This window comes from Rhinatrema bivittatum, chromosome 1 (genome assembly GCF_901001135.1).
Source record: "Rhinatrema bivittatum chromosome 1, aRhiBiv1.1, whole genome shotgun sequence".
NCBI lineage: Eukaryota > Metazoa > Chordata > Amphibia > Gymnophiona > Rhinatrematidae > Rhinatrema > Rhinatrema bivittatum.
This window is the reverse complement of record NC_042615.1, coordinates 358273055-358417233: the sequence shown is the minus strand read 5'-3', so window position 1 is coordinate 358417233 and position 144179 is coordinate 358273055.

The following is a 144179-nucleotide window of genomic DNA, read 5'->3' as shown; positions in this document are numbered from 1 at the left end:
TGTTAATGTCTGTCCTTTTTCTCTATGCTTTGTGTTTTTGTGTCCCAGTAAGTGCACCCACTTATTTGTTACAGACTGAAATGTGGTCCTCTCTTGCTGGTGACTTGGATGCCATTGGCTAGCAGTTAAAGCTGGTGCTGCTGGACTACTGAAGGCGACCTTTGTCTCCACTGCCTCTTGCTTCCCCCGGTGTTCAGTAACCTTGGAGCACAGGGTCCTCAGATGATGTTCCTCTCCTGCAGAAAGAAAATTCTTCCCTATCCTTTAAATAAAATGACAGAGTGTAACTGGCTACACTATCACTGCAATCTTCCACAAGAGCTAACATCTTACTCAGTGTGTGTTGTCATTAATTGAACGTGCTTATCTTAGGGAGAAAATAAAAAATAATTGCAGCAGGCCCTATCTGTTTGATGCAGAGGGATCAGCAAACCTGGATCAGTGAGGAACTTGAAAGGAAACAAATTAGAGTCCTATGCCATCAAATCCAGCTCCAGTATAATGGACACTGATACAGACTTACTGCCAGAGTTATAGACAGGCAGAGATTCTTTGTTTGCAACACTGTTTGCAAACTGCATAAAGTATTAAAATCAGAGCACTGGGTAGCGGAGTCTCAGTTTTCTCTGAGGAGAAATGTTACTGTATCTGATTCCCACCTATCTTCACTTTATCTGGACTCAATACACAGTCTGGTACCCCCTCACCATACCTGGGAACCTTTGACTTGTGGTCACCCTGAGATTGCTGTTGTTTAGCTGAGGGTGGGGGGAGGGGGAAGGAATAGAATAATATGTATCAGCCTTCTCTCTTCCACCATCCCCACCTAACTAATGCACACTTTCTTTTTCTCCCACCCATCACCTGTTCCCCTTTGTCTCTCCCTGACCCCAGCACTCTCTTTGCTTTCTCTCCCTATAAGTCTCAGCTCCATGACTTATGCATCCTTACTCTACCCTTACCTGAGTGATTCCCAAGTCCTGGAATCACAGCTGCAGACAGTTTTTGTGTATATTGCAACCCCTCTCCTGTTTCTTTCCCCGTATGCTGCTTGCAGTGTGTCTACTGCAGGCTGGGCTCATACCACTTCTTCTGTTCTCTGGAGGTTTACTGAGGCAGGGGAGAGCCTGAGCTGTATAAGAGAGGCCCTAGTGTTTCCCCTGAGACCCTGCAATGATGCAAGTTCCCTGAGTCTCAGAATGGAATCCTGAGAGTTCCCAGGTATGCCCCTCACTCAATCACTTGATCCTGGTAATACAAATTAGCAAACTGGTTAAACTCTTTCAGGTAGAAAATTGTCAGATTGATTCTCACTTCCAACTCTATAGCTTGTAGATATCAGTCACAGTTATATACAATGTTCCTCTTATGCTTGGCTATGTTGGGTCTAAAAATCCATGTTGGCAGCAATTCTTATACTTTTAACTGTCACTTTTCAATGCTTTAACCTTACGTTTTCACTTTATTTTATTCCAAATTTTTAAAACATTCTCTTCATGCTCTCACCAAACACATATCAGTGGCCCATACTGTTCCCTCTGCGGCTGCAAACCCCTCCTGGCAAAAAGCAGCCTCTCTAGTCAGCAGCACAATACATCTCTATACTTCAACTGTGTCCTCGAAGATCTCTCCTTTTTTTTTCTTTTCTAGAGCAGTGGTTCTCAACCGGTGTGTCGCCACACTTCACAGTCCCCCAGTGACCCAGCTGCTTCCTCTGCCCCAGCGAAATAGGAATCCATCCTCTGCCCGGGCTTAAAATGCTGACAGCCCGGGTGCAACGTGGCAGGAGAGCTGGAGTCAGTGGCACTAGCATGGTCTCTTCTCCCCCCCCCCCCCCCCCCGTGGCCTGGAAGAGGAAGTGGTATGCAGCAGCTACGCGTGCAGGAAGAAGAGACTATGCTAGTGCAGGCAACAATGGCCCGAAGAAGAGAGGCGCAGCCTGAAGAAGAGCAGCGTGCCATGGAGCAATTCTTGAGACCGCGAGGGCTAGAAGTGGAGGAGGCTGCTGCTGCCACTAAGGCTAGAAGTGGAGGAGGCTGTTGCTGCTGCTAGTTCGGTGGGGGGAGAGTGAGTGAGAAGCATATGTGTTTGAGATCCTGTGTGTGTGTGTGTGAGACAGCATAAATGTGAGTGATTGAGAGCCTGTGTGTGATTGAGATCCTTTGTGTGTGTGAGAGAGCATGAATGTAAGGGTATGATTCAGAACCTGTATGCATGAGAGAGATCATGTGCATGTATGATTATGAGCTTGTGTGTTTAAGTAAGAGAGAGAGCATGTGTCTGTGTGATTAAGAGGCTGTGTGTAAGTGAGAGAAAGACAGCATGTATGTAAGTGTGTGTGTAAGTATGAAAAGACAGCGTGTGTAAATGTGTGAATAAGAGCCTATATAAATGAAAGAGAAAAAGCATGTATATATGTGCATGATTGAGAGCCTAGGTAAGTGAGTGAGAGAGAGCATGTGTATATGTGTTATTGAGAGCCAGTGTGTGAGAGAGAGCTTGTGTGTGACAGAGAGAGGAGAAAGTTGCAAGCAAACCAACCTTCTGCAAATTCAAAACAATCTCAGGGCACTTGGATATCAAACATTCCCAGGTATGCAGAGCAAAGCATTTTTTTACCATTCATTATTAGGATTTTGTGTCTGCTATTTTGAAATATTTTATTGGTATCTAGATATTTTTATGTGAGTTTTTATTAGGGATGTTAATCGTTTTTTGACGATTTAAAATATCGTCCGATATATTTTAAATCGTCAAAAATCGTTAGGGCCACGATACAATACCAATTCCCCCGATTTATCGTTAAAAAATCATAAATCGGGGGAAGGGGGAGGGCAGGAAAACCGGCACACTAAAACCCCCTAAAACCCACCCCCAACCCTTTAAATTAAATCCCCCACCCTCCTGAAACCCCCCCCCCCAATGCTTTAAATAACCTGGGGATCCAGCAGTGGTCCAGAACGGCGGCGGTCCGGAACGGCCCCCTCAATTGAATCCTGTTGTCTTCAGCCGGCGCCATTTTGCAAAATGGCCGCCGCAAAATGGCGGCGGCCATAGACAAAAATGATTCGACGCAGGAGGTCGTTCTGGACCCCCGCTGGACTTTTGGCAAGTCTTGTGGGGGTCAGGTGGCCCCCCCAAGCTGGCCAAAAGTTCGTGGGAGTCCAGCGGGGTTCAGGAAGCGATTTCTTGCTGCGAATCGGAACCCTCGCTGAACGACCTCCTGCAGTCGATCTCCTGCCGGCGCCATTTTCCGTACGGAAAACGATTCGCGGCGGGAAATCGCTCCCTGACCCCCGCTGGACCTCCAGGAACTTTTGGCCAGCTTGGGGGGGGCCTCCTGACCCCCACAAGACTTTCCAAAAGTCCAGCGGGGGTCCGGAAGGACCTCCTGCCGTCGAATCCTGTTGGTCTATGGCCGGCGCCATTTTCCAAAATGGCGCCGGCCGAAGACAACAAGATTCAGTAGCAGGAGCCCGTTCCGGACCGCTGCCGTTCCGGACCCCCAGGTAATTTAAGTCATTTGGGGGGGGTTCGGGAGGGTGGGGGATTGAAGGAGGTAGGATTTGGCAAGGAAATGTTTAAGTTATTTGGGGGGGGTTCGGGAGGGTGGGGGATTTAATTTAAAGGGTCGGGGATGGGTTTTAGCGGGTTTTAGTGTGCCGGCTCACGATTCTAACGATTTATAACGATAAATCGTTAGAATCTCTATTGTATTGTGTTCCATAATGGTTTAAGACGATATTAAAATTATCGGACGATAATTTTAATCGTCCTAAAACGATTCACATCCCTACTTGCCAACTCTTGGTCTTACACTGGCCATTTGATCCTTTAGCCACCCAGTTATCTTTAATGGATTCATGCTCTCTTGTACATTTTTTTCAAACTCTGTTCCCTTGGTTCTGGTGTTTAACCTTAAATGGATTATAGCACAGCAAAAGGCAAGGGCTCCATTGGTTAGTATGGTTACTGCTTTTGACTTAATGGAGGCAGTATTTCCAAAAACTGATTTAGAAGAAGAATCACTGAATCACAGGATATTAAACATTTAGTGGCTAAAGTGCATTGGTGCCTCTAGTCAGTAGCATCTTTGCATCCAGTGAAGAGCATTTCCTTAACCTAATGATGCAAAACGGAAATGGCATCAGGGATCCTTCATGGACTTCCTCTGGCTTCCCCCTGCTGAGGACTTTCTTCCAATTTGGTTGGAGCTTTTGCCCCTCATTTGGAGTCTTGGGTTGTTCATGCCACTTTGGGTGGCTGCTTTGGGCCTTTAGCCCAATTTTTCAGTTGCTTTCACCCACTATCATTGCCTTGGGAGGGTTTCTAATTGTTTTGATGCTTTGTTTCTCCTTCATGGTGCCTAGAGCTCTTCATGCCACATTTGGTGCCACCTTGAGGGGTTCATACCACTATTGTTGGTGCCCTTTGTCCCACTATCAGGCCAATGCAATATCCACGTGGGAAAACGGGCATTCAGTCATGAGCGCCTGCTTTCCTAACGCGCGCCCATCCACCTCTACCAGGCATGTGATGTAGTAGGCTAATGAGCCACTGCAGTAAAAAGGGGTAATTGTGCATCCTTAGCGCCTCCTCGGCATTGGGTGCCCAGGAAAAGTAGATGTGCATGGGTTAGGAAAATGAAAGTTTAATTTTACGAGCATCCGTTTTCCTAACCTGACCGCATTCAAGACATATTATTTTTTTTTTCACATTCCTGCTTTCTGTGGTTCCTCCGCCTTAATATCGCCAGGATATTAAGTCAGAGGAACAACAGAAAAGCAGTATTTTCTGTTTTTCTGTTAAACTTTTGGGGTGCCTCAAGACATAATGCCAGCTCTGGGGCTGCATTAAGTTTTGAAGGTTAAAATGTGTGCATCGGGCACACGGGTACTAGCTAATAGCCTCATCAACATGCCATTTACATGTGATGAGTGCTGTTAATTATGCACTGGTTTGGATGCATTGATCCCTTATTGCATCAGGGGTTATGGACACACGTCCAGAACTTGCGGGTTAACCTGTGTGCTAGCCTGAGCGCCCAGAATTGAAGCAGCCGGTTTGTATCCTTGGGGTGTTCTGGCTACTTTTTATGCTGCTTTCTCCTCCTTGGAAAAATCCTGCCTCTGCTGATACCCGTTTGCCCCATTGCAGTTCCTTAGGCTTTTCATGCCACTTTTGGTGCCATGTTTACATAGTCTTAATGCTTTGACATGCTTTCTGTATTTTCAGGATATATATCCCCAGCTTCATAAAAAATGATTAGAAAAAAACAATTTGGGAGCCCAAAATAGGCTGCACTATGTCCCCGTTTGACCATAATGGCAAACAAATAAAAAAATAAAACAAATGAACAAACAAAATTGTTTGTCATTTGAAAGGAACTTAACGAATGACTGAATCAAAACAAATGCATGAATCAAAAAAAACTTTTTTGTCACTGCACATGCCTTCTGGTTAGTATTTTCAGTCATTATCTAGTATGTTACTATATTATGAGTGCCTGTGGTTTCTCTATGGGGTCTTTTTTGTTATGGTCCCTGGAATAGAGCAAAAATATATGATAGCATGTTAAGCTTTGAACCCAGCCTTAGAAATACATTGTACTAAATTAATAGATTCAGTAGCCAAATGTACTGAATAGTTATTTCTGTAATGTGTAGAACCTCTGATAGGTGGTGCTATACCCCTTAAACTTAGGTCTAATCCTGTACTTGAAGGAGTGCTTGTGAATTCTTCCTTGCAGTGAATGTTGTAGAGCTCTTTGGGTCATGTGTTTATGAAGTACTGAGGAATCCTTTGAATGATCTCTGCTTAGATAGTATTCATCTCTTATCGTACATTAGGCTCGTCCCTTCTTCTATTCTTGGTGGCTACTGTAAGGCAGATGATCGCTTTAATATCAGCCACACCTTTCAGTTAATGCTTACAAAAGAATACTGTGAAAATAAAAACTTTCTGTCACATCTTTGGCAGATCTTGAAGCAGAGGGGCATACATATGGCAGTGTGGATGTACAATATGGTGTACATCCCGCTGTGCTGTGGAAGAGTATGGACATGTCTTTAAGCAGGTGTGTGGAGGAGGTAGGGCAAGTATAGGTTTCCTAGCTTTCATCAAAATAGAATAAAAAGATGGTTAATTCCATGTCTAAAAGTTTTAATATAATGTAATTTTTTTAATACCTTATGCTGGACTTGAATATAATTTACTGTCTATTTTTAATTGCCAGTTACTATATGAAAATTGTTGAACTTTGTGTTAAGATCTGATTTACCATTTGTGTTAATGCTGCTTTCTTCTTAAACAATAAGATAAATTCTTTTACTCCAGAAAAGTATTCATAACAATGATGACATTTTGATCATATTTTCAATAAAGCATTTTTCAATCATGATGAAAATTAGTCATCAATTGTTTCTTTAATTATTTAAAAACATTTCTCTCTCCCTATTTGAGATAAGATCAGTCTGCATGTGCACAGAGGCCTAAGCGTTGCTTCTCGCCTCAGCGTTATTGAGACAGGGAGATGGTCTGAAAGTTGGCAGGTCATTATATTACAATGGGTAATGCCATTCACTATTCTGTCCGAGCATAGAAAAAAGTCTATGTGACTGTAAGTGTTATGCCATGGGGAAAAGCATGTGTAATCTCTGTTGGTAAGGTATTTAGTGTCAAACTACCACCAACCCAGAAGCCAAAACAAGGCCGCTCATATAACAAGAATTGACCAAACAGTAAAGAATGAGTGTACAAACACTGCTTAGTACCATCTAAGTTAAACTGATGATAATCTAAGTCCAATTATGAGATGGTATCATATATAATGCAAAACTCATCAGTGAATAGCAATATAGAATTATGAGCTGTCTGAAACTTTCCACTTATAATCATATACCGACGTATCCAATAAACAGAACCAGGAACTATCTTTTTTTTAAATATATTATTCAATGCAAATGAAACACGTCAACTGCAAATAGTTGAACAATAGGAGGCCAATTGTCATCACTTCTTAGCTGGATAAGTAGGGGCTTATCCAGCTAAGTGGCAGTGGCTGAATATCTGGTCCCGTTCAGTGGCTGCTACTTAGCCGGATAAGTACTTATCCAGCTAGGTGGTGAGTGGGATGCAGGCATAACGAGGAGGAGTTAGCTGGATAAGTGCTGATATTCAGACTTATCCGGCTAAGTTAGTAGGATAAGTTAGACTTGCTATAGAACAGATCTAAAGTTGGCCGAATAAAACTTATCCATCTAATTGAAAACCTACCCAGGATGTTCAGCGGCTCAGCCACACTGCTGGATATCTTGGCTAAATTTTATCTGGCTAACGTACCTAGCCAGATATCTTTAAATATCAACTTCTAAAAAACTTTGGGGTAGATTTTTTAAAAAAGCGCGATCGCGTACTTTTGTTTGCGCAGCAGGCGCAAACAAAAGTACGCTGGATTTTATAAGATACGCGCATAGCCGCGCGTTTCCTCTAAAATCCTGGATCGGCACGCGCAAGACTGCCGATTTTGGACAGCCTGCGCGTGCCGAGCCGCGCAGCCTGCCTCCGTTCCCTCCGAGGCCGCTCCGAAATCGGAGCGGCCTTGGAGGGAACTCTCTTTCTCCCTCTCCTCACCTTCCCCTCCCTTCCTCTACCTAACCCACCCCCCCGGCCCTATCTAAACCCCCCCCTTACTTTTGTCCCTAGATTTACGCCTGCGAGCCGTCTTCCGACCCGGGGGCTGGTCCGGAGGCCTGGACCATGCCCCTGGGCCGGCACCATGCCCCCGGGCCCGCCCCCGAAACGCCGTGCCCCGCCCCCGAAACGCCGCATCATCCGTCCCGCCCCCGACATGCCCCCTTCGAAAAACCCCGGGACCTACGCACGTCCCAGGGCTCTGCACGCGCCGGCAGCCTATGGAAAATAGGCGCGCCGGCGCGCAAGGCCCTGCTCGCGTAAATCCAGGTGGATTTACGCGAGCAGGGCTTTTATGATTACTTTATGATTACTTAGTTTGGCTCAGTTTAGAAATGGCAAAAAAAACCTGGTTGACACACAATAGATTAAAATTAAACACAGCAAAAACTGAATTGTTATTTCTATCAGTTGTGCCTGATTCAAAATTTCAACCACTGGTCACCTTTACATTTGACGGACAAGAAATTGAAATAAAACATCAAGCAAAAAACTTGGGCACTATCATTGATGCCAGACTGTCTATGACTAACAACATATCAGCTGTTGTAAAAAAATCATTTTTTAAGTTTCACTTACTTAGAAAATTAAAACCACTTTTACTACCTTCCGATTTTCGTTCAGTGACACAATCTCTCATTTTAACAAGTCTCGATTACTGTAACGCACTATATCTTGGTTTGCCAAAATCTACTACACACCCATTAGTCCAAAATGCTTCTGCTCGTTTACTCTACAATATACCACTCAGAGAGCATATCACCCCGGTTCTACAACATTTACACTGGCTACCTATAACTTACCGTATCACATATAAAATACTTAACATTATACATAACCTTTTATATAATGCAAATTCAATATGGCTCTGTTCACTGCTCAGAATTTACAAACCAACAAGATAATTAAGATCAATGGATAAATGCATGCTGGAAATACCATCAGTAAAATCTGCCCATTTAGAATTTAACAGGAAACGAGCTTTTTCTGTCACCGGACCAATCATCTGGAATACCATCCCAGATGAAATTCGTCTAATAGCAAATGTAAAAGAATTTAAAAAGGCTTTGAAAACATAGCTCTTGGAAGGTCAGCTGGTCCCTGTGACCGGCTGGCCAGGATAATGTGGGCCCAGGCTCACTCGGGGAACAGACCCGGGTTCGGGGTGAGTAGCAGGTCAGGAACGGTTAGGTCAGGTTAAGGTCAGGGGGGGGGGGGGAGTAGGGGAGTGAAAGGAGTGCCGGCATGCTGGCGCGAGATAGGTTGGGGCTAGGGAAAGAGGCTGTGCTGGCCTGCAATGATTGGCAGGCGAGCATGAAAGGGGGCTGGGGGTAGGCGGAGTCTCGGGGCAGCGTGGTGTTGGTCTTTCACTTCGCCGCGACTGCCCCGAGAGCTGGCCGGCTGTTTCGTTTCCCGTCCCACCCGCCCTTTTCTCTTCTGGATTGTGATTGTTTGTTTTGTCGCAGCTGGCGGATGGCCCGAGCCGAGGCAGCTATGTTCAAGGAATTAATAACATGGAATTATGTGGCAAATGTAAAATGGAGGACAACTGGGGTAGTTGTCGGTTGCGGATTCCTTGCTAGCTGGTGGCGGGAGTCCCCTGGCCTGGCTCCTTGCTAGTCGGCGGCGGGGGCCCACCGGGTTGACTCTTTTGCTGGCAGATGGTGGGAGTCTGAATCCGGTGAGGGCCGAGGATCGAGCCGTGTGGCTGGCGAAGATCGTCTTGCTTGAGGAGTGGCGGACGATTGGTTGGTGCTTGTTGTTAAAGTTGTAATGTTAATACAATGGCTCGGACCTCCAGGTTTATTAAAGCTGCGGCCCAGTTTACCCAAAACGTGTTGTCTGTAGCATTTATTTAACGTGTGAAAGGGGGCGGATGTGAGAGAGTGATGTCCTGGATGCACATATTATTACCTTGGCATATAACATTACTTAACAACTCTCACAGTTAAATGAACTCAATGTCATGAACACTAATTAATCTGCTTTGACTTTCTATAATGTCTTTTCAGATGTAGTTTTTAGTTTTTAATGTTTTAGATGTAATGTTTTTATTTGATATAGTATAACTGTTTTAATTGGTGTATCTTATTATGTATGTTTATATACTTGTAAACCGCTTAGCCAGACAGATCATGTTTAATTTGCGGTATATAAATTCTTTTAAATAAAAAAAATAAAAAAATAGAAATGACATAGCTTCAGCATCTTGAATCACATGCGGGGCGGGGGGGGGGGGGGGGAGAAACTAATTGGCTTTTGCTTTCCACCAATGCTGTTAACCTGACATTGCCAGTGTTTTGACATGTATTGCTGCATCAGGGGTTTCTGAAGTTATATGAAACTGTAAGTCAAACATCAGTTGTTACTACTATCCTTGTATTGATATCTTTTTTAAATTATAGCAACTTTACTGTTAGAGCAGATCCATAGCTCCATCGCATGTAGAAGTCTCAGTCAGACACTCCATTTTATAATCTTGAAGAGTGAACATGACAGTCAATCAGTCACATCTATTCCCATTAACAAAAATCAGATTGGGTCAGACCAATCAATCAGAAAAAGAATGCTCAAAAGCCAGAAAATGGTGGGTTACTTCAAATATGTATTCACACAGGGGTAGATTTTAAAAGAAGCGCGATCAGCCTACTTTTGCTTGCGCATCAGACTCAAGCAAAAGTACGCTGGATTTTAGTAGATACGCGCGGAGCCGCGCGTATCCACTAAAATCCCTGGATCGGCGCGCGCAAGGCTATTGATTTTGTATAGCCGGCGTGCGCCGAGCCGCGCTGCCTACCCCGTTCCCTCCAAGGCCGCTCCGAAATCGGAGCGGCCTCGGAGGGAACTTTCCTTTGCCTTCCCCTCCCTTCCCCTACCTAACCCACCCGCCCGGCCCTGTCTAAACCCCCCCCTTACCTTTGTCGGGGGATTTACGCCTCCCGGAGGGAGACGTAAATCCCCGCGCACCAGCGGGCCTCCTGCGCGCCGGGCCGCGACCTGGGGGCGGGTACGGAGGGCGCGGCCACGCCCCCGGACCGCCCGGGCCATAGCCACGCCCCCGTACCCGCCCCCAAAACGCTGCCGACACGCCCCCGAAACGCCGCGACGACCGGGCCCGCCCCCCGACACGCCCCCCTCCGAAAACCCCGGGACTTACGCGAGTCCCGGGGCTCTGCGCGCGCCGGTAGGCCTATGTAAAATAGGCTTACCGGCGCGCAGGGCCCTGCTCGCGTAAATCCGGGTGGATTTACGCGAGCAGGGCTCTTAAAATCCGCCCCACAGTTAGTAAAACATGCACTAATCAATTTCTTTGTTCAGTCCATGGGGAATCATTAAATTGAATCAATAAATCTACCACTGTTCACTTCTTAAAAGGCTCATTATAATCCCCTCCATGGATGTTAAGAGGGTTACCAATACTGCGAACCTCAGAGATTCTAGAGGGTACTGGCATAAAAGCTAGTATTCCACAAAACAGATGCAAATCGTCTCCACTGGATATAACTCAATTGTTCTATCACCCAATGTACATAAAAATCAGAGGCACTAAATAATATAGATGACTCCTAGGAAGTTGATCGAGAAAGTTTTAGGTGGCTAGTGGGCAGGAGCAAGTAATTCACTTCCATTAAATGAAAATGTACATACTGAGCAATGCCCACTAGGCATGGCAGAGACAAAAAATTGTTTCAGTTTGTTCATTTGTTTCATAGATCACAGTTATTTTTTCAGTTTGCTTCATTCAAAAAATGTTTTTTGATTTGTTTTATTCATTCATTTTTTCACCATTATAGTCACTAGGGGCAGTAATGCAGCCTATTTTGGGCTCCCAAATTGGGAATTTCTAATGAAACTGGTGGGTAGATATAATCAGAAGAATGAAGACATGCCAACACATGAAGACTATGTCAATGTGACATCATAAATGCCATGAAGAACCCAAGCACCCGCAATGGGGCAAACCAGTACCAGCAGCGGGAGGCATTAATCAAGGCACTGTCAAAGGAGAAAAGCAGCATCAAGAATGGCCAAAACATCCCAAGGATGCAAAAGAGGGGTAAAGGGCGACAACAATAGTGGCATGAACCCACAAAGCTGCAAGACAGGGCAAAGTGGCACCAAGTGTGGCATAAGGTGCTCAAGGAACAATGAAAGGAGAACAAAGCAACAAAAAAGACAGAACCCCCCCCAAAGCAGTGATATAGGGTGAAAACAGCTAAAAGAATGACATGAAGTCCCCAAAGCATTATGAGAGGCACAAAACAGTCACCCAGATTGGCAAGAACACCCCAAAGCTCCAAATAAGGGGCAAAATGCACCAACTAAATTGGTATAAAGTCCTCATCAGGGAGAACCCAGAGGAAATCCCTAGAGGAAGCCTGATGTTATTTCTGTATGGCATCATTAGGTGAAAGAGCTGATTGTTTGGCTTGGAGTTGGTGTTCACTGAAGGCTAACATGCTACTGACTAGAGGCACCAATGCATGTTAATCACTAGCTGTTTAATATCCTGTGATTCAAGGATTCAGGACACAATTCTTCTTCTGAATCAGTATTTGCAAATACTGCCTCCACTATTTCAGAATCAGTAATAATGGAGCAGTGCAGTCTTGGTCCTATGTACTAAACTTATGTAACCCTAAGGGGTCACTAGATGGTACTGTAGCTCAATTTTATTGGGGCTATGTATTAACTGTGAAAGGATAAACATTTGAAATTCCATTAACCAATCTTCTACAAAATAAATGTTCTGGTTAAAGGAAGTCATCCAAAGTTTATTAGAAGAGGATAGCTAGTAGGAGGAGATGTGTGGGTAGCTCTTCCTATAAAGGGTTAGAAGTTTATTCTATTTCTTGAACTGGGAAAATTCAAGAAAATGGTGCAAGGATGGCCCTGGAGGTGTGTGCATGCTGTGGTAAGTGTCAAGTTTGACTGCTAGCCAATGGTTGTGTGAGTTGCAGTTGTATAAAAGGAGTATGTGGGTATGTATCAGGGACTGGTTATCTGAAGAAGGAGTCAGGAGGCTCTGGAGGGTCCATGCCACAGGGGAATAGAGGAGAAGAGAGGTGTTTCACCCAGAAATGCTACAATGTACATTTGGGTTTGAGCTACAAGGGACCTGCAAAGTTGGTTGTGACTGGAGGAAGAGACCAGTGTGGATTTCAAGGAGAAGCAGAGGAGTGCCTGGGTTTCCAACAGCCTAGGGGTAGACAGAAGTGCAAGAGTGTGGATTGCAAGTTCTTGCTGATTAAGAAGAGTTTAGAATTTGGATGCAGCGACTATGCTGGGGGTGCAGGCTGGACCTAAGGAGAATGTTGCAGCTGGTTATTTCCATGCAGGGCTCAAGATTAGCACTAATCAAATGGACTGGGGTGTGGGGAGGGGAGTACAGAGACTGGATTGTGAGCCGAATCTGAAAAGTGAATTCTGAATACTGGAGAGAGGAAGAAGTTTTGTGTTTGGACTTGTGCTCAGGAACTGTGTTGGGAAGGGGGTACTGGCTGAACTTTGAGGGAGTTGCAACTGGTTATTTCATCACATGGCTGGGTACTGACACTATGCCCAATGGAATGGGGGTGTAAAGACTATGATGCCACTCCTGAAGTGTGTTCCTGAATGTGAGATAATTTCTAAAATATGGATAGAATGGGAACTTCAGAAACAGATACAAAATACCTTTGGTGCCTCTTACTAATCCTCATCAAAGAGAGTGCGTAGTGAGAAAAGCACAAGAGGCTTCCCAGAAGTAAAGTGATGAAGGAGGAGATAGTCACTGTCGCTCAGGTGCCTAATTGAAACAGCTAAAAAGAACAAAGTGGGGAGCTGAGAGTTTTGTGATCAGACCAAGATGACAACTAAAATAAATAAGATTCTGAACTGTGATTTGAACTTGAAAATCTTTCTACCTCTATCTTTGTGGATTACATTAAACGCTTATCTTTTTGAAGCACAAGTAAGGTGTGGACCTTGGATTTTGTGGACAATGCTAGAAATGTCTTCATCCAGTTTGGCCTTACATGTTATCCTGCCCCCAGAGACATAATACACCCCATCCTGGGGTAGTCAGCCAAAAAATCCCCAGGGCTGGGAAGATGGCCCCTTGGCACATGGGTTACACTTCTGTAGTTCTTGCCGTTTGTTGTCGTAAAATGCATCAAAGGTTAAATATCGGATGAGACTAATAATGGCAAGAACTATAAAGGAATAGAGTTTAAAGAAAATGTAAAAAAGGGCCCGAAACCATTAAAGATAACTGGGTGTGTAAGGCCTGGACAAAGAATTGGAAGGCCAGGATAAGGCCAACAGTTGGCAAATAATGTAGGGGAAAGGGATTTGGAAAGAAACCACGAGACGGCTGGAGAAGAGGAGGAAGTATCCTGACTTGGAATGTCAGTGGCAGCAGTGACACTGGCAATTAAAAACAGAAATGATAGGAGCAGAGCAACACAGAAAGCAGAGTCATGAAACCCCCCTCTCAGGGTATACCTTGAGAACTGATATGGGAAGAAGATTGGTATCAAAAGCTCTAGGAGTGGTGCAGCAAGGGTACAAAGCAATAGATGGCCAGGGTAAGACCAATGGTTGACAAGTATTGTAAGGGAAGGGGATTTGGAAAGAACCTTGAAGACAGCTGGACTAGAATAGGAAACATCCTAAAGTAACAAGACTGGCTTGGAGTGGTGGTGGCAGCAGTGGCACTGGTGATTAAAAATAGAAATGGTAAAAGCAAAACAAGAAGAGTGGCTGAAAACGCCTGAAGGTATACCTGAAGGGCTAAGACACACCTTGGGGGGTGGTATCAGAAGCCAAAGGGGGAGTGTACAGCAAGTGAGCAAATCAATGGATGGCCAGGGCAAGACTAAGAATTGACAAGTACCATAAGGGAAGGGATTTGAAAAGAACTTTGACAGCTGGAGTGGGGGGTACTTGCCCCAATTGGAGGCATGGCTACCTGGTTGATCCTACTAATGTTTCTGTCAAGGATTAAATCATGTATATCATAAGTACACATGGCCAATATAGTGAAACAGAGAATGTTTAATTAAATCACTTATGATTCCATTTGTTATTTGGAAAGCTGTGGTAACTATAAAGTTAATAAATGTCAATGAGCGCTGATCTCTAAGAGACAGTACTGGAAATCACAAACAATGCCAAATTGTCAAACTCCCAATGGAATACAGTATGAGGAATCACAAACAGCATAAAGTTGTCCTAACCCCCAAGTCATAGAGTATGGTCAATTGCAAACAGCACAAAGGTGTCAACACAAGCCATAGAATACAGTTACTCGCAAACAACACAAAGGCCTAGGCAGAACTAGAAACAAGACATAAAACCAATAAAGAGGTGGGATGGGAAGAGAAACTTGTATTATTTTTTCTTTTTTACATTTTTATTTTGGAGACAAACCACTCCAGTATAACCAAGAAAGAAATGGAGTGGAAGAACCAGGTTGGGATTATAGAGGGGTAGAACAAAATAGTAAAGTGGAGAACCAGAAAAGAGGCAGTGTGGAAGAAGAAATGTGTATTTTTTGATTTTGTCATTTTTTTATTTTGGGGCAAAACACCCAATATAACCAAGGAAGAAGTAGGGTAGGAGAACTTAGCTGAAATCCAAACAGCAAACATGAAGATATCAAAACCCACAGGTACATTAGAGACATAGCAGGTAGGCAGATTGGCAGCAAGGTCCCCAAGATTGTAAAACTGAGGCATAGCAGCTAGACATAGTGACAGAAAGAATCCCAAGGTGGTAAATCAGGGGCATGACAGATAAGCAGCAAGACCTCCATGGCACTTTCACTCATTTTTCCACTCACATGGAAATTCTGGAAAGCCCAGCAAAGGCAGCTTGATTTTCTATTAAGTCTGTAATCAGACTGGAATGAGTGCTCTTGATGTTCCCTACCACTGAGAAGACATGTTCATTGGGCACGCTAGTTAGTGGGTTGGAAAGAAAATGCTGAGCAACTTTGGCTAGGTCTGGCCAGACTATGGACTTGTGTGCCCAATATGTTAGCACATCTGTATCCATGTCCTTGATGGGTTCTGTGAGATAGCATACCACAGAAATTTCTGCTGCATTCTTCTTTTCTGGGGTAGGCAGAGGGTCTCACTTGCCAGCTGCTTTAGCTATGGTCTGTGTCAGGAGAGATGGTTCTTTGTGGGACACTTGGCTTTAGTGTATGGAGGAGGGGGAGGATTTGCTAGTTGACAGGGTGCTCTCGTGTTTGCATTACTCTCTGGGGTGGACTTCTTCCTGTGCTACATCCTCACTGTGCCTCTGCCTCTGGTGCTCCTCGTCACACACCGTAATTACCAGTAGATTCTTTATCCTTTCCTGATCACAACTGACTCTCCTAACTTTCTCACCAGAAAGACTACAACCACTTGTAAGTTTCCTGTCAACACTATGTAAATAATTTATTCCTCTCATTGTTACTGCCCAAACTATCCATTCTACTCTACTTCTTCTCCTAGTTCCAACTTCCCCTGTTTTATTGTAACTTTCTTCTTTGCCTCTCAACAACTGTTTATTGTTCAAAGTTATCACTCCCACTGTTTCCTGTAAACCAGCATGATGTGATTGTATCATGAATGCCGGTATAAAAAAGCTTTTAAATAAATAAATAAATAAATGTATGTAAGATGCTGGGGCTCCCTTTCACCTGTGGATCATAAAGTGTGGCAAGGATGCATATCCGATTTTAGGAGTGTGCGACCCATGCAACCAGATAGAACATTGGGACTAAAGGGGCGCCACCTCATGGGAGGAAATTGTATACATTGGATCTGGTGCAGCCATCACCCAAGTGATCCCTGGCTTCCAACCACCTTTCACCATCCGTAGCCTGCAGCAGGAGTCATATTTAAGCAAACATCATCTCCGCCTGCCGTGGGGCTGATCTCATGGTACCAACCGCGAGTTCGGCCCAGCGGTAGCAGGAAATAATGTTGATTAAACACTACTCTTGCTGATGCTTACTGCCCACTCCAAAAAAATATGTAAAAGAACTTGCACTGCAACCTGGCAGCCACCAGTTGAGCCCATTCCTCTGGCGACTGAAGGAGGGAGGCCAGCTGAAGTTACAGAGGACTTTGTGGCAGCCAGCAAAGCCTAGCTTGCTGATGGCTGAAGAAGAAGCCAGTGGGAGGGGAGGCCTTCAGCCTGCGTGCACTTCAACTCGTGCATGCTTGTGTGTGTGAGAGAGACAGACCTGCCTCTGTGTGTGTGTATGTATGTGACAGTCTGCCTACATGTGTATGTGTGATAGCCTGCCTGCATGTGTGTGTAAGAGAGACAGATCTGCCTCTGTGTGTGTGTGTGTGTGTGTATATGACAGTCTGCCTATATGTGTATGTGTGATAGCCTGCCTGCATGTGTGTATGTGAGAGAGAGAGCTTGTGTATGTGCGAGAAACAGTCTTATATGTTTATATGAGAGACAGAGCCTGTATGTGTGTCTGTGTGTGAGAGAGAGCGCCTGTGTGGTGTATATGTGTCTCTATGAGAGAGACAGAGCCTGTGTATGTGTGTTTTTGTATGAGAGAGACAGAGCCTGCATGAGTTTGTGTGTGTGTGTGTATGAGAGACAGAGCCTGCATGTGTGATGCGTATGAGAGTGCCTATGTGACATAGATTTGTTTGATTTGGGTAGACACGACATTGCACTGCACTTCTGTATTGTTTAATATGTATAGGCTCTCACATGAATTTACACATACATATGCTCTCTCTCTCTCGCACATATAATGTATGTGTGTGTAAAAGCCTGTGTGAGGGAGAGAGAGGGAGTGTGTGTGAGAGCATGGGCATGTGTATGAGAGAGGGAGTGTGCGAGAGAATGAACATATATTTGTGCATGTAAGCCTACGTATTACACACAGACTCTAACATGCATACACATGAACATAGGCTCGCACACAGGTTCACATATATATTGTGTGTATGAGAGAGAAGATGTGAGGCAGTCTGCATGTGTGTGAGAGACAGACTGTATGTGCATGTGTGAGAGAGAGAGAGTCGGTGTGTGTATGAGAGTGCCTACGTATCACATATAATGTGTGTGTGTGTATAAGAGATTGTGTGCATGTGTAAGCGCCTGTGTATGTGAGAGAATGAGCATATGTAAATGCGCGTGTGTGTGTGTGTGTATTTGTGTATGAGAAGGGGTAAAGCTTATGCAGCTTCTTCCTCCAATCCATGACAACCTCATAGAGACTGGAAATCAAAAGATCCCAGATATGGAGAGCAGGACATTTTTTAATCCTTATTAATTTTAATTCTTGGGTGTTATTTAATTTCTGCTGTTTGAAATATTTTATTGGTGTTTTGGGAAATTTATAACATGATTTGAATTATTGGATGTTCTGTTTATCAGATGTTTTGAAATTTGTCATCTTCTTTTTTTTTTATTTATGCATTTTACAATATAATATCAAGCATCTCACTTGAAAGGAAATATATGTAATACCTAGTGTACCTGAATGTAATCCACTTTGAAGCGCTGAAAAAAGTGTAAAAAGCGGAATATAAATTGAAATAAAAAAATAAAATATTACAGCAAAAACAAAAAGCAAAAAAAAATTAAGGAAATACACAAATCTAATACCACATATCTAACAAGCCCACAATGAATAATCCAAGATATACCCTACCCACGAGGAAATACTATTACAGTAAGAAGAATTAGTGATAATGGGTCAGCATGTCATATGAGAGGTCCAGCAACTGCTATAAGGAGCTCATTAACCAGAAACCGGAGAGGAGCTAAATTGAACTCCAGCTTTATTAGAGAGGAAAGTTATTAATTGAGACGATTGAAAAAAGTAAAAAGCCCCCTGGTGCTTAATCAAACATTTGCATGGAAATTTTAACACAAATAATAATCCTGATTCAAGCACTTTGGGCTTTAATAACAAAAACAAAAATTCCGTGCGTGTGTCCATATGAAATTGTGTGCACATGTATGCGCGTACAGCCTATTTTATATCATGTGCAGTATGTTATAAAATGGCTGTGTCCATTGGCGTGAGCCGGCATACATGTGTACATGTGCTCCCACGTGGCTGTTTAAGTTATCCTCCCAATGTTTTATGTGCAGAAAATATGGTTTATGCAAACTAAGTGTGCATATTTTGGGGTTAGCAAACTTTTTAAACTTCTGATGTGTTAGCATAACATTAGCTTACTGTATGAGAAGTAAATTTTTTTTTTTAGTATGTGAGTAATGAAATGTGTCCTGAAGTTCAGTGTACATATTTTACTCACGTTATATTACATAGGGTTGTAGTCTTATTACATTGGACTCCTCGCCCACCCAACACTCAGGGACTCCATCCCTAGAGCCCATTAGCCATACCTCTTCCTGAATCTCTTGGGAGATATAGCCCTTCTAGTCTTTAGTCTTGCTCTGGGGGTTCTTGCTTAATTCTAAGGATGTGCTGTTGTTTGAAATGAATTAGGAAATGTCAACATTTCTAGTTTGTTTTGTTTCATTTTCAAAATGAAATAAAAGAAAAATGAACAAAATTTCTTGCGTCTTTTGTTTTTGTCTTGAAAGCTTCTTAATAAAAGGCGCCTTCCAGCCTCCACAGACTCACAGGTCTTTCATGGGCAGAAGCAATCCTTAACTGTTCTTGTCCCACAGTTCTGGGTTTTCAAAAAGGCTGCTGGTCAACCTGATTTCTGTACCATTATGTTGGGCTGAGCTGTGGCCATTTTGAAAACCAGAACTTTGGAGTAGGAGTCTGTGAAAGACCTGCAGATGGAATAAGAAGGGATTGGATGGATGGGGAAAGGTCAGAGGAGTTTGGGGAGCTAGACTATCATGGTTTTGCCTGCCGTACAACCTCACATGCCCTGATCCAGTCTGTTATGTCACCTCCCCAACAGCAGAGGCCTACAATGAGCTCTGTTCTGAGCTACCTGAGCTATCTCCTCATTGGCCACCTGACACAATCTGTGGTGTAGCCTCCTGTCCGCCAAGGTTTATCAGCGAGCTTTACCTCTAGCCCTGCCAAGCTGTGCCTCGCTGCTCGCACCACACCCAAGCTCCAGCCCCATTTAATCCTGCTTTGCCAGAGCCTAGATGCCGTTTCATGGAGTCACTCATGGTTCTCTGACCTGGCCTCTCTTACCCTGTTATATGCTTTGTGGCTTCCAGGCCTTCCTGTATCTTGCTTCTTGCCTTGTGGCCTACTGGCCTATCTAGGCCTTACCTTGCTTAGTGGCCTCTGAGCTTTATGTTTAGTGGCCTATGAACTTTCTGTGTTGCTGTGTTCAGGCCTCAGTGTTCTCTGTTCTGTGTTGCCCTTGTCTGCCTTGTTTAGTTTTATCCTTGTCTAGTCTTGTCATGCCTTGCTCAGTATCCAAGCCTGTGTCTGTGTCCAGTTCAGCCCTTGTTCACTGTTCCACCACCCTCCTGTTCCAGTATCCAGTCCTCAGCTCCTTGTCTGATCTAGTATCTAGTCCTCAGCTTCTTCCTTATTTCAATACCAAGATCTCTGTTCCCAGTCTATCTCTGATCACAACATCTATCTAGCCTATGTCTGACCTCAAATTCCAGCCTGTCCTAACCTTGTCCAGCTTGCTAGCCTGTCCAGTTACACCCTACTGGCCCCCAGAATCCAAGGACTCAACCTGTGAGGTAGGGGGGCTGGCTAGACAGAAGACCAGCCCAATTTGCAGCCATAACCAACAATGATTTTTTTGTTATTGTTTTGGGGTTTTTTTTTCTTAATTTTGTATTTATGATTTTATAATATTTACTATCATCTTTCTTTTTTTATTGTAGCTATTTTATTGTAAACCACTTAGTAATTGATAAGTGGTATATCAGTCTACAAAATAAATAAATGATGTTCTACCATCATAGCCAAGTCCTGTTGGTCCCCAGAACCCAAGGGCTCAACCTGTAGGGAAGGGGGCTGGCTAAGTAGAAGATAAACCCAGCTCCTGCCCTACCTCTGAGAGGGTGCTTCCAGACCCCAGTCCACATGACAGGATGAAAACGACTATCCGCAGCTCATAGGACAGCACAGGGCTTCTTGCCTTGATTAAGAAACAGGTACGAGTTCTACTTATGTTTCTAGGGACAGTCACTGTGAGGTTTCTGCCTCTGTATCTCCGAACCTCTCAGACTCTGCACATTGTTTTCCCTGTAATTCCTGTCAGCCTACAGCCACAGACCATCCAGATCTAAGTAAGTCCAAATACCAAGTATTAACACAAGCATCTGTACTGATGACCTCTGCTTTAACACCCTGAACAGATGTATCAAGCTCAATTTGCCAAGATAATGTAAAATTCCTACCAGTTAAGGCAAACTGAGACCTTGACTGCAGTAATCCTGTGATTTTTCTATTCTGCTCTCAGATGGCAGAGAAGACCAATTGACTTAGCCAGAATCTAGCAGTCATCAGGTGCAGCTAAGCAGCTGTTAAGGAGACCTGCTTTGAAGCAGAGGGAAGAAGTGTGTACCTTTGCTGGCCCCGAGCTGAATACACAAGCTTCAGAAACTGAGTCTAATCATCTTGTACAAAAGCTGCTCCAGATTGCTGTGCCCGTTGCAAGTGCTGTGCTGTGCTGACTGTACAGAAGTTACATACTACTGCTCTGTCATCCTGCCAGGTGGGGGCATTTTTAATAACTCCTACAAACTCCTCTGGGCCTTTCCAACCCAAGTGAACTAAGAAATCCCTTGAGCTCCTGTCAGTTGTAACTATGCCTCAGATTCTGGAAGATGCTAAAGCCCACATTTTCAAAGGGCTGCGCGTGTAAAAAACAGGGGTTACGCGTGTGACCGGGCCTTGCACGGGCCTTCCTGTATCTTGTTCCTTGCCTTGTGGCCTATCTAGGCCTTACCTTGCTTAGTGACCTCCGGGCCTTATTCGGTGTTGCTGCCTTCAGGCCTCAGTGTTCTCTGTTCTGTGTTGCCCTTGTTGTCTTGTCTAAGTTCTGCCTTGTTTAGTCCTGTCCTTGTCTGGTCTTGCCGTGTCCTGCTCAGTATCCAAGCCTGTGTCTGTATCCAGTCCAGCCCTTATTTAGTATTCTGCCACCCTCCTGTTCCAATGTCTAGTCCTCAGTTGCTTGCCTGTTCCAATATCTAGTCCTCCACTTCTTGCCTGTTCTAGTATCCAGTTCTCAGCTTCTTCCTGTACCAATACTCAGACCTCTGCTCCCAGTCTGTCTCTGCTCACAACACCCAACCTGTATTTGACTTCAAGCTCCAGTCTGTCCTGCCTTGTCCAGCTTCTCTAGCCTGTCCAATTAAGCCCTACTGACCCCCAGAACCCAAGGGCTTAACCTGCGGGCTGGCTAGGCAGAAGTTAAACCCAGCTCCTGCCCTGCTCCTGAGAGGGTGTTTCCAGACCCCAGGCCACATGACATAGAGGGGCCTTTTATTTTTGAATGTTTGGTAGATTTCAGGAGGGGACAGATTGTTTCATTTTGTTTTCATTTTATTTTGTTTTGTATAAATGAAACAAAAAGAAATAAACAACAAATTAAACAGACAAAAAAAAGAAGCGAAAAACAAACTGAAACAAAAATTTTCTCAGTGCATTCTCTACTGTTTGCTTTTGCCTGGAAATGTGGGTTCTCTCCTATTTTTCATTCCATTTGCCAGGATGAGGAGCCTAACTTATCACAATTGCTAGACAGACAAACAGGCTGGTGGCAACAGTGATCACAGCCATTGGGAGGAGAGCAGAATGAAGCTTTTCCATTGTAGGCTGGTGGTGGTAGTGATCTTGATGGCAATACATTTGGGAGCAGGATGTGCTGACAATGATTGCTGTGGTGTCGGGGGGGAGACAGCATTCCCACAGCATTTCCAGTTGGGCTGGCAGTGCAGTGATTGTCAAGGTCAAGAGAAGAAGCAGCAACAGGGAATGGAAATGGGGATTTAAAGTCCCTCACTCTGTGCTTTCATCGGCCAGCAGGGACATGTAACTAATAGAAAGCGTTGATTTACTGTATGTGTCAAAGTTTGGGTGTCACAGCAGTGCTATAGGGAACTGACACCTGGCAAATGACTTTGCATGTTTGAAATTGGATAATCAGACTTATGCATAGGGAAATGAGGCAGCTAGTACATTCCATATCTTGGAGTATGGCAGGACCAAAATTCTTCATTATAGAGCCTATGCATTAAAATTCACATTAACATTTGTGTATCTTATTTATTATTTATTTATTTATTTATTTATTTAACATTTTTTATATACCGGCATTCGTAGGACACATCATGTCGGTTCACAAGTAACTGAGAAAGGAAATTACAATGAACGAGGATGGAGGGCTAACTGGGAGATAATTGGATAATATACAAAACTGGATAACATATGAAAGTAAAGGAGAGAGAGTCAACGAGCAGGGATACAACATTGTTGAACGACATGGAAATTACTTATCCATGTTAAGATTAAATATGTATAAGCAAAGAATAAATATGTATAAGTAATATTAATGGAGGCGTGTGTGCACTTATAGACTTAGTATATGAACTTATTTACAGTATAAAGGAGGCATGTGCACTTAGGTACAGTTATATACAGGGGGAGGAGGGAGGGAGCGATGGGGGGGAAAGGAGGGGGGAGGGAAAAGGAAACAGAGTGACAAGGTACTTTCAAGCAAAGGTAGCTAGAGGGGTGAAGGGCGGGGTGGAGGGGAGGCTACGGGGCGCAGGGGAAGGGTGTGGGGGAGGGAACAGGGGGGGTGCTGGGATGGTAGAGGGAGGTCAAGGAGAAGGTATAAGGGCTGAACGGGAGTTGCATGCAGTAAACATTTTAATGTTCATGCTAAAACATCATGTAAAATGCATTGAACAAAATTTGTAGTGTACACTCTATGAAGTATACAGTGCTGAGAAAAAGTTTGTGAACCCCTAAGATGGCCTGTATTTCAACACAATTTATACTCAAAGTTTTAGATCCTAATCTAAAACTTGATAAGAGAGAAAGATAATCCCTTTGAATAATATTTTGACAAAAAGGATATATTTTGATTATGTATTCAATAAACGATTCAACAATAAGTATCCTTGTGTAAAAAAAAAAATACGGGAGGAGGAATAGCCTAGTGGTTAGAGCAGAGGGCTATGAACCAGGAGACCAGTGTTCAAGTCCTGCTGTCACTCCTTGTGACCTTGGGCAAGTCACTTTACCCTCTATTGCCTCAGGTACAAATTTAGATTGTAAGCTCTCTGGGGATAGGGAAATACCTACAGTACCTAATTATAAACGGTGATATCTCAGATTGAATGTTGGTATATAAATAAATAAATAGCTCTTCATCTAGTAATTATTAGCACCTCCCTGAGCAGGAATTACTTCAACTAAACATTTCTTGTAACTGTTGATCAGTCTATCACTTCATTCTTGATGAACTTTGGCCTATTCTTCCATACAGAACTGTTTCAACTCTGTGACATTTGAGGCCGGGCTAGCAGGATGATTAGGCGGCTAACTAGGGCACCGAATGTGGGCGGGGTGCCGTAGTCTGATGGAAGGGCAGTAGTTTTGAAATGCAAGGAAGGTGGAGAGGAGCGCATGGGGACGGAATCGGGGCAAGATCACATGTGTGAATGGTGATGGAGCTGTAGGTGTGTTTCTCGAGAGACATTCTTCTCCAGAATTTTATGAAATAAAGCAGAATTCATGGTTTCATCATTGATGGCAATTCATCTAGGTCTTGATGCAGCGAAACAGCACACACTTAATACTGTACCACCATATTTCATACCCAGGATGAGATTCTTACTTTGGAAGGCAATGTTTGTTTTTCATCAAAGAAAAAGTTTTTTTTATTGTGACCGAAGTTTAATTTTCGATTCATCTAGCCATAGAATATTATTCCAGAAGTCTTGTGAGTCATCCAGATGTCTCTGGTGAACCTGAGCCTGGCACAGTGTTCTTTTTAGAGAATAGTGTGCTTTTCCTAGCTATCCTCCCATGAACACCCATTCCAATTCCGTTTTTTCCTGATGTTTGATGCAGGAATCCTCACATCAGCTGCAGTGAAGGAGGCCTGCAGATCTCTAAATGTTAGTATGGGGTTCTTTGTGACTTCATGGTTGAATTTTCGGTTTGTTATTGGCAGGATAACTGCTCCTGGGTAGAGTTACTGTAGTCTTCAGCTAATTCTATTTGTAGACTATCTGTCTGACAGTGGATGGATGGATCCCCAGATGTTTAGAAATGGTCCTGTAGGGGAGTTGTGTGGAATCGTCAGGATTATCTTGTGGTGCCTGGGAATATGTCTCTTCTTGATGTATGGAAGGTGGTTAATCAAATGGAAAGGACTCTGATTCTGTTTCCAGGTGTTGTAAATTTACTGAGGGTGCACTGTTCAAATTAGTAGACCATGAGGAATGCTTATGTAAACTAGAGAATATATTATTTACCTCAGGAACTCAGGTGGCAGCTTTATAAGCTTCAGGAGTAGCCCACATAAAAGATAGCTTAGCTGTGCTTAAATAATTTGAATTTATGAAAAATACTGCGAGAATGAAAATTTTACAGTTTTTGAATTTTCCAGTGGCTAGATTGTCTGCACAAGAACTGTTCAAAAAATATCTCTGGGATATTTTGAAATTTTCTAGTAAGAAGATAGCAGACGGTTTTGATTTGTCCACATTTCTCTTGGTTTTCCAGGATGATATATCAATGAGGTTTACTCTGTTGGTCTCCTTTGTTCTGAACAAGACAAGGACTTCATTCTCCAGATGTATTTAAAAAATAAGGACATTTCTTTTTGTTGTCAGAGAGTACAAGTTTTCTCAGATATTTCTTGTCTGACTCAGTAGTGGAGGGCAGTTCTTCCAGATAAGGTAAAGATTTGTAGCCTTGGGGGGCACATTTTTCCTTAAGTTTTCCTGTAAATGTATTGTTATCTACCAGAAGAATAAGTTATTATCCACTTAAGGAACTGCTGCTAAATATACCCGGCTATGTTATAGTTAGCCGGATATGTATATCCAGCTTACTGTAGACCAGCCCTACGACTGTTGCGACCGTTGCTGCTCGACGCCCTCACTCCGCCCTCTTTATCTCTGTGGAGACTCTCTCCGGGTCTGATGGACGGCTGGCTGCCGTGGCATCTCCATGCTGTCTCCCTCCGGCATCCCCGGTCCGGCTCGACATTGCAGATCTGTCATGTTGCCTGAAGACCTAGGGAGCGTGCGAGTGTGCTCTGATTGAAGTACCAGCAAGAGCGCGAACCTCAGGGGCGTCCCCCTGAGATGACATCATCCACTTCCAATATTTAAAGGTCTCTATTTTCGCTATCTAACTGAGTTAGCAAGGGTAAGGGATTGCTTCAGCTACACCTCACAAGCTACTCTGCCTCCTCAGACTTACCAGGGGTACCCGCTTCTCAGGGGCCTCGCTCTTTTCTTTACTTTCAGATTACAGACAGGAACCGGTACTCGCTCCTCGAGGGCCCATGTTCCTGGACACTCTGAAGATTCTCTACTGTTTGGAAGCTATCGCTGCTACAAACAATTGTGAGTTACCATCGCTCTCTCACAGCTTTCCCTGGTACCAGGTACTCGCTTCTCGAGGGCCTAAACCTTTCCAGCACCTGAGCTTCCTTGAGACCTTATGTGAGTTTTGTCATCTAGTTCTGTTCATGAATGCTGCCTACTTTGCCTACTCACTTTCTACAGTTTCTCAACAGCTCAGCCATCCTGGATCGCTGTCCCAGTACCTGAGGGACTACAGCCCTGCCGGGCATATCAGCTCACTACTGCCACCTCTGGTGGTTTCAAAAACCTGTTTAATAAAAGAACTAATGTGTGTCTGTCTCCATACTCAAGCCTAGCCGGTGGTCCCTCTCGGGATATCCTCCCGAGGGCATGGTCATCTGCCACCGGCCCAGGGATCCACCCACTACTATATCAGATTGCAACTCCTCACGGAGATTCATTACAGATTGCTACTCCCAGCTCTAACTCAGAGCCTTCCTAACAGATTGCTAATTCCTATCTGATTGCTCCTCCCAGCAGATAGCAGAATACATCAGATTGCTAACTCCGCAGTCTAACAGCAGATTTACATCAATGACATGGCCAGTTAGCCAGAGAGTAGCCGGCTAACTCCAAATATCAGATAGATTAACCAAATAGATTAACCGGCTAACTCCGGAGTTAGCTGGTTAATCTATCCAGTTAATCTATCCGGCTAACTCTGCGCCTCCCTGGGACTCTTACCTCCCGCCCCAGGAATGCCCTCGACTTATCTGGCTAAATTCTAGCTGTATATGCCATTTAATATCACGGCTAAGTCATTTAGACAGATAACTTTTGAATATCGGCCTCTTTGTGTGTTAAATTTCACTTTGATATGTGATGAATGCGATCTGGTGGACCTATGATTCAGTTTGGCTTGCCATAATTGCCTTTAATTTTTTTTTCTTTCCTTTTCTTATTTCTTTCTTCTATGCTCCCATTATTTCCATTTTTTTCTTTGATGTGGACTAATCATGATGCTTGAATTGTATATATATATATATTTTCTCCTGTGTTTGTTTATTGCTTGATGATTTATCCAATCCCTGACAAAGAGAATCAAGTGCAGAGAGAGAAAGTGTCTCCGTACCAAAGGATTTCCAGACCCCTAAATGACAGGGATCCAGAACCTGATTTTCCTCAAGAAAGTTCTGTAGTGGTATTACTCATTTAAATTCCCTAAAAAAGGAAGATTAGAAATAGGACCGTGTTTATTGAGATCACAAGAATGTAAGGTAAGATTTTTCAACACTGGGCAATTTCCCTTTTAAGAGAAGACAGAAACACTTTTTGCCTTAACTGAGGAATTATTTATGTAAAAATCTCTGCTAAAGTGCCTTGAGTAGCTTTCACCAACCAAGTAGGGAAGAAATCTAAAGATGAAGACGTCAACTTCATTTGGGAAAGTAATTAAAGGATCCCAGCTTTGGTAACTGGATGGAATTTATCCCAAAGTACATTCCTGAAACTGACACGGTTGGAGTGCTAGCTATCTTATCTGCACTGATGGTGCTCTATACTGAGCTACAGAAAATATCTTTCATAGAGTCAAATGTACTGAAGAGTTTTTCCCATTTTGCATCTATGGGAAGAAAAGCTTTGTATATCCAGTTCCTACAATGCACAGCACACTATCTATGAATTCTATGGCAGAACAAGGCTTTAGTGAACTCCAGGCTAAACAGCCACTATCAAGATCATTCACCAGGCAACAAGAAGACTTTAGTGTCTGATCTGTGACATTTCTGCAGCCCTTGAAGATCCTCGTGACGATCGGCCCATGCACTGTATTATAAGAATTGCAACAGGTAATTATCTGGTAATAATGGCTGCGTTCAATAAGCATTTATTTTATGTTGAATGTGCAGTGTAACACGGAGAAGGGCGTTTTCATTATCATTCCGAGTATCTGTCTCTTCTCTTCCTTGCTCACATTAGCAGTAAAAAAAAAAAAAAACACCTCATGCAGTTTGCTGGCATTGTCATTTTTCTCTGGCTAAACCATCTGTGACATAGAGACCTTGAAAGCAGAGCTCTGGCCTCAGTGCTCAATAGACTATGTATACGGCTTTTTCAAACGTAACAACTGTGAAAAAAATTCTGCAACACCATGTAAGTGTTACTCTACCCTATTAGGAACATTTTTTTTTAATTTGTGGAATGCAATGAACATTAGCATGCTAAAGTTGTTTTGCCTGCCTACCCAGGCTGCATTAGACCCACAATAATTTATTTATTTATTTGTTGTTGTCTTTTTTTTTGTCAGTGCCTTTGGCATCTGTTTCTGGTTGAGGTTGGTCCCCGTGACCTGATTATAGACCGGAGGAATGCTAATACAGACACAAGCAAGTTGAATGTGACTAGGCTAGAAGAAAATGCTTTATGAAAGTGAACAGGATCCATTAGTACTCTGCTGTAAAAGTAAAAAAAATCCATCTTTCAGAAAAAAAAGCCATTTGATAGTTTGGAACACTAAAAAAGAGTTGATGGCTTTTTGAAGGAGTTACACTGGCTCCCCATTCAGTCTCGCATACATTACAAGACACTAACACTTATCCATAAAGCCCTCCACAATCCTGAAATGAAATGGTTTAATAACTCACTACAATTTCAAACTTCTATTAAACCTACCAGAAATCAATACCTCGCCACTTTACAGACCCCTTCGCCCAAACTATATAACCATGCCTCCACCAAAGCACGAGTGCTTTCCTTTGCTGGCCCTTTGTTATGGAATACCATGCCCACTGAACTGCGCCTTGAGCTATCTCCCAAAACATTCAAGCAAAAACTCAAGACATGGTTATTCACACATGCCTATACTTGAAATATATATGCCGTTCTTCTCCTTTATATGCCCTGCCTTATCTACCCAACACCCCCTTTCTATGCACCATTTCTGATCTCCCCTATTTCTGCCTTTATTTTCAATACCCTTCCATATAACTGCTCTTAATTGCATACGAAGCGCTATCTCCCCCCTCTTACCACCTCTAATTTAGAACTCCATTTCCTCCTAACCCTTCCCTAACCTCATACCTAATTTCTTAGAATCCCCTTATTCTCCAGCTCTGTTTAATACAGTTCAGTTAAGTTACACCTAAATGATTGTTCTGTTTTTAAAAGCCTCTACTTGTTTTATGTTCAAATGCTTATATACTTACCTTTGTTAAATGTATAACGCTTGTATAACCTTTGTTAAATGTATAACGCTCCGGCGTAAGTTCCTGTTCACTGTACACCGACGTGATATCTTTGATGAGCGGCGGTATATAAAAAATTATAAATAAATAAATAAATGGGGAGGGCAATTTTCAAATCACTTCTTTTGGATATTGTCCTCCACCTCTCCATCTTTGCCTTAGTGCTGGTAAAAGTGCACGCACTGTGAAAGAGTGTGTATTTGAACGCACAATGCTGGACTTGGGGGAGGGGAAGTGTGCACAAGGATCATATTTTGACACCCCAGCATGTTCTTTTTTTTATTGCAGGTACAAAGAATTTGAGAACAAAATTACTCCTGTTCCCCTGCTGGCCGCAATTTTCAAAGGGGAGTGGGTACAAAGTACCTTGGGCCTACTGCCTTCCCCAGACAGTTTCAAAACTTTCCCCAGTATTTCTTAAAACTTTACATTCAGCTTGCTGTCGGGATCATAAAGAATCTAAACATGGAAACAAAGAACATGACAATAGATAAATCTCGTAAGTCCTATCCTGCCTGCCCAGTTTCATTCCTGACTTGATGATCCCTGGCTTTTTTCTTCGTCTTCACAACTAAACATTCTCCGCGCATATTCCATGCTTTCTTTGATTTTATTACTGTTATTGTAGAATAGTAGTCAGCCAGCAGATATTAATCAACTTTTATTAGGTACTCCAACATCCACTTAGTTGCGACCTGCACAGCCAGAAAAAAATAAGACCACAACAAGAAACGAGAGAGTGTCTGGACTCTGAACCTAGAGTGCCCCCACACTGCATGCACTTATTTATTTATATCTTCAATTAATATACTGTACACTGATGTAAACTCCAGGCTGGTTCACAAAACATTTAACATAAAATACATAGTAAAAGCATTCAAAAGCAAGTTTGCTTACCGTAAACTGTTTTCCGTAGGTAGCAGGATGAATTAGCCATGCTGTCTGGGCGTGCTCCATAGCGTTCCAGTGCAGGAACTTCTCATAGGATGTTGAAAACTTTGCTCCTGCATGCCTGCGCGGTGCCTTGCCGTGTAACCGACTCTCTCTCCTCGGTTAATTAGATAGCAAAGAAAAAGGAGCATATAGAAAGGTTGACACAGAGCAGGCAGAATGGAAGAGACTGTCCAGGAAGGAGGGTGAGGACGCATGGCTAGTTCAGTCAAGATGTTTGCATTGGTTCAAAAGGTGAGAGCATCAGCACTTCCAAGACCACATTTAGGTCCCAAGGTACTGCTGGTCATGTGGTCGGTGATCAGAGTCTCAAGGCACCCATCATGAAACGCAATATGAGGGGGTGAGTGTATATAGAGGCTCCTTGTATTGAAGGATGATATGCTGCTATGGCGCTGAGGTGCACTCTTATAGAGGAAACTGCTAGTCCAGAAAGGTACAGTAAATGCAAGTATTTAAGTAACTGTTCTGGTGAAGAATGAAAAAGGTCAAGCGCTATTGACCTATACCAGTGATGATACCTATGCCATTAACTGCATAATTTTAACTTGTGAACAGTTTTCTTGATAAGAATGTTCTTAATCTCCATTGGAATTTGAAGATGGCTTAGTACTTCCCTTTCAATCTCCATGCTGTCAAGTGAAGGAAGTCTTGCATGGGGTGAAGCAGTGTTCCTTCCTCCTGCGTTAGAAGGTCTGATCTGTTTGGAAGAAGGATCGGTCGTTGTATGGAAAGATGCATGAAGTAGGCATGCCAGGGCTGCCTGGGCCATGCCAGCGCTATGAGGATGAGATCTGACTCGTCTGATATACATTTCCATATTACTCTCATTATTAGCAGGATTGGAGGGAACGCATGCAATAGGTTCCCTGTCCATTTGAGCAGAAAAGCATCTTGAACTAGTCTTCGTTTGCTTGGATATAGAGAGCAGAAGTTCTGTAGCTTTGTGTTGTACTCGGTTGCAAAGAGATCTATGTGGGACATTCCCCCATCTTTGGAATAGGGAGTATCCTACATCCCAATGAAGCTCCCATTCATGGGGTTGAAAGATTCTGCTGAGGCAGTCGGCCTCTGTATTTCTTACTCCTGGTAGGTACATTTCTTGCAGTCGTATTGAGTGAGTTAACACCCATTCCAGCTTGAATACTGATTCCTTGCATAGAATCTTTGAACTGGACCTGCTTTTTTTGTTTATGTAGAACATAGCCACTTGATTGTCCGTGTATGCCATCACTGTTTTGTGTTGAGGAATGTGTGAGAAAGCACGGATTGCATATCGTATGGCATGTAATTCTAGTAGGTTGATCTGGAATGATTTTTCAATAGGGGACCAAAGGCCTTGTGTCTTTAAGTGCAAGATGTGTGTGCCCCATCCCTTCAAGGAGGCATCTGTAGCTAGTACAATCTGATGAGTCAGGATTCGGAAAGGTGCACCTGATTGCAAGACCCCAGGACTCAGCCACCAGTCCAAGTCCGATAACATTGGCTGAGTCAAGGTTAGCAGACTTGACATGGGGTAGAAGCATTGCGACCACTGAGATTTCAGACCCCACTGCAAACGGTGCATGTGAAGCCATGTGTGAGGGACTATGTACATTGCTGCTGCCATGTGACCCAATTCAGTGAGGAATTGCCCAGCTATGGGATGTTGGACGAGCTTTAGTGTTGAGGCCAGGTTCTGAAAAGTGCAAATCCTGTCCTCTGGAAGAAGGAAGGCATTGCAAAGGTACATGTTTTTGATCGCACCTATAAAGTGTAGTGTTTGAGAAGGGTCGAGATGTATCTTTTCATAATTTATGATGAAACCCAATCTTCTCAAGCAAGTTATTGTTTGAATTTAGTGGGCACGGATCAGTTCTGGGTTTTTTGCTACAAGCAGCCAGTCGTCCAGATAGGGAAAAAGCTTTATTCCCTGTTTCTGAAGGTGGGCCACAGTTACTGCTAGATACTTTGTGAATACCCTGGGCACTGAAGAGAGACCAAATGGTAAGACTTTGTACTGGCAGTGCTGGGTGCTGACTTGAAAACAAAGGTAGCGCCAGGAAGAGGGGTACATTGGTATGTGGGTATATGCATCCTTCAGGTCCAGAGAGTACATCCAGTCATTAGGTTGTAGAAAAGGTAAAATGATTTTCAAAGAAGTCATCTTGATCTTCTCCTTCTGAAGGTATCAATTTAGGGCCTGGAGGTCCAGAATTGGACATAAGCCTCCATTCTTTTTGGGAATGAGGAAGTATTGGGAATAAAATCCCTGGAGCTGTCGATGACGTGGCAGCACTTGAATTGCTTGTTGATGAAGGAGCGATTGGATTTCCTGAAGGAGAAGGGGAACATTCCCTTCCTTTCATGGAAGTAGAGCTAGGTGTGGTAACTGTGCAACCACTCTTTATGACATTGAGGACCCAACAATTTGATGTGATCCAATTCTAATCATGAAAAAAGGAAAGAAGATGTCCTCCCATGGGTAATTGTAGCTGTGGCCTGTTCAGGCTCAAAAAGACTGTTGACGTTTTTGACTAACAGGCTGTGGTGGCTTTGATGTTCACTGAGAACAATTCTGCCCTTTGGATTGGCTGTGCTGGGACTGCAGTCTTTGTTGATATGGCAGAATCCTGTATGAGGATGGCCTATAGGAGCATCTAGGATAAAATGGCTTCTGATATGGTGAATAGTAACATTTTGTCATTGTTTGGCCAGTGGGTGATGTAACTGCCACACTCTGTTCTTTAAGCTGGGATACAGTTTATTTATTTTATTTAGATTTATTTTCCACTTTTCGCAACACTTCAAAGTAGATTACATTCAGGTACTGTAGGTATTTCCCTATCCCCAGAGGACTTACAATCTAAGGCCTGGATTTATCAAAATCACTAAATATCACATGTGATAGGAAAAGGGGTGTGTTTTATGGTAATAGGCAGTTTATTGCAATTTGCGCTAATACCTATGCGAAGCGCTAAGTTACCGCAAATTGCGATACCTTTTTCACACTATGCGATAAGTGCCAGAATTGTTGTATTTCCTACATAGAACCATTGGGGGGACTATGTTTAGTAGGTCTAAGCTCCCAGAGAGCCAGCCTAGCTGTCAGGGCCCTTCTACAACCACGGGGGGGGGGGGGGGGGGGGGGGGGGAATGAAGAAAGAGAGAGAGACAGACAGACTAACTAGTGGTGGACCTCATGGCGACTCCAGCAAATGCCAGAGTGGTTCAGTTTTTCAGTCGCAGAAGGGAGAGCTAGCCATAATGCCCTCATCCTAGGTAGTTATTTATATCTCTATAGGAGGCCCACCTATTAACTCGAGGTGAGGTTTAGCTATTAGTGTAGGGGTTAGGGGCCACTTTGACATTCAAAATGAGATGTACAAACCGAACAGTGCTCTCTTGTGAAGATTTGATGACCTTTGGAGTGAGGGAACTCACCCAAAGGTGAGATTTGTGCAATGTTCTCTCAACCTAGCTTGGGTAACATCAAACTAGGCTGAGAGAACATTGCCCCTTTAACACATGCAAAAATGCCTTATAGAAATTTGATAAATACCCTGTAAGTTTGTACCTGAGGCAATGGAAGGTAAAGTGACTGGCCCAAGGAGCAACAGTGGGACTCAAACCCTGGTCTCCTGGTTTGTAGCCCACTGCTCTAACCACTAGGCTACTCCTCCACTCCAAAGTTTCTCCCCAAAAAGGGTATCCCCATTACTTGGAAGGTCTGCTAGTTTGTCATGGCCCTCCTTGCGAATGGTGCATGCCCGGAGCCATGCTATTCTTCTGGCTGCGATGGCTGCCACCGAAGTGCAGGCTGAAGTATCAAATCCTTCGTATATTGTGCGGAGTAGATGTCGCAGTCCCTCTTCCATGTCAGTTATACCCTGAACCTGCGGGATATCTTCTGTGGGCTGTTGAGTATCAGACTTCATTTTTTGAAGATGTTCATATAAATGCTGCATAATATAGAATTGGTGCTGCTGGATCTTAGCAGTAAGCATTGCACCCTGGAATACCTTCTTTCTGAAGCCATCTAGATATTGACTATCTTTCCTTGGAGGGGTGTTTGAATGGAGCCTGGTTTTCCTGGCTTTCTTCGTCACAGGCTCGACCAATTTTAGATTTGTCTTCTTGGACATGGGGATCACTGAGAAAGGTGGAAATAAGGGGATCACTGGGGATCACTGAGAAAGGTGGAAATAAGGTTTATGTGGAATGATTTGAGAATATTGTTTTCTGTATAATTGAAATGTGAAAATCAAGAAATAAAGAATTAAAAAAAAAGAAAAAAGAAAAAGGTAACTCCCATATCCTTTTCATTACTCCATCCAACACAGAATGGGATGGCAGAGCCGTTGGTTCCACAGGTATGTCAAAAAACATGAGTAGCCAGTGAATGTCCGCTCTAGGATCTGGAAATTTTTTGGTTTCCAGGTTTAAGGTGGTTCCCACCTTCTCTATGAACCTGGAGTATGAGAGATCCTCAGGGGATGATGCTGGTTCTGGTGGTTCATTTGGCAGCTTGGTTCCGGTCCTAGTGGGCTCTGCTCCAGCATTTGCTCCTCATCTTCCAATTGTAAGCTGGGTGAGGGAGAGATAATGGAATGTTCCGATTCCCCTGCTGATAGGCTGGGGGGGGGGGGGGGGGTGAGGATTTTGAGATAACAATAATGTGTCAAAGAAGGTTTGAAGAATTCCCATAATTTGGGACAGCCATTGAGAGGCTGCAGCTTGTAACACTTTACTGGTAGTTGTAGATGTTCTCTTTTCCTTAGCTGGTGGAGAGCTGTCTTGGTTCTCTCTAAGGGAAGTCAATTTGCCTGACCACTTTGGAGGATGGTCTAAAGGTTCCTTGGTGTGTGCCCTCTGAAGTTGATGAAGTTGATGAAGAGGAGCGCTTCGGAATGCGAGGGGTATCTGCATCTGAACAGTTGGAACCTTCTAGATAAGAGATGGTAAGCACTATGGGTAGATCCTTAGATTGGTGCAAGTGTCCTGCAGCCAAAGTTTCTGATGCTTGGTGTTTCTGCATCGAATGCGTCAATATCTTAGTTTTCAATGGCCTTGATGCATGCTTTGGAGTCAGATGCGTCAGTGTCCTGGAAGCATGATCCGAAGCCGACTTCGATGTACTTTTTAATGTTTGTGTCAGTCGACACACTTCATTGGCTGATTTGCGTTGTTTGGATTCCTGCATTGGCCTCGAAGGCTCAGTCTGATTCTGGTTATCATGGGAAGTATTGGGCGACTTGACGCATTGGTGTTTGGTAGATTGCGCTTTGGTGCATCTGGGCAGTAACGGGAATGCCCAAGCTTCATATGACTCGCTACGGTTTTGGCAGTTTTAATTTACTTGTAGCCGGTTCCAGGGAGGATGCCTGCTTTTGTTTTTCCAATTTCTTGGGTTCTTGTCCCAATGAAGCTTGTGCGGAGCTCTGGCTAGGGGCATAGGAATTGGATGGGCCTTCCTCCAATTCCCTCAGTCCAGCAATCTTTGCGGCTCTCTGCTGCTGGATCCATGGGGGCATCCTGCCACAATCCCAGCAGGATGCCTGATTGTGGTTCGGGCCGAAACATAAATAGCAGTGGGTATGCCCATCCGTGAGGGACATGATTTTGCTGAATTGGCAAAATTTAAAACTGGAAGCTGTAGGAGCCATTAGGGCACTGAAAAGTGCCGAAGTGATTTTGAGAAGAGAGAGCGAGAAATTTTTTCCAAGGGTGAAGAGAGAGAAGAACCCACAACAATTACTGCGTGGGAAAGCAAAAAACTGAGGGGAGAGAGTCAGTCATACAGGAAGGCACCATGCAGGCATGCAGGAGTTAAGTTTCCAACATTCTATGAGAAGTTCCTGCACCAAGCTGCCAGGTTTGCTCCCAGACAGCATGGCTAATTCAACCTGCTTATCTGCGGGAAAACAAAAAATACAAAATCCATAATTAAAAAAAAATCATCAAACAAACCCCTCCCCTCTAGGTGACATATTTGTTCTCTTGCAGGGGCCGCCCACAATTGCACCAAGGTCCCTACAGGTCTCCACACTCAAAGGTTATTCATCAGTCTCAGTCCTTAATGAGCAAAGAGCATCATCCTCATTCGGGGGTGGCTTTGGCAGGGAGGGTGTTTTCAGAAGCCACAAGAATGTCATGAGCTGGAGGGGTGAGTCCTTAGGCCACTACCTGGGTGGTGCAACAGCTGAGACAAGGCAAGATGAGAGCAAAGCCCAGGAACAGTCCAAGGTCAGGACAAGCAGCTAGCAGAGAAGTTGAGATCTATTCCAAGGTCGAGGCAGGTAGTGCGCAAGCAGGAGCTGAGAGACAAGCAAAGATCAGGGCAGTGTCCATACTGAATACCATGGAAGTTAAGTAATTTAACTTTGACCCCTGATCTAGTTTGCACTAATAAAACATCAACTGATGTTGGGTTTCATTTATGGTTCTTAAATTTTTAAATTTTTAAATAAATAAATAAATAAGATGTGCTGAGTATCGGTATGGTCGATCGAGGGCAAAATTCTTCTTCTCTGCTTTCTGGAGGTAACATAGCAGCAGGAGGACCAACTGGAAGAATGAAGATGGTGAGTGGGGCTTCTGAGGAAGGGGAGGGGTAGATTATGGAAGTAGCCCAGGGAATATTTAGTAGAAGTGCCAACTTGATGTTAGAAACTCCCCCACTCCATTCGCTGGACAAGCCGCAGGTGTTACGATCCTGTCCGCGGACCCCATCCCGCAGACAGGCCCGCCACCTACCGCCACTGACGTGGCTCTGCCACTGCTGCCACTGTCGGCCTCCGTTCCTGCAGCCCTGGTGTCGCCGAAGACGTCCTTCCTTCCTGTGGTCTGGTGCTGCTCCCAGGACCTCCCTCGCGGCCTGGCCATCGCCGCTGCAGCCAACGTTCCTCCTTCACGGCTGTGAGCTGCGCCGCCAACTCCGCCCCTGCTAGCGGGGCAGTCCCAGCTGGGATTCCCTTCTGTGGCATGGCATCACCTCCTCTTCTCCTCGTCTTCTCCTCGTCTTCTCCTCCTCTTCAGGGCTAGAGTCCACCCCCAGCGTGTCTCCTCTTCGCTACAGGAAGCCACCTCCGGTCTGCCTTCTCTCCTCCATGTGGCAGGACACCGCCATAGGCCTCAGCTCCTCCTTTCCTTCATCCGAGGCCCCTCTAGGTGTGGGCACGTGCCTCTTCGACTCTTTTAAAGGTCTAGCTACAGGAAACAGTCCATGGCCCCACCGGATGACGTCTTCAGAGCACTTCCTGGACCAGCCCTATATAAAGGCCCTGCTTCAGTTCCTCAGGACCTTCGAATCAGTTTCCACCAGATTCCAACAGTTTCCAACAGCTTCCAATGGATTCCATCAGATTCCATGGTCGTCCATGTCTCTTCTTCTCCGGTCAAGGTTCTCTGTGGTCTGCTCCTGACCAGATGACTTCATGTTCCATGTTCTTCTTGTTCCCGATGTCTCCGTCTGATGTTCCAGGTCTTGTCCCTCGTCAGACCTTCTTCGTGGTATGTTCCAGTCCTTGGCTTTCCCTTCCTAAAGTCCTGGAGTTCCTCGTCTGTACCTAGATGTTCCAGATGTCCATTCATCCAAATGTCCAGATGTCCGTTGTCCTTGTGTATGGAGGTATTATTCTTTTGTGTACCAATGTCCTACGTTCCAATCCCGTTCCTGATGAATCCACGAGCAGCCTTTCCGTCCACCGGTCTTCGTCTCCAGCTGACCTGCGTGGGAGTAACTCCATCTCATCCAGTGTCCGTCTTTGGGTGACTGGAGGCCCGTTCCGGCTGGGCCTCCTTTCAAGCGCTGCCCGGATTCCTTTCTCCATCCTGTGCATGTCCCGTTCTTCGCGTGGTGCACGACCAGCCTCTCAGGTTGTGTAGGGCGCACAGCGGGACAGGGTGGTCCATGACCAGTCCATATCAGTCTGTGTAGGGCGCCTTGAGGGACAGTGCCTTCCAAGTTCCAGTCTCGTCTCTTCCAAGTTCCAAGAGTCTCATCTCATCCAAGTCTCCAGAGTCTTGTCTCATCCTAGTCTCCAGAGTCTCATCTCGTCCTAGTCTTCAGGAGTCCTCATCTTGTCCAAGTTCCAGGAGTCCTTGTCTCCTCTATGTATTCCGACTCTTTTCATGTTTCTAGGATCCAGAGTCTTCTGTTCCAGTTCCTTGTCTCTTTGTTTCCAGCCCTCTGCCTCCATCTGACCTCACTGGTGCGTGTTGGCTCAGGTGCGTGTTGGAGCTGGGATGAAGCGGGGGGTTGACCCTGCTTCATCCCAGCTCCTGTGTGCTTGCTCCACCTGTGCCTGTACTTGTTCACCTCCCTCGGAGTGTGTCTTGGGGCTCCTCCCTGAATCACCCTGTGGGTCAAGGGCTCATTCTCTCCCAGGAGCAGGCGATCCTGCCTCCACGTCCCTCCTCAGGGCCTGCTGGGCACGTTTGTAATAGCAGGTCGTCACCCTTGACTCCATTTGAGAGGCCTTGGCAAAGTTGGATTCATCTTACAAAAAATATGTAGAGATTTGAGTTGCTTGGCTCAGAAAATGGATGGAATTATTCAGGTCTAGGACTCCTTGCTGAGGAAAGTTAAGACCAGAACGCCGAATCTGGAAAAAGAAGGACTTAATAGTGATTAATTCTGAGATAATACAAGATAAGTTGTTACCTTATCAGAAAATGGAAAAATTTGGAACATTTTTCTAGATCATTAAGCCTACGTTTAATGAATTTTCCAAGGACTGTGGGTTTTTCTCTGAGAAATCTTTTCAAAAAGTAGCTTATACAGATTTTAGGACTGCCTCCAGAAGCAATACCCTTACAGGCTAATTTTAAAAGAAGCACTCAGGCACCCATACACTTTGTATGGGCCCACGAGTGAACATACGCTGGAATTTTAAATCATGTGTGCAAGTACGCACATAAGATTTAAAGTACTCCTAATGCACGCATATGTGCTCCTAATTTTAAGAGGTTACTCAAGCTAACATAAAGCACATATCTTCCTTAAGAAATTATTGGTTTTTACATGCGCAGAGAAGTGGATTTTAAAACATGCTCACGTGAAGACCATTCTCAGGTTTTACCCATTAGCCCACCAGTTTGCTCAGTCTAACTTGATGTCATCCAGACCTCTCTGGTTCTTCATTCTGTAACCCCCTCCCAGTTAACCAGGGCCCCTCACCATATCATGTAAGGCATAAAAAGTAATTTTTGCAAACTTACTCATCAGGAGCAGCAGTTAAGTTGTGTGGCTAACGAGCTGCCATGCGATACAGCCTCCAGTTTTAAAATATGCTTGGCGTGTAACAGTTGGCCCCATCCCGTAACGCCCATGCTGCATCCATGCCCTGCCCCTTTTCTGCCCCCTTAAATTTTGTATACGCGCACATAAATCACAGCTTTTAAAATTCACGTTTATTTTATTTTATTTAAAAGAATTTGTTACCCACGCACTCCAATGTTTGGGGCGGGTTACGGTAAAAAAAAAAAAACATTCACAGTAAAAGAAAAAACATATTCATAAAAGAAAAACAAATGACAAGAGACATCAAAACAAACTAAACACTGCAAACTGCGTGTTATAAAATCAGTTGCACTGGACTGGGCAAAAAAGCATAATCTTCCTGGCCTTGAAGGTGGTTACACATAGCTGGCTTCTGGATACGCCTGTCTGAATAAGCAGCTTTTCAAGGCTTTCTTAAAATCTTTGGCACTGGGTATTAGCCTAATGAGGGGATGGAGGGATGGGATTCCAATAGTGGGACCTGCAATCGAGACGGCTTGGTGTCGTTGCTCGCATGTTGCCCACGTACGCATGTATGTGGGCATTTTAGCATGATCAATGCTTTTCAAATTGACCCTTTAGTAAGATCTTTTACCTCTTATATAAGAAGGCTGGAAAATACTGGGGGCAGGGATAGATATAGTTCAAATTTCTTCAGATAGTTTAAACATCTTCGCTGTCTTGGAGCAATTGGATCTGGAAATACAGGAAAAAGCTACACTTGTCTTCGAGCAAGATTTAAGTTCTGTTATGAGACTATAAGAAAACTCAGTTTCTTTTTTATGGCCAGAAGATCTGGGATTTTCCCCAACGTGGTTAAATCTATACAAGAAAGAAGAAAACTATTCTTAGAAATGAGACAAGACAGTAAAAATATGGGACATTTTTATTTACATTATCTTTGTAAATATTTCATTCTTTTTTGCAATGTGAAGTGTTTTCTTCCTTCCCTAGTAATTGGTTGTTTCTGGATTCAGGAAAGAATACTGGGCCTCTTCTAGGAGTCATTAATAAGGAATAGGGCATTTGATATTGTGCCAGACAGCCACTTATTTCTTTTGTCTTATAATATATTATTCAAATGCTGCTTTGGATTGGGCCCTTCTCCCCCAGTTGCTGTTGGTCTCTTTGAGGGTGAATATCCTCTAATAAATAGTATTTAATTATATATGTTGTTTTCATATTCAGATATATTTGAGTGGGCACCCACTGTTTTTCTGTATAATTCTAGTTTTAGGGAGATATATGAAGCTGCGATTTTTTTTTTATCATGGATGGAACCAAATATCGTAGGAGGCATTCCAGCAATATTGAACCCCTCCCTGACAAAATATTTTGGCTGTATTGCGGCACAAATGTTTATTGTGGCACAAACGTACAACAACAAAAAAATCACACCACGGTATGGGGGCCTACATGTAAGATGACATTCCACCTCATCCATACTATCATGTTAAAGGGTCAAGTGGCCCAAATCCCACCCCACCAAACCTCACAATTGCCCACATGACCTAGGTCCAGTTCCTGAACTTCGCCACTGTCACCTCATGGGGCCTCCGCTATAGACTAACAATGCTTCCTAAAGGTAAGGGGATTGGGGGTTAGGGATAGGGGTGCCCCACTAGACCACTGGGGTCTTTTTTTCCAGTCATGGATTGGGGGGGCCACTAGATGCCAGGGAGTTTCCACTATTTTGACCCAGGGGAAGGGGGAGCTGCTTGGGGGAGAAATTTGCAAAGGAGGCAGGCTGTTGCCACATGTTTTCACTAATACTATTTTTTGTTTTGGAGGGGCCATAGCCACTTTGGAACATGGTAGGGGGGAGGTGGGTGGGTGAGGGTCTCCAAAGACTTCTGGGGTCAATTGTGAACTTTGGGTGTGTGTGTTTTGGGTACCTTGGCCCTTTAAAGTTTCTGCAGAACCATCAGGGATCCACATTAGCAACCCATGATCTCCTGGACAAATAACTACACCTCCCTCAAATGCAATAAAATTACAGAGATGACTTTTTTCTATATCAGTTGTGCTATTTTATTAACATTGAATTACCTATGCACAAGCTGCTTTGCATGCATTTTATGCATTTTATGCATGCAAAGCAGCTTATTTCCATAGGGGAGGAAATCTTAGGAATATCATGTGATATCTCAATTATTGCACGTTGCATGCTGTTTAACTCGTGATATCAAATAAATAGTCTTATCGTGACTTACTGAATCGAGGCTTTTGTAATCATTTTTGAAATGTATAAATAAAAAATAAATCAAATTTTGTGCCATTCAAATCTATACCGACTTGGAAATATAAGCGGTTTTTAGAGAATCAATCTCTTATGGCCCTACTGTATCATTGTTTTGCGTTATTATTTCCTTCCATAGTAATTCGTGCTATTGCATAGTAGAGTTCTAGCGTGTGAAGAGATCTCAGATTTGATATCAGCAGGAGATAAAGTTTATGTTTATGCCACATTTACATGGAAGGCTATTCAGGATGCTAATTTTTTTCTGAGAATTTCACTAATTTTATAGTGCTATTAATATAGGGCCCAATATTTAATTTAATAAATATATTATTTATAGTGGGCACAATTACTAGGGACATTGTTTAAGTAACCAGTCTTATCTAGTTTATTGTGATCTGTAATAGTGTAAATAAAGTATTATTTACTTGTGCTTTTCTCATGAAGAAGGGGCCTCAAAGAAAGCAAAGAGTTAGGGAAAACCTCGTATTCAAATATCACACATCCAGGAAGTTGAGATCAGTTAATGTCACAAAAATATCCCTAGGAAAGAACATAGGTGTAAAAATCTACCTTTAAAGTTACTTAAAGATTGAAAAACATATTCTTCTTATTTACAGAATATAGATTAGCACCCATATGCTTAGCAATGATGCACATTAAAAACAAGTTATTTTAATGGGAATAACTGGATAATGAAGACAATTTAATAACTAGAAGTCTCATGTAAGAGGACTATAATGTATTTAGACCAGAAAAAAATTGTATCAGTCCAGTTTAGAAGTGAGATCCATGAATGCTGTGTTTTATTCATTGTCCATAGTGTTTCTTTTACTTTACTTGGTAAGAAGATCATATCCAAGATTAATAATAAAAAAAGACTGAAATTTAAAGCTGAAATTCCTACAAATTAATAGTAGAAACATTTCAGATACCGTACTACAGGAGAATGGAAAAAGGGGATTTTTTTTCAACAAAAAACAAAAAAGACACCTATTACAATGCAAAGTGAAGTGCTCATTAGCAGTTATGAATACTAAAAATTGGTGAGGTTGGCTCACTGAAGCCTGACCTTTCTTATCGCAGGGATATTAAAACATCTCACCATGATCTTCACCATTTGATGCTCTTGTTAATTGGGATACAGTTTCTTTTTCAGTGTTGTCAAACATGACACTGGGCCGACGGTAAATGTCATCGCAAATTGTAAGCTACATGGACTCATTGGCTGCGTTTAATTTTCTAGTGGTGTGCCACAAAACTAAGACATTGTTGTCTGGCTCCCTCGTTAGCGTTGATCTTCAAAGTTCAATAGTTGTTAATGCTGAATAGAGAAACAATCATTGAGGCCTGAGTTCTTACCCTTTGGCCCCCATCAGCAGCTTAATTGCTGCTGGGACACATAATAGAGATGGTGGAAAATTAGCCATGAAAGTGGGAAAAAATAATATTGTTATCAAACAAATTGATTCAGGTTCCAAGCACCTTAAGGTCAAGGAAAACATGCAGATTTTTTTTCTTCTTTGCTTTGAAATATTTTTCTTTACTATATAACATTACAACTAATTAACACTAACTAGTCATTACATTTCCACAGTCAGGGCTTAAGAAGAATAGGGAAAACTTTATTTTAACCAAGTGGCACTGAAACTTCTGAAAAATCATCCCAAATCTTTGACATACACTAAGAAAATATAGAAAAAGCAACACAGAATTTGACACTCAATACAGCTTCAGGGTTCTGAGGCATTCACTGGATAAAACTTAGGCTCATCAGGATCACTTCACCTACTTTTGTTTTGTGATTTAAGCTGCATTTGCATTATAAGAACATAAGAACATAAGAAATTGCCATGCTGGGTCAGACCAAGGGTCCATCAAGCCCAGCATCCTGTTTCCAACAGAGGCCAAAACCAGGCCACAAGAACCTGGCAATTACCCAAACACTAAGATGATCCCATGCTACTGATGCAATTAATAGCAGTGGCTATTCCCTAAGTAAAATTGATTAATAGCCATTAATGGACTTCTCCTCCAAGAATTTATCCAAACCTTTTTTGAACCCAGCTACACTAACTGCACTAACCACATCCTCTGGCAACAAATTCCAGAGCTTTATTGTGCGTTGAGTGAAAAAGAATTTTCTCTGATTAGTCTTAAATGTGCTACTTGCTAACTTCATGGAATGCCCCCTAGTCCTTCTATTATTCGAAAGTGAAAATAACCGAGTCACATCTACTCGTTCAAGACCTCTCATGATCTTAAAGACCTCTATCATATCCCCCCCTCAGCCGTCTTTTCTCCAAGCTGAACAGCCCTAACCTCTTCAGCCTTTCCTCATAGGGAAGCTGTTCCATCCCCTTTATCATTTTGATTGCCCTTCTCTGTACCTTCTCCATCGCAACTATATCTTTTTTGAGATGCGGCGACCAGAATTATACACAGTATTCAAGGTGTGGTCTCACCATGGAGCGATATAGAGGCATTATGACATTTTCCGTTCTATTAACCATTCCCTTCCTAATAATTCCTAACATTCTATTTGCTTTTTTGACTGCTGCAGCACACTGAGCTGACGATTTTAAAGTATTATCCACTATGATGCCTAGATCTTTTTCCTGGGTGGTAGCTCCTAATATGGAACCTAACATCGTGTAAATACAGCAACAGTATGCAACACCTTGCACTTGTCCACATTAAATTTCATCTGCCATGGATGCCCAATCTTCCAATCTTGCAAGGTCCTCCTGCAATGTATCACAGTCTGCTTGTGATTTAACTACTCTGAATAATTTTGTATCATCTGCAAATTTGATAACCTCACTCATCGTATTCCTTTCCAGATCATTTATATATATATTGAAAAGCACCGGTCCAAGTACAGATCCCTGAGGCACTTCACTGTTTACCCTTTTCCACTGAGAAAATTGACCATTTAATCCTACTCTCTGTTTCCTGTCTTTTAACCAGCTTGTAATACACGAAAGGACATTGCCTCCTATCCCATGACTTTTTAGTTTTCGTAGAAGCCTCTCATGAGGGACTTTGTCAAACGCCTTTTGAAAATCCAAATACACTACATCTACCGGTTCAACTTTATTAACCCCTTCAAAAAAATGAAGCAGATTTGTTAGGCAAGACGTCCCTTGGGTAAATCCATGTTGACTATCTTCCATTAAATCATGTCTTTCTATATGCTTTACAATTTTGTTCTTGAGAATAGTTTCCACTATTTTTCCTGGCACTGAAGTCAGGCTCACTGGTCTATAGTTACCCGGATCGTCCCTGGAGCCTTTTTTAAATATTGGCAGGCGGATTTTAAATGCCCTGCCCGCGTAAATCCGGCTGGATTTACGCAAGCAGGGCCCTCGTGTGCCGGCGCGCCCACAGCCCCGGGACGCGCGTAAGTCCTGGGGCTTTTAAGGGGCGTGTCGGGGGCGTCGCCAAATGACGTGGCGTTTCGGGGCATGACGCGGCATTTGGGGGGCGGGCCTGGGGGCATGGCGCCGGCCCGGGGGCGTGGACGCGCCCTCCGGAACAGCCCCCGGGTCTGGTCTTGGTGCGTGCGGATTTACGTCTGCCTCCGGTAGGCGTAAATCCATGGATAAAGGTAGGGGAGGGGTGGGTTAGGGAGGGGAAGGTGAGGGGAGGGTGAAAGAAAGTTCCCTCCGAGGCCGCTCCGATTTCGGAGCGGCCTCGGAGGGAACGGAGGCAGGCTGCGTGGCTCGGCGCGCGCAGGCTGCCCAAAATTGGCAGCCTTGTGCGCGCCGATCCAGGATTTTATAAGATACGCGTGGCTACGAGCGTATCTTATAAAATCCAGCGTACTTTTGTTTGCGCCTGGTGCGCGAACAAATGTACGCGATCGCGCTATTTTTTAAAATCTACCCCTGGGGTTACATTGGCCACCCTCCAAGTCCTGATGTTACATTTACCCAGTCAATATTGGGGTAATTGAAATCTCCCATTATTATTGCACTGCCAAATTGGTTTGCTTCCCTGATTTCTCTTAGCATTTCATCATCTGTCTGACTATTTTGTCCATGTGGACGATAGTATACTCCTATCACTATACTCTTATCCAACACACATGGGATTTCTACCCATATAGATTCTACTGAGCATTTAGTCTCTTGTATGATCTTCATCCTGTTGGACTCTATACCTTTCCGGACATAAAGTGCCACACCCCCACCAAGTTGATCCTCCCTATCATTGCGATATAATTTGTACCCTGATATAGCACTGTCCCATTGGTTATCCTCCTTCCACCAAGTCTATGTGATGCCAATTATGTCAATCTCATAATTTGCTGCTATACACTCTAACTCTCCCATCTTACTACTTAGACTTCTTGCATTGGCATACAGACATTTCAAAGTGTGTTTTTTGCTTGTTTTAACAACCTGCTTTTCAGTTGTTTGGGATAATTCGGAAATCATTAGCTTTGGTGATTTTTTACATATAGGTATATGAACAATGTTTGCATTTAATGGAACCTCTCTGTTGGGATGCCCTAACTCTCCTGTTTCATTAGTATCCTTCAAGGATACATTTCTCCGAACCATGCACTGCTGAGTGACTGTCAGCTTTCCCCCTTGTTCTAGTTTAAAAGCTGCTCTATCTCCTTTTTGAAAGTTAGTGCCAGCAGCTTGGTTCCACTCTGGTTAAGGTGGAGCCCATCCTTTTGGAAAAGTCTCCCCTTTCCTCAAAAGTTTCCTCAGTTCCTTACAAAGCTGAATCCCTCTTCCCTGCACCATCGTCTCATCCACGCATTGAAACTCTGGAGCTCTGCCTGCCTCTGGGGACCTGCATGTGGATCAGGAAGCATTTCAGAGAATGCCACCCTGGAGGTTCTGGATTTCAGCTTCCTACCTAAAATCCTAAATTTGGCTTCCAGAACCTCTCTCCCACATTTTCCTATGTCATTGGTGCCCACATGTACCACGACAACCGGCTCCTCCCCAGCACTGTCTATAATCCTATCTAGGTGACGCGTGAGGTCTGCCACCTTCGCACCAGGCAGGCAAGTTACCAGGCGGTCCTCACGTCCACCAGCCACCCTGCTATCTACATTTCAAATAATCGAATCACCAACTATGATGGCCGGCCTAACCCTTCCCTCCTGGCAGTAGCCCTGGGAGATTTGACCTCAGTGCGAGAGGACAATACATCACCTGGAGAGCAGGTCCTTGCTACAGGATCACTTCCTGCTACACCAGGGTGATGTTCTCCTATTGGGAGACCTTTCTGATCCAAGGCAGCACTGGGGCTGCCAGAATGGATTTGGGACTTGGCTACTATATCCCTGAAGGTCTCGTCAATGTACCTCTCTGTCTCCCTCGGCTCCTCCAAGTCTGCTATTCTAGCCTCCAGAGATTGGACTTGTTCCCTGAGAGCCAGGAGCTCTTTGCACCGAGTGCACACATACAATCTCCCACCTGCGGGTAAAAAATCATACATGTGACACTCAATGCAAAAGACTGGAAAGTCCCCCTCTTGCTGCTGGACTGCTGCCTTCATCTTAGTTTTATTGAGTTCCTAGTTAAGTTTAGGATACTAAGGGAGTTGGAATGAGAGTACTTTAAATTTACAGGTGAATTTAGTAATTAATCAGCTAGTGTCCTACAAGGGGATGATTAAACTTTCAATAAGGGCTGGTACAATATTATGTTTTAGATAAGATCCTGATTGATTTTTTAATGAGAAAGTGTCTTGTGCCTAAAAATCAAGGGCGGGAAAGTGTCTTGTGCCTAAAAATCAAGGGCTGAGTGGGTGGGAAAGACAGACACTAGAATTAACTATCTCTGGCTTGCTTTTTACCTCAGACACACACAAACTCTAAAGAATATATCCCTTAATTTCACCTTTCACCAAACTTTTATAAGCCCAAAAATTTCTGAAAACTATACTTACCAATCCTCTTAAACCATGGCTAAATTAATCTTCACTCAGTTAATGGAAGGATTCAAGAATCACACGCCATTAGGCACACGCTTCCGGTCCTCCTCTACTGCAAACCTTGCGGGGCCTCTGGAAGCTGGGCTGTGGAAGTCAATCCCTGGATCACTTGTGGTGACCTCTGGACTCCTCTCCCAGGGGATGCTGGGAGCAGTATGCAGATGAGCCTTCCGGTCCTCCTCTACTGCAAACCTTGCGGGGCCTCTGGAAGCTGGGCTGTGGAAGTCAATCCCTGGATCGCTTGCGGTGGCCTCTGGACTCCTCTCCTGGGGGTTGCTGGGAGCAGTATGCAGATGAGCCTTCCGATCCTCCTCTACTGCAAACCTTGCGGGGCCTCTGGAAGCTGGGCTGAAGAAGTCAATCCCTGGACCGCTTGTGGTGACCTCTGGACTTCTCTCCCGGGGGATGCTGGGAGCAGTATGCAGATGAACCTTCCGGTCCTTTACTGCAAACCTTGCGGGGCCTCTGGAAGCTGGGCTGAAGAAGTCAATCCCTGGATTGCTTGCAGTGACCTCTGGACTCCTTTCCCGGGGGATGCTGAGAACAGTATGCAGATATAATTAGGGACCTTTGTTGTCAGTTTCTATTTCATATTTCCCAGGAATTTATCAGTGTTTATTATAATAAACAAACATGAGAGAAAATCAGTGGAAACAAATAGAGATGTGTTTCATTTAAACATATCGGTTCGGGCTTCAGATCGGGCGCTCCTCAGAAAATTTCGGTTTCCCACGGTTCTTTTTTTTTTATGGCAATTTTTGACAAAGTGCGTTAGTGCGCACTAATGGGCCTTACTGCACACTAACAACCAGTTAGTGCGCACTATCTCCGCATTAGTGCGCAGTACACCGAACGAGATAGTGCGCACTAGCTGGATGTTAATGCGCAGTAACAGGTTAGTTAGTGCACACTAACAGGTTAGTTAGTGCACCCTAATAGAACTTACAGCACACTAAGTATTTAGTAGTGCGCTGTAACTAATGTTAGTGCGCACTAAAAAATGCTACTTAAAAATTAAAAAGTATCAATTCAGAAGAGTTCGTTAGCAAGAAAAACAGTATATACTAATTGGTATTACTGTGCTCTAAGAGATGCAGTGCGCAGTAACTCTGTTAGTGCTCACTAACATGAAATATGAATTTTGACGAAATTTCGGCAAAAATTGCTTCATATATTGGTGCTATCGAACCATGATGAATTAGACAATATCGTTGACATTGTCTAATTTGTGAAAAACGAATGCACATCCCTAGAAACAAATGCTATTTTTTCCTATTAATTTTCTTCTATTCTCTTTGCTATTATAAACAGGAAAAAGAAAATAAAAAAAGAAAATGAAGGTCCCTATGTATAGTGTATTGAATCATTCATGTGCATAGGGAGGATAATTTTCAAGGCATTTCCATGAGTAAGCAGTGCTTTACTCACAGATATGCCGGTTATAAAACTGCTGTTAGAATCTGTGGCAGGGAGCACTAGGGAGCGCTCCTGATTCCGGGGAGATGTGTGCCCATGGACCACGATGCAACTGCAGAGAGGAGCTCCGTGGAAGCACCACGGCAGGCAAGATGTGTCCCAGCATGGGAGGAGCAGGCTGACCACTGTCCTAACCTCCACTGAACCTGCACGCACCGGTAGAAACCCAGCAACACAATGCTGGTTTCTGGAGTAGCCCTCCGGCCACTTGATAGCCCTTTCAGACCTGCCACTGGGTAGTGGCAGATGTAGCAGGATGGACAGAGGTCGTGGACAGGCAATAGTACTGGAGCTTGGAACAAGACATGACCTCGGCCTTGGACTAGGCTGAAGACTTGAACAAGACGAGGAAGCTCGGAGGCTCAGATGATTCGAAGGCATGTGGAGCTTGAGACTTGAACAAGATGAGGACACTTAGAGATTCAGATGAGACAAGGACGCTTGGTACTTGTAGACTCAGACGAGATGAAGACACTTGGTACTTGGAGATTCAGACGAGACGAGGACACTTGGTACTTGGAGACTCAGACAAGACGAGGACACTCGGATCAGACAAGACAAGGACAAGAGGTAACTTGGAGCACAGATGGATGAGGAAACTTGGAGCTTGGGCGATATGAGGAAACTTGGAACTCGGACAAGACAAGGACGCTTGGAAACCTGGAACTTGGAACTCAGATGAGACGAGGACAAAGGTAGCTTAGAACTCAGACAAGACGAAAACATGAAGTGGCTTGGAACTCAGACGTCAGATGCTCAGATGTAAATGAAGATCAGAGGTGGATGTTAGAGAGTCAGGTGAGGATCTGGATACTCTGATGAGGATTTGGAACTGGGGAAGACTCGGATGAGGATAAGGACTCAGGATACTCAGACGAAGATAGAGGTTCAGGAACTGGGAGGAATCCAGGCAGTGCTCGAAGACAAATCTGTCGGAAGATGACTCCAGCCACCAGAAAATGGACACCAGACAGGAATGGATTTACTCCCAGGAAATGGTCAGCTGGAAACGAGGTCCAGCTGAACCCAAAACTTAAAGACTGACGGTACTTTAGGATCGGAACCTGACAAAGGACATCAAGCGAGATTTGGAACATCAGGGTTGGAATGTAGGACATCGGATATGAATGGGCACTGGTACCTCAGGACATCAGGACATTTATGACATCTGGACATCAGGATACTTCTAGAGAGGAGGAACACAGTTACGACTGGAACATGACGGAGAAAGACATCAGGAGACTGGAACGTCCGGACATCTGAAGACAAGGGGACATCAGGGCATCCGGAGATAGGGAGACGTCGGGACACCTGAAGATGAGAAGACATTGGAAGACACGGAGACATCGGGACATCTGAAGAAAAGAGGACGGGATCTGACGAGAGACCAGAACATGGAATGAAGATGATGACGAAGGTTCAGGAACCATGGACGAAGACAAAGAGGACCAACGAAGAACAGAGTGCTTTGAAGAAGTGAAGAAGGATCATGGAGGACTCCTGGAGTAAAGAGCTGGAACTGAAGATCCAGGAGAGGTCCGACTCCATGACCAACTCCTTGCGAAGGCAACACTGGAATGAAGGAAGGCCCTCTTTATAGGGCTGAAGAGGAAATACCTAGAGGAAGTCAGCAGGAGAAGCCTAGGAAGACAGCCAACTGTTGGCCCTTTAAATGAACCAAGGAGGTGTGGCCGTGTGCCTAGGAGGAGGCAGGACCTTGGAGAGCGATGGCCTGCTGAATGGAGAGGAAGCAGGCCCCAACGTGAGCTGCTCTCTGCCGCGAAGGAAGAAGATTGACGGCAGCTTCCTGCCGCAAGAAGAGGAGCTTCGGCGGCGAAGAGGAGTGGCTTCGGCGGCGGCATCCAGGCCGTGAAGAGGAGCGGCTTCGGCGGCGGCATCCAGGCCGCGAAGAAGGGCGTCTGTGATGGCCTCTGAGCTGCGAAGAGGAACGGTGGCTCCAAGCCTGAATAAGGAAGCAGCGGTGCTTGACTGTGGCCTCCAGGCTGTGGAGAAGGTGGCGGCGTCCAGGCCGCATGAAGAGCTGGTCAGCGGCTGCTCCCTGCCGCAAGAAGAGGAGCTTCGGCAGTGGCCTCCAGGCCGCGAAGAGGAGCGTCTTCGGTGGCGGCATCCAGGCCGCGAAGAGGAGCGACTTCGGTGGCGGCATCCAGGCTGTGAAGAGGAGCAGCTTCGGCGACGACCTCCAGGCCATGAAGAAGGGCGTCAGTGGTGGCCTCTGAGCCGCAAGGAGGAACGGCGGCCCCAGGCCTGAATAAGGAAGCAGCGGCGCTTGACTGTGGCTTCCGGGCCATGAAGAAGGTGTCCAGGCCGCATGAAGAGCTGGTCAGCGGCTGCTCCCTGCCACAGGCAGGGGCGGTGAAGGAGGCAATGACGGTGGCCTCCAGGCCATGAAGAGGGAGCGGCACTCGAGCCGCGAAGCTGGTCGGCAACGGCTCCGGACCATTAGGGAAGCGGCAGCAGCAGCGGCCTTCTGGCCGTGAAGAGGAGAAGTACAGCGGTGGCTTCCAAAGCTGCGGGGAGAGGCGGTGATAGCGACGGCCCGCTGCGGACGACAGTGGCAACGGTGGAGAAGTTGGCGGCGGCCTCCAGGCTGCAAAGAAGGTGAGAAGCTGCTTGTGGGCTAGTTCCCACAAGCAGAATCGTAAAAACTGCCTGCCTGATATGTAGGTAAACTTGTGTTCATATGTCATGTTTGCAAGTAAGCTTCCTTGATATAAGTGGATGTGTTTCTAGTGGTAGGGTTGTGGAGGGATTAACACTTATGTAAATATATTTGCATTTTCAATAGTATCTCCATAAAATTTCCCCCAAAAAATCTGTGAACAATTTATCAGGTGTAATTTTGTGCTGGTAGATGCAGTAGGATAATTTTCAAAAGGGAACATACGTGCATATGCATAAGCTCATCGCCTTTAAAAATGTGTGTATCTTTCTATTATGTTCAAATTGTTTCTTGGAATTATATACCAAGATAAACAAAAGAATACAACAGAACCAAGAAACAACAATCAACGTCACTGTACAGAACATGTCAAGTCTATAGGATTACCAAAAGAATACAACAGAAAGCAGAGTTGCTTACCTGTAACAGGTGTTCTCCTAGGAGAGCAGGATGATAGTCCTCACATATGGGTGACATAATCGGATGGAGCCCGGCATGGAAAACTTATCTCAAAGTTTCTAGAACTTTGACTGAGTACATTGAGCATGACCAGCATGCCCTATAACATGCGTCCATAAGGGGTCCCTCTTCAGTCTCGTAACAAAGAATTACCATAAAAATAAAATAATAAACCTTAAGAGAAACCAACTCTGCGGGGTGGCAGGCAGGTTTCATAAGGACAAACATCATGCTGTCCTAGGAAACACCTGTTACATGTAAACAAATCTGCTTTCTCCTAGGACAAGCAGGATGGTAGTCCTCACACATGGGTGAATCCCTAGCTACAGGCTGCTCCCCAACACTAAATATCAACTAGGTGCCAATGGGCACAACAACAATAGTGCTATTGGTAACAAAGGGGGAGACAGCCCAAACCCAAACAATGGGCCCTAGGCAGGGAGAATTGGGTTTTAGAGCTCAAAAAGATTCCGGAGGACAGACTAACTGATAGGGATGTGAATCGTTTTTTGACGATTTAAAACAATCGTCAGATATATTTTAAATTGTCAAAAATTGTTAGAGCCGCGATACAATAACAATTCCCCCGATTTATCGTCAAAAAATCGTAAATCGGGGGAGGGCGGGAAAACCGGCACACCAAAACAACCCTAAAACCCACCCCGACCCTTTAAAACAAATCCCCCACCCTCCCGAACCCCCCCCAAAATGTTTTAAATTACCTGGGGTCCAGTGGGGGGGTCTTATTACATTGGCCCTATTGAATCTTACTATTTTGTATATTAGGAGCTTCTTGATATAATAAAAGAAAAATTCTATGGTTACAAACTTGCTTAGGATTCACTTAAGGACCAATATGTTTACTCTGCGCTACCCTCCTATGAAACCGTAAGGTGCTACAAAAATTTCTTCTAATTCAACCACAGTATATCGTAACTGCCCTGATAACCATTCCTTTATTATCTTTAAATTGCAAGCTATATTATAAAAATGTATATCAGAGAATCCCACCCCTCCATGTTTATTAGTACTGTTAGGTTTGAAAATCTCAATTTGGCTTTATTATTATTCCAGAAAAATTGAGCACCCAAACCTTGAAGCAATCTAATATCTTTCCTGTGTAGTAAAAAGAAGGTACCATTTGCAGAGCATATAATAATTTAGGTATCAGTATCATCTTTACCAATACAATATGCCCAACTAAGGAAAGAGGAGTATGGTTCCAGCTAATTAACTTCTTTTTAAAATTCCTTTATAATTAGAGAAGTATTATGTTGGTACCACCTGTGAGTATCTCCATGTACCCTAATTCCCAAGTACTTAGTTGTCTTATCGGCCAACATTCAGGGACAATTTTGCCATGTCCCCTGTAACTGACCTGAGATATGTTACCTCCAATTTAGTAAAATTTAATTTCAAATCTGAGAAACTCCCATAATGCTGAATTGTCTCCAATACCAATGGTAATGTAACATAAGCATTAGTAAGAACCATTAGAAAGGTGCAGCCACAGAGAATGCTTTCTTTCTAGTTATGCCCAGTCTTGCTACTTTAATTGACAGTATTTCTAATAGATTTTTATTTCCTAAATGTAATATATTGCTCGGTCTGTAGATTCTTAAAGTAGAATTAAACCAGGGGATGTAATCATTCTGTATTAATTTGTGAACAATTGATACTATTTTATATTATATTCTGGACTCTATGGGAGGCCAATGTAATGACGAAATTACAGGTGTGATATATGGATGCATGCTGGTTCCTGTAAGAAAATGGGCTGAGTTTTAGACAGTCTGCATGATGGCTCTCACTGCACTGGCAAGTAATCCCAAGAAAATGGCATTGCAGTAATCTAATCCATTTAGAATTAATGCTTGTAGCACTGTGTGGAAATCCTGGGGTTCCAATAGTGGTTTTACGTTTTTTAAAAAGCGTAGTTTGAAGAATGAATTTTTCACTGTATTGTTTATATGTGGTTTCTATTATCTAGAATAAAGCCTAGATTGTGTGCTTGTTTGATTGATATGCATTGGCCTTTGAAAGGGAATGATGCTAGAAAGTTATATTGCGAATTGTTATGTGTTGATAGAATTTTGGTTTTATCTATGTTCAATTGAAGCTTGTTATGAGAAAGCCATTCATGTAATGTATTTAAGTATATGCTTAACGAGCTGAGAGTAAAGGACCAGGAATGTTGATTCGGAAAGAAAAACTGAATGTCATCAGCATAAATACGATAATTTATGCTGAGAGTGGAAAGTAGTTTGCATAATGGAGTGAGATATATATATTAAAGAGTGCTGCAGATAAAGCAGACCTCTGTGGTACACCAGAACTTAATGAGTATCAATCTGAATGAGAATTGCCATTCTTGATTTGAAATGATCTTTCTGATAAGTATGAAGTGAACCAGTCTAGCACCAGTACCTTTCATGCCCAAGGATTTTAATTGGTGCAATAGAAGCTTGTGATCTAGTGTTTCGAATGCAGCAGCGATGTCCAGGAACACTGGTCAAAGCTGGGAATGATCGTGTCAAGTAATGAGATTAATAATGTCTCCGTATTGAATGTTTTCTAAATCTAAATTGGAACTGATCAATTAAACCTTGATTGTCTAAGAAATCTGTAAGTCGTCCTTTTACTCAGTGTACATGGCAATTGTCATGTAGGTTCAGATATTTTGCTTCATTTATGAGGAAGAGCATCTGCCTTTGCCGTGCCCAAGGAGGGGTGAGGGAGGCCTAGGAAGGGGTAGTCTGCTTTTCAGTAAGGCATGTGTACACCAGTGCCAGCTGAGGCCATATCATCATGATCTATATCCCAAGGCAGCAGATATAGTTATAAGTAACAACCGTGCCAGGGTTTAAGATTCCTTATCGGAGTCCCTGGGCTCCCCTCAGGAACAATCTTATAAAGCCATTATTGTTAACGAAAGACCTTGTTATTCAAGAATTGAATAAAGAATTAGGAAAAACTGATTGCCCTTTTCCATCCCTTCTGATTGACAATCTGAGAATTTCACTTCTGGGTCTGATCTTCAAACAAGATAAAAGTACAATTAAGATAAATAGGTTACCCAGTGGGATGAGGTGTAAATGCCTTTCCTTGAAGGACTCTCTACCTGGGTAACATCAAGCTGGGTTGACAGAACATTGCACAGATCTTATCTTTGTGTGAGTTTCCTCACTCCGAAGGTCATCAAATCTTCACAAGAGAGCACTGTTCTATTCGTACATCTCACTTTGAATGTCAAAGTGGCTCCTAACATCTACACTAGGGGTGTGAATCGTGTGATCGATCGTCTTAACGATCGATTTTGGCTGGGGGGGAAAGGGAAATCTGATCGTCGTGGGTTTTTTTTTTTTTAAATAGTTAAAAATCGTAAATCGGGGGAGGGCGGGAAAACTGGCACACCAAAAAAACCCTAAAACCCACCCCGAACCTTTAAAACAAATCCCCCACCCTCCCAAACCCCCCCAAAATGATTTAAATTACCTGGGGTCCAGTGGGGGGGTCCCGACGCGATCTCCAGCTCTCTGGCCACGGCTGCGTTGAGAAATGGCGCCGGTGGCCCTTATCATGTGACAGGGCAAAGGTAGCGCCGGCGCCATTTTGGTTCCTGGCTCCCGACGTCACGCGTGCAGGAGATCGCTCCCGGACCCCCGCTGGACCCCCAGGGACTTTTGGCCAGCTTGGGGGGGGGCCTCCTGACCCCCACAAGACTTGCCAAAAGTCCAGCGGGGGTCCGGGAGCAACCTCCTGCATGCGGGCCATATTGCCAATCTTCAAAATGGCGCCGGCGCTACCTTTGCCCTCACTATGTCATACGGGCGCCGGCCATCCAGTGCTCCTACCATGTGACAGGGGCTGGCCAATGGCATGGATACCCTGTCACATGGTAAGGGCAAAGGGGCATCGGCGCTATTTTCTTTTAGAACAGCTGATGCCTGGGAACGGGAACGGGAAATCTGTCCCCGAGGCCCCCCTGGATCTCTCCCCGAGGCCTCCCAAGGCCCCCCTGGACCACCAGGTAATTTTAAAAGGTTTTGGGGGGGTCGGGAGGGTGGGGTCGATTTAAAGGGTCGGGTGGGTTTTTTTTTTTTAGCGGCGCGGGCCTCCCTAAAAAAAAAAGGGTCAGGAGGGTGGGGGAGGCTAAGGGGGGTCGATTTAAAGGGTTGGGTGGTTTTTTTTTTTTATCGGGCCATCGGCGCCATTTTAATTAGTGGTAGCCAAAATGGCGCCGATGGCCCGAGAGCGGGAGATCACGCCGGGACCCCCCCCCCCCCCCACTGGACCACCAGGTAATTTAACATTTTGGGGGGGTTCGGGAGGGTGGGGGAGGGTAAGGAATTGGTTTTAAAGGGTCGGGGTGGGTTTAGGGGTTGTTTTGGTGTGCCGGTTTTCCCGCCCTCCCCCAAATTCCCATGCCCTATTTAACGATACAATACAAATGCCCCTGACGATAAATCGGGGGCATTTGTATTGTATCGTGCATTCTAACGATTTAGGACGATTTTAAAATTATCTGACGATAATTTTAATCGTTCAAAAACGATTCACATTCCTAACTGCCACTGCAAAAATTAGGAGGATACACCACTTCATAACACTGTCGAAGGAGATGAAAGAAGATTTAGGGATATGGGAGGTTTTCTTAAAGAAACTCAGTGATGTGTGTCCATATGGCAGTCACCTGCAGTATTCAGTTCAGATCTAGATCTGTATTTTGATGTGTCAGAAGAGAGAGATTATAGAGTTTTTTTTCCAAGTGGCATGGTGCAAGTGGAAGAATGTCCGGTGTGTTGGCATCAGTAAGGGATGACAAGAAACATTGCATTCTTTGAATTTTTCCCTACAGTAATGGCATTAGTAGCCTGTGATACTAAACCTAGCTAATAAGAAAGTAGTATTCTGCTCTTGTAATACAGCACTAGTTGGTGCTGAAGTAGCTCTCAACATAATGGTGTGAACTAGATGCATCCCAGGTGTTTATAACAAGATTGCTGACACTTTCTCCCATTTCAAGTTAGTGAGCTTTACCAAATATAACCTGGCATCTGATTAAAGACATGCAAGAATGGGCAAAGCAAGAGTGATTGGTATCAAAGGTTGTTGCAAAACATGTTCTCAAATTGCTATTTATTTATTTATTTAATTTAAAAAATTTTGTATACCATCACAACGGTTTACAGATAGGCTCTTTTATCTCTTTTATCTCATTTATCTCTTTAGGACAGCTGAAAACCATTCAGATTTGCAACCACTCACACACATTTCAGGCAAGAGGCAAGCAATTCAGTTGCCAATAGATGAACAAAGAAATGGCACCATAGAAAGTGAGGATTCAATGGATAGGATGCAATCAGTTAACTCCAGAGCTTTTGCATGTAAAGGAATCGGCTAGCTCCCCAAGTGGTCATCATTAACTTGGCTGGCAATAAACTGGCAAACTGTAAGGATGTAGAGCACATGATGAGAATTAAAAAAAAAAGGGTGTAATATAAATAAGAATTTGGAGAAGTTGGATGGAGTTAGACATGAACAAAAGAAGGAAGAGAGTGAATTGGGAGAATATGAAATTTATTAGCTCCACTGCAGAGGTTAGTCATGAAGCATGAGTACATTTATCTGATACAGGTATAGCCATACTTCTGAATGATTTTCAGGAGGCTCTAGGGGCAGCAGCTAGGAAGGAGAGAGCAGCAGATGATGGGTCATAAGCTTGAACTATTGAGTAGCTATGGTTCTCATTTGTTGCAGAAGTGGTCAGGAACCCAGGTTCAGTATAGGTTGGACTTGTACTGATTAACCAGGTCAGCAACCTGTGGAGTCATCTCCAACTTGAGCAGTACTATATGTAAGGTGACCAACTCGGAGTACCCCAAAAGGAGGATATTGACCTCCAAAAAGGAGGATGAGTACCCTAAAAACAGGATACTCACCTCCAAAAAAGAAGACAATGCAGGACAAAAAATTGCATTGAATTTGCATATATAATTATCAGAAATGAAATTGAATATGAAAAACGTTTTACTATAATTTAAATAAAAATACAAGAAACTATAATGTAGAAGACTTTGACCAAGTAACTTGGATACCTTCTTAGTCTTCTATCTGGCCTTTATCCAAAATCATTTCTCTTTCTCCCCTACCCAGCAACCAGGTCCGTTTTCCTCTCCTTCCTGGCCAGCTGCAGGTCCCTGAGCCCCTTCTCTTTCCCTGCACGCCTTGTCCAGCAGCAAATTAATTGGCCAGCAGCTGCTCCCCCCCCCCCCTTCCCTTTGGCCAGCAGCAGAGATACAGGTCCCTCCTTCCTAAGCCCTTCTCCCCCCTGTCCAGACCAGGTTCCATTCCCACTCCCATCTTTCCCCCTTTCCCCCTTGCCCAGATTCCCTTTACCCGCCCCATTTTCTCTCTTTAAGGGTCAGAAATTCACAATAGAAAATGGGAGTGGCCAGCCAAGTTAGTTCCCACCTCATCTGTGGCCCAGATTATTACCACACACATACACCAAGCAGCCTGTGGAGATCAACTGTTGAGGTTTACTGGCTCTCTTGATTCTACTCTGCTTCATGATCCCAGGCCTGATCTCAACTGAAAACTGCTCAGGACAATCTTTGATTAATAGAGTGGTACATAAAGAGTTTTTACATAAATAACTAAAACTGCCCAGCTACAGCAGTGGCGCCACAAGCTTCTCCTAGGACAAGCAGGATGGGAGTCCTCACACATAGGTGACATGATTGGATGGAGCCCGGCACGGAAAACCTATGTCAAAGTTTCTAGAACTTTTACTGGGTACACTGAGCATGCCTAGTATGCCCTATACCATGCTTCCAGGCGAGGTCTCTCTTCAGTCTCTTTTTTCTGCTGAGTTTTTGTCTCGCGATTACACTGAGCTCGTGTTCTTTGTTTAAAAAAAAAAGTATTTGGGAAACTTTTCACTGATTAATTTTGCATTTTTCCCACGTGTGGGTCCCTCTTGGTTCCCCTGTATCTTAGTCAGGTTTTTCAGTGGTTTGGTAAGTTTTCTTTCACTTCCATTCCCTTGTGGCGGCAGTGCCTCGGTGCCTGCCGGTGTCAGTCACCCACCACCTCCGTTGTCGTTTTCAGCCCTTCAGTTCATATCATCATAGTCTTGGGTTTTCATTGGTGCCCTCAGTGCCCAAGAACTAATATCCATTACAGACCTACATGAAGTGTGCATCCTCTGCCTGGGGGCATCACACGACATCCTGGGGTGCCACTTGTGTGACCAAATGACCCCAAAGGGACATCATGCTCACCTTGAGAAGATGGAGAAGCTCCTCGGGGCAAGAAAATCCGAGCCATTGACAGTGGCTTTGGCATCAGTGGCATCGACACCAAAGGACTGTGGAGCTGCAATGATGGACACTGAGTTATCGGCATTGGCAGGGCCATCCACTCCGGATGCTGCCGGTGGATAAGGGTGCCAGGGATGGCCCCTGTTGGTCTCTTCCAGGTCAAGGATATTGGGTTCTTTGTCTTCGACCTCAGCATTGGGGAAAGACTGGGCCAAGCACCAAGGGTAGTCGTAGAAGCATCGGCACCAGTTGCTTTTGATGCATGGTGCAGGGTTCAGGTCGGTACTGGCACTTGCCATGATGTCCCCAAGTGACCTCATGGCAAGGAGTGATTATCCTCCAACAATGCCAAGGGTCTGCAATGATCTAAACCAGTCCTGGTGTCAACTGCCAATCCACCTTGAGGAATTGGAACACAGAGTCCAGCTGGCGGTCGATCGGCCAGTGGCACCGATGTCACCAGTGCCCACACTCTCCCTATTGGAACTGCTACTGGTGTGTCTTGATGTGCTCATCAGTGTGTTACCCACCCAGCTGGCACCGGTTCCTGGGGGCATTGATGTCCATAGGGGCACTGATGCGCTGATCAATGCTGGTTTCTCTGAGATGAACAGGGCGGGCTCTGTCCCATCCTAGACCTGAGGGCCTTGAACAACTTTCTAAAAAGAGAAAAGTTCAAGATGGTTTCCCTGGGCACCCTGAATCCCCTCCTGCAGAAAGGGGACTGGCTATGCTCCCTCGATTTATAGGATGCGTACACCCACATTGAGATCTTCCCAAGTCACAGTACAGAGAGTTGCCATTTGGGCTAGCATCGGCCACACCTGTCTTTACAAATTGCCTGACTGTGGTGGGAGCGCACCTCCGCAGACTGGGAGTGCATGTTTTCCCCTCTCTGTACGATTGGCTGGTCGAGAGCACCGCTCAGATGGATGCAAATCAGTCCTTGCACTTGACAATCCAGGTGAAGGAGTCACTAGGGTTAATCAAGAACTACCTGAAGTCCCATCTCAGCCCTTCACCTTAATTGGACTTCACAGATGCCCTGCTAGACCCGGTTCAGGCAAAAGCTGTTGCGATTTTGCCCTGTTTGGGCAGTATCGTCACCTTTTTTTTCCCCTTTTCCTCCCTTCTGCTTCTTTCCTCGGCCCAGAGCCGCTGACGCACTTCCCACATGGCAGGAGCCACATTACTGCAACCTCTGCAGCCTGGAGGCTGCGCTTGTTCTCCGTTCGCGGATAGAGCCATGCTGTACCACTCTGCATGGCCCAGAGGCCGCCAGCACCCTTACTACGCAGCAGGAGCTGTGCTGCAACACCTGGTGCGGTCCGGAGGCCGCCTACAGCTTCCCATGTGGCCCGGAGGCCACCAACATACCTTTGGTTCCTCCGAAGGGAAAAGGCCTGCATCTCCGGCCTTGCTTGCGGCTGGAGGCCACCTCTGGTTCACCTTCAGCAGCAGGAAGCTGCCTGAGACATCGGGGCTTGCTCTGAGGCCTATCTTCAGCTCCTGCTTCAGCTCGGTGTCTTCCTGTGCAGCAGGAGCGCTGTCCATGGTCCTGTACTGCTTCCTGCTTCCTCCTAGGGGGCGAGGCCGGCTCTTCTTTCCATATTGAAAGGAACAGCAAGGGAGTAGGTCCACCAGTGATGTCATTTGAAAAGCCAGGTTTTAAAGTTTTGTTTGAATTTCCTATGGCAAGGCTCCTGGCGCAGTATAGTGGGCATTTTGTTCCATAAAGTGATTCCTGCTATGGTAAGAGAGCGCTCCCTCGTGGAAACATGTTTGGTAAGCATGGTCAGTCAAGCAGCCATTTGTTGGGCTAGACAATATTCCATGCTTTACAATTATTTGCATAGCTCATTTGCATATTTTTCCAAAAGCCCATTAGGTCTTAGAAAGGTGTTTAGTTGCAATTCAATTTTATTCAATTGTTAGATAATCCTGCTGAGATTACCAAAATGAGTCCCAAATGATGTCAATTGTGATGGTGGTTTTACTGATAATGACACCTGTCCACTTGGAGCAGTATAGAGATTAGAAACATATTCTACATAGGCTACTAATACTACCTACATGGAAAAGTGAGAATAACATATTCTCTACATTGAAAAAATTCCCCAGTTTATTTCATACCATTTCCAATATTTTGCTTCAAAAACATGGAAACTAGTATGGAATAAATTTTATTTTTTCCTAATGTGAAATGCCAGGTACTTGCAATTTTATTTTATTTTTTTATTTCTGGAAGTTGTTTTGGAACATTGTCATGTTTGTGATCTTATGTGTTGTTCCTTGTGATGAATCAGTTGCTTTTTTACTCCATGTTGGATTACTTTGCCTTTGCCTTTGCCTATTGAGTGGATTTATGTGAGCCAAGCTAGAACTGTTGACCTGGGGTGAAATCCTCAGGTCTTATTCAGAAAGGACGTTTCCTCTGTGTGTATGGAAAAAAAATCTCAGTTGTTTTTGTTCTGATCCACTGAGTCATCCAATCTCCTGGTTCTTTTATTTTAGAACTGGCAATTTCCTCCTGCTCCTTTGGGCTTCCAGCACAGGCAAAAACCAGGGATGGGAATGGGAGCAATAAGCCTTCATTTTCAACCATAGGAGATTTTTCTCCTATTTATTTTGCCTTCCATCTTATTTTAGTGCAGTCCAGGGTTTCCAAACCTTGTTCTGGTGACCTCACAGCCAGCTGGGTTTTCAGGCTGTTCACAGTGAATATGCGGGAGATAAATTTACATTTATGAGTGTCCAATGCATGCAGATTGATCTCATGCATATTCACCATTGATATCTTGAAAGCCTGACTGGCTGTAGGATCAGTAAGGCAAGTTTGGGAAGCCCTGGTATAATCACAACAGTTTTAGTCCTTGGCCAGGATCCATGTGCTGTAACAAGCCGCCTTCCAGAACCCTACAAACATACACCCTAAATCCAGCCACTAAGTGTCAGCAGGGTGCTCCCTTCCCAGCCAGGAGCTCTGAGCATCCCCAGCCTGCAGAAGACCTTAGCTGGGAATCAAAGCCAGATCCCCATGCATGGCACTGTGCAGCCCTGCCACTGAGTCACTGGGCTGGTCACCATGTTCTGTTCTAGTAAAATGACTAGGCTCAGGATTTTGGATGAACCGATACATTTTAGTGGCCGAATTGCCAAGAAGAATTAGAAAGGTGTCCTGATGTAGCTTTAACCTCCATTGATAAAAGATGTAAAAGTATAGAAGTAGGTACCACGTGCAGGCAAGACAATGCTTCCATTAACAGATAGAGGGACCCTCTAACTGAAGTTACATTTCTAGCTGCAGCTTCAATTCGATATACTACGGTATTCTTCTTAGTTGAAAAAAAATCATTGCAAGAATTAGCTTTGAGTTGTTCCATCTGTGGGCTTTTAATTTTGTCATAAAAACACAGAAGCCTGGCAGGAAACCCTTTCCAACTGGCTAAATGTATCATCTTGTACGAAGGCTGTTGAAGTATGTATGGCATTTAGGATGGAAGCAAAACCTTCATTTATGGAACTGGATCACTAGTAGTATTTGCCCATTTTTTTGACCATCTGCTTCTGTTGACAACTACCAACCTATGTTGTGCCAAAGTGCCCTTGGATACTAAAAACAATTCAAGTGTGTGTCTGTGTGTATGCGTGTGTGGATCTGTGCGCACAGGCGGCGGGAGGGAGATTTCTCTTCTTCTTCATCTTTTTCTGCACTCTCACGGTAAAATGACAAGGAGTGAAAAGTTTCAAAGCTGTTAACTGCCTGGAAAAGTTCAGAGCACGTTCCGCTTCAGTCTGATTACTTTGGTTCTTTGTGAAAAGAAATATTCTGAACTATGGAAAGAAGAAAGTGATAATAATATTGTGTACTGTGGTAGAAAAAAAAAAGAAGGTTAAACCCATCGTTTGTTCATACAAAATAAACCCCATGTTTTTATCACAGGCTACATTTTTGTAATACTAGTTATTTAAGAGAGCTCCATTGTAGTATCAAAGACACAGACCATTTGATTCCGATAACAATGCATTTTGCCAGTCTAATTTTCTTTGATTTTTCACTTCTGGTGCCCTGAATATTATTCTTTCAGCAGATGTTCTGCTCTCAAGACGTGGTTCTGCACTGTCTTTACACTGCATTCTTAATTATCTGCTTATTTAAAGCTTTAACAGAAAATCTCAACTAGAGCAATGCACATTAAAGCCTCGACCACTTCATGTCTGGAACCTCATCTTGCAATATTGTTCACTCTGTTTTGGCTTTCTAGCTGCTTGAGATCTCTGCTCTGGAGCCTGTTTGATCTGGCTAATGACTATTACCTTTGACAGCAGCAAAACAAGGTTAACCCAGTATTCTGATGAGAGCGCATTGTGCCAGCTTTATCCATCCAGCTGAATCTGCATTGTGAGGGCAAATAGCTGCATGTCACGGCCCACTGCTGCCCTGCACTGGAGTCATTTATTTAATAACTCAGTTCTCATGCATTTGAAGATAACAGAAACAAGGTTTCATAGTGTTCTACCCAAATAAGAAAGCAAGAGGCTACGACACTCTCCAAAGGTTTGTTGAGTAAAATCTCTTGTGGCAATTTTTCATAAGCTGTAAGATCCACTTCACCTCAAAGATGATTTTTCCTAACAATGGCAACTGTACCATTATAATAGTATATTAGATATTATTCTAGACTTTAGAGCTACCATCTACCATTTATTATAGTAGTGTAGAAACTATGTCCATTTAATTCTTAGTGTCTAGCATATATCCAATATTTTACAACAATTTCAAACGTTTTTTTTTCTACACAGTTTTTCAAGTAAATCTATTGCATGGTGAAATGACTGCACTGGAAACTTAAGTCAAGCATTTATGCAAAGAGGGGGAACAGGACTGTGCCCCTGCAGTATAAGTACCCCATACTCTTAGTGAGACAAGCCATAGAGAAGAAACTTCCCACAGGTCTAAGGTCTAAGCCACAGGCAAACGTTCAGCTTCCATATACACAAATGGGTCTCTTTCCAATGAGAATCATATAGAACACGTGTGCTAAAAATATATATAAACTTTATTACAGTAGACTGTGTTGATGTTTTGGCAATATGTCTCAACCCTGCCCTGAAGGCAGCTCTTCTCAGGTAGATAAAGCTGTTCATGTTTGCATGACTTCTGGCAGGAGGCTGCCCCTAGTTTTAGTACTAATACCCATGAACTGGGGGAACGACGACACAGAGATGAGCAACTTGCATCACATAGCTAACAAACAGCCATGGAATAAATAACATTTGGTAACTACTGATCAGAGCGGATTCTGAATTGCTCTTCTAGAGCTGAAAGAATCTCCTCTGAAACTTTACAAAGATAACAAGTAAAGGTAGATCATGCAAAATGGTAATTTGGATTTAATATACAGTTTTTTTAAATTGTATTTTAGGTTTAGCTCCTGCCTTGTCATTGTTAGCTCAAGGTGAGTTACATGCAGCTGCTGTAGTATTTCTCTGTCCCCAAAGAGCTTAGAATCCAAGGGATTTATTTACAATAAGGTGGGATATAATTTTTTTAAACTCCAAAGATTTTCTTCCATTTTCGGTCTCAGGAAAAAAGGTCCTGCATTTCTACCCAAGGCAATAGAGAGGGTAACAAGGTCACAAGAAACAACAGTAGGATTTGAACCCTGGCATGCAGCTCACTGTTCTAACCACTAGGCTACACCTCCATTTCAGTTCTTCCAGTCCAATAAGTGCATGGATATTTTAAGTGCAGTCACACCTTGAGCCACCAGCCATGGTAAACGGGAGTGACCTTGTCCAGTAATGTGATATTTGTTAATAAAGCATTCATTTGCAATTGTATTTGTGTCAATATTTGTGATATTAGATAATGCAACATCTCAATCAGACAAAGTTATGCACTCGTGTATGCTCCAGGTAATAACATACCTATTGTATTACGTGAGGCAAAATAAAATGTTCTGTCTATTGTTTTTGTTCTGGCCAGCCTGTCTTGGTCGTTTTGCATTTCTTACAGAATTGAATATATAGCTTTGCTCTCCATTTAAAAGTACGTTCTCACAGTTTTCATCTGATGGCAATATGAAGAACACAGATGGATGCACATACTGTACCACTCTCTGTGCAGATAGAATAATTTCAAGAGAAACAATTAAAAATTCTAAAAGTGCCAAAACAAAAAATATTTTGATGGAGGACAGTTTATGTGACTTTTTTTTTTTCTTCCCAGTTCCTCCTACTCTAAAAACAGAATTAATTTTGTAGGGTGAATTTCCTATCAAAGATGATCAAAGAGTTGTTGGTGATGCTTATTATCTCATTAGACAAGGTTTGCTCACCTAATAGACTGAGCTACTACAAAGGCTCTTCAAAAGCCTTTGCCTCTGAGTAACTCTATCAGCAGAATATATCTGTCAGTTTTAGAGAAAGAGGAAGAATAGTTTCTTTTAAACATATTAATAAAAAGGCCATTATATTTGTGCTTTATGAAAATGGGCATGAAAGGTGCACATAAGGCTTGTGCCTTAACATTGTCATGTTTGAGACAAGCAATCAAAAATATTCTCCACCACTAAACATCGAAACATATTAAAGGCACAAAATGTTGGTTGTGATCATCTTTAAAGCTACTGCCAGCCAGGGTAGGAGCAAGAGGGATCACTCCTGTACTTTACACCATCGGGAGCCCTCACAATGGGTAAAGTGGGGACTGGCCACCTTCCCGGCCGTAGTATTTTATACAGGGGCTGGGGAGGGTGTTGGAGGCACCTAGGGGCCCCAACTAAGTTTGACTAATCTCAGTCAGGTGAGCCATGGCCCCTCGTCTTCTTTTGCAGAGGAGAGGAAGGGGTCAGAGAGATGTAGAGGCCCCAGTTTCTATTTCTGGGGGTGGGGGAGAGTCAGAGAGGGCCATAAAGGCCATTTTTTTTTAATACAAATACAAAAATATCTGAAAATATTTGTATATTTTCAACAGTCTATTTTTGATTTGTTCCACTTGGATCGAACTGAAAATGACAAAATTCATTGAGTATTTTTTACATTGATTATTAATGAGATGAAGGTTCATTCCAAGGCAAGGAAAATTAGCTGATAAATTGGGGAAGTACCTCAAGGAGTCATTAGCTGGATGGGAAAATCTAAAGGGCGGATTTTAAAAGGGTTACGCGTGTAACCCCGAAAACCTGCTCCTGTGCGCGCCGAGCCTATTTTGCATAGGCCCGGTGACACGTACAAGTCCCGGGGCTTGAAAAAATGGGTGGGCCGTGGGCGGGGCAGTCCGGGGACATGGGCATGGCCAGAAGCCTCTTCACTGCTGCTGGGCCTGGGGATTGTGCGCCGGCACTTGGCCGGCGTGCGCAACCTACACCTGCCAGAAGCAGGCATAAATAAAAAAATAAAGGTAGGGGGGGATTTAGGTAGGACTGGGGAGTGGGAAAGGTGGAGGGGGGCAGAAGGAAAGTTCCTTCTGAGGCTGCTCCGAGCGGCCTCAGAGGGAACGGGGAAAGCCATCGGGGCTCCCCTAGGGCTCGGTGCGTGCAAGGTGCACAAGTGTGCACCCCCTTGCTCGTGCCAACCCCAGATTTTACAACATGCCCGCGGCTGTGCGCGCATGTTATAAAAGTGGGCATAGATTTGTGTGCGCCGGGTTGCGCGCACCAATCACGCCTGTGTGTAGGTACGAATATCTGGCCCTAAGGGAATTAGAAGAGCAGTGGGCAAAACTAAAAGAAGATATTACAAGGGCAACTAATCATTTTGTTAAGAAAGTAAATAAAGGAAAAAGAGGCCACTAAGGTTTTCTAAAGAAGTAGCAGAAAAGGTAAGGGAGAAAAGGTTAGGGGTCATAAACTACAAGAGATTGATATCTACAAAAGCTAAGAGAAGCTGAGAATATAGTCAGGAATGAAAAAATTCAAAACGAAGAAAAAAATAACAAATATGGTAAAATGGGGAGACACCTTTTTTTATTTTTAGATATGTTAGTGATAGAAGGAAGTGCAAAAGTGGTATTGTGAGACTCAGAGGAGAAGGGAAAGAATATGTAGAAGATGAGGAAAAAGTGAAATTGCTTAACAAATATTTCTGTTCAGTGTTCACTGTGGAATGGCCGGGAAGAGGACCACATAACATGAACACAATTGATTTTCAGAAAAGCGTGTTCGTGAAGTACTATCTGAACTTAGGTTCAAAATGTTTAATTATGTTCATTAGAAAACTAACTTCACTTTCATAAACAACCAAGAAGCAAAAACAAAGAAACGTGAAACTAATTACAAGCAAGGGTTGAGTAAAGTAAACTGCCAATAACAGAATTTAGAAAAAAAACTAGACAAAATTAGGATGGGAAAGTAACAATTCGATCCCACATTTTCTTCCTGGTGGAGCCAGCATTGAACTTATCCATAGCAGTGAGGTCAAATTTAGAATAAAGGCACAAAGTATTGCACCAGAAGTTCATGTTCAGTCCTGAGTGTTATGACTTGTAGGTGTGTGGGTCTTGGGCCGAGGTGGGAGATGGTACCACCCACAGGGAGGAGCCCTGTGAGCCTCACCATCTGGAGGCGCGGTCTCAGTGGACATCATACACAGCTGTGGAATAGAGTCTTTATTAGAGAGATGGAAAGGCACTGCCCGAGGAGCGGGAGGTGCAGGAAAGGTAACAAGGTCTGAGCAGAGGGATATACCCAGAGGGAATACCTCAGACGTGGAGATCCGATAGTGGCCCGCAGAGCGGGGTACGCTGAAGAAGTCTCTCCATACGGGTGATGTGGTAGTGGCCTGCAGCGCAGGGGACACTGAGGGATTCCTCACTCAGAGATGATATGATAGTGGTCCAAGGTACAGAACACGGGTGAGGGTCCTGTAGCGATGATGCAGTAATGGCCTGCAGTGCAGGGTACACCGGAATGGTTCCTCACTTAGAGATGACATGGTAGTGGCCCGAGGCATGGGGTACACCAGAGAGGATTCCACAATAAGGCTGGTATAGTAGTGGTCCGTGGAATCAAGGTACTCACAGAGTGGTAGTTCTAGGAGAAGTCCTGGGGAATGGGGACAGACAGAAGTCCAAGGCAGAAGGCCCTCCGAGGAGTGGATAGCCAGAGACGAGGAAGGGCCCCCGAGGAGCGGGTTCTCAGAGCGTCTCATGCCGAAGTGCAGAAACTGGAACAGGAAGTCCGTAAGAGTGAAGCAGATTCAGCAATGAGGGAACTTCTTGCTAACTCATCAATAGGCAGGGCCAAGCAGCTTAAGTGTAGTAGAGTGAAGACGTCATCCAGAGGGGACACCCCCGAGGTTCCCGCCTTGACATTTATTTATTTATTTAAGGCTTTTACATACCGATGTTCCTGTACTAGTACATATCACGTTGGTTTACATAGAACCAAAGTTGGAAATTACATCAAACAAGAGGGTACAGATAACAGGGCTAACTTCGTATGAACTTATAGATAAAGCAGCTTAAGACTGGCCTGTGCGTGCGCACGCCTAAGTGATCCCGGAGGCAAGATGGCAGTTGGTAGCGCCCACGCTGTCCCGGGAATGCCAGGAAGGTCGGCGGTAGCTGGCAGAGGCCGCCACTTTCCCCAGTGATGACAAGGCAGCAAAGAAAGAGGTGAGCAGTGTTACGCCCATCTGCTACCGATGGGCGTAACACTGAGTTGTCCTTCCAATTTTGCAGGACAAGTTTAATTGCAATCAACAGCATAAAGTCCAAAAGTCTTTTATCATGTCGTCAGTGTGGAATTCCAATGCCAAGGATTTTAAAATAGCCTTGAAGGAAAGAGGTTCCTGAAAATGTAGTATGACATTCTCAAGTTCTCAAATCTTGTCCCCAGTAGTCCTGTATATTAGAACAAAAATATAACATTTTTGAAAAGAAGCCTTGTTCCTTGCTGCAAATCCAACATAGCTTATTTGCAGAGGTAATACATTTTGCTAATGTAGAAGGAGACCACATTGCTCTGTGCACTATGAAGAACATAGATTGTGTTAAGGAGGCTGATAGAGAAATAAGAATGGACTTTGCCGATGATGCCAAAATCTACAACAGGGTAAATAACCAGGAAGGTGTGGAAAACATGAAGAGGGATCTAGCAAAGCTTGAGGAATGGTCTATGGTCAGGCAGCTAAGATTTAATGCTAAAAAATATGGAGTTATGAATTTAGGCTGTAATAACCCAAGGGAGAGGTACAGTATTGAGGATTAAATTCTTCTAAGCATGAAAGTAAAATGGGATCTTGGGGTGATTGTATTTGATGATCTTAAGGTGGCCAAACAAATGGATAACGTGATGGAAAAAGCCAGAAATATGCTTGGTCGCATAGTGAGAGGAACTGTCAGCAGAAAAAGGGAGATGACATTGCCCCTGTATAGGTCTCTGGTGAGATCTCATTAAGAATACTGTATATAATTCTGGAGAACACACCTTCAAAAGGATATAAACCGGTTGGACTCAGTCCAGAGGATGGCTGCTAAAATGGTTAGTGGTTTTCATTCTAAAGCATATGGTGACAGACTTAAAGATCCAAACATAATAACATAAGACTTTTCATACTGGGTTGGACCAAAGGTCCGTCAAGCCCAGTATCCTCTTTCCAATAGTGGCCAAGCGTAGTGCCAAGTACCTGGCAGGATCCCAAGGGGTAGATAGATTCCAAGTTGCTTATCCCAAGGATAAGCAGTGGTTATCTGCAACTACACCTTAATAATGGTTTATGGACTTTTCCTCCAGGAACTTGTCCAAACTGTTTTTAAACACAGCTGTACTAACAGCTTTCACCACATCCTCTGGCAATGAATTTCAGAGCTTAATTATTCATTGAGTAAAAAAATATTTTCTTTTCTTAGTTTTAAATGTACAACTTAGTAAGTTTATTGTGTGTTCCCTAGTCTTTGTACTTTTTGAAAGAGTAAACAACTGATTCAGATTTACTCATTCAACTTCATTCATTATTTTATAGATCTCTAGGATATCTCCCCTCAGCTGTCTCTTCTCCAAGCTGATGAGTCTTAACCTTTATAGATTTTCTTCATAGTGGAATTGTTCCATCCCCTTTATCATTTTGGTCGCTCTTCTCTGTACCTTTTTTTAATTCTGCTGTATCTTAGAACATAAGTTATGTCATACTGGGTCAGACCAAGGATCCACCAAGCCCAGTATCCTGTTTCCAATAGTGGCCAATCCAAGTCACAAGTACCTGCCATATCAAGCTTTTTCTAAAGCCCACCAATTTTAGAATAGTTCTTGGTCCTTCATCTGCTCCTCCCTTGATTATTGTAACTCCTTATACATTGGGTCACCTCAAAGCACTATTAGGGCCCTCCAGATTACTCAGAACTCTGCTGCTCGCCTGCTAACTGATATAAAACTTCATGAACATATAACCCCAGTTTTATTTCAATTACACTGGCTTCCAATTCAATGATGCATCCAATACAAGATAGCTTCTGTCATTCATAATCTTCTCCACAATATCACTTCTCCCTGGAAAATGATACCTTAAAGTTGTACACTCGTTGCCGTTCCTTACTCTCCTCAAATCAACAATTTCTAGAAATACCCTCTCCTAGGCACGCCAGGTTTGATTCAACCAGGGAAAGGACTTTTTCCATTGTGGGTCCCACCATATGGAATTCCCTGTCTCTACACTTCCGTAGTATTGAGGACTTGAATGTATGCAGCAAGGCACTAAAAACGTTCCTTTTCTCCTCTGCCTTTAAAGACCTTCTTCCTGATTAGTTTAATGCGTGCCTTACTCTCTATCAGTCCTTCTTAGTTAGATCCACCACAAGAGTTTTATTTTATGATATTTTAGATTAAATTAAGTATTAGTTCAATTTTATATCATCTTATGTGTGTTTTGTTGTATAGCCTGCCACGAATTTCAGAAGGTGTGGGTTATAAGTGATTTTAAATATTAAATAAGCAAATAGATAAAATTATCTGTGTACATATACCCCCATAAATTTAGGAAAGTATCGTAAGCAGTAGATTTGTCCAGCTAAATATTTATGACAAAATTGTCTGGCTAACTTTAACCAGATAACTTGTCCACTCATTTTGTGCTTTTTGGAATATTGATCTCGAAGAGTTTGGTTAAAAATGAGTGAAAAGTTCAGATAGGTGTTTGAAGTCTTTGGTCTTCTTGGAGTGTAGTGTCTTGTCTGTGCCTTGTCATTCTATGTTTGGTGCCCTTGGTATCTTTTGTTGCATGTTTTGAGTGGCTGCCTCCCTGCCTGTGTGTGTCCTGTGTGGGTCTTTTTTTTTCTCTCTAATCGTTAAGGACACATTTTCAATAGGATGCCTAATTGGCAACATGTGCACCTTTCTGCCTGCACAAACCCAGCTGATTGTCATACACAAACATCATATTTCAATATCAATTTGTCATGCGTTCTGTTTTCAGATGTCTCTAGGTCTAGCCAGGCACACAAATAAAGAATCCAGAGATAAGCAGTGTAAAGAGTATTTGTAATAAAGAGAAAGATCATATAGGATGTATCCATGGACACCAATCTTCCCTCCCCCTCTCAAGAATCATGAATTAAAAGTTTAACAAATATCAAATCCTTGTGATATCCATGTTCTTTATTGCTCATGGAATATTTATTTATTTCCCATGCCCTCTGAACTTCAGGGCGGGGCACATATAATTGCATACATAATTTAAAACATTACATAACTTCAAAAAATATAAAAAATGCTGCTAGAAATCTGTTATATCATGGTAGCTTGGAGTAGAGAACACAGTGTCAGACAGGAATCACTGTAAGGTGAGTGGCAGTTTATGTAAAAACACTTTGTGGATGGCGTTGTTATAATAGAGTTAGAGTCAATAAATGAGTTAATGCTGTGCCTAAAGCTTTGATGCTTATTATTATTATTTAATAATAAACTTATTTAATGCTTATTCCTTATTATTTAAGGAAACGGAGTGCTAAGATATGGCGGGGAAGAACTCTTTAAATAGATATGTTTTCAGGGCCTCTGCTGCTAATGATTATACTTCGTTTGTTGATGAACTTCATCTATAATTTCCTTTTTTCACTACTTAGGTAAGTATATGACTTAGGAGCTTACCCAGCTAACGTTTAGACAACTGGATATATTCAGTAGGGTGTTTATCTGGCTACCTCAGCCAGAGAATGGCTGAATATGTACCTCTAAAAGTTTTTTTCCCATTGTGTGCCTGTCTATAGGAAAAGTACTCAGTAAATAGGGTCCTTAGTCTAGGTTTCATATTCTGTCATAGGTAGAGACAACGGTAGAAGAAGCTAGTATTTTTATCACTGGTCACCTCATGTGTTCCTTCTGTAATATCTTGAGTAGGATTTGAAGCAAAAGCATCGCAGAGGCCAGTCGTAGTGTGTACTTGAATTGTGGTAGTAGTTTTTCCTAGATTATGGCTATTCTATGAAACCTGTAGAATTGCCATTAATCTTCTTAATATGCAAATTTGAAACATTGCTTTTCTCAGCTTCCTATTTTAGCACCTGTTATCTGATATTGTGTTTCCCTACCACAACTTCTCTACCAGTGTTATGAAAGGTGGAAAACAGTACATATACAATTTATAAGTACTATAAACATCAGTTTGCATGCCTGTACATTGAAACTGGTGTTAGATTTAGTTATGAGTGTAAAGGTAATATGTAACATTTTGACAGTAACTTTGAAACAGCCATGCAGGTGCCCACGTAGGCGCGTTTGCCGGCTTGCGTCCAGAGAGATCCATTATTAAAATAGGCTGAACTCGCGCACGTGTGCACAATTTTAAATGGACATGCTCATGTGCGCAAATGCCGCTTCTTCACGTAAGTGGGGGGATGTTTGTAGACATGCGCGCTGATGAAATTACCAGTTTTCCCAGTTCATCCAGGCAAGGGATAGGACTACCAAATCCCTCAGATTTAATAGCCACTCTTCTCCCCTGATAGCCCCGACTCTTAAAACCCTGCTGACATGCCTAGATTTGTTTTATTTTATAACTTTCACGTCGTCCATAGCAGAAGTAAAATTATGCGTCAGGGGACTCCAGCACATGTTTGTGTGTGTAAGTATTTACACACTGGTTTCATTGAGAAATCCAGGAGCGTCCATTCACCGCTCCCCTTTTTAAAAATCTTTGTGCATATAGTGGGAGATACCCACGTACTTGGGCGCCTTTTAACATCCACTCGGCGTGCGCCAACTCAACTTGTGTGCATATGTTTATTTATTTTATTTATTTATTTTAAAATATTACTATTCTACTCTTCTTACATTCAGGATGGATTACAAAGATACACTCATGGTGTCTGACAAAAGAGACAAATCTACATAAAGTAAATTTTAGGCTAAATAAAATGTAAAATAAAATGGATTTTCAAATCTGAAATGGACAATATATCCCAGTTTTGGCATGCGCCGGGCTTTAAAATTCACCTATTTATGTGTACATTATAGTCATGAGGGGTATGTGTTTGTGAGTGTGCGTGTTTGTAGGTTGGAGAGGGGGGAGATAAGTGCTTGTGCTTATTCTGCTTTACCAATTATATGCAATCAGATATTAATTGCATACAGATTCTACTTTTTATCAATGCTGAACTGTGATTATTAGGAGAATTCAACCAAGCAGCTAGTTTAGGGCATTTCTATTGAACATATAATATAACTCATTATTTAATAATCAGATTTGAAAATGTGCTTTCTAGATTGTAGAAAGCCAAATATTTTAAACAAATCATATGAAAAAAATTGAAAATCAACTGATTTGCTTTCCTGGCATGCCAAAATTACCCTTTAGCAATGCTCACTTGTGATGCTCTCTCTCTCTCTTACTTCCCTATAACCTCTCCTTTCAGAAAGGACTTTGACATGGTTCCACACAGAAGACTTATAAATAAATTGAGTGCCCTTGGGATGGAACCTAGAGTGACTGACTGGGTTAGAAACTGGCTGAATGGGAGGCGGCAAAGTGTAATGGTAAATGGGGTTTACTCTGAGGAGGGTGGCATTACTAGTGGTGTGCCTCAGGGATTGGTCCTTGGACCAGTTCTTTTCAACATTTTCATGAGCAACATAGCAGAAGGATTGTCGGGAAATGTTTGTCTTTTTGCTGATGATACCAAAATCTGCAACAGGGTTAACAGCCAGGAAGGTGTGGAAATCATGAAGAGGGACCTAGTAAAGGTTGAGGAATGGTCTAGAGACTGGTAGCTAAGATTTAATGCTAAAAAATGCAGAATGGCAAAAGCCGTAAAGATGCTTGGTTGCATATGGAGAGGAATGGTCAGCAGAAAAAGGGAGGTGATATTACCCCGTATAGATCCCTGGTGAAATCTAATTTTGAATGCTCTATGCATTTCTGGAGACCGCACTTTGAAAAGAAGATATTGATAAACTGATTGGAGTTGATTCCAATGGTGGCTGCTAAAATGATCAGTGTTCTTCATTCTAAGCATATAGAGAGAGACTCAAAGATCTAAACATGTACACCCTTAAGGAAAGGCCAGATGGGGAAATATGATAGAGACAGTTAAATATTTCATAGGTTTCCATGCATTGGAGGTGACCCTCTTTCAATGGAAAAGAGGCTCTAGAACAAGGAGTTATGGGATGAGGGTGAAAGGGATAGATAGGAGTAATCTTAGGAAATATTTCTTTACAAGAGGCTATTGGAGGCATAGAATGGCCTCCCACTAGAGGTGATGGAGGCAAAAATGGTATCTGAATTCAAAAACAGCATAGGATAAATATGGGGATCTATGAGAGAGTGATGGGGATTGTAAGGGTTACATAATTGGACGGATGGACAGACTAGATGGTCTATATAGTCTTTTTCTGCTGTTATGGTTCTATGAGATATATATATTGTATATTGTTAACCATTTTTATTGAAAATCACTATGATGATATTGAATCAAATGGCAGTTAAATAAAACTAAATTCCAAAGTTGCAGAGAAATTTTGTGTATAAATGAGTGAAAGAAAGAATGCAGTGCATAATAGTGAGATCTGCAGCAGCAAGAAATCAGCACTAGGGATACTTTATTTTATTTTTATTTTCTACTTTAGCAGGGCCCTGTATATTCTAGATACATTCACTCCAACCTCCCAGTATATCTCTGTCAGACACAATTGCACTCCAGTTTGGCCCAGGGACATTCCTTCCCACCCCCTAGCCTTAGGTTTTCTGATCAGTGATAAATACAAATACTAGACCATAGAAGATTAGATGGTTCAAGGGAGATAGTTTCTCTTTTTGAGTTTTTAAGCATTGGGAGCACAGGTGTGACCTGGAGAAGTTTAAGTCCGAGTGACATGATCACGAGGGACTGAGAGAGACTGGGACAAGTCCACCATGAGCAGCCTGCAAAGGGCCTGGAGAATAGCTACTGAAGAGCTCCAAAGAACAGCAATTTGAGCAGTGGTTCCCAACCCTGTCCTAGGGACCCCCCCAGCCAGTCGGGTTTTCAGGATATCCACCATGAATATCAATGAGAGAAAATGTGCATGTTATAGAGGCAGTACATGCACATTTTCTCTCATGCATATTCATTGTGGATATCCTGAAAACCCGACTGGCTGGGGGGGTCCCCAGGACAGGGTTGGGAACCACTGAATTAGAGGGCCTAAAACACAAAGTGAAAGAACTTTAAAAAAAGAATCATGCATCTCAACCACTCATCCCCGTGTGTACGAATAACAGTTGTGAGATGTAAGTACTTGTCTGATGTTGATGCTTGCTTTTGACAAACCTACAATACAAAGGACTGGAGCTAAATTCGGAAAGTGTAATAGGGTACCATAACAAATGTATCTAGTTTGTGTGATTTATCTGTGCTAGTATTTGAACCTGTAAGAAAAGAACTGCAAGGAGTGAGAAACTACAGAGCTAACACAGATTTGGGTCTATACTACCCTTTACTGGACAAAAGTATAGCTTTTACACTGACTTTCAGGGTCATACTTGCTATTTTCAAGGCAGGGTCTGTGTCAAAGGAATCCCTGAAAGGATACTGGAAAAGCATATATATTAATTGTAATATTTTTCTTTTTTTTTTGTTAGAGTCTTATGGTGGACTTACTTAGAGTAGTACAATCATGTGGGTGAATTTTCAAAGAGGTACATGCGTAAAAAAAAGTGCGTATTCACAAGTATATGAAGCATGCATGCGGAATCTGTATTTTGTAAATGTATAACCTATGCGGTGAGTATATGCACATATGTGAGTAAATGTACGTGTGTAAAAAGGATGTGTTATAGAAGTGTGTCAGTTTTGCATGTATGTGTGCAATGAGCTATTTTAAATGCGACTTATGCATGAATGTCTTCAAAAGTACACAGTGCTCCGTGTGCTGCAGCAGTCAAAAAAGCAAACAGAATGTTAGGAATTATTAGGAAGGTAATAGTGAATAAAATGGAAAATGTCATAATGCCTCTGCATTTCTCCATGCTGAGACCGCACCTTGAATACTGTGTACAGTTCTGGTCACCGCATCTCAAAAAAGATATAGTTGCACTGGAGAAGGTACAGAGAAGGGCAACCAAAATGATAAAGGGGATGGGACAGCTCCCCTATGAGGAAAGGCTAAAGAGGTTAGGGCTGTTCAGTTTAGAGAAGAGACGGGTGAGGGGGGCTATGATAGAGGTCTTTAAAATCATGGGAGGTCTTGAATGAGTAGATGTGAATCGGCTATTTACACTTTCAAATAATAGAAGAACTAGGGGGCATTCCATGAAGTTAGCAAGTAGCACATTTAAGACTAATCGGAGAAAATTATTTTTCACTCAACGCACTATTGAGCTCTGGAATTTGTTGCCAGAGGATGTGGTTAATGCAGTTAGTGTAGCTGGGTTCAAAAAAGGTTTGGATAAGTTCTTGGAGGAGAAGTCCACTAACTGCTATTAATCAAGTTTACTTAGGGAATAGCCACTGCTATTAATTGCATCAGTGTTTGGGTAATTGCCAGGTTCTTGTGGCCTGGTTTGGCCTCTGTTGGAAACAGAATGCTGGGCTTGATGGACTCTTGGTCTGACCCAGCATGGCAATTTCTTATGTTCTTATGTTCTTACTGCTCATTTACACACATAAGTGCAATCCTTCATGCTGTTTGGTGACTTGGTGTTTGGTGGCTGACTTCTCTGGAATGGACACAGCAGCAGGCTAGGGGGTGAGAAGGAGTGTCCCTGGGTCAAACTGGAGTGCAATTGTGTGTGACAGGGATATACTGGGAGTTTGGAGTGAATGTATCTAGAATATACAGGGCCCTGCTGAAGGGTAACAGGAACAGATTTGGCTATACTGGGAGAATTGGAGACATATGAGGGATATCTAGGACATACAGGTTTATACTGGAGAGTGTCAGTGAGTGTACCTAGGACATATAGGTCCGTACAGGTGGATAACAGGCTTAGCCAGGGTTTGGGAATCAGTGGTGGAGAACCATTTTTCAATATGTCTGTCATGGGCTTATGTATACTCATGTTACAATGGCTGAGAATGGAAAGAGGAGGAGAAGAAACTTCTTACAGAGCGTATACAGGACTAGGGCACACTTTATTGATCTGTCAGAGAAGCAAGTCCTGCACACGAAACCATACTGTACCTATGCCAACATTTAGAACAAGACCTGCAACTTTCCACCACAGGGGCCACAGCTTGTCAGAGCACATCAAGGCCACTCTGCCCTCACATTTTTTACTACTGGCACCTTCCAGACACCTCTACAGGGCATGAATGGAACAAGCCAGTCTTCCACCTCCATATGTATTGAGCAGTAAGGGTGTGCGGGGAAAAAAAATCATTTTTCAATTCATTTTCAGGAAGTTTTTTCTCATGAATTTCAATTCATAGAATGTTTGATTCATTTCATTTGTGTGGAAAAAAACCAAATCATACATTAAAAACCAAACAACCCCAAAACAGACAAAACAAAAATGAAAATGGGGCCTCCAAAGGCCTCCTGCCCACCCACCTACCTGGAAAAATGCCAGGGCTAGGATCCTCCCTGGTCCCCCCCGCTTACCCAGTCAGGTGGGATCCACTGGCAAGGCCTAGGTCCAGGCCAAAGCCTCAGGCTTGTATTGGCCGAGGATGTGGAAGGTCAACATGACTTTGGCCTTGGCCTATGCAAGGCTGAGGCATTGGCCTAGGCTAGAGCTTGGGCCCAGGCCTGATGCCTTGTGTAAGAAAGAATGCAGTTCTTTTCTGTGACATCTGAAACTTGTGGGACATCAAGATGACTTAGGAGACTTTGCAGCAGCAGCCGATTTCTGGTGAATGCAGATTCTCCTGGAACATCTATATGACACATCTTCTTGTTAAGTGTGTTGCGCCAGAAAGGGCCACTTCAGGTATGCGCCTTGTCTCCTTATGCAGTACTTTAATTAAATGGGACACATAAAGGTATTTCTCTGTATATACGAAATCCCAGCACTTGTGGCTTGGCTGTGCTCACATCTGTAGCCCTTAGGGGAAGTAAGAAGTATACAGATTTATATCCCTGATTTGTGGTGTCCCTTAGTGGTTGGTGTTTCAGGGGTGCAAATTATAATCAGCAGAACCAAGAAAATAGCAGCTTTAAGGAAAGATGGTAGGAAGATAACAATTAAATGATAGCCTGCATGACAAGCAACATATGCAGGCTTATGTGTGAGTCAGAGAGCTATGGTGTAGGATGTTCTGAAAGAAACTTTACTGTTATAGGAAATAATCCCTAGCATGCAGCAAATAATACACACACTCAAAATTATTTTCTAAAAATATAAACTTTTTCCAAAAATTAAAAACTTAAAATATTTGCAAACTATTTTCAAAAATTAAAAAATAAAAATAAGACAGGGATGGGTCAAACTAGTGATAAGCCTATGTACAAAATAAAAAAAATGGCCTTGGGGCCTAGGGTGGCCAGGTCCAGAAGGCCTAGGGGCTGATGGTGTCCTTATGCCCATCAGCTGAACAGCAGTTGTGCAGCAATCTTGAGCCTCGGCTAGTTATTCTACCACTGCACCAACCTCTTGTGGTCATCTTAGACCCCTCACAACTCCACCGCCATCATTTGCATCTGCTGCTCACTAGCTCCTGGCCTGCAGTGGGCACTCCAGTCGCTGAGGCAGACTTTGTAGCTCTTGGCAGTTCACCAGAGAATGGCAGGACAAATCGAGAGGGGTCTTCGCCTTCCTTGGTCAGCAATGGCCGGCCGGCCAGAGAACCTGCATCCCTAGGTCTGAGGGAAGAATTGGAAGGAGGGATGACTGGACTGCCACCGCTGCATCCCCCATTGGTGGTGGAGGAGATTGCAGCGATGCTTGATGCTGCTCCCCAGCAGTGGCCACGGCTGCTGCAGCATCAGGAGGGGGTCAGGCCCTCATCATCGTCTTCTGCCTCTTCCTCATCTGACAATGATGACAAGGTGGTGTTATTTGTGAAGACGACAAAAGTTGTGTGCCATTTCATGTTCTCACATGCTCCAGGGTGAGATGTACATGAACATAGAAGCAGTTTAGTAGAGGACATTCATTTTCTGGGAGAGGTGTAGGCGAAAGGAAGCATTCCTAGCAGTGGGACACCCATGTCCTATAGGAGGTGGCAAGGTCCCCTTGAGTAACGGAAGCTTCAGTTCAGTAATATTGTACTACATGGTTCTTAGCTAGTGATATGGGCTCAGAGGTAAACTCTGTGTCAGGGTAGTTAGTGCTGAGGTGTGGTCGACCTAGTAAAGCATCAAGAGCCATGAAGTAGAACCTAGTTTATGACTTTCCCTGGAAATACTTTTAGGAGTGGGTTTTAACACTCGCCAGAGTTTCATACTAGGTCTGAAGGCGAATTACAAGTCATGCTTCATGAAAGTGCTACCCATGACCTAGAGAAAGGGCAAGCACAGTGTTTTTTCGGCATGAGGATTTGTTGAAGCTCTTGGCAGAGACAGGGTCTTGCAGAGTGGCAGGCCAACAGTAAGACAAGTAATAGAAGCAGAACATTGACAGACGATGTTCAAATCTCCCTGATGATATTTTATGAACTTACCTATGGCTCCAACCTGCTTCACACGCAGCCAATCCAGCCACCCCTGATGTTTTGTGCACTTCTCCAGGACCACCTTCTTTATACAGAGAAATAGAAAAACAAAATTTAGTGTGCACTGTTGCTGCTACTCTGACCTCCATACTGCTATCTGTCTATATTTTCAACTGAAGTCTGGAGTTAGTAGTATGGCTCTTTGCACTCCCTTAATGCATCTAGAAGTGGTGTCCTACCACCAGGCTCAAAAGAACATCAAAACAGGGGCAATCCTTGAACCGCTATGGTACCCATTTTCATTAGGGAGCTAGCTGGCCAATCCAGCCAGCCAGAATAACCCTTTCAGATAAATGATAATTTCTAAGGGATAACTCCAGGACTACAGAAAGCACACAGTTTTGGGGAGTAACTGGACGCCAGAATCAAATCCCTTCCTTCTGGAGGAAGGACAGTGTTTACTCTGCTATAGGAGCCACCGTTAAATCTATTACATGTCCCAGAGGAAGTTCCATTTCATAATTGGACCTTAACTATACTTTTGACTATTAAAGTTGCCCCTTGTTATTCTTACCAACAATTTCATTCTTGCATTAAAAATTTTGAAACCACTTGTACATTTATCATGCCATTAATGGAATATAATTTGTTAAAGTATCCATACATACATATTGCCCTAACTGTAGGCCACATAGTGCTCCTCCAGTGACCTCCTGCATACCCTTAACAATCTCTACCCCCATCCCCACACCTCTAATGCCCCCAGTGCCCCCTATGCACACCCTTAATAGTCTCCACCTCCATCCCCACACCCCTAGTGCCCTTCCTAGTCACCTCCCAACACACCCCAAGCTACCCCTATCCCACTATCCACAATCTACTAACCCCATGTCAATAGGAAACTCTTTGACTGAGTTCTCTTTGCAGACTTCTCCAGGCCTGCTTCATAGTCTGGACGTTTCTCCATTGTCCTCTAATGGGAAGAGCAGATGCTCATTTGTCACCACCAAGAACACCAGTCATGACATGTCTCTGGTGGTGAAATTGGGCATCATGACACCGTCCTTAGTGGAGGCATTCTAGAATGAGTCTGCCCTGGATGAACTATAAGTTGTGCATTGTGGAAAAACAAACATGTACGATTCATCTGTAAATGTACTCACACACAGGTAGATTTTGAAAGGTGTGTGCACATGCTTCCTGGTGTGCACACATGGACACACTGATTTTATAACTTGTGCACTCTGGCGCATGCATGTTATAAAATCGTTGGGCCACACGCACATGTGCACCGAATTTTGTAATCCGAGCACACAAGGGGGAGGGGGGGGTACGGTTCTGCAAAATTTGTGCGGTGATGTATCCCGGCCTTCCCCAGTTTCCTACCCCCTACCCTAACTTCCCTTCCCCTTTCCTCCCCGCCCCTATCCCTATCCTATCTACCCCCAAATGTTTTTTTTACCTTTTGCTCTCCAAAAGGAGCAGTAGCAATTTGCGTGCACTGACAGGGTACTGGCGCGCGCTTCCCCAGCACAGCGGCAAATAACTGCCGCACTGGCCACCTCCAGCCCTGCCCCTCCCCTCCCCTTTATCTGGGCCTGGCCCTTCGGCGCATAACAGGGGTAACGCGAGTGGCCAAGCCCCTTTGAAGATGGGCGCAAGGATTGGCCATGCGTGTAACCCTCGTTTTTTATGTGCATGGGGGATTAAAAATCAGGCTGACAATGTACATGTACAATTTATATGTATTTTATATTTTGTGATCATTTATGTGTGCTCGTAAAATTTATGCATATGAAAGCGGGAGCCCATATGTGCGTGTTTATGGCCTCACACGCATTTTTTTTTTAAGTTATCCTCCAAATGTGTTAGGCAATTCTGCTCCAAGTGTCATGGTACAATTTTAAAGAAATAAAAAAACAAAACAAAACAAAAAAACCCCAAGGATTTTGCTGCACTACTTTAGTTCCTTTCCATTCTATTTTAAAGGAAAGAAGGTCTCTATAGCCCAGTCATATCTGTGCTACTATTTATTAATATTTATTTATTTGACAATTTATATTCTACTTAATTACCAGACTTCTGTACTAAGTGGATTACAAATAAACATAAACAATCAATCAAACAGATACATAATCAAACATATATTCAAACAATACAAACACAAAACACACACTAAACCATCATACAAACAAGTTAAGTAAATAAAATGAAAATATTTCAAATAAAAAATATTTCTTTATCAATCAGATCAGATAAATGAGCAGTTTGAACTTAATTTTACAACAGCCCATGTAGAGCTGAAAGCTGCCTTTACTTTGTACAATCAGGTTCAGCCTTAATTTGCAAAGCAGACTTAGGTGTATAAATCTGCTTTGTAATTTAGCAGGACTGCATGGACCTTAGTGCGGCACAGGTGCTAGAGAGGAGGTGTAAATGTCCACGTGAACATTTATGCGAGTACCTGTGAAAATTGAAAGTACGTGTGTAAATGATGTCCTCGCCCCCAACTCTGCCCCCCACCCTCAGAAACATCTCTTTATAGTGTGTGAAAATGTACGTATGAAATCACTTCTACATGAAATGTTATGCACACAACCCCTGCTATAGGTAGTTTTCCAAAAGCCAATTTACATGTTTTCCACATGTAAAACATTTTTACCTGTGTAAATGCTTTTTAATATTACTCCCTTTAAAGATGACAGTTTTCACTCTTCTGTCTCTGGGATCCTGTTCTTTTGCTAATATTTCTTGAACCAGAGTGGATCATCATGCTACAACTGGAATAGCAGCATCATATAATCACAAATCAATCAGTACAAAAACCTTAAAAACTAGAAAACTCAAAACAAAAAACTGCACCTTTATAAAACCCTGCGTCCATGGTGTTTCAGCACAAGCATGAGTAGGAAACCCCAGTAGAATTGCTACCAATGCATTAAAATAATCAATTTTGAAAATGCTTTCCCCTTGAGATACGGATAAGTTTTGCCAAAATGCCACAGAATTGGGGTTTTATAAAAAATGTTATCATCTTGTTTTTGACAGTTTTGAATCTTGTACAGTTGAACATAATAATTTTAAACCAAAAAGCATCAGTAAATGAAGGGGATTATTGAAATGCATCTTACTGATGTTCAGCACTATGGTCTGAGTGACTCCTGAGACAGACAGACAGAGAAATGGCCACATCAAAATTAATAATGCATTTCAAATTTTTGACCACTCTTAAAAAGATGGGTTGATGATTACATTATGCTGCTACGCCAGCTGCACCAGCCAATTTAAACTGGCTTATTGATGACCCACTCCTGATCAGGCTATATGTTTTTGGTTTGAGAATTTTTATTATATTTATTTTCATCATTGCTGCCTTTATTCATTGTTTCATTTTGATTTCTCTGTTTCTGACTGGGATTCTTGTTTTCTTTATAATTTTGGCTCCAGAAATTTCTACCATTTAGTGGTGTTTAGATGGGGGGGGGGGGGGGGGAGTTGGTAGCTCTGTGACTACCTCTCTGCTAAATATGAGATCTGGTTAGCTACTGATTCAGAATCACGCTGCTTGAGCTGGTCAGGGCTCGAGAGTGTAGCTACAGAAGCATTATCAGCACTTGGTGGGAACAGAGGGCACGGCCAGGTTTGGGATTTTAGTGTAAGATGTAAGACCTGATTCACTAACCTTTTTTTTCCCATGGAAGAAAAGCCTTATGGCTGGATTTTAAAACCTCCCTGCGCCTAAAAAACGGGGGTTACGCGTGTGGCCGGGCCTTGTGCGTGCTGCGCGCATTTTAGAAGAGGCCTGGCCACACGCGTAACCCCTGTTACACGCACAGGAGCCAGGCCTCTGTGAAGGGGCTGTCCTGGGGGTGGAGACAGCGCCATTTCTCTCTATCCTGCAGCCTTGCACACCAGCCGGCTGCCAGCACGCGCATGTTACTTCAGGTCGAGCTCTGAAGTAACATGCGAAATACAAGGTGGAAAAAAAAAAAAAGGGATTGAGAGGGTGGGGAGGAGAGGGGAAGGGAGGTTAGGGTAGAGAGTAGAAAAGTTCCCTTCCAGTCCGCTCCTTAATTGGAGCGGACTGGAAGGGAACTGGGAAAGGCCCCGATGCGTCGCCGCACGAAAGTAGCCAAATTCGACCCCGCTCATTGGGTGCGCCGCTCCCGATTTTATAACATGCATGCACCGGCGTGAGCATGTTATAAAATTGCGCATCCATGTGTGTGTGCGTGCTTATTTTTTTTTTTTTTTAATCTACCCCTTAGTGAACTGGGCCCTGGGGAGCTCCACCTGAAGTTACTTGGGATGTAGGAGAAAATAATGAAAATACTGGGAGTCATGTACAGTGGCTCCATGATAGTGATTCTCAAACCTAGTCTCCAGGAGGTCCATACTCAGACACAGTCTGAACAGCAAAGTTTAGCCACATAAACTTATCTGGCTAACTTTGGAGGTAAAGTCAGTAGTGCAGCCACATTATTGAAGATAGCCAGCTATCTTAAGTTAGCTGACTAAACTTAGCTGGCTAAATTTAGGACAGCTCTTTGACCCGACCAGATTTACGCCCACATTTTCAAATGCCGGTGCGTGTATAATCCTGGAGATATGCGCTTGGTTGGGCCTTGCACACACCGAGCACATTTTAAAAAACGGCCCGGCCACGTGCGCATCTCCCGATACATGCAGAAGTGCCGGGCTCGATGAAAGGAGCAGGCCGGGGGGGGGGGGGGGGGGGGGGGGGGCTGGGTGGAGGCCGGCCGGGACAGCAGCCATCAAGCCTTGTCCTGGGGAAGCGTGCGCCGGCAGCCAGCCAGTGCATGAACTTTATACCTGCTCGGAGGAGAGGGTAAGTTTTAAAACAAAAAAATTCTAAGATAGATAGGGTTAGTTTAGGGGTTGGGGAGGAGAGGGGAAAAGGAAGGAAGGTTAGGCAGGGGGATAGGAAAGTTCCCTCCCAGTTTGCTCCTTAATTGGCGAGGCCTGGGAGAGAACTGGGAAAGGCCCCTACTCACGTCACCGCACGTAACTTTTTTAAAATCCCCCTTGTCCATGGAGAGGCCTCCCGCCCGCATATGCGCGTGTGGATATTAAAATTCGGCGTGCATGTACGCGCAGGAATCGTATTTTATAATATGCGCGTGGTGACGCCTGCATGTTACAAAATCGCCTCGTCCATGTGCATGTGCCAGGAACCCGAGTGCACATGGAAGCACAAGCGGACATTTGAAAATCGACCCCTTAATCAGCTAAGTTAATCCGCCACCTTTGAATATTGGAGTTAGCTGGTAAATTTAGCCAGCTAATTAAACTCCTCTCAGTTATGCCTCTGGAATGCCTGAAATATTAATTTAGCCAGTTAACTTCTGAGTTAGCTGGCTAAATGCTTCTGAACATGTGCCTCTGATTTCCTCAAACAGGTCTGGTTTTCAGGGGAATCAAATTATGCATATTTATCTGGCTCCAAAACCAAATGTGGATAAATATATCTCTATGAATATTCATGACGGATACCCTAAAAAACAACGTTTTTGGAGGCTGAGAACCAAATTTGTAGAGTGGAACAAGCATTCCGTAAACAGACTGAGGGGCTAGCATGGTACCTGCAAACCTATACCTGTGGCAACCAAACAGCTGAAAAAGTCACAATTCAGTTCTTCATTCAGGTTTCAGTGTATTTACATTTCTGTTGTCTAAATTTTACACAGGGCCTGTCTTTTAGTGACATTCTCCTCGTTGCAAGGTTGAGACTTGGTTCTCTGATGGTTTTTCCGCTTTGCTCAGATGTTGTTTATGTTTTCAAAGTTCAGATTTTTTTCGAACTTTTGCAGAGCAATGTAAAAGTGTAGAAAATTCAATTTTGGCCTTGTGTCATGAGGGTGGTGGCTTTGGGGGCTTGGTTTTTTTTTTTTCTGCATTTTGCCTGTGAATGCTTGGTTGTTTATGCCACAGAGAAGTTTATTTTCTTGGAGCCCTCTCAGCTGTGCTGTTTTATAGGGATGTGCATTAGTTTAAAACAAAATAGGAATTGTCAACGGCATTTCCTATTTTGTTTCATAACGTTTTCAAAATTACACTGAAGAAAAACCAACAAAATTTTGATGGATTCTTCAGTTTCATTTTGAAAATTTTAAATGAAGAAAAGAAAATGCCCCATGGCATCCCAGAGACTTTTCTGAGGCCTTCTGGGCGTCCATGGGGCTGACGTACCAGGGCCTCCAATTCCACCTCCGTGCGCCCCTCCCCCCAAAAAAATTGTCTTAGGGCTGAGAACCACTGTGGCACCCACTTACCCCATCCATAGAGGTCCATCCTTCTAGGAGGGCGGGATGGGTGCCCACTCACCTCCTGCCCCTCGCTCCTCTGCATCTCAGTGGTGCTGGCCGGCCCTGAGACTGGTGCCATATTGTGACATGAAATGGCAACATCTAAGGGCTGTCATCTTAAATACAGTTAGGGAACTTTCAGTCATAGGTAATAATATAAGTCATCAAGTATATATAACAAAAACATTACTCGTGTCTCCATAAGAATGTGCAAGTAAAAGCAGATTTATTGCTACATAATAATGCCAAATAGCATATGAGAAGCTTGCTGCTTGGCATTATTATGGAGTACTAAGTCATTTTTTTTATCATACAATTTTAGGGAGTGACTGAGTAGAGTATTTTCTTTTAATATTTAACTTACCATGGTTCATGGTCCTATGCAGATCCACCTTTTGGATGCCACAAGCTAGTTCGGTAATGTCCACAGTAAGAATTTTGCAACTCAGACCCACATCGTATTACTATTCCCTGCCACCACTTAATTTCCAAGTTGATTGCAGCTTTGTAAAGGGATACCAATACTCCAGCTTCTGCATACTTTCAGAAATTGCTTCATTACTAAACAGTAGGGATGTGCATTCGGATTGACCGCATATGGAAAACGCAACTCAAATTTTTTTTTTAACTTAAAAAAAAGATGGGGCGTATACGAGCAGATTTCCGACATAAATGAACATAGATATGTCGGATACGGCGAATCGCCATGCGCGCGCTTTCTCGCCGCCATTACCTGCGACTCGAGCTCGGAGCCCCGGATTACCTGAAAATGGCGGCGCCCCTGCGGTAACCATGCCAACCTGTCTGACCCTGTCCTGTGAGTCTCAGTGACTCACAGGAAAGGGTGGGACAGGTCGGCATGGATACCGGAACGCAGCGAATCTGCGTTCACCTTTTCAGAGAAGCACTGAATGCAGCGAATCGCGCTGTCATTCCGTGCTTCTCTGAGGATTTCCTGACGAGCCAGCAGCACTATAAAAGCAGCAGCAGCACGAGGACTGACGGACATTTTCAGCGATTCAGTGGGGAGGTGGGATTGGGATCGTGCTGGGTGGGCTTAGGCAGGCTGAGGCAGAGAAGATAGCAGAACCCGATTTGATAGACAACACAGAACAGAACCAGATTTGATAGACAACACAGAACAGATTCTTTGTTAGGGAAAAAAAAAAAGAACATTCTTATTGAGTGAGTCTGTACATTTTATCCTGGGCAGTGCCAGGCAGGGCTGGCAGTACTCTGCCTCATATTTGCTATTTTTAAACAGACTTAAAAGCATTCTCCTTGAGTGGTTCAGTGCTGGCTGGGCAGCAGTTCCAGGGCTGGGAGTACTCTGCCTCATATCTACTTTAGTTCTATGTGCACTGCAGTGCACACAGACAGACACATTCCGTGCATTGCCAGGCAGACAGTGAGGCAGTGGGCATTGTAAACAGAGTGAACATTGCCCTTCAGCGAGTCTGTTACATTTGCTATTTTTAAACAGACTTAAAAGCATTCTCCTTGAGTGGTTCAGTGCTGGGTGGGCACTGGGCAGCATTTCCAGGGCTGGGAGTACTCTGCCTCATATCTACTTTAGTTCTATGTGCACTGCAGTGCACACAGACAGACACATTCCGTGCATTGCCAGGCAGACAGTGAGGCAGTGGGCATTGTAAACAGAGTGAACATTGCCCTTCAGCGAGTCTGTTACATTTGCTATTTTTAAACAGACTTAAAAGCATTCTCCTTGAGTGGTTCAGTGCTGGGTGGGCACTGGGCAGCAGTTCCAGGGCTGGGAATACCCTGCCTCATATATACTTTAGTTCTATGTGCACTGCAGTGCACACAGACAGACACATTCCGTGCATTGCCAGGCAGACAGTGAGGCAGTGGGCATTGTAAACAGAGTGAACATTGCCCTTCAGCGAGTCTGTTACATTTGCTATTTTTAAACAGACTTAAAAGCATTCTCCTTGAGTGGTTCAGTGCTGGGTGGGCACTGGGCAGCAGTTCCAGGGCTGGGAGTACCCTGCCTCATATCTACTTTAGTTCTATGTGCACTGCAGTGCACACAGACAGACACATTCCGTGCATTGCCAGGCAGACAGTGAGGCAGTGGGCATTGTAAACAGAGTGAACATTGCCCTTCAGCGAGTCTGTTACATTTGCTATTTTTAAACAGACTTAAAAGCATTCTCCTTGAGTGGTTCAGTGCTGGGTGGGCAGCAGTTCCAGGGCTGGGAGTACCCTGCCTCATATCTACTGAAAAGGAAGCTTGTTCTCTGTGCACTCACTGCACACACACAGACACATTCCGTGCATTGCCAGGCAGGCAGTGAGGCAGTGGGCATTGTAAACAGAGTGAACACATTCTCCTTCAGTGGTTCAGTGCTGGGTGGGCAGCAGTTCCAGTGCTGGGAGTACCCTGCCTCATATCTACTTTAGTTCTATGTGCACTGCAGTGCACACAGACAGACACATTCCGTGCATTGCCAGGCAGGCAGTGAGGCAGTGGGCATTGTAAACAGAGTGAACATTGCCCTTCAGCGAGTCTGTTACATTTGCTATTTTTAAACAGACTTAAAAGCATTCTCCTTGAGTGGTTCAGTGCTGGGTGGGCACTGGGCAGCAGTTCCAGGGCTGGGAGTACCCTGCCTCATATCTACTGAAAAGGAAGCTTGTTCTCTGTGCACTCACTGCACACACACAGACACATTCCGTGCATTGCCAGGCAGGCAGTGAGGCAGTGGGCATTGTAAACAGAGTGAACACATTCTCCTTCAGTGGTTCAGTGCTGGGTGGGCAGCAGTTCCAGTGCTGGGAGTACCCTGCCTCATATCTACTTTAGTTCTATGTGCACTGCAGTGCACACAGACAGACACATTCCGTGCATTGCCAGGCAGGCAGTGAGGCAGTGGGCATTGTAAACAGAGTGAACATTGCCCTTCAGCGAGTCTGTTACATTTGCTATTTTTAAACAGACTTAAAAGCATTCTCCTTGAGTGGTTCAGTGCTGGGTGGGCACTGGGCAGCAGTTCCAGGGCTGGGAGTACCCTGCCTCATATCTACTGAAAAGGAAGCTTGTTCTCTGTGCACTCACTGCACACACACAGACACATTCCGTGCATTGCCAGGCAGGCAGTGAGGCAGTGGGCATTGTAAACAGAGTGAACACATTCTCCTTCAGTGGTTCAGTGCTGGGTGGGCAGCAGTTCCAGTGCTGGGAGTACCCTGCCTCATATCTACTTTAGTTCTATGTGCACTGCAGTGCACACAGACAGACACATTCCGTGCATTGCCAGGCAGGCAGTGAGGCAGTGGGCATTGTAAACAGAGTGAACATTGCCCTTCAGCGAGTCTGTTACATTTGCTATTTTTAAACAGACTTAAAAGCATTCTCCTTGAGTGGTTCAGTGCTGGGTGGGCACTGGGCAGCAGTTCCAGGGCTGGGAGTACCCTGCCTAATATCTACTGAAAAGGAAGCTTGTTCTCTGTGCACTCACTGCACACACACAGACACATTCCGTGCATTGCCAGGCAGGCAGTGAGGCAGTGGGCATTGTAAACAGAGTGAACACATTCTCCTTCAGTGGTTCAGTGCTGGGTGGGCAGCAGTTCCAGTGCTGGGAGTACCCTGCCTCATATCTACTTTAGTTCTATGTGCACTGCAGTGCACACAGACAGACACATTCCGTGCATTGCCAGGCAGGCAGTGAGGCAGTGGGCATTGTAAACAGAGTGAACATTGCCCTTCAGCGAGTCTGTTACATTTGCTATTTTTAAACAGACTTAAAAGCATTCTCCTTGAGTGGTTCAGTGCTGGGTGGGCACTGGGCAGCAGTTCCAGGGCTGGGAGTACCCTGCCTCATATCTACTGAAAAGGAAGCTTGTTCTCTGTGCACTCACTGCACACACACAGACACATTCCGTGCATTGCCAGGCAGGCAGTGAGGCAGTGGGCATTGTAAACAGAGTGAACACATTCTCCTTCAGTGGTTCAGTGCTGGGTGGGCAGCAGTTCCAGTGCTGGGAGTACCCTGCCTCATATCTACTTTAGTTCTATGTGCACTGCAGTGCACACAGACAGACACATTCCGTGCATTGCCAGGCAGGCAGTGAGGCAGTGGGCATTGTAAACAGAGTGAACATTGCCCTTCAGCGAGTCTGTTACATTTGCTATTTTTAAACAGACTTAAAAGCATTCTCCTTGAGTGGTTCAGTGCTGGGTGGGCACTGGGCAGCAGTTCCAGGGCTGGGAGTACCCTGCCTCATATCTACTGAAAAGGAAGCTTGTTCTCTGTGCACTCACTGCACACACACAGACACATTCCGTGCATTGCCAGGCAGGCAGTGAGGCAGTGGGCATTGTAAACAGAGTGAACACATTCTCCTTCAGTGGTTCAGTGCTGGGTGGGCAGCAGTTCCAGTGCTGGGAGTACCCTGCCTCATATCTACTTTAGTTCTATGTGCACTGCAGTGCACACAGACAGACACATTCCGTGCATTGCCAGGCAGGCAGTGAGGCAGTGGGCATTGTAAACAGAGTGAACATTGCCCTTCAGCGAGTCTGTTACATTTGCTATTTTTAAACAGACTTAAAAGCATTCTCCTTGAGTGGTTCAGTGCTGGGTGGGCACTGGGCAGCAGTTCCAGGGCTGGGAGTACCCTGCCTCATATCTACTGAAAAGGAAGCTTGTTCTCTGTGCACTCACTGCACACACACAGACACATTCCGTGCATTGCCAGGCAGGCAGTGAGGCAGTGGGCATTGTAAACAGAGTGAACACATTCTCCTTCAGTGGTTCAGTGCTGGGTGGGCAGCAGTTCCAGTGCTGGGAGTACCCTGCCTCATATCTACTTTAGTTCTATGTGCACTGCAGTGCACACAGACAGACACATTCCGTGCATTGCCAGGCAGGCAGTGAGGCAGTGGGCATTGTAAACAGAGTGAACATTGCCCTTCAGCGAGTCTGTTACATTTGCTATTTTTAAACAGACTTAAAAGCATTCTCCTTGAGTGGTTCAGTGCTGGGTGGGCACTGGGCAGCAGTTCCAGGGCTGGGAGTACCCTGCCTCATATCTACTGAAAAGGAAGCTTGTTCTCTGTGCACTCACTGCACACACACAGACACATTCCGTGCATTGCCAGGCAGGCAGTGAGGCAGTGGGCATTGTAAACAGAGTGAACACATTCTCCTTCAGTGGTTCAGTGCTGGGTGGGCAGCAGTTCCAGTGCTGGGAGTACCCTGCCTCATATCTACTTTAGTTCTATGTGCACTGCAGTGCACACAGACAGACACATTCCGTGCATTGCCAGGCAGGCAGTGAGGCAGTGGGCATTGTAAACAGAGTGAACATTGCCCTTCAGCGAGTCTGTTACATTTGCTATTTTTAAACAGACTTAAAAGCATTCTCCTTGAGTGGTTCAGTGCTGGGTGGGCACTGGGCAGCAGTTCCAGGGCTGGGAGTACCCTGCCTCATATCTACTGAAAAGGAAGCTTGTTCTCTGTGCACTCACTGCACACACACAGACACATTCCGTGCATTGCCAGGCAGGCAGTGAGGCAGTGGGCATTGTAAACAGAGTGAACACATTCTCCTTCAGTGGTTCAGTGCTGGGTGGGCAGCAGTTCCAGTGCTGGGAGTACCCTGCCTCATATCTACTTTAGTTCTATGTGCACTGCAGTGCACACAGACAGACACATTCCGTGCATTGCCAGGCAGGCAGTGAGGCAGTGGGCATTGTAAACAGAGTGAACATTGCCCTTCAGCGAGTCTGTTACATTTGCTATTTTTAAACAGACTTAAAAGCATTCTCCTTGAGTGGTTCAGTGCTGGGTGGGCACTGGGCAGCAGTTCCAGGGCTGGGAGTACCCTGCCTCATATCTACTGAAAAGGAAGCTTGTTCTCTGTGCACTCACTGCACACACACAGACACATTCCGTGCATTGCCAGGCAGGCAGTGAGGCAGTGGGCATTGTAAACAGAGTGAACACATTCTCCTTCAGTGGTTCAGTGCTGGGTGGGCAGCAGTTCCAGTGCTGGGAGTACCCTGCCTCATATCTACTTTAGTTCTATGTGCACTGCAGTGCACACAGACAGACACATTCCGTGCATTGCCAGGCAGGCAGTGAGGCAGTGGGCATTGTAAACAGAGTGAACATTGCCCTTCAGCGAGTCTGTTACATTTGCTATTTTTAAACAGACTTAAAAGCATTCTCCTTGAGTGGTTCAGTGCTGGGTGGGCACTGGGCAGCAGTTCCAGGGCTGGGAGTACCCTGCCTCATATCTACTTTAGTTCTATGTGCACTGCAGTGCACACAGACAGACACATTCCGTGCATTGCCAGGCAGACAGTGAGGCAGTGGGCATTGTAAACAGAGTGAACATTGCCCTTCAGCGAGTCTGTTACATTTGCTATTTTTAAACAGACTTAACCGCATTGTCCTTGAGTGGTTCAGTGCTGGGTGGGCAGCAGTTCCAGGGCTGGGAGTACCCTGCCTCATATCTACTGAAAAGGAAGCTTGTTCTCTGTGCACTCACTGCACACACACAGACAGACACATTCCGTGCATTGCCAGGCAGGCAGTGGGCATAAACAGAGTGAAGATTGGCCTTCAGCGAGTCTGTTCAATCTGCTATTTTTAAACAGACTTAACCGCATTGTCCTTGACTTGGTCCGTTCATTTTGTTATTTTAAACAGACTGAGCATTCTTCTTGAGTGGGTCTGTTAATTTAGTTATTTTAAACTGACCGAACATTATTATTGTGGGACAGTGGGCAGTGTTACCACTAGTACTCATTGACATTAAATCCATAATGTCAGGGAAAGGGAGATGCAAGCGACTTAGTGGGAATGGCAGCGGAGGCACCGCAAAAGACACCAGCGCAACACCACCAGTACAGGTAAAAAGGCAACTGTCGCAATCAAACGTCTTTGTAGGGGATGGCAGTTCCATGGCAAAAAAAAAGAAATCAGACCATGAAACTTTGCAATCGCCAGCACCTGTTTCTGGCACTGTAGTTTTGGAGGAGAGTGAAGAGGAGGCAGAGTCTAGCCAGACAAAAGTTACACACCCAAGAGCATCCAGGGGACAGAAGTGTCCTGCAAAACTTTGCGGTGACAAGGTAGCGCTGGCACTGTTAGCTTCTGATTCAGAAGAAGAATCTTCTTGGATGGGATTCTCATCAGAAACGGAAGATGTTATACCTGAGCAATCTTCGGTAGAATTGTCAGTTAGTCCTGTTTTAGCCTCCACCTCCAGAAATCTGCGGCAGGGGAGACATTCCACTGATATCGAGGAGGAGGAAGAGCTGTCAGAAGGGAGACAGAGGGTGACTGTTGCCCCCGCTGGCATTGCTTCGCCGGGTGCAGTGGGTGCACCACCCACACCCAGTAGTACCTCAACTCCAGTGCCACCATCCACCCCCAGGGCGGGAAAGAGAGGAGGATCACAAAAGAAATCTGCGATCTGGGCACATTTTAAAGTGACAGAAGACCCGCGTTATGCTCGGTGTAATTACTGTGCCAGGGATATTAGCAGAGGCAAGCAACTGGGACATCTGTCAAATTTTGGCATGGAGTATCATGTTAAGAGGCAACACCCAACAAGATTACTGCCATCTGGGGATGGTAGCATTTTCCGTCAGGGGACCCCTTCCCCTTCCAACCAGGGTGCAGTGGTAGGAAAGCAGCAGAGTCAGCCCACGCCCTCATACCCTTCTAGCAGTCAGGCGGCAGGCCAGAAACCCACTGACATGTGGGAGAAGCGACAATGCACCATGGAGGAAATGGGGTGGAGTGCGGTAACGCTATCCCGGGGTAGGAGGCAGGCAGCCGCAAAAGTAGTAACCAGGAGCATTGGGGAAATGATTGCCCTTGATGACCAGCCCCTGCAGTTAGTTGAGAATGTGGGTTTCAAACGTTTCTTGAAGGTCGTACTTCCAAATTACAAAGTCCCCTCCAGAACCACATTTAGTAGAAAGGTCATCCCCAGCCTGTACAAGCACTGTGTCAGTCGCGTGCAAGCACTGCTAGGTAAGGCAGACGGAAGAGTGCATTTCACCTGCGATATCTGGACCGCCATGAATGCTGCACACTCTTACCTCTCTCTGACAGCACACTGGTGGGACATGGCAGAGGCAGGGGCAGCCAGCAGCTCTATTACTGAACAAGCATCAGGGTGGAGGTGGGCTTTACTGAACACCCACCTGACGGACCATGCCCATACCGCTGGCAATATTCTAGCATGCATCAGAAAGATGCTGGCGAGCTGGAAAGTACACCAGCGAGACAGTAAAACGCGGGCAGGCTTTTTTGTCACAGACAACGGTGCAAACATGGTTAAGGCAATAAGCGATGGGCGGTTTAAGAACATCCGATGTTTTGCACACACTCTGCATCTGGTAGTGAAGTCAGGTTTGGGCTTGGAGTCCAAGGACAAGGAGACTGAATACCTGCGTAGGTTAATACAGAAGTGCAGGAACATAGCAGCACACTTCCACAGAAGTGTCAGGGCGGGGCAGGTTCTCCGAGAAAATCAGACTGCTTTGGATATGCCCCAGAAGCGTCTCATTCAAGACGTTCCCACCCGGTGGAATTCCACCTTTATGATGCTGGAGAGGTTATTGGAGCTGCAGACACCCCTTCATGAACTTTCTGGTACAATAGACATAGGTGTACAGAATCCCCTAGGGCATCACGATTGGTTAGTCATGAGTCAGCTGGTAAAAATCCTGCAGCCCTTCAAGGACGTCACGGAGGAGCTGAGTTCCAGAAGTTCCACCTTGGCTGACATCATCCCTATAGTGAAATTCCTGGATGACCATTTGGAAGGCATTAAACGGCAAGAGGGAATGACTGCTGAGGTGCTGCAGTGTGTGGACGTTTTGCAGCAGCAGGTGAAAGACAGATTAAGGCCTTTAACAGAGGACAGCACATACATGCTCGCCTCTGTCTGTGATCCCCGTGTGAAAGGTAAAATCGCCCTACAGACCAATTGTCTGTCATTTGTGAAGGAGCTGTTGTTAGCACAGGTCCGTGAACAGGAGCACCATAGGCGGAGACAGATTAGGCTTGAAGCACAGGTGCAAACAGCAGGCACGTCACAGAGTTGTGCTGCTGCTAGCCCTGGCAGGAGAAGGACTGTGTCAGTGACAGATACTATTACTAGTGCCTCCACCTCAACGTCAGAACGCCCAAGGCATGTTGGCCATAAAGATACATCAGTAGTGCAACAGGCGAGAGAGAAAGTAACTGGATTGAGTGACTCTCAGCCCTCCCAAGCACAGGAGGAGACAGCAGCAGAGCTGTCAGTGAAACGGTATCTCTCAGAGCCGATAGAGAATACGCAGACAGATCCGCTGGCATATTGGGCACACAAGTCCACTGTCTGGCCACACCTAGCCAAAGTGGCTGAAGGATATCTGTCATGTCCACCAACAAGTGTGCCCAGTGAACGTGTTTTTTCAATGACAGGGGATATCATGAGCCCTCACCGCTCAAGGCTTTCACCGGTCTTGATGGAAATGCTAGTGTTTTTGAAAGTAAACCTGCCAGTGCTTGGCTTTCCCGATTTTCCTTGTGAATGGCAAAATGAATAAAAGCTATTGAAAGGAGCCTTGCAGCAGTTCCAATTGCCCTCCTATGCTCAAGATAATGTAAGCAGTAAGCACTGCAGCACATGTTCTTGACATGAATCGCTGTGTCTGACCGGCATCTACTGTGCAGCCCTAGTGTTCCCACAAGTGTTTTAACTCCGTTGCTGTTCCTGCCTGTACCTCCAGGCCTTGTGTCCCTAGCCGGGATTGACCTCTGTCCACCAATGATGTGCCTGTTCCTCCAGGCCTTGTGTTCCCACAAGTGTTTTAACTCCGTTGCTGTTCCTGCCTGTACTTGAGTGGGTCCGTTAATTTTGTTATTTTAAACAGACTGAGCATTGACCTTCAGAGTGGGTCTGTTGATATTGCTATTTTAAACAGACTGAGCATTGACCTTCAGAGTGGATCCGTTAATTTTCTTATTTTAAACAGACTGAGCTTTCTTCTTCAAGGCCGAAGTGGAGAAGGGTTCCATGTGAACAGCAGTTCAACATGGGTCAGCCGGTCCTAACAGATAGGCGAGCGCCGTTCGGAAGGGACGGGCGATGGCCTCCGTCGTCCTCGGCCGATCGAAAGGGAGTCGGGTTCAGATCCACGAACCCGGAGTGGTGGAGAATCGGCGCTGGGCTCTTCCCTCTTCACTCGCCGTTACTGAGGGAATCCTGGTCAGTTTCTTTTCCTATGCGACTTGTGTCCCTAGCTGGGATTGACCTCTGTCCTCCAATGATGTGCCTGTTCCTCCAGGCCTTGTGTTCCCACAAGTGTTTTAACTCCGTTGCTGTTCCTGCCTGTACCTCCAGCCATTGTGTTTCTACTGGTGTTTTAACTCCATTGCTGTGCCTGCCTGTCCCTCCAGGCCTTGTGTCCCTAGCCGGGATTGACCTCTGTCCACCAATGATGTGCCTGTTCCTCCAGGCCTTGTGTTCCCACAAGTGTTTTAACTCCGTTGCTGTTCCTGCCTGTACTTGAGTGGGTCCGTTAATTTTGTTCTTTTAAACAGACTGAGCATTGACCTTCAGAGTGGGTCCGTTAATTTTCTTATTTTAAACAGACTGAGCATATTCCTTGAGTGGGTCCGTTAATTTTGTTCTTTTAAACAGACTGAGCATTCTTCTTCAAGGCCGAAGTGGAGAAGGGTTCCATGTGAACAGCAGTTCAACATGGGTCAGCCGGTCCTAACAGATAGGCGAGCGCCGTTCGGAAGGGACGGGCGATGGCCTCCGTCGTCCTCGGCCGATCGAAAGGGAGTCGGGTTCAGATCCCCGAACCCGGAGTGGCGGAGATTCGGCGCTGGGCTCTTCCCTCTTCACTCGCCGTTACTGAGGGAATCCTGGTTAGTTTCTTTTCCTACGCTGCTTGTGTCCCTAGCTGGGATTGACATCTGTCCTCAAATGATGTGCCTGTTCATCCAGACCTTGTGTTCCCACGCGTATTCTTATTTCTGAGAGATTTTCCGATTCCTTTGTCATCAGCTAAAGTGCATAAGATGCGTTGATGAATAGTTTTGAAGATGACACATATGGCTTTATAGATGATACGGAAGTGGACGGGTAGCCAATGTAACTCTTTCAGAATGGGAGATATGTGGTCTCTCTTTCTTGCGCCTGTTAGTAATCGGGCTGCTGAATTTTGAACCATCTGTAGTGGTTTGGAATAGGATGAGGGCAGACCTAGCAATAGGGAACTGCAGTAGTCTAATTTCGCAAAATGACTGCTTGGATGATCGTTCTGAAGTCTTGAGCATGGAAAAGAGGTCTTATCCTCTTCCAAACCTGGAGTTTATAGAAGCAGTCTTTGGTTGTTTGTTGATATGTGCCTTGAAGTTTAGCCGGTTGTCTATTATCACTCCTAAGTCTGTAACTTGTGTGGTAGGTAGGTTGTTGGGAAGAGTAGTGTTGGAGATATTGTTTTCAGGAGAGATGAGTAGGATTTCTGTCTTGGATGAGTTTAAGATGAGGTGTAGGTTGTTTACTACTTGTTTGATTTTCTGGTGGCATGTTTCCCAGTAGTCAAGAGTTTTAGAGTATGTGTCTTTGATATGGATGATGATTTCAATATCATCTGCGTAAAGGAAGTACTTTAGATTGAGGTCGGTAAGAAGTTGGCAGAGAGGAAGAAGATAGATATTAAATAGGGTCGGAGATAATCAAGAACCTTGAGGGACTCCTATGACAGAGTCAAATCTTGAGGATTCCTTGTTTTGGAGTTTAACTTTGTAACCTCTGTTATCGAGAAACGTTTTGAACCAGGATCGGACGGTGCCGCTGATTCCTATGGACGAAAGCTGGTTTAGGAGGATGGCGTGGTTGACCGTGTCGAACGCTGCGGAAAGGTCTAACAAGATCAATAGGAAAGAGTTTCCTTTGTCGAGGCCCATTAAGATATAATATTATATCTTACAGTTGTGGTTTGGATCATATTCTTTAGGTCAAGACGGTTGTCTATAATTACTCCCAGGTCTCTCACATGGTTGTGGGTGAGAAGGTGTTTGTGATGGATCTGAGATGGGAGGTTTTCTTGCTTGTAGGAAATGAAGAGGAGTTTAGTTTTAGAGGCATTGAGGACCAGGTTAGACTGTTGAGGAGATTAGTGGTGGCTTCGGCTTGTAAGCTGTTGTTCCAAAGTGCGATGGCTTTCTTAATAGATTCTGTTATGGGAATAAGAATCTGAACATCGTCTGCATAGATGTAGTGAATGAGGTTAAGACAAGCTAACAGTTGCCAAAGGGGAAGGAGGAAACGCCGGGAGGGGGGGCTATAACACGCGCCGCCGGAGCGGCGGGCCACCTGCCCCCCCTGGGCCTTCCCAGCCGACACGGAGCCGGTTGCGGCGCTCCGCCGCGGAGGAAATGCGCCCTGCGGCCGTCCGGGAGGCGTTCCCCGCCCCCCCGCGAAAGGGGTGGGGGATGCGCCGAAACCACCCCCGGTCCCACCGAACCCGCCGGGTTCAATCCTCCAGGTGGACTGCACGCACCTCACCCGTTTAACTCTTAACGGTTTCCCGCCCTTTTGAACTCGCTCTTGAAAGTTGTTTTCAACTTTCCCTTACGTACTTATTGATTTTACTGCTTTACTTAATTTTTTTTATTCCTGGACGGGGCCGGGGCCGTCCGGGAGGCGTTCTCCGCCCCCCCGCGAAAGGGGTGGGGGATGCGCCGAAACCACCCCCGGTCCCACCGAACCCGCCGGGTTCAATCCTCCAGGTGGACTGCACGCACCCCACCCGTTTAACTCTTAACGGTTTCCCGCCCTTTTGAACTCGCTCTTGAAAGTTGTTTTCAGCTTTCCCTTACGTACTTATTGATTTTATATATTTACTTAATTTTTTTATTCCTGGACGGGGCCGGGGCCGCGGACTGCACGCACCTCACCCGTTTAACTCTTAACGGTTTCCCGCCCTTTTGAACTCGCTCTTGAAAGTTGTTTTCAACTTTCCCTTACGTACTTATTGATTTTACTGCTTTACTTAATTTTTTTTATTCCTGGACGGGGCCGGGGCCGTCCGGGAGGCGTTCCCCGCCCCCCCGCGAAAGGGGTGGGGGATGCGCCGAAACCACCCCCGGTCCCACCGAACCCGCCGGGTTGAATCCTCCAGGCGGACTGCACGCACCCCACCCGTTTACCTCTTAACGGTTTCCCGCCCTTTTGAACTCGCTCTTGAAAGTTGTTTTCAACTTTCCTTTACGTACTTATTGATTTTATATATTTACTTTATTTTTTTATTCCTGGACGGGGCCGGGGCCGTCCAGGAGGCGTTCCCCGCCCCCCCGCGAAAGGGGTGGGGGATGCGCCGAAACCACCCCCGGTCCCACCGAACCCGCCGCCGGGTTGAATCCTCCAGGCGGACTGCACGCACCCCACCCGTTTACCTCTTAACGGTTTCCCGCCCTTTTGAACTTGCTCTTGAAAGTTGTTTTCAACTTTCCTTTACGTACTTATTGATTTTATATATTTACTTTATTTTTTTATTCCTGGACGGGGCCGGGGCCGTCCAGGAGGCGTTCCCCGCCCCCCCGCGAAAGGGGTGGGGGATGCGCCGAAACCACCCCCGGTCCCACCGAACCCGCCGGCTGGATCCTCCAGGCGGACTGCACGCACCCCACCCGTTTACCTCTTAACGGTTTTCCCGCCCTTTTGAACTCGCTCTTGAAAGTTGTTTTCAACTTTCCCTTACGTACTTATTGATTTTATTTATTTATTTTATTTATTTATACCGGCATTGCATCCGCTGTAGGCTTCCCTGGTCGGTCTTGTGCATTTGAATAAACGGAGAGGAATTTGTAGGTCGATAATGGTGTGTTGGTGAATGATTTTTTATATCAAGATGATGGATTTGTAAATGACTCTGAACTGAATTGGTAACCAGTGGAGGTCTTTTAGGACTGGGGAAATGTGGCCTCCTTTCCTAGTGTTTGTTAGTAGACGGGCTGCTGCGTTTTCAACCATTTGGAGTGGTTTCGTGTATGAGGAAGGGAGTCCAAGTAATGTAGAGTTGCAGTAGTAGAAAATGAGGGCTTGGAGGATGGTTCTGAAGTGTTTGGCGTGGAAGAGTGGTCTTATCCTTTTTTAAACTTGCAGTTTATAGAAGCAGTCTTTGGTGGTTTTATTGGGGGGCCACTACCGGCCTAACACCGTCCGCCGGCTGATCCTCCATCAGAAGGACTTGGGCCCCCGAGCGGCGCTGGGGAGCCGGTCTTCTGTATGCCACATTTCCCGCGCCCGCCGGACAGGCGGGGATTCGGCGCTGGGCTCTTCCCTCTTCACTCACCGTTACTGAGGGAATCCTGGTTAGTTTATTTTCCTCCACAGCTTGTGTCCCTAGGTGGTCCCTGCGGGTCGGTACGGCAAGAGCGGTATTCAAACAGCAAGCACTGGGGTATGAAAATACAGACCCCTGTGTACTTACTTGGTAGAGGTTTTGCTAGGAGTAAGAATTTGTTGAGGATAATGTCAGTTTCTTAATAAGATCTCATGCTTTGACTGTTGAGGAGATTAGTGATGGCTTGTAAGCTGTTGTTCCAAAGTGCGATGGCTTTGTTAATAGATTCTGTTATGGGAATAAGAATCTGAACATCGTCAGCATAGATGTAGTGAATGAGGTTAAGACTAGTTAACAGTTGGCAAAGGGGAAGGAGGAAACGGCCGGGGAAACGGCGAAGCTGCTGCCGGGGGGGGGGGGGCAATAACACGCGCCGGAGCCGGTATTTACCCTTAGATGGAGTTTACCACCCACTTTGGCCTGCATTCCCAAACAAACAGACTACGAGAAAACCCGGTCCCGGCGCGCCGGGGGCCGCTACCGGCCTAACACCGTCCGCGGGCTGAGGCTTGATGAGAAGGACTTGGGCCCCCGAGCGGCGCCAGAGAGGCGATCTTCCGTACGCCACATTTCCCGCGCCCGCCGGACGAGCGGGGATTCGGCGCTGGGCTCTTCCCTCTTCACTCGCCGTTACGGAGGGAATCCTGGTTAGTTTCTTTTCCTCCGCGGCTTGTGTCCATAGGTGGGATTGACCTCTGTCCTAGAATGATGTGCCTCTTCATCCAGGCCTAGTGTTCCTACTGGTGTTTTAAGTCCATTGCTGTGCCTGCCTGTTCATCCAGACCTTGTGTTCCCACACGTATTATTATTTCTGAGAGATCTTCCAATTCCTTTGTCATTTTCTGAAGTGCATAAGTAGGGTAGCTAAATGAGGAGAATATTGGAGGGGCGAAGTTCCATATTCAAAGCTGAGTAGCTGTACTTATCTAGTGAAAGTTTGAAGGATCAGGGAAGGCTTGTAAGAATAGCCAAGTTTGTTAATAGATTCTGTTATGGGAATAAGAATCTGAACATCGTCTGCATAGATGTAGTGAATGAGGTTAAGACAAGCTAACAGTTGCCAAAGGGGAAGGAGGAAACGCCGGGAGGGGGGGCTATAACACGCGCCGCCAGAGCAGCGGGCCACCTGCCCCCCCTGGGCCTTCCCAGCCGACCCGTTGCCGGTCGCGGCGCACCGCCGCGGAGGAAATGCGCCCTGCGGGGCCCGGGGCCGTCCGGGAGGCGTTCCCCGCCCCTCCCCCACCCCCCGCGAAAGGGGTGGGGGTGGGGGATCCGCCGAAACCCCGGTCCGACCGAACCCGCCGGGTTGAATCCTGCGGGCGGACTGCACGGACCCCACCCATTTACCTCTTTACAATTTCACGCCCTCTTGAACTCCCTCTTCAAAGTTGTTTTCAACTTTCCCTTGCGGTACTTACTTATTTATTTTATTTAAGGTTTTTTTATACCGGCATTCATGAAATCGTTCACATGATGTCGCTTTACAGAAAACAGGGGTGCAAAGAAAACAACCTATAACATAAATACACGTGGTGAAGAGATGCAGTTACAATTAACTGGGGCTATGAACTGGGAGTGTAAGAAATAAAGAGGGATAGAGGAGGTTAATTATATACATGTGTAGAATATAAAAATATACAAGAGTACATTACAAATATGGCGTCCAATATATACAGCTTCTGAGCTGAGAATTTATTGATGGTGTGTGTTAGGTGCAGTTCGGGAAGGCTTGCCTGAAAAGCCATGTCTTGAGTCTTTTCCGAAAGGTTAGGAGGCAAGGTTCATTTCTGAGATCTGGGGGGATGGAGTTCCATAACGGTGGACCTGCTGTGGAAAGGGCTCAATCTCTAAAGGTGCTGTGATAAGTGGTTTTGGAGGGTGGAACAAGGAGGCATCCTCTGTAGGCTTCCCTGGTCGGTCTTGTGCATTTGTATAAACGGAGAGGAATTTGTAGGTCGATTATGGTGTGTTGGTGAAAGATTTTGTATATCAAGGTGATGGATTTGTAAATGACTCTGAACTGAATTGGTAACCAGTGGAGGTCTTTTAGGACTGGGGAAATGTGGTCTCTTTTCCTAGTGTTTGTTAGTAGACGGGCTGCTGCGTTTTCAACCATTTGGAGTGGTTTTGTGTATGAGGAAGGGAGTCCAAGAAATGTAGAGTTGCAGTAGTCTAATTTGGAGAAAATGAGGGCTTGGAGGATCCTGGTTAGTGTCTTTTCCTCCGCGGCTTGTGTCCCTAGCTGTGATTGAACTCTGTCCTCGAATGATGTGCCTCTTCATCCAGGCCTTGTGTCCCTAGCTGGGATCGACCTCTGTGCTCGACTGCTGCGCCTCTTCATCCCGGCCTTGTGTTCCCACAAGTGTTTTAACTCCGTTGCTGTGCCCGTTCCTGCAGGCCTTGTGTTCCTCTGGGGATAGGGAAATACATACAGTAACTGAGTGTAAGCAAGTATGATTTGCATTGAATACAAGAATGTCAGTATATAAAAATGACAAATAAATATAAAAATAAATGAAGTGCTATAAACTTTTTAAAAAAAGAATATAAATCCATAAAAAAAAAATTGTACTATCCGAGTATCAGTGTTCATCCATGTTCCTACTGGTGTTTTAACTCCATTGCTGTGCCTGCCTGTTCATCCAGGCCTTGTGTTCCCACAGGTGTTTTAACTCAGTGGCGGTGCCTGTTCATCCAGGCCTTGTGTTCCTCTGGGGATAGGGAAATACCTACAGTACCTGAGTGTAATCAAGTCTGACGTGCTAGAAACGTTTTCGAATAAGAATATAAATACATTAAAAAAACACATAATTACTATCCGAGTATCCGTGTTCATCCAGGCCTTGTGTTCCCACAGGTGTTTTAACTCAGTGGCGGTGCCTGTTCATCCAGGCCTTGTGTTCCTCTGGGGATAGGGAAATACCTACAGTACCTGAGTGTAATCAAGTATGACGTGCTAGAAACGTTTTCGAATAAGAATATAAATACATTAAAAAAACACATAATTACTATCCGAGTATCCGTGTTCATCCAGGCCTTGTGTTCCCACAGGTGTTTTAACTCAGTTGCTGTGCCCATTCTTCCGGGCCTTGTGTTCCCACAGGTGTTTTAACTCAGTGGCTGTGCCTGTTCATCCAGGCCTTGTGTTCCCACAAGTGTTTTAACCTGGTTGCTGTGCCTGTTCATGCAGGCCTTGTGTCCCTAGCTGGAATTGACCTCTGTCCTCGAATGATGTACCTGTTCATCCAGGCCTTGTGTTCCCACACGTATTCTTATTTGTGAGAGATCCTAGGCTCCAATTCCTTTGTCATCAGCTGAAGTGCGTAAGTACAGTCTGAATTCACTAGACGCCAACGGAATTCACTAGACGCCAACGATATTCACTGGACGCCAATGTAAACACCGGGTACACACAACTCTAGGGGTGGACCCGTTCCAGGGAGTCCTTCCCTGAACAAGCATGAGGGTGGAGGTGGGCTTTACTGCACACCCACCTGACGGACCATGCCCATACCGCTGCCAATATTCTAGCATGCATCAGAAAGATGCTGGCGAGCTACCAGTGTTTTAACCTAGTTCCTGTGCCTGTTCATGCAGGCCTTGTGTCCCTAGCTGGGATTGACCTCTGTCCTCGAATGAAGTGCCTGTTCATCCAGGCCTTGTGTTCCTACTGCTGTTTTAACTCCATTGCTGTGCCTGCCTGTTCATCCAGACCTTGTATTCCCACACGTATTCTTATTTCTGAGAGATCCTCCAATTCCTTTGTCATCTGCTGAAGTGCGTAAGTACCGTCTGAATTCACTAGACGCCAACGGAATTCACTAGACGCCAACGATATTCACTGGATGCCAATGTAAACACCGGGTACACACAACTCTAGGGGTGGACCCTTTCCAGGGAGTACTTCCCTGCACAAAGGAAAGGGAACTCTCTCCTGGGCCAATTGATAAGAAAACCACAATTCTGCAGCCAAAAATAGGCTGGAAATCCTTCCCCCATTGACTTTAATGGGCGACATATGTACATATACCCAACTCATTAGATTTTTTTTATGTCCATATTGGCCGCAAGTGGGACCCACTTTCGGACATAAGAAATATGAACATAAAATTTTGCTCTGCACATCCCTACTAAACAGACAGGCCAAACCCACGTCTGTAACCTGAGCTGGGCCAGTATGGATACATTTGAACCCAATTCAAAACATGGAGCTTGAGCTTGATTAAATTAGTTTTGAGAACCCTTGGCCATTTGAGCTCAGACATTTTCATTTGAACGGAAATGTGGATGAAATCCCAGAGAAATGGGCCTTCCTATGGAAAACCTCCCGCCACTTCCCACTCACTGGAGAGAGGACACAGGCTGACAAACAAATGGTTAATAAAGATGCAAAAGATGAGCCAGCATGACTGACTACAGGGCCCCCCAAAATAGATAAACATGCACAGCCTTCTTCCTCCTTATCTAAATGTCTGCTCTAATAAAATACTGCCATTATATAACTCTTGTTATTTTATGTTTTTTACATTTGAGCAGGCTATGATAAGATATTAAAAACTAAACAGTAAATACCTATGCACAAAATTCTGTTTACTCTAGAGGGCCCTCTGGGAAAATTTATAAATCCTGTCTATTTTTTTTTTTTAAGAAAAATAGAATAACTGAAGAATATGTTGAATGGTAGTACTTATTTACTTAATACTTCCCAGCTCTCTATGTTCACTTCATAAGACACTCTTACGGATGATTAGTGCAACATTAATGGGATATAATGGTTAACTCTAGATCGCTGAGGGATGCCGTAATAAGTGGAAATAAAATGTGCTGTTATCGACAGAGGAGCGAACTGTCAGTTCCAATAGAAGCACCATGGAAATAACTGGATGATAGGGAGCAGCTCCAGAAACCATTCTCAGGGAGCTTGTGTCACTCAAATCATTTTTGGCCTGAAGGGGGGGTACATAGTAGGAGATGTCCCTCTGATCTGCCTTCTGCCAAATTGATTCACCCACATTTGGATGCAACTTTCATATGCTTTCTGGTTCTTTCACAGTTGCTCACCTTATTTACACCGTGGTGGTAGAGTCAGTTTGGCTATCCAGTAAATGTGGAGCCTTCCATGCAATTCTCTAGCTGAAAAAGATAACGGTGAGAACACGCAGAACTGAAATGCAGATTTTCAGTAGTGAAGCTGGTAAGAAATCAGTTAAACTTTTTTTTTTTAGATATTTTTTAGTTTTGATAGTGTAAACTGTACTTTTGTTAACATTTTCTGATGATTCCAAATTTGCCATCCTTCACAATTGTTATAGATTTTTTTTTAGTGCATCTGGCCCCATTGTTTATAACATTTCCTCTACAGCATGCTCTTCATTTAGTTTTCCTGCTTTATGAGTTTGAAGTCAGATTTAAATCGTAAAACCAGGGACGGCAACTTTCAAACCGGCACATTTGCATGCATACGTCAGCTTGCACCCAGGTACGCTGCCATTTTATGACATGTGTGCATGTTCTGCAATAGCCTAGCTTGTGCGCACATGTGCACCAAAGCGTAGTGCAAATCCCACATCTATTGTGGAAATCGTGAATTTTAAAAGGGGTACGTGACAACGCCATTCCCAGTTCTACCAGTCCATCCCCAGTTCACCCAATTAAGAGAGAGTTCCTCCAAACCCCTGGTTTCATAGCCTTTACACCCCCCTCCCCCCCCCCCAGTCAGCCCTGACCCTTAAAACCTCACAGATTTGCCTAGTTTTCTTAAAATTTAAACTTATACGGCATCCAAAGCAGAAGTAAAGTAACGCGGCAGGGGAGCTCGACGCGCTCTGGGTCACGTCAGTATTTATGCACACATCTTAAGTTCACGCCCCGAAATGCCCATGCCCCGTCCAGACCACACTCACGCCCTGCCCCTTTTTCAAAACTTCCGAGATACGCGCCCTGTGGGAGATAGGTATCTCAGCGGCTCTTAAAATCTGCTCGTTGTGCACAAGCACGACTTCTTCACACTTCCCCTAATTAATTCGTATGTCGGGCTTTTAAAATTCATTTTTTTATTCTCCTCAATCATCTGGATTCTTTGTTGGTCAATGTTTCCCAATCCTGTTGTAATGACCCCCCCATCAGGTTGGGCTTTCAGAAAATCTATAAAAAATATGCATGAGAAAAATTTGCGTGGGTCTCCAATGTATGCAAGTTCATCTCATATATCCTGCGAACATTACTGACTGTGGGGTTGGTGGAAAAGGTTTGGGAACCCCTGACGTAGTGTGTGATATCTTGTTAAAGGTCCAAGAAAAAAGATGATGCAGTACATGATATTTTGGGATCACAAAAGTCCCTTCAGAACTGAAAAACGGATCTTTCATGTCCTGAAAGCTCATGTTCTACAACATCTTTTTAGTTTATGTTTTAAAAACATCAAATTCTGCAGAGACCTCAGTTTTCACAATGCCCAATACCATCATCATGGAGTGAGTAAGATGCAACTAATTATAAACTGCTCTCTAGATGAAGATCTCCTCTTTTACAGGTTGATTTTAAAAGCGTTGCTCATGCAGAAATGGCCTCATACACGCCTATGTAGGGCTTTGCACGAGCAACATAGATTTTAAGAAGCTGCAAAATATGTATGTAGATACCCATGCATGCATTAAGAAGAAGAGGGCAGAAAAGGGGGTGGAGCATGGGTGTTCCAGGGTGGGGCCAAGATTTACGCATATAAATCCACATTTTAAAAAATGTGACCATAGCATGTCGGTTCGTTAACCGCGTAAGTTTACTTCTGGTCCTGATGAGCAAGTCTGGAGATCTCGAGTTTAGGGCATTTAGCATAACGTGAGGGTTTGGGGTCAAGTGGGGGGCTCGGGACATGAAGAACCAGAGGGGCCTTGAAGATCCCGATATGAACTGGGCAAACTGGTGGACTACCTGGAAAAGCAGTTTTTTCCCCCTTGCGCAAGCATGTTTTAAAATCTGTCTGCATACTTGCATAAAACCTGCTAAAGCCCTAGCCAAAATGTCAGGCCGATACAGTACGGGGTAATAGCGCGTCAAAAACGCGTGTCCAACCCCCCCCAAAACTAATAGCGCACGCAACATGCAAATGCATGTTGATGGCCCTAGTTATTCCCGTGCGATTCAGTAAGTAAAATGTGCAGCCAAGCCGCACATTTTACTTTCAGAAATTAGCGCCTACCCAAAGGTAGCCGTTAATTTCTGCCGGCACTGGGAAAGTGCACAGAAAAGCAGTAAAAACTGCTTTTTTGTGCACTCTCCGACTTAACATTATGGCGATATTAAGTCAGAGGTCCCAAAAGTTAAAAACAATTAAAAATAATAAAAAAAATTTTTTATCGGCGAGCAGGTTGGAAACCGGACGCTCAATTTTGCCGACAAAATTGAGCGTCGGCTGTCAAACTCTCTGACAGCCGCCGATCCTGTCAAAAAAGAGGCGCTAGGGATGCGCTAGTGTCCCTAGCGCCTCTTTTTACCACGGGCCCTAATTTGAATGATTTTTTTTTCTGAATCGCGTGCACAGGAGAGTGGCCTGTGCGTGTGCCAGGAGAGTGGGTGCCATCCCGCTCTCCCGTGATTTTTACTGTATCGGCCTGTGTGTGCGGGAGGTGTACTTTAAATGATACACGCGTACTTGCAAGCACAATTTAAAACTGCAGTGTCTCTCCTTTTGCACGCCGATATGTGCGTTTACGGGTGCATGGCCATTCCTTTCAAAATCGACCTGTTAGTATCTCTCTCAACTATTCTTTAAAATGGATGCTTACTGGCACCTTGGTTTGTAACTTTTACAAATATAGAACACAAGACACTCAAAAAAATAAAGGGGAAGTCAACAGTGTTTGGTTACACTTGTTAATCCCAAGTTCCATGTAAACCGGCCTGATATGAATTTTATTCGTGAAGTCCGGTATAGAAATATATATTAAATAAATAAATAAATAAAACAGCTAGTTTGATTGCAGTGCAGAGTTAAAATAGCTGAGACAGACCCAGGCATGTGAAGCATTCAGTGAACCTTCATATACAGGTACACAAATGTCATGGCTCTAGAAATCATCATAATTTCATGGAGTTACATTATACCATATGAGAAAGGTCAGACAGCAGATAAGCTAGCCAAAAATTCTAGATAGAAGATGCTGGACTCATTCTAAGCCTTTAATTTGGCTCAGAAACAGTGAGACTCATCTGCCCAACAGTAAAAGTTTGTTGATTCTGTATAGCAAACACAGACAGCCACAGCCTGGTCTCTCTGCATGCTCCCTGGCTACCTCCCACCCTCCCTTGTAATACATAAAATTACTTGTCCAGAATGTTGAGGAGCTGGAAGATAAAACTGCAGCTTTGTCTCATACAATGGTACAATTTACACAGATCATTCTATATATTTCTGATGTTCTTAAACATTGAGACCTGAGTATAGCGCATTTTTAGTTTCACCAAGTATCTTCATTTGCAGACTTGGTCCCAAAAGCAGTGCGCACAGGAGGTGGACTACTTTTGACCTGTCACTCAGGGGTGGTCAGGAACCTGAGTACAAAGCACTACGGAGACCCCTTAGATAATATCATGTGCCATTCAAGATCCAAGGACATCATAAGTGTCTTACCTTTGGAGAAGGAGCAGTTAACTATTGTTGATTAAAGGCCTGATTTTTAAACACCCCCCCCGCCCCCCGCGTGTAAAAAACAGGGGTTATATGCACATTTTAGAACAGGACTCTGTCAAGGGGAGGTCCTGGGGATGGGGAGGGGTGGTCCAGGGGTGGGGCGGAACAGGAGGCTGCCAGGATTTAGAGGGTGGGGAGGAGAGGGGAAGGGAGGTTAGGGTAGGGGGTAGGAAAGTTTCCTCCCAGTCTGCGCGTATGTGCGCGCAGCCCATGTATTTTATAACATGGACGCGCCCATGCATGTTTTAAAATCTACCCTTTAGGTCTCACAGCTGTCACTAACAAAGGGCCATGACACTCCATTTACTCTTCTGCTTTCCTCTCTCAAATGTAACTGTGGCTCATTTTGTGGCCAACTCTCTTAGCATCTGAGAAAAGCATCAGTAGCATGTGAATTACTAAAGGGAATACATCAAACCAAATTTCAGAGAGAAGACAGCTATCTTTACTGTAAAAACTGCTTATTTCTTTGTTAATCTATTTTCTGCTCTTTTCTAGAATGGCTTATGGTAAACATCCTATCATATCATCCTGACATAGAAATGGAGAAAGTGCCAGCCAGGATCATGGTATCAGCATATCATAATCCCAGCAAATTGAGAATTTAAAAGGTACCAGGAGCGTGAGAGGGTTAGGGTTGGGATTTTTTTTTTTTTGGGGGGGGGGGGGGGCTGAGGGTGAGGAAGGCACAGGAGACCTCAGTCCTGGAAATTTTGTGGAACTGGGGAATGGTTGGGGGAGGGAGGAGGCCAACTCTGGACCCCGTGTGCAATAATTGTCAGTTGATATCAGAAAGTTTTGGAGAAGGGTGGAGACTCAGCCCAGCAGGGCCCTTGTTGTGCTGCTTGTTTGGGGAGCTTTCATTCAGGCCAGTAAGCCCACAAGCTAATTATTTTTAAGTCAGCATGACACTTGCCAGCCTTCACATGAATATTCTCCTGGCAGGGATAACTTTATATGCAAAGATCAATGGGTCTGAGAGTCACCTTCCTTTGCGAGCTTGGCCACTAATGCTGCCTCTTGCAAGTTGCATAGCCTATTCCCCTTCAGTCTAGATATGTGGCACTGTTCTGCAGTCAGCAGCAGGATTGATAGGAGGGCTTTTATGACCCTCCTGCTGATCAAACCCAGGGTCTCTCCTTAATCATATGTACTGTTTCCAGAGAAGAGATGGGTGGGTGGGCTTGGGAGTGGGGAGAAAGACTGAATAGTCACTTTGGAGATCAGGTGGCATCTCAGGGGTCATCTCCTGGATCCCTCCATCATGGATCAGGTAGGGGCTCTAGGGAGATCAGGAGAGCAGTCAGGGAATATTTCCCCTTACCAATCAGGTACTGGGATGATTGGAATTAGGGGGCAAAGACTTACCTGCGGAGGGTGTAGAAAAATAAGTGTATATATGTTTTATCTGCACAAGTTCCAATTATGCTGAAACGTGTGCAGGTAAAACACAAAGAAAACTATCCGAGTAATTTTTCTTCGATAATATAGCATAATTGAAACTTGTGCAGGCCAAAACTACCTATGTAGTTGGCCTGCACAAATGACATAATAACATAAAGAGTTAATCTCATTATTTCCCCGCTAGCTGTATGTTATTATGCATTCAAGCTTTTCAAGTCTGCTGTAAATCCAAGTTTGTTGATTGTTTATGTTTATTTATATTTTGTATATTTATACTTATATTTTTAATAATTTAATTTTATTTTAAGTCGTTCGCTGCTTTATCTATAAGTTCATACGAAGTTAGCCATGTTATCTGTACCCTCTTGTTTGATGTAATTTTCAACTTTGGTTCTATGTAAACCGACGTGATATGTACTAGTACAGGAACATCGGTATATAAAAGCCTTAAAGAAATAAATAAATAAATACATATCTGAAATTGCTTCCAAAGTTAGACTAAAGTGTCACCTTATATTTCTTTTCTTGTCCTTTATTTCCATGCAAAATACGGTGTTATGCCCCTCACCTCTGATCTGAAGCGACTCTGGCATAGCCTCTGGCAGCATGCTATTCCAGGGACCCTGGATAGAACTTCTTCTTTCTCTGGACTGCCTTTATAGGTCCCTTAGACAGGACTTTCTGTGGTGCTGGCTAGGGGCGGCTCAAGGCAATCTGCTGCCTGAGGTGAAGGATGAGATGGCGCCCCAACCACCCCCCCACCCCTATCCTTGCCCACCTCTGTCCCCATCTCCCTCTGCTCCTGCCGCTCCCCCCATCCCCCATAGGTGCTCTCTCTCTGGCACCCACACAAACGCACCCTCACACATGCTCTCTCACCCTTCCCAGGCTCGCAATCTCTCTCTCTCTTACATAAACACACACACACACATGCTACCACTCACACACTCACAAGCAAGCTGCCTCACACATGCACACATACACACATGCTGCTTCTCAAACTCACACAAACACAAGCTGCCTCTTACCCAAGCACACACAACAGATAAGCTGCATCATACACGAGCACATACACACAAGCTGCCCCTCAAACTCACACACATACACACACAAGCTGCCTCTCACACAAGTGCACACTCACACACACACAAGCAATCTGCCTCTCTGTCAGGTGGGGCCTCTTCTGTCTTCTCTTTCTTCAGATGCCACTGGCCTGAGTTTCGGCAGTGGCCCCCAGCCTCTCTCCATTCTTTGGTCACCGCCAGCCTGAGCTCCAGCGGTGGCCCCCAGCCTCTCTCCGTTCTTTGGCCACCACCGGCCTGAGCTCCGGCAGCAGCCCCAACCTCTCTCTGTTCGTTGGCCACCGCTGGCCTGAGCTCCAGCAACTGCCCCCAGCCGTTCTCAATTCTTTGGCCGCTGGCGGCCTAAGCTGAAGCTGCCGCGACAGGGGGCAGACAAGGTGAGGCAGATGCCACAGTGGAGTTCTGAGAGGGGCATTTTATGCCGCCTCAAAATTCTGCCGCCTGAAGTGACCGCCTCACCCTGCCTCATTATAGAACCACCCTTGGTGCTGGCTGATGATGTCATATCCTTCAGCAGTATATAAGGAAGTTCCTTGTAATCATCCAGTGTCTCAGCAACAGGTTTCCTGGTGCCCTCAAGATCCAGTGTGTGGTGCTATCTTTGTCTTGTTCCTGCTTTGTACTTTGTTCTGTGTTCCTTATTTTGGTTCTTTACCTTGTTCCTAACTCCTCTGTGCTCTGTTCCTTGTGCAGTTCCTTGCCCATCTACTCTTGTTTTCAGTTCTTGCTTGTCCCCTTCTTTGCTTAACTGGTTGGTCTTGTCTATCTTGTCTGTCCTGTTTGTCTTGGACTGACTACCTGGATTCTGACTATGGCCTGGCCTCCATCCTTCTGCTGTCTGCTGCTTGCGCTGACCCCTGGATTGTCATCTTTTCTGCTGTCTACTGCCTGCCTCAACTCATGCTTGCCTGATCTCTTCTCTTGGATTTCTCTTAGGACCCACCTAAGTCCTGTTGGCCTCTGGAACCCAAGGGCTCAACCTACAGGGTATGGGGCTGGTATGTGAAGCTCCAGTTGGTCCCACCACAGGGTTTCTCTGCCAGCCAATGGGATGGGCCTAGTGGGCTTGCTCACTTGGCAGCGTCAACCATCCCTCAGCACTAAGGGGTCCACTTCTTAAACAGGCTTTACATGCGGGCATGAAACTGAATACCTTATAGGTATATATTTATCAAATTAGCACTGCTCCTTGGAGGTACTTCAACAAATAAAAGTTATTCAGATAGATGAGAAATACTCTAAAACATGGTTCAATTTTTGCTTTTGTTTATATTGAACCCCATTCACAGTCTCTGAATGATGTATAATGGACTGTGCACAAATCAGATTTCGTTCCTGTTTTTGGCACAGCTGTCAAAGCAGATATTAACATGTTCTGATAAGCAGGACTCTGAATGGGTCAGCAATCCTGTCTACCTTTATTTATTTATTTTTTTGTTTGATTTGCTTAAAATTATTCTTGAATTAACTTACTGAATTTGCTTTCTTAATTATTCCACCATATAATGGCCTATATGAGGTATTATAAAATCATTAAATATTATTGCATTATCCTCAGTCTTGTGTTACTTGCTTGACCATTTTCTCAATCTGTGTGGGGAACTTGGCCTTGCTAAAAATTCTGAGACTTCCAAAATGGCTTTAATTGTGGGATCCTTCGCTTCAGCATTTCATCATGGGCATCAAGTCACTAAATGCATCCACAAAGCGTCCATTCAGAAATACTTCCCAGGACGGAAATCAGAAATACCTGTAGAGGTTCTTACTTGTGTTGCTTGGATGAAGGTTTTAGCCATTGCATTGTCCTGAAAATAAGTGGCACCTGTTTTAAATGACCCTGTTTAAGCTGAACTTCTGGCAGCTGCCCCTCCCCCACCATTATTCCCTTTTCCAAGCAATTTCCCTGGGTCGGACAAGGTACTAAAAGAAGGGAGGCAGGCAGATAGGCTAGTGCTGTAGGTAGTCAAGAGAACTGCCTCTCTATTGTCAAATGCTGTCTGGCATTAATTTTTAAATGAAAATCAAATTGTTTTAAATCAAGCAGTGAATAGCACATCTGGTTTGATGCACCAAAAAAAGTATTTTAATAGATGTATATACTTTTTTTTTTAAATAACACTCCTAAAGAGCCAAATGATAAATGATGAAATGTAATAAAAGGGGAAATGTGGAAAAGAGGATTTACATTCAGACAACATCCAACAAGGCATTGATCTGTGCAGTCTGGATAAACAAGCATCGGGGTAACTTGCTTGGTGCAGTGGTTACTACCCTTCACCAATAAGCCAGATACCTCACTTTTGATGCAACTCCAACATTATTCTCTGCTTCAACGGCAGGGGGTGGCGAGAAATTGGACTCAAACAGTAACCAACAAGGGCCCTGACCTTAGTGGTCTGTGAAACTAATAAGTATGGGAGCGTGCTGGGCAGACTGGATGAGCCATTGGGTCTTTTTCTGCCATCATTTCTGTGTTTCTGTATGCTTCTATGATGCTACAGCCTTTATTATAAAATAACCACAATAGAAGCTGTACATATTGTTACTGCAAAGAAGAGAAAGCATTGTACGCATGCTTCCTTTAAAGAATTATTCTTAAAGCATTATTTCAGATTATTTCTGGGTTTACATCTCTGCCCTGTGGAAAGTCACATATTGGTTCTTGCATGTTTAAAAGGCCTTTGAATGTCTATCTTTTTCAGAAAGGCATGCTTATCTGCATTTGTAATGCCATAGGCTTTGCGTCTCCATTTGTTGAAGTGACCAGTTTTTCCTTTCTTAGTGCAATGACCTATCGGTGCTGCCTCATCTCAAAAACTTCATCTCCTGGCTCTGCCAGCCTCCTTGCTGATAGTTTCAATTTATTTTTCTTGTTCTACCCTTCTGTGTTGGTTTTATTCCCCGCATTTAGAGCCTGTAGACAGAGCTGATTGCCTTATTTTTCTTTGAGCTACACACACTATAAAAACAACTGCACATTTTGGAAAGGAGGATTTACTTCAATGCTAATTTTCATTTCTTGCCGACCTTCTCAGAAGGCAGCAAAGTCTTGCTTTGGTTATGCTTGAAATTCGCATGCAGCACATGTAACTAAAGAAACTGAGCTGCACTTAACATTTGGAACTTTCAGGCAGATGTGTGTTTGCAATAATTGCAAGCTATTTTTCTTGCAAAGGGATTTTTGAAACCCTTAACAAAGACTGAATCAGTTTTTTAAGCCTTTTCTTCTAAATATTCAGACAGCACATTTACTGCATTTCTGCTACATATATTGGTGGCCTAAGCAAGCTGCTCATTTGATGCCACATTTCTTACAAATTATCATTATCATTATTTCACAAGAGTCTTTTATTTATCTTTCAACAGAACAGAACATACAGCTGGCACTTCTTCCAGTACAGCTATCAAATTTTTCAGTCTGTCTTTTAACAACTTAGACAGTTTTCTAAATAAATGCTCTTTATTCTTAATTTCAAACAATAAACAACAAGTTTCATTCCATCTGTTCTTATTTTTTTTAAGTTCTTTCTATCCTCTTTTGGTTGCTTTCTGTTTCATTAAGATCCCTTATTTCAAAGCTGGTTCACAGCATGTGCTCAGATTAACTTTGTGTACATTATGAAGCCCCTACCCTCTGCAGGGACCACTAAAATGTATCTACGGCCATCGCTTTTCCTCTAGGTTCTGTACCATCAGACTAGTCTGGATCCAATAGGTAATGCATCCCTCACCAGAAGGGTCATAGGCACATCCTTTAACCTGTGTGACTGATTATCCATAGTGCTTTAGATTCCTGTATAAGTGTTGAATGATGCTATCATGTGGGAATATATGTGCCTTGAAGTAGAGTATTATTCTAATTTATACCACTGGGAGGCTTCTTTCAAGAGGTGCAAAAAAATTGCACCTCACTTACAGGTAGATTTTAAGAGCAGTGCATGGGTCTGTGTGCTTTTTCTGGCATGCCCACATGGACACACCCATTTTATAACATGAGCACTTCTATGTGCACGTTATAAAATCTGCTTTCCGCACACACAATTTTAAATCAATGTGTGCATGTGCATGTGAATGCTGTCTAGCGTGTGTAAGTGGGAGGATTTTAGTAGATGCTCGTGGCGACGCATTAGGGCCTATTTCCCTGTTCCCTCCCAGTTCGCCCCTGTAAAGGAGCAGAGTCCATAAACCCCCTACCTAACCTGCCTCCCTTTTACCCTACTACTCCGACCCCTAAAACCTTGCTGACTACTCTAAATATGTTTTAATTTACTACTTACCCGCAGTCCATAGCAGCAACAAGTTATTCAGTTCTGGGATCCCAGAGTGCATTTGTGCATGACACAGACTTAATGGCGTTGTCCCAGCCCAGATCCCACCCTCGGCCCACCCCTTTTTGCAAAAACCTTTCCAATGCGTGCACTGGGAGATACGCGTGAGGTTGTGGGCCTTTTAAAATCCACGCGGCCCGCAGGCGTATCTCCTGGATTTGTTGCACATAGGGCTTTTAAAATTCACTCTTTAAGGGCTTTCCATGCTTGTGGACTATGCTGTGTAGAATATGGTAGCCCAAGTGCTTAGTGAGAGCCACCCCATTAAATAAGATCTACCTATTCCTGACACCAATAAGCATGGTGAACTATAGTATTTACAGTGCTGTTGACCACATCAGCTGCACAATAGCTCACACTGTCTAAAGCTCATCGCTCGGATCTGACCATGCTAGGTCATCTTCCTAAGTGACGTGGATACAGATGTTGACTCTGATTTCTCGTTTCTGTAGCTTTCCTAGAAGTCCAGCAGAGAGGAGGTACAATGAGGCCTACGCATTCACTCACTCTGTCATTGAGTGTACATTTGGAATGTCAAAACTGCACTTCTTGTGTTTGGTTCACTCTGTGGAGGCCATTCACCTCACCCCTCAAAAAGTGGATATGATTGTGATTGTCTGCTATATACTTCATAATATTGCAGTTTGGAACTGCATTCTAATGTACATTAATCCAGATGTGGAAGAGGATCCCTGGTGTCTCCTGCTAGACCAAGGGAAATGAGAGACATGTCAGAAAGCCAGATGATCACGGATTACTTTAGTTGTAAGTGTTAATTAATGCCACATCTAGCTATTAACCCATCAGCAAGGAAAGGCTACTGTTCTAGTCCTGGTCACAAGATTATTTTGTTTTACAGAGCATGGCTGCCCTCAGTCACACATTCTCCTACAGTGACCTATTACCTTCCTACTCCTGCTAAGTAAGCATCTCTGTGGAAAAGACACAGTGAGGGGGAAGGGATCTGGGTTCTTTGTATGGCACTGTCTACAAGGACCAGAAGGGTGTAGGGAGAGGGATGTCTATAAGAGGCTGGGAGTGAGGATGAAGGACGTAAATGGAAGGTGGGTGAAACCTAGAGCAGGGATGGGCAATTCTGGTCCTCGAGGACCACAAACCAATTGGGTTTTCAGGATATGCATGAAACAAATTTGCATACAACCAAGGCAACATGCATGCAAATTTCTCTCATGCATATTCATCAGGGATATCCTGAAAACCCAACTGGTTGCAGACCTCGAGGACCGGAATTGCCACCTCTGCCCTATAGAAGCCTAATATACAGCAGGTGGAAGGCACCTGAACTCTTCAGCAGAATAGATAGAGGACAAGATAGAAAGGTGGTGAGTGAACCTATCTTCCCTTGCACTTTCCCAGGTTTTATTTACCCATTTTCTCTCAATCACCCTCAATCATCTTTGAGGGAAGGAAAGATGGATAGGAAGGGTCTATTTTACTTACCATAAACCCACTTTATAAAAATAAATACAAGATTTGTTCCAAAAGCAAAAATTGTATTGTATCAAGAAATTCGGTATAGAAATTCGGTATAGAAAAGCCTTTAATAATAATGTTATTTAGAGCATAAAACGCAACAGGAAAACAGGTGAGATAGATGATATATATGTAAGGCAAAATAAGAGGACTATTGACTGTCATTCTCTTATCCAATTGAAAACAGTCCACAATGAAAGTAGCCAATTGGGGTGGCCTCTCAGTTGCTGACAGTGAAAATCTGTATAAATGACAGTGCAGGAAAGCATCATTGGGCACTATGGTGATCTGTGGGTTCAGCTATAAGGTGCTGCAGGTTGCCTCTTACCTTCATAGAAGATATATCCAGTTCCACCTCTGGTCTGTAGCCCTCTGATAAGTAGGCTCCTGCAGGATGTGGGTAATATGGATTCTCTGAAAGGGGTAGGTAAGAGGTTGTTGTTTGCCAGTTCTCATAGCCTGCTGAAAGGTTAGGGTGAGGTCTGAGATGGCTGTTGTCACTGTTTCCAGGCACCATGTCTGTCAATCAGTAACAAATGAACCTAGTGGTTCTGTAAATGCATATCATTTTACAAAGACTTGAGCTTTTGTGAACTGTGTTGTCCATATGTGGTTGCTCCAACAATACTGGGAGATCAGCAAGTGGGGAGGGTGTGATAGTGTAGTGCCCCACAGTCATTTCAGAAAGTTCCTACCCAGATGTCAGTTGCGTTAACTATAGAAGCTGAGAGGAGCCCTGCTGGCATCTTCAGCTTGAGGCTATCTTCCAGGTACAGCTGCTCATCCTAATCTAGCATTGCTGGTCAGGTCAGTGATATCAGACTTCCCTTGATGTCTCCTCCCATGCTGTTTTCCCATCTCCTCCTCCCCCTTCAGTCCTTTCCTTCACCCTTGTGCCCACTGGGCCTTAATACATATTATTTATTTATTTATTTTTAAATTTAATAGCTTTTATATACCGTCATTCGAGGACCATCACAATGGTTTTCATGATTTTGAGTGAAAAATAATAAGTGCTAAAAGAATACAAAACACAATGTAAATATAAAATAAAAAGTAAAAAATCAAAGGAGATAAAAAGAAGCAGGCAGCATCAAATAAACAATACAATAATAATATAATCATCACAAAGATGTGTATAAAAATAATAATAACATTCTCACAGATGAAGTTTAAATAATACAGTATATCATTAAATGAGATGATATGTCTGTATCATGAGGATTTTTAATGGAAATTGGGAAAAACATGTTGGATCCTGATAGGCCTTCATAAATAGCCAAGTCTTTACCTCCTTTCTAAATGATTTTAGATCTGGTTGAAGCTGCATTGCTGTTGGAAGGGAGTTCCATATTTCGGGACCTGCTAATGATAAAGCACGGTCTCTTACTTGGCTAAGATGAGCTGATTGCACAGAAGGAATACTTAGGAGACCTTTGTTAGCAGAGCACAGATTGTGTTGAGGGGCTTGTAGCTGAATGGTGGCGTTAAGCCACTCAGCTTGTTCACCAAATATAATTTAGTGTAGGATACATAATATTTTATATTCAATTCGATACTTAACCAGAAACCAGTGTAATGATATTAGGATCGAAGTTATATGGTCATGTTTCATGATTCCTGTTAGAATTCTAGCTGTAGTATTCTGTAGAATTTGGAGTGGACGTATAGTGGAGGTCTGTAAACCAAGTAGGAGTGAATTACAGTAGTCGGTGTTTGCAAAGATTAGTAGCTGAAGTACCATTCTGAAGTCCAAAGGATTTAGTAATGGTTTTAATAGTTTTAAAATTTGAATTTTTTATATCCTTCTTTTATTTTACTAGATATGTGTTTTTTGAGACTAAGTTCAGTAACAATAATCACCCCTGGGTTATGAGCATGTGGTACAGGGTTTAGTGTAGTTGATTGGTCTTATAATTTTAAAGAAGGTGGTTTGTCAAGTGTGGGTCTTCTAATAGAATGATTTCCGTTTTGTCAATGTTTAGTGTAAGCTTCATATGGGACAGTAGCTGTTTAATGATTGTTAAATACATTGTTGTTATTTTACAGGTGGATTCAAGAGATTTTTGGATCGGAATGAGGATCTGTATATCATCTGTGTAGATGTAATGTGTTAATCCAAGTCTAGAAAGAAGGTGACAGATGGGAAGCATGTAGATATTAAACAAAGTGGCGGAGAGGGCTGATCCTTGTGGTACTCCAGTGTGAAGGGTTATTTTGTCTGAGGTGAAATTATTGATCTTTACTTGGAAATGCCGGTTGGAAAGATAGTAGGTGAATCAATGTAGAGTTGTATTTGAAAGTCTGATGTCAGCTAATCTGTCAAGCATACTGGAGTGATTGACTGTGTCAAATGCTGCTGATAGGTCAAATAGAATCAGTATGTAGTTCTATCCACTGTCAAACCCTTTCAGTACGGTATCCGTTACGTTAATGCGAGTAGGAGGGTTTCTGTATTGAAATGCTTGTGAAAGCCAAACTGAGATGGGTATAGGATGTTGTTGTTTTCTAAATGTTCAGTTAATTGCTTCTGAACTACTTTTTCCAACAGTTTAGCTAGGAAAGATAAGTTTAATCTTATGCGCATTGTTCTCTGTTTCACTGTAAAGCTCTTTTAGCTGCATTGCGTTTATTGTGAACCGATGAGATGTTCCCAACGTTCATCGGTAAATAAAGGTTTCTAAATAAAAACAAACAAATAAATAAATAAAATAAATAAGTTAGATAAAGGTCTATAATTATTGAGCACTGAGCAATCAAGGTTGCTTTTCTTAAGGATGGTCCAAAAAAGCAAACTGGAAACCGATCCAAAATTGCAGTAGCGACCAAAACAAGAGGATCAGTGAACACCAGGAGTTCTTTATTTCGCACAAAACATCATAAAAAGCCCGACTCCGGCCGAGTTTTGCTCTTTGAGCTGCTTCAAGGGTTATTATGTGTAATGCCGGAGGTTTGTCTCCATACAGCAGTAATTTCCAGCAGGAATTTTGTTTGTTTTGACTGCTTTAACACTGGTAATTGTCTGAGCATTACTTAAGAGGTTGAACTGCTGTATGGAGACAAACCACCGGCATTACACATAATAGCCCCTTAAGCAGCTCAAAGAGCGAAACTCGGCCTGAGTTGGGCTTTTTATGATGTTTTGTGCGAAATAAAGAACTCCTGGTGTTCACTGATACTCTTTTTCTTAAGGATGGGCTTAATTATAGCAGTTTTAAATGGATCAGGAAAATGACCTTCGGTAAGTGATAAATTAATGATATCTAATACAGGACCAGCGACTGTATGGGCAATAGATTTCAATGTTGTAGTTGGAATACTATCTATTGGATGGGATGCTGGGTTCAGTTGTTTTATTAATGATTCTACTTCAAGAGGAGAGGTGAGTTCAAAATCTATCCAGTTAGTTGTTTCTCTGGGATTCATACTGATAGATTGCCTATCTGTGCTATTAAATTATGTGGTTAAATTGAGTATTTTGGGGTAGATTTTCTAAAAGTGCGCCCGCGCTTACTTTTGTTCACACACCAGGCGCAAACAAAAGTACGCCGGATTTTATAAGATACGCGTGTATCTTATAAAATCTGGGGTCAGCGCGTGCAAGGGGATGCACATTTGTGCACCTTGCACGCGCCGAGCCCTGCGCGTGCTGCCCATTCTTAACTTAAGCATGTAACCCTTTTAAAATCCGGCCCAAAATGAATATAGGTGTTAAACCCTCATAGATGAGCATAAGGCATAGACGCTAAAAAGCGTTTTCACAAATTGTTCACTTATTTGTAATGATATAATTTCTTACAAAGTGTAACAACAATGCCTACTCCACACATTTAATCATGGGGTTTGTTAACACTCTATAAAGACTGTAAAGCCACCTTGATTTCGTTTTTTCAAAATTTTTGGATACTTTGTTTGCACAAATATATTGCTCCAACATCATAAAACACTTGAATAAGACGCTCATCCTTTAAAGTAGCGCAAGAGCGTTGGACAACAACTCTGTGATGTCCGACACCACGGGTGTTTCGGAATCTTCATCAGGGGCTATTGATGTCACTATAAAGAAAAAAATATACTCTGTATAAAACCAAAATAGGTATAAAAAATTTCTGAAATTAGTGATACATACGTGTCTTAGTTGGAGATTTATATTGTATTGCGGCATCGGCATTTTAGCAAGGATTCGCCATTTTGAAATCTACGTTTATACAGCATATGCTTAACTCATGAATTGACCAGTCAGGAATGAGATAACATGTGACCAATGAAAATACAAAGCACAGTCCTTTTAAATTAATGACGACCATTCCATGTTATCGTTCATCCCCTGGGGTAACTCTGTGGATAATTTAATAATCCATCTTTGTTCATTATAATTAAGGATATTTTAACTGTCCCCTCCTCTGATGTTAATTGGAACTGTATCAAGAATGGGCCAACGTAACTGGGAAAAATTATGATGTGCTGATAAACAATGCTTCACGATCGGGGCTTCAATGTTTTCGGTATTGAGACGACTTCTATATTCCCTTAACCTTGTTCTAATTGGCCTTGAAGTTCGCCCCACATAAAAAAGGGGGTACTCGCATTGGATCACACATATCACATTGTTGGAATTACAATCTGAATTTGATTTCTTCTTATAAACCATGCCGGTGGCGAGCTTTAAGGTCTTTACATACCAACCACCATTCAAGATAGAACAGTTAGATGACCAAATGCAAAAACGCATTGACAATATCTCACTTAATGACAGTAAACAAGCCACTAAATCCTGGCTTGAGATGACTTCTTCAATTGCCGACAATATAAACCCATTAAGTACGAAATCTATAAACATTCAAAATGATATAATCCCTGGTATAATACTAAGATACGGAATGCAAAACGTGAATTAAGAAAAAAAAAGAGAAAACATGAAGGAGAAACAAATCAAATAGCTCCCTTGGGGCCTATAGAGCTTATTTAAACTATTACAAAACATTAATCAATGAGACAAAGAAGGAATTTTTTCCAATAAAATACACACATTTACCCCCAGCCCAAAGGTTTTATTCTCCATTGTACAAAACCTAATGAAGAATTCATCTGAGGATAATACTTCTCTCCCTGAGGTCAGATGTAATGAAATTGCACACTTCTTTAAAGGTAAAAGGTTGGATTTTAAAAGGGTTACGCGCATAAGGTACGCACGTAACCCTTTTAAAATGCCCCTGTGCGCGCTGAGCCTATTTTGCATAGGGGTTTAGATAGGGCTGGGGGGGGTGGGTTAGGTAGGGGAAGGGAGGGGAAGGTGCGGGGGGTGGAAGGAAAGTTCCCTCCGAGGCGCATAACCCTTAACCCCCCCTGCGCACCCCGAGTCTATTTTGCATAGGCTCGGCGGCGCGTGCAAGTCCCGGGACGCATGTAAGTCCCGTGGCTTTGTTAGGGGGGCGTGTTGGGGGGGCGTGTCGGGGGGGGCGGCGCGATGTTCGGGGCGTTCCAGAGGGCATTCCAGGGGCGTGGTGCCAGCCCGGGGGCGTTCTGGGGGCATGACCGAGCCCTCCGGATCAGCTCCTGGGTCGGGTGATGGCGTGGTAGCGGGCCATCGGCACGCGTGAGTTATGCCTGCTTTGAGCAGGCGGAACGTGTGCAATAAAGGTAGAGGGGTTTTAGATAGGGCCGGGGGGGTGGGTTAGGTAGGGGAAGGGAGGGGAAGGTGCGGGGGGTGGGAGGGAACGGGCAGCACGCGCATGGCTCGGCGGGCGCAAGTTGCACAAATGTGCACCCCTTTGCGCGCACTGACCCCAGATTTTATAAAATCCGACATACTTTTGTTCGCACCTGGTGAGCGAACAAAAGTACGCGTGTGCGCTGTTCTTTAAAATGTACCCCTATAAGAGTGGCCTTTATGCTTACATGTAGTTCTGTAATAGTATAGCTATTTTTATCGCATAATTACCAGTATTTCATTTTATATACACAATAATAAGAGACACACAGGAATTTGTATATATTGCCCTCATAAATTTACTACTAAGTTCTTTGCTAAATTCTTCTAGTATTTTTTTCTGGTTCTTGCCATCTAACTAGATAAATGATGCCTGACCGACGTGCCGCAAATGCGCAGTAGAGAGCAGCTCTACTGCGCATGTGCGGGCGAGCACGTCGGTCTTAGGCAGGGTAAGGAAAAAAAAAACATGGCGGCGGGTGGCAGCGGGTGGCGGTAGCGGCGGCAGCGGCGGTGGCAGCGGGCGGCGGTAGCGGCGGCGGCAGTGGCAGCGGGTGGTAGCGGGCGGCAGTAGCGGCGGCGGCGGTAGCGGCAGCGGGCGGTAGCGGCGGGCGGCGGCAGCGGCCAGTAGCGAGGGAGGGACGGACTGAGTGAGAGGGAGGGAGGGAGTGGGAGGGATGGAGAGAGGGAGTGGGAGGGAGTGACTTAGTGAGAGGGAGGGACTGAGGGAGGGAGGGAGGGACTGAGTGAGGGGGAGGGACTGGGAGGGAGAGGGAGAGGGAGGGAGGGACTGAGGGAGAGAGAGGGAGGGAGGGACTGAGGGAGGGAGGAGTGGGTGAGTGTGTGGGAGGGAGGTAGGTAGGGGGTGGGGGAGAATGAGGGAGAGGTGAGAGACAGGGATGTGAGTAAGTGGAAGGGGGAGAGGGAGAATGAGGGAGAGGTGAGAGACAGGGATGTGAGTAAGTGGAAGGGTAAGAAGTTGTGGAGCAGAGAAAAAGAGAGTGGAGGAGGGCTGAGGGGGAGGGGATGGGATTGAGAGAGGGTGGGGAGTGACTGAGGGAAGGGGAGAGAGGTGGGAGTGACTGAGGGAAGGGGAGGGAGGTGAGAGTGAGGGGAAGAAGGCAGTGGGAGACAGAGGGTGAGTAAGACTGAGTGGAGGAAAGGGGAGGAGTGAACGAGGGGAAGGGGGAGAGAGGGAGAAAAAGTGTAGAAGGGTGCTGTGTTAGAAAATGGACTGAAAACAAAATGTAATGTAGCCCGTTTTAACGGGCTTAACGGCTTGTATTCCAATAAAGAGTGAAATGGTGATCATGCGGCCAGCATTGTGCTCTGCTCTCTCTGCCCTTCCTTGGTTGGTTCATCCCATCGCCATTCTGAAGGTATGCAAATGAGTCACCTATAGAGGTGAAATGATGCTTTATCAGTGCATAAGAAGTTCAGCAAAGCAAATGGGTGAGAAGGTGATGGTCTCTGGGAGTAGTGAAAGATTTTGCTGGAGCATGGCAACACTCATTATTTCAAAAAATGTGATTGTTGTGTTCATAGGAAGAGATTAAGTACATGTGGTAACATCTTTGGAAGTAGATTCCCACTTTCAAAGAACATTGTTTACCTTAAATAAATTCCCTAATCCTTTTTGTAAGTAACTTCTGGTTTCCTTACCAGAAGGAGTGTACTAGCTAGCTGGGGAGACTCAAAGAGATTTAGTGAAGAGAGGTTTGGGATTTACTGCCTCATGTGGGAGCTGCAGATGGTGAGCTCTAGCATCTTATAACCCCCTGCCACCATCCTAGTTAGGTTCTCTGAAGGCAGGATGGCTCTGTTTTCTGTCAGGTATTTGAGAGGGTTTTGCCCTTTTTGGATCTGTCTGTTAGACTGACCTATTTCTGCCTGTGTTTACTCTTGCGGATATCAAAGACTTTCTCTGTGAGAGCCTTGGTGCCCCCTCACAGAGGATTGGGGCACCAAGGCTCTCTATGTAAGATTGGGTCAGGGGGTAGAGAATATTCTGGGCGCTCTCTCGCCACCTCCAGTGGAAAGATCAGTCAGTGACCCGATGTAGAGGAGTTTCAAACTTGAGCTGCATTTCTTCAAGAACTGTCTCCTTGTTTTTGAGGCAAAGACATTTGTTCTGTTGGAACTAAGTGGGCTTGGTTGCAGGGACTCAGTCTCCAATCCACTGGGAGGAAGAAGTACCTTTCACCTAGGAAGAGCCTGAAGAGGGGAGGTTTTCCCTGTGAGAAATGGAGTCCTGGCCATTACAAGAGGGAAAGAGGAGAAGCTAGTGTTCAATTTTAATCTTTTCGACTGATTCAAGAGTGCTGCAATTGAGAGGAGAGTGCCCATTGGTACTTTCAGAAGGAGATCTAAGATACTTAAAAAAACAAACAAAAAAACTACAGGAAAGGCATGTGAATTGGGACTTGTTTTGTTCTTATTAATTAATTGGGACTAAATTCTTCAGCAGGAAGAAGGGTTACACTTTCTTCAATTTGAGTAATTGGAAGGAAAAGATCAGTTGTTAAGGAATTTGCTTCCATGAATGCAGAGACTTCACTAGAAGAGTGAGGTCACAAATTTTTTAATCTTTCTTCTTCATTATTGTTCTTCAATTTGATTTAAAATCTAAGTGCTGTAAATATTCTTCAGTCAATTTAATCAACTATCAACAAAGAAGTTGGAAACTACATTGCTTCTTAGTGTGATCGTTGCTGCTATAGACTGTGGAAATTATCAGTGCTGTTTTCAGAGATTGAGCAAAGGACTGTGCAAGTTTGTAAAAGCAAAAGGGCATTGAAGCTACACTTCCCTCCACCGGGTGCCCTGGACCTCAGAAGGAAAAACTATAAGTAGATAGGGTCTATTTTAATTATTTGTGCTTTTGGGGACAGCATCAGGGTTCTGTCCCACCCAGGGGTTATATTTTTATGAGGTGAATGCATCTGTTTTCTATTGTGCACCATATTTTATTCGTTATGCTTTTTTTTTTTTTTCCAACAAACAGGCCTTCAGATATTCAGTCAGTGCCTAACTACCCTAACCTTTACAGTATATTTAGTTTTATAACTGTAACATTGGTTTCTAGCTTTATGTGTACATAAAATACTATTTTTATTCCTAGCTTCTTCTCCATCGACCTCTACCCCAGGAATATTATGGAACAGAGAGAATTTTGTACTAGAAAGGTGTTAAACCTCCTGCCTGTATGGATATTCTTTACTGCGGTACTTTTTCTGCCATAAGGTAAGAGACCATCAGCCAGGTGACAGTCATGGACTGCATTTTAAATTGACAGCTAATGCCTACTACTTAAGGCTTTATAGACTACTTGTATTGTTTTAAAATGCCACTAGTAATTCATATGCCCTCTAAATCTTTCCTTCCTAAAGAAGGACATGCTGAAATAAGCAAAATACTATTAGGCATGTGTCTAAAAGGACGCTACCTTGAACAGCCTGAAATGGCCCTCATTTTTATATTATGAGAAGAAAGCAAGTTCTTGGCCACTATCAGAACCTTGCGCTAGGGCGGTATTCCGTGACCAAAGCTTGGAATGTGAACACAAGCTGCCTTTCTTTAGCTGGCATGGAGGATAAGGTAAACATGTCACCATTCACGCATGGTTCTTAACAGTGATTTTTTTCCTTAGGAAAGAAGTCACATGCTTTGTCTTGGAGTTGCATGGCTGCTGAAGATTACTTGTCTAGCCTTGTAAGATCTTGACTTGCATAAACAAGAGGGGATACTCTTAAAAAACAAAAAAAAAAAACAAAAAAGAAGAATATCAGGGGCAGCTCAAGGCAATCTGCTGCATGAGACGAGGGATGAGAGGGTGCCCCCTCTTCCCCCCCCCCCCTGGGTACCTTCTGCACATGCTCTGTCATCCCCCCAGGCTTGCAATCTTTCACACACATATACATACACACATACCCACACAGACACCCTCTGAACACACTCATTCTCACCAGGGCCTTCATCTTCGCCACAAGCGCGGGACATGCTTCACTCATGGCATGCCAGGGTCTAATCCATCTTTTCCATTTTCTGTGCAGAATATGGCAAAGATGGAGGATACCCTGGCTGTGCGGGGGGGGGGGGGGGGGAATTCTGCACAAATTCAGCACTTCACAGTAGCGCAGAATTCCCCCAGGACTATCCACCGGAGGCCCGTGGGTCCTTTGTTGTTTTGGCGGCAGGGTGAGGCGGCCGATAGAGGAGATTGGGGGGGTGGGAGGGAGCAGTTTTTGCCACTTCCAAAGTTTGCCCTCTGAAGCGGCTGCCTCACCCTGCCTCATTATAGAACCGCCCCTGAAGGATATTATCCAAAGAATTCACGCTATAGGTTCTTGCAGTAAAAAAAGTTACATATATTTTTCAATAAATAAAATACAAGTAAATTGTTTTACTATTTCATTTTTAAGTTTTAGAACTGCATGTGCAATTAGAAGCTTTGAAAGGATTTTAGGTTTTTAAAAAATGTCAAACATTTGCTACAGAATAAGGTTAGAATGTAAACTATAGAATCTTATAGGTAAAAAATTAACATTTCAAAACTGTCCAAATGCCATGGCCCCTCAAAGATATATGCTAGAATTCTATTAACTGTGTCACAGAAGTTGTACGTTTTTATAAAATACCATGTATTTATGCTCTGAAAATTCACACACATGTTTCAATACACATGCATTAATTTGTAATGTAAAAACAAACATATTTTCTCCACCCATTTTATAAAAATACACATTTCCTAGTGTATAGACAGATGGACTCAGGACTAGGGATGTGAATCGTTTTTTGACGATTTAAACAATCGTCAGATATATTTTAAATCGTCAAAAATCGTTAGAGCCGCGATACAATAAAAATTCCCCCGATTTATCGTCAAAATATCGTAAATTGGGGAGGGGGGAGGGTGGGAAAACTGGCACACCAAAACAACCCTAAAACCCACCCCGACCCTTTAAAACAAATCCCCCACCCTCCCGAACCCCCTCAAAATGTTTTAAATTACCTGGGGTCCAGTGGGGGGGTCCCGGCGCGATCTCCCACAATCTCCCGCTCTCGGGCCACGGCTGCGTTAATAGAAATGGTGCCGTGGCCCTTTGCCCTTACCATATGACAGGGCAAAGGTAGCGCCGGCACCATTTTGGTTCCTGACACCCGACGTCACGAGGGCAGGAGATCGCTCCCGGACCCCCGCTGGACCCCCAGGGACTTTTGGCCAGCTTGGGGGGGCCTCCTGACCCCCACAAGACTTGCCAAAAGTCCAGCGGGGGTCCGGGAGCGACCTCCTGCACTCGCGCCATATTGCCAATATTCAAAATGGCGCCGGCGCTACCTTTGCCCTCACTATATCATACGACCCGTATGACATAGTGAGGGCAAAAGTAGCGCCACTGGATGGCCGGTGCCATTTTTAAAGATGGCACCGGCCGTCCATTACTCCTACCATGTGACAGGGGCTGGCCAATGGCACGGATACCCTGTCACATGGTAAGGGCAAAGGGCCATCGGCGCCATTTTGATTAGTGACAGCCGACGGCTCGAGAGTGGGAGATCACTCCTGGGACCCCCACTGGACCACCAGGTACTTTAAAAAAAAGTTTTTTGGGGGGTCGGGAGGGTGGGGGAAGCTAAAGCATGTGTTTTAAAGGGTCGGGGTGGGTTTTTTGTTTATCAGCTCGGGGGCAGCCGATAAAAAAAAAACGATCGGACCGCACGAAAAAAATTCCCCGATAGTCCCCGAACCCGGAATCGGAACCGATTCCGATTCCAATTCACATCTCTAGTGGATGTGCTTCTCCCTTTGGGAATTGCTTCGAGCTTTTTGGAAGGAGAAATCTGAAATTCTAAATTCGGGAAAAGAAAGCCCCATTCTCCTGAAGTGATAACTAAAGTCCCTCCCCCAGCTGAGAATTCTTGAGGTGATTTCCATGGTCCCTCAGAGGTGTGCCTTGGTCTGGTAGCTGGGTTTCTCAGCGTGGGCTTAACTGTTAGTTTAGCTGAAAGGCAGCAGGTGCAGGAGGCAGAGCATGGCGGTGACGGCGGATATCCTCCCGCCCCTGCAGCTGGAGGCCGTCTCTGTACTCAGCCAGTAAGCACTAAGCTCAGGAAAGGTTTAAAAAAAAGATTTACCTTGAATCAGAGACAATTAGAGGGGGTTTCAGGACTTCCTCTAGTCTCTGTGCTTGGTGCGCCTTATCGACATTCGTTTACGCTCCCGTTGGGGTTGGGGAACTGGGCAGCCTAGTGGGTTCAGCGGCCTCCGGTGGGCTAGGCCCCACACTTTGGCTTTTTTCTTGCATGCTGCGTGGTAGGCCATGGCAGCCATTTTCGCATGCTGTTCCGACGCACATTTATCACCACAATGGCGCTGATAAGCAAGAAGCCTAAGCGTCTTCCTATTTGTGTTGCCTGTCATATTAGGGCTTCTCAGCCTGACCTGGCTTCTAACCTATGTCAGCACTGCTCAAATGCTCAGAGAGAATTGTCTTTCTTGGATTTTGCTAAGCCTGGTCTTCCCATTCTGATGATGGCTTGGTCACAGCCTTGACTTGGGGGATGCCAGATCTTGGTTCTCCCTTGACTGGCTCCTCTGCTGGCAAGGGCAATTCTGTGGGGCTTACAGGCTTTTCTTCAGGTGCAGTCCTTCACTTCCCCCATTTCTGTCAGGTCGGACCCTCAGCTGGTGGCTCCTCCCTCTTCCAGTCCTATGTTTAAGTGCCGAGGCTCCCTGTGGGTGTTTCCAACAGGAATCCGGATGGCACTGATGATGAGGTTGATCCTGATTCCTTGGAAGATGGGGAAATTCTTCCAGGGCTGGAACCATATCAAACTATGCTGCAGTTCTTTCATAGAGATGAACTGCCAAACCTGATTTCTCAGACCTTGAAACAGCTGGGTGTCCCTGATTTGGATGCTATGTCAGAAGAATCCCATTTTGGTTTCCTTGCCTAAAGCCTCTTGTTTTTTCACTGTGATTGATGCCACTCAGGAAATGATTGATCTGAATTGGGGCACCCCAGAGGCAAATTTTAGAGGAGGTCGGACATTGGAAGGCCTGTACCTCTTGGATCCAGCTGTGAGAAAGTGTTTGCATTTTCTCAAAGTGGATGAACTGGTATATCCCATCTCTAAGTGGATGACTATCCCCATAGAGAAAGGAGTGGCCTTGAATGATGTACATGATAGAAGGATTGAGGCTATTCTTAAGCAAGCCTTTGTGGTGGTAGTGATGAATTTACAGATTGCATCCTGTTGCACCCTAGTGGTGAGATCGTGTCTGCTTCTCTCTCAGGAGGTTGATGAGTCTAGGGGGAATTCTAGAGCAGTTATGGAGCATGCTGCTATCTTTTTAGAAGATGCAGGCTGTGATTTGCTCCGGACCTCGGCCAGAGGAGTGGCTTCGGTGATAGAGGTGAGGTGTCAACTCTGGTTATGAAATTAGTCAGCTGATGCAGCCTCCAAAGCCAATCTTACCAAGATGCCCTTTAAAGGCTCGCTCTTGTTTGGGAGAACATAAGAACATGCCATTCTGGGTCAGACCAAGGGTCCATCAAGCCCAGCATCCTGTTTCCAACAGTGGCCAATCCAGGCCATAAGAACCTGGCAAGTACCCAAAAATTAAGTCTATTGCATGTTACTGTTGTTAGTAATAGCAATGGCTATTTTCTAAGTCAACTTAATTAATAGCAGGTACTGGACTTCTCCTCCAAGAACTTAATCCAATCCTTTTTTTAAACACAGCTACATTAACTGCACTAACCACATCCTCTGGTAACAAATTCCAGAATTTAATTGTGCGTTGAGTGAAAAAGAATATTCTCCGATTAGTTTTAAATGTGCCACATGCTAACTTCATGGAGTGCTCCCTAGTCTTTCTATTATCTGAAAGAGTAAATAACCGATTCACATTTACCTGTTCTAGACCTCTCATGATTTTAAACATCTCTATCATATCCCCCCTCAGCCGTCTCTTCTCCAAGCTGAAAAGTCCTAACCTCTTTAGCCTTTCCTCATAGGGGAGCTGTTCCATCCTCTTTATCATTTTGGTTGCCCTTCTCTGTACCTTCTCCATCACAACTATATCTTTTTTTGAGATGCGGCGACCAGAAATGTACACAGTATTCAAGGTGCGGTCTCACCATGGAGCGATATAGAGGCATTATGACATTTTCTGTTTTATTCACCATTCCCTTTCTAATAATTCCCAACATTCTGTTTGCTTTTTTGATTGCCGCAGCACACTGAACCGATGATTTCAATGTGTTATCCACTATGATGCCTAGATTTCTTTCTTGGGAGGTAGCTCCTAATATGGAACCTAACATTGTGTAACTATAGCATGGGTTATTTTTCCCTATATGCATCACCTTGCACTTATCCACATTAAATTTCATCTGCCATTTGGATGCTCAATTTTCCAGTCTCACAAGGTCTTCCTGCAATTTATCACAATCTGCTTGTGATTTTACTACTCTGAACAATTTGGTATCATCTGCAAATTTGATTACCTCACTCGTCGTATTTCTTTCCAGATCATTTATAAATATATTGAAAAGTATGGGTCCCAATACAGATCCCTGAGGCACTCCACTGCCAACTTCCTTCCACTGAGAAAATTGTCCATTTAATCATACTATTTCCTGTCTTTTAGCCAGTTTGTAATCCACGAAAGGACATCGCCACCTATCCCATGACTTTTTTCTTTTCCTAGAAGCCTCTCATGAGGAACTTTGTCAAACGCCTTCTGAAAATCCAAATACACGACATCTACTGGTTCACCTTTATCTACATCAGTGGTTCTCAACCTTTTTTCTGTCGGGACACACCTGACAGATGGTTCTCACATGCGTGACACACTGACCCATGATCGTCACAGGGCTAGATGTAAAAGTACAGTTTGCATCCACAGGAACCCACAATAATGGATGTAAAGCAGAATTATGACATTACCCATATAACTCACCCTACAAAAAAGATATTCTGGTTCTGGTGTCATCTCAGTAACAGCAACTCAAACTCCTTCTACTTCCAGGCTCAATAGACCTACTTATGAAAAGACAGTAGTTTACCACCAATGCATGTCCTCTTGAGAAAACACAACAAATAAGACTGATAAAACTCTTACATGCTAGTAAAATATCTCATCTCGGTAACAGATACAGAACTGACCTAACATACTCCCAGGATCTGTAGTAATGCACATAAACTAATCCGCACACAGTTACACCTGTATTATGGAATACACTCAAACAGGAGCAACCATATCTATGAAATGGCAACACTATAAATATTAAATCAGGCCCTAAAAACCAATACACCTCTTATTAGGAAAACAGAACTAGCAAGCAGCTATAGATCCCCACACAGAAATAATTGTAAAACTATACTAATAAGCAGAATAAATGTTTCAAAACAGCTATGAACAGAATAACATCCAACAATTAAAAACTCATAAAAACTATTAAAAATTCTCCAAACACCAATAAAATATTTCAAAAAAAGCAGACACATCACATAATATTAAATAATTAAAATGGCAGTCAATCAAGAAAAATAAACTTAAAAAGCCACCTTTACTTACCCCCTCCAGCAGCTCTCCTACTCCTCTTCCATGCAGGCCGTAGCACACAGCAGAAGCAGCAGTAGAGGCTAAGCTCTATACTCATGGTCCTCTTCCTTAGTGCCCATGTCTCTCTCACACACACCATACCAGTCATGCCCCCATGACCAGTTTCTATCTCTCACACACCAATCATCTCCCAGTCTTTGACACATATACTAGTCACCTTCCTGAACAGTTTCTCTCATGCCATACACACACACAGGCTTCCCACTCCCGTGTTCTACTTACATATACGGGCTTCTCACTCTCATAATCACTTTCTCTGTCTCACACACACTCACCAGTCTCTCACTCCCATGCTTGTTCTCTCCACATGCACAGGCTTCTTATTCCCATAATCACTTTCTTTCTCTCACACACACACACACACAAACACACACACACCAGTCACCTGATCTCTCTCATGCATACACACACACAGGCTTCCCACTCCCATGTTCTTTCAGATATACAGGCTTCTCACTACCATGCTGTGTCTCACACACACCCAGGTTTCTCACTCCCAAGCTCACTCTTCACATGCACAAGCTTCTCATTCCCATAATCACTTTCTTTCTCACACACACACACACCAGTCACCTGATCTCTCTCATGCATACATACACACACACACACACACACATACACACATACACAGGCTTCCCACTCCCATGTTCTGTCTTACTTATACAGGCTTCTCCCTCACATGCTGTGTCTCACACACACCCAAGTTTCTCACTCCCATGCTCACTCTCTCCACATGCACAGCTTCTCATTCCCTGAATCACATTCTTTCTCTCACATTCACACACACCAGTCTCTTTCTCTCACACTCACCGTCACCTTACCAACCAGTCTTTTGCTCTCATGCATGCACACACACACAGGCTTCCCATTTCCATGCTCTCTCTCTCTCACATAATCAGGCTTCTCACTCCCATGCTTTCTTTCACACACATCCCCCCCCACACACACCCCCACACAACACCAGGCTTCTTACGCCCATGCTTTCTCACATACCCAGATTTCTCACTTCCATGCATTTTCTCTCTCTCACACACACACATCAGTCACCTCCCTGACTAATGTCTCACACTCTCACATACACATCAGTCATCTCCTTGAGCAGTCACTTTCATTGTCTCTCACATATACACACACATCAGCTCTCTGACCAGTTTCTCTCAATCACACACATGCTCTCAATCACACACAGGCAGGCAGGCTGCTTCTCTCGCTTTCTCTCACTCACTTCCTCTCCCCCCCCCCGCACAAATGGTAGCTGCAGCAGCCTCCTCCAGCCCCCGCAAGCCAAGAAAGTAGAATCCCATCGGCCACGGGAGGCTCAAGCTGCTGTCTCCTTTCCCGATTACCGGCTGCTTCAATTGTGCGGGGGCCGATGCTGCAGCCGCTGCTGCTATTTTATCATGCGGCACGGCTCTTTCTTCTTCCCACGCACCGCGTATCACTTCCTGTTCCGGGTCACGGGGGTGGGGGGGGGGTGTGAGGCGCGGGTAGAAGAAAAGGCCAGCCGCGGGTGCCACAGCTTCTTTTTAGCACTGCTGCCCGGCGGCAACAGGGAAGAAAGAGCAGCGGGAGAGACCGGGATCACGTGACACACCTGCCGGTGCTTGGCGACACACCGGTTGAGAACCGCTGATCTACATGTTTATTAACTCCTTCAAAAAAGTGAAGCAGATTTGTAAGGCAAGACTTGCCTTGGGTAAAGCCATGCTGACTTTGTTCCATTAAACCATGTCTTTCTATATGTTCTGTGATTTTGATATTTAGAACACTTTCCACTATTTTTCCTGGCACTGAAGTCAGGTCTGAAGTTTCCCGGATCACCCTGGAGCCCTTTTTAAATATTGGGGTTACATTAACACCCTCCAGTCTTATGGTACAATGGATGATTTTAATGATAGGTTACAATTTTTGACTAATTAGTTTGAAATTTCATTTTTGACTTCCTTCAGAACCCTGGGGTGTATATCATCCAGTCCAGGTGATTTACTACTCTTCAGTTTGTCAATGAGGCCTACCACATCTTGGAGTGACTTGGAGAAACTGGCCTGTAAGTGGGGCAAGTCTCCAGTTCCTCAATTTCCAGAGGATAAGAAGCAATTACAGTGCCCTTTTGGTATGAGGGGTCGTATCCAGGGTTCCAGGCATTTGTGTCCCTATAGAGGGATGACCTTTCAGCGGACTCAGCCTTTAAGTAGGTCTCAGTCCTTTCATCCCTGATAGCCCAAGAGAGGAGCAGGCTCGAGTAATGGATCTTCCCAAGCTTCCCAATGAAGGTTTGCCGACCCCCCCTTATGGAACAGGAAAAAGGGGACGTCTGTCTCGCTCTTTTACTGGAGGTGGGTCGAGATCACATCGGGCTAGTGGGTCCTGGAGGTGATTCGAGAAGGGTATGCACTGGAGTTTCACAGTATTCCTCGGTATGTGTTCATGGTGTCCCCTTGCCACTCCCCACAGAAGAAGCAGACAGTGGAGTTCACACTTCAAAGGCTCCTTAGTCTGAGGGCTGTGGTTCTGGTATCCACATCTTAAGAAGGTATGGGGTGATATTCTATTAATTTTGTTGTGCCCAAGAAGGAGGGCTCCTTTCATCCCATCCTGGATCTCAAGAGGGTCAACGTCACTTGACGATGACTCATTTTCGCCTGGAAACCTTAAGGTCCATATTAATGGCGGTGCTATTGGGGAAATTTCTGACCTCCTTGGATCTTTCAGAGGCTTACCTTCAAATTCCCATCCAAATGAAACACCAGCGCTTTCTATGCTTTGCAGTGTGGGGGGCGTCATTATCAGTTTTGGGCACTACCTTTTGATCTAGCCACCGCGTCGAGAACATTTTACAAGGTTATGGTGGTAGTAGCGGTGGCCTTGCGAAAAGAAGGAATCCTGGTGCACCCATATTTGGACGACTGGATGATTCGAGCCAAGTCTCAGGAAGAGAGGCACCTGGTGACACAAACAGTGATATTCTTATTGCAGGAGCTCGGTTGGGTGGTGAAACTAACCAAGAGAACTTTTCAGCCCTCGCAGACACTGGAGTATCTGGGGGTCTGATTTGAAACGGGACAGTACAGAGTTTTCCTTCTGGAAGTTTGGATCCAGAAATTGATGTCTCAAGTGCGTTAGTTAATGAACACCATATGCCTGATGGTATGCTCCTGCCTACACGTGTTCGGCTTGATGGCAGCTACCCTGGAAGTTGTGCCATGGGCAAGGGCACATATGTGTCCTCTTCAGCACCTTCTGCTGTCTCATTGGAACCTGCAGCCTCAGGACTATATGGTCCTGCTCCACTTGCTGATGGAAATTTGCTCACACCTCCAGTGTGGTTGCAGGAGGATAATCTGAGAAAGGGAGCTCCCTTGTCCTCTCCAACCTGGTTGGTACTCATGACAGATGCGAGTCTCCACAGTTTGGGAGCCCACTGTCTGGAGTTAACAGTCCAGGGGCGCTGGAATGTCAAAGAGCCCTGCTGGTCTGCCGAGTATGGCTCTGTCACGGCCACGCTCGGCAGACCACGTGACTAGCACAACCGGCCCACTGGGGGATGCCCGATCTCCCGATAGGCCAATCCGCCCCTGCCTACTCCCCTTCTGAAAATGCTTTTGTACATAACTGGAATCACCATTTCATCCAGACCTTCACCAGTTCACCTAGACCCTCCAGCACTTCACCCTGAACCCCCACTAGTTCACCCAGACCTCCCACCCAAAAACAAGGGACAAAAGACAAGTCCGATTTCAATTATGCAAGTAAAAGTGCAAAAGTGTAAAGGTATTCGGTTAAGTTCAGTAATGTACATGCGTATACCATTTGCAAAATAACAATTTGTGTGTACTTCTGAAATCCACCCCGAAACACCCCTATACAGTCCATTTTTGCCCTGTTAACATTTATACCCAATATTGTACGTATGCGCATACTTTTGAAGTTTATAAAACAATATAATCAGGCGTGCTTGCTATGTTGAGTACATTTTGAAAGGGGTTACATGTGGAAAATTAGCATATTTGTGTGTAAGTAGCCTGCTTTTGCATATATGCTATTTTATGAACATCAAAAGTATATGTGCATTTTAAGGTAAATTTTAAAAGTTTGGCACATGCCAAAACCAGGAGATAAAGAGAATATGTCGGGCCGGCGTGCTCCAAGTGGATTTTAAAAGCCTCCCATGTACATGCCTATCACCCGCTACATGCACAAATGAAAAGTTGCAAAAAGGGGCAGGGTGTGGGCATTCCTGGATTTCAACTTGAAATTTGCATGGAGATAAGTATGCGCACAGGTCTGTGCCGGGATCCAGTGCCACGGAACTTTACTTCTGCTATGAAGAACGTGTAAGTAATATAATAAGGAGAAATAGGCAGATTGGTGGGATTTAAAGAGATGGGGCTAACAGAGGAAAAAAGAGGCAAATAAACTAGGGGGCTTTGAAAGTCCTATTCAATACCTGGACGAAGTGGGAACAAACTGGGAAAACTGGTAATGGTGTCTGCATGCATGTGTCTTAAAATACCCCCACTTATGCGGTAGAAGAGGCATTTGTGCACATAGGCGCACATCCACTTAGAATCACACACACATGTGCACGCAGTCAGGCTATGTTATTAACATGCGCATATATGTGCATATGTTATAAAATGGCCACGCCCCTGGGTGTGGGCCAATGAATGTGTGCACATGTGTGCCCACACATCTCTTTCTTTCTTTCTTTATTTATTAAGAATATTTCAGATTATTACAAAGTAATATTCACTTTGTCAGAAACGCATCTCTTTAAAAGTAACTTTCTTTTAGTTTTGCACACACATCTACTGGTGAAAAATAGTCAGTTGAGGGGTGTTATTGGGCGAGGTCAACAGGTATGCATGGAAATTGCAGTTTTAGAAGAAATATTTGTGTATAAATGATCTAACTTAGCTGCACAAGTTTATACCTGCTAATTGACTAGCACAATTGAAATTGTAGTTGTCTGTATCTGCAACTTTTGGGTGGCAGGTCTGGAAGAACTGGTGGGGGTTCTGAATGAAGTGCTAGAGGATCTAGGTGATCTGGAGACAGACTGGGTGTACTGGCAGAAGATATCGGTAAACAGTGATTTCAAATACCCATGCAGGAAAGAATATGCATGTTTATATGCGCACATGCTATTTTTTTAACACACTTAAAATATATGTTCATATGTTTATGAAATAGAGTAAGCACTTTTATTGCTTGGCAGATATTTATGCATACTTTCAGAGCAGAACTATGCTGTATTTTATAAACTGTGGAGCAACCCGCTGCACAGTTTATAAAATCCTAAAATAAATCTGCACGTCTGCTTATGCCACACACATGCAACAACGAAATAGGTTTGAAAGTCATCCTCCCCATATGCATGCAATCCCCAAGTAATCATTTGAATATTCGCTCTATAGGATATATACTCTATGGGCCAGATTTTCAAAGGGTTATGCGCGTAAATGGCCTTGCATGTGCCGGGCCTGTTTTAAAAAGGCCCGGTAATGCGCGTAAAGCCCCGGGACGTGTGTAAGTCCCAGGGCTTGCAAAAAGGGGAGGGGGCAGGGCGTGAGTGGTCCGGGCCGGGGTCAGGCTCCCGGCATAGCGGCCATATTTGCTGCAGTGCCGGGGATCGCGCGCTGGCAGTTGGCCGGTCCACGCAACATGCGCCTGCCCAGTGGCAGGTGTAAAAGGTAAAACACATTTTTTGAGAGGGGTTAGAGTAGGGCTGGGGGGGGGGGGAAGGGATGGGAAGGTCAGGTTAGGGGGAAGGGAACGGGAGAAGGCAGCGCGGCTTGGCATGCGCAAGTTGCACAATTGTGCACCCCCTTGCGCGCGCCGACCCCTGATTTTATAACATGCACGCGCAAGTTATAAAATCGGGTGTACATGTGTGCGCGCCAGGTAGCACCCGCACATTTATGCCGCATGCACATGTTATAAAATCTACCCCTATATAATTTTGAACCAGCTTCTACATCATATAGAAAACATAAACCTGAATAAATCAAAACTCACCAAGTGTAAGAATAGTCAAATCAAATACTATGATGTAATCTCACTTGAAAAGAAAATTCAAGGGAAACAAAGAACACTTACTTATTCAATAAATTGTGTAATGACCTGCACACTGATAACTCAAAGACTGAAACTAACAGTAAAAGTAAAAAAATGTTTCAGTCTTTTTTAATCAAATTGGCCAAAATTATATATTAGGGATTTTGAAGATTGGTGATTTAGAAGAATCTGATTTTCAATTTTTAAAAAATAAAGGATCAGCATCAAGGGGCTGATGTAAAGTGAGCAAACATCAGCCATTAATGCATGTAAATGTACTATTTTTATCACATGTATTAATAGACAATGCTAATGACATGCAAATGAGGCTCTTTATCTATGGATGGTACTACAAAAAGCTTAACTATGTTAAGTAACATTTTAGGTGTTAATGCATCTTCAATGTAATTAGTATACATACTTTTTCACTACGTGAATAGGTAATGAGCTGTTTTGCATACCTTTGCATCTCATTATAGCTCAACATAGTTTGTGCATTAGAACTCTTGCAATCTAATTTACAAATGTTTATTTTTTATTAAATGAAATACTTTTTTTTATTTATATTCTGCCTTTTAAGATTGGTCAGCCTCTTAAAAGCAGATTACGTTTAGGTACTGTAGATAAAGAGGGTAATTTTGAGTGGTCCACATAGGGCTAAAGTCTCCAAGTACAAAGTTACTTGTAGCCTATAGCAATAATTGTGTTTGAGCTGTTAAATTATATTTCCTAAGAAGGTTAAATGGATCAGTGGTTTACGCTTTGATTCCTTAGAGTTATTTTGCTTGATTTATCAATATTCTTTTTTCTTCATGGGCTCAGAATGTGAATAAACCTTTGATTAATTGGATCCCTTATTGCTATGGGAGATACATAGGTACATTGCCTTTCGTAGACTTGCTTAAGATAATTAATAGAAGACTGACTTTAAAAAGTTGAAGAAAAATATGTTATAAAGTAGATTATAACAGAATGTTAGCACTGATGTAAAATATATCTCTAGAATGTATTGTTATGACTGGATGATGTCTGTCAGCTAAAAATTGCACTGAACAGAACACAATAATCCAGGCTGCACAAAAGTAGATTAGCATTAATTTGCATATAAAAGAACAAGGGGTAATTGACATTGCTCAGCAGTTTGAGGTTTTGTTTCTGCTTATTTACTTGTTTTATAATTGCATGTATATGAAGGGACTTGAAAATGTCATACATTTTTAAACTTTTTATTAAAAAAAAAATAACTAGTACTGTGTGCAAAAAATTTAAAAAAAAAATAAAAAGAATGTTAAATGATACTTTTCTCTGTCATTTCTTCCAAGTTCAGAAAATGTAGCATGCAGCAGGATTCTTTATTTAGCTATCATTTTCTTAAAAAAAAAAAAAAAAAGATGGGGTAGGCTTCTGTTTGTTTTGTAAAATCCTAGTGCTGTCTCTTAGGGGGGTCATTTTGTAAGGTTTATCGCGTGCGATAGCTTGCCAGGGGTAGAGATGGGGCGGAGTTGGGGCGGCAAGGGGAGGAGTTGGGGTGGACTCTGCGATGTCTTCGCTGGCGGCGATAAGGTAGGACACATTATCGTTGCCAGAAAGGTGGCGCTATTGGGTGCGACAGCTGGCAGCGATAACACCGCGGAGGTGCGATGGCTGCCGGCTTTCACAGGCCCCCGCCCCACACTTCGCCCCCCCCCCCCCGTTTTTGCTGGATTCACCATTCTGAGGTAGAATGGTGAATCCAGGCCTTAGCCCTCACTATGAAAAGAGTAACTGAACAGTAACACAAGCTGTTTTGTTCTGAAAGTTGTTCAAAGGATGTACACAAAGATGTATGCTGTGCTGTATCTTTCTCTTTCTCAGGTTCGATACCAATAAACCCCTTGAACTTACTGTAGAAAAGTAATGATCTGTTCCAGTTCACTGGGGATCGTGGGGAACAAAACTTTGGCCTAGAGCTTTGTGTCAGCCCTAACTGAAAAGATTATATCTGCTTTCAAACGGCATAGCTTGAATCCTGACCCCCTTGTTATTGTTCACAATTTGAGCATGTGAAGGGGGGGAGGGGAGTAGAAGAGGGCACTAGCAGACAACCATACTGCTGGATCTGACCTCTTCTTGCGTCAGTCTTCCAGATGACAAATAATAGCAGAACAATGAGATACCCAACTGCAAGTTGTTAACTTCAAAGGAAAAGGACTTATTTTTGTCTGCATCTTGCCATGCAAATGTTTCTATATAGTTTTGATATCTATGCAGGCCTGGACTTGTCAATAGGCAAAATAGGCCTAGTCCTTGGACTGCAGAAATCTGGGAAGGCAGCAGGATGGCTGAATCTCACTCAGCAGAGAACAGCCCTCTGTTTCCTGAGCCAGCCCCTCTCCTCCAGGCAGCATTGGGGGAATAGGACGGCCTGTAGCAAACAGAATAAAAGGAGATAATTCTGTGGAGGGAGATTAGGAGGGGCTGAGTAGACATCATTGGAGGGTGGGATGAGAGGGGTATCAGCTGGGGGTGGGGGGCGTATGTCTGTGTGTGTGTGTGTGAGAGAGAGGGGAGCAAGAGTAGGAGGGCAGTGTTTGTGTGTGTGTGAGGGAGAAGGGACTGGTGCCAAATGTATTGTGTATGACATATCTGGTGGGATGTTAGAGAGGGGAGGCACGGAGGAGCAGGATATGAGTTGATCATGGATTCTATCGCCCAGGCCCTTGAACCTCCCTTCCTCCCTTCCTTGCTTCCTATCTCTCCCTTCTTCCCAGATCCTGGAACCCTAATCCCTCTTCCCCTTTCCCTTCCTCAGTCCAAGAACCTCCTTCTTTCTCCCTCCTCTTCTCCATCTCAGGTTCCTAATCTTCTCAATTCTCTCCCCACCCCTAGTTCTCTCCTTCTCATACTCCTCCTCCCCCTTTCTCCTCACCCCATTCCTTATCCTTCTCCCCATCCCTGAGGTCGCCTCCTTGTACTGATATCTGAGATCACTATTTTTGTCCAATAAAAATAAAATACATCATACTAGTAATTATAGCATAAAATGACTTTATTTTTATAATGTTATATAAAAGATGGAAATGTTTTCCAATTTCCTTCAGAATTTCTAAATTTTTGTCACAGGATCTCTACCCCTGAGCTGCCACAGGAAACGGAGACACTTCTGTTCCCTGTTGTCCAATCTTGATGGGTGGGGGGAGGGAGGGAAGTGGAAGAGGATGTAACAGGGAGGGCAACAGTACCAAAAGTGCCTAGGGGTACCAAAATCCTAAATCCGTCACTGTATCTGTGATATAAATAAAATTATATTCACTGAATCCTAGGGCCTTTCCTTCCATCTGATTTAGTCTCACCTCCTGTCTTTATTTGTTCCTTTTTTTTAATCTTACTTTTTCTACCCTTTTCTTCTTTGGTTTTTGGATATTAAATATTAAATTTATTTTCTGATTTTCTAATATTTTCTTTTTATATTTTTGTCCCCTTTTCTCTCGTTATTTTCCTCATAAATCTGCCATGTTCTCGCTTGCTCGCATGCACTCTATAGCTTCTTTTCTGTACTTCTTACTATCTGGATTTTTCTGTTACTGAAACTACTTTTCTTTTCTCTTTTTTTTCTTATTCTTCTTTGCCCCCCCTTTCTGTTGAATGGCCTGTGATCCACATCCCCTGACTCATAGACATGACATGGGAAGAATTAGTCATACTTTCTAAAGTCAATGGGCCGGATTTTAAGACCTACGCGTGGGCGTAGATTTGTGCGCGCAACCCGGCGTGCACAAATCTACGCCCAATTTTATAACATGCGCGAGCAGCCGCGCGCATGTTATAAAATCTAGGGTCGGTGCGCGCAAGGTGGTGCACACTTGTGCACCTTGCGCGCGCCGATCCCTAGAGGAGCCCCGATGGCTTTCCCTGTTCCCTCCGAGGCCGCCCCCCTGCGTGTGTAAATCCAGCGCAATGAGTGGATGACGAAAAAATTAATCAGGAGCTTTCCTCTCATCTGCTTTTGAAATTCTGGGTGGAAGGTGAATCATAATCTTATTGTTCCGATCAACTTTGAGTTACAAAGTCTAACCACATTGACTGAATTTACCTTTCTTCCCAGTGTGGCAGGTGCTGCATTCCAGTTTACTTGTATATTATTTTGATAGCCTCTTTTGCAAATCGGTTTTCTTCATTTTCTTTACCAAATCCAAAACAATTCAGTCTGTGTTACCCAGAGCCTGGAATCGCTGGGTTTGTCTTAGCCTGTACATTATGTAAATCATATCACAACTCAGTTCGACTGCTTTTCCTTGTAAACA